Source organism: Lygodium microphyllum, chromosome 25 (assembly GCF_053477565.2).
Source record: "Lygodium microphyllum isolate KBCC chromosome 25, Lygodium_microphyllum_v1.1.10, whole genome shotgun sequence".
In the NCBI taxonomy this organism is placed as follows: Eukaryota; Viridiplantae; Streptophyta; class Polypodiopsida; order Schizaeales; family Lygodiaceae; genus Lygodium; species Lygodium microphyllum.
The window spans coordinates 70,811,574-70,955,752 of NC_141159.1; the positions used below are offsets into that span (position 1 = coordinate 70,811,574).

General features: G+C 41.4%; 3 protein-coding genes across 4 annotated transcripts; 2 read left to right on the plus strand and 1 right to left on the minus strand.

Annotated features, from left to right (window-relative positions):
* The first annotated feature begins 14,833 nt into the window (after window positions 1–14,833).
* LOC148014362 (uncharacterized) lies at window positions 14,834–104,414 on the plus strand. 2 transcript variants are annotated; one of them, XM_087666871.1, is made up of 8 exons: window positions 14,834–15,106; window positions 61,464–61,541; window positions 62,641–62,850; window positions 79,210–79,341; window positions 79,479–79,536; window positions 102,970–103,043; window positions 103,159–103,250; window positions 103,347–104,414. In XM_087666871.1, exons 1-8 carry the CDS (start codon window positions 15,005–15,007, stop codon window positions 103,402–103,404), a joined length of 804 nt encoding a protein of 267 aa, XP_087522997.1. In that variant the 5' UTR covers window positions 14,834–15,004; the 3' UTR covers window positions 103,405–104,414. The 2 variants fall into 2 exon arrangements, with proteins under 2 accessions (XP_087522997.1, XP_087522998.1); XM_087666872.1 differs by having other exon boundaries at window positions 61,467–61,541.
* LOC148014363 (uncharacterized) lies at window positions 27,798–38,936 on the plus strand. The gene is made up of 3 exons (XM_087667403.1): window positions 27,798–27,963; window positions 37,911–38,519; window positions 38,863–38,936. Exons 1-3 carry the CDS (start codon window positions 27,798–27,800, stop codon window positions 38,934–38,936), a joined length of 849 nt encoding a protein of 282 aa, XP_087523529.1.
* A 25,935-nt stretch (window positions 104,415–130,349) lies between the features above and the next one.
* LOC148014364 (ubiquitin-conjugating enzyme E2 2-like) lies at window positions 130,350–133,167 on the minus strand. The gene is made up of 5 exons (XM_087666846.1): window positions 132,985–133,167; window positions 131,580–131,605; window positions 131,397–131,486; window positions 130,872–130,960; window positions 130,350–130,763 (listed from the first exon to the last, which is right to left on the minus strand). Exons 1-5 carry the CDS (start codon window positions 133,155–133,157, stop codon window positions 130,635–130,637), a joined length of 507 nt encoding a protein of 168 aa, XP_087522972.1. The 5' UTR covers window positions 133,158–133,167; the 3' UTR covers window positions 130,350–130,634.
* Between the last annotated feature and the right edge of the window lie 11,012 nt (window positions 133,168–144,179).

Consider the following 144,179-nt stretch of genomic DNA (forward strand, 5'->3'; position numbering starts at 1 on the left):
ACATGAGGACATTTATATACAACAACCTAAGGGCTTTGTAAAAAAGGCAAGGAACACCCAATGTGCAAATTGAAGAAGAGTCTTTATGGGCTTAAGTAAGCACCTAGGGAATGGTACCATAAGTTTGATATTTTCATGTATTCACATGGATATTCTCCCAGTGATATGGATTCATGCCTATACAAAAGAAGGCTTGTGAAGGTAGCCTTATTATCTTAGTGGTAGTTTGAGGTTTAATAAGTGTGAATGTAGCCTCAAGTCAATATTCAACAGTGTGTATACGAGCTTTATGCCTGAACCACTTTACTACTATCTAGTTTATATAATATGACGAGAACACAATAAGCATGAATGTTTGACATGTGAACAAGCCCTTGAGCAACCTAAATTAACAATTGCAAGTGTGAAAAGGGCTTTGAAAGGGGGGACTCTTTTTTTTTTAACATTCAATTAAAAAGATGAAATATTAATGAAGTAGGCCTTATCTTTCACTATCCTTGATTGTTTCTAGTGTCATCGAAATCGCACGTCTCAAAATGTGTGTTTGATGGCATCAATTATGCTGGAGAAGATATGCTAATGCAAGGGATTCATTGTTGACCAATGACCAAGCTTTATGCTAATGAGCTATTGCTAGCATGTCATGAATTGCCACCTTTTTTAGAAGCTTGTGGCATGTAGTATGCCACATATGAGATGTTGTCATTGTGTTCATCGCCAGTTAATGATGCCAGGCAAGCAACGAGCTTTGTGGAGCTTGAAATCCCTCTTGAGCAAAAGACTAAATAGAAAGACAATTGAACCAAAATAATGTAACTTCAACCAATGCTTAAACGGCGGTGGTTTCTCAATTCCTTCGAAACCTTCAATGCTTGCTTTGATGTTGAACCTTGAAGCTTCACTTCAATGTGATGGACCGCTCTCAATCTCACGGCCTCAAGATGAGATTCAAATACTAATTGAGGGGGAAAGAGTCAATGTGGATCATAGACAAAGTAGACCGTGAGTTCTAGAGAATAGAGAAAGCCACACACATCCATTACATAGAGCTTACCTCTTAACTGGGCACATGAGTACATTGGATACATTGTATTGATTCCTCTTTGACTTGCCACCTCATCCAACTAAACATGATCATCTTTTCAAACTCTAAGGTACATTTCATATTGTTACATACAAAAATTTTAACAATCACCCCATGTCTCTCGATACAAGGGCTTGATTGGCTACTCAAGTGTTTTAGACTCCTGTTTTTGTTGACATTCATGGCGAAGATGTCCAGGTTGCCATGGTAGAACTTGTACTTACAATCTTCCAATTAGGTTAATGATCTTGTTACTTCTAACCTTTATGAAAGTAGTGTTGCAAATGGTCTCTTCAAATTTAGGATTGGGAGAAGCAAATCGTTATGAATGAAGAGGTAATCAACTCACTAAACAAAAAGGTTTCATCATGCTTTCTATCCCACCCCTCTCCTTCTTCTCTTCTTGTCAATATTGTTGGATAATATCACACACATGTGCACACATACGTGCACATGCACACGCGCACGCCCACGCGCACGTGCACGCACGCGCACACGCACCTGCACACACACACGCACACGCACATGCACACGCGCACACACACACACACTCTCACACGCACACACTCACACGCACACACACACGCACGCACGCACACATGCACGAACGCACGCACGCACACACACACACACACACACAAAGTTCAATATGCCACACCTTAGGTATGTGACATGCAATTATTTTCATTCACCTTAATTAACAAGATTGAGCCAGATTAATTTCCTAGTTCTTTTGACAAGGAGCAAATCAAAGGCCAAAGCAGCGAACCTAAAGACCATGTCCAAGGCCACAAATAATTGTTGGAAGAGAGCTTGAAGGGATGGAGAAGAGAATACATCCATTTCTTTCAATCACATGTAGTAGAGAAAAATGCATCAATAATATTTTTTGACACACTACTCTTGACAACACTAGACAAAAGAACTCACTTTAGATGGGGTCCAAATATTTCATACACTTGCAAAAGAGAGAAGATTGCAAACAAAGGATTACCAAAAACCAACTCGAGAGGTTTTGCTCTCTGATTGCATCCATGTGCACGTAGCTCACATGCGTTGGAAAATGTGGAAATGTAAGCCAATTGCTAGAGGTTGAAAGTCAATTCTTATTATCGACATCAAATACTTTACATGTAATCGTCTCTTTTCAAGTATTTTAGTGAAAAGTTTTATTTTCCAATCTATTGTAAGTCAACAACCCTTTCCACCTCCTAGTAAATATAGTAGATGTTTGGATTTAAAACTGATAAATTATGTTTTCTAATCTACTATTAAATGAACAACTCGGAAACCCAATTATGGCAAATGTTTGCATCTATTAAAGTTTAATGAATTTTTGAAGTTTAAAGTTTTCTAGCTTTGAAGTTTAAAGTTTGGTTTGGATTCATCTTTGGGGTGCTTGGGCATACACCACATAGGTTTGGATCTTGAGTTAGCCATTGTCTCTATAGTCTAATGGTATAGACACATTGTCAAATAGACTAGTCTTGAGCTATTGCACCTAGGGCTTAAACTCAAGATGATCCACAACCATATATAGACACACACATTTTACCCTTGGGTCTACACATTGGTAATAATCTCGGATTGTGTTGGAATAATTTCGAATCCTACTCTAGACCTAGATTACTCATCCAACTTCCCTATATAATATTGGCAACTTTAAAACAAAGAGGAGAGAAACCCTCAACATTGAGGGTGGTGTCTTTATGGAAGACTTGAAAGCAAAGACATGGTGTGGAACACTCTTTTTACTCCTTATTAAAATTGTGGATAGCTTTACTCACTAAACTCTAGTCTATGGCCCCACTCTTAGAGTAGAGGGGCTAGCATTGGTATAGGTAACTTAATGTAGAGCATCTCCTCAAGTGGTGCAAAATTTATCACCCTCATATTGCATATCTTTAATTGGAGAAGGGGAAACAACAAAATAAATATTTTCTCGCATGATGAAATGTGAAATCATGTGGAAGAAAATAAGCTCTGTAACATCAACATACGAACACCAATGATTGCATAAGGTAGGCCTAGCAATAAGATGGGGGTTTGAATCCACATTCTTGCACAACGAAGATATCCATTGGCACTTGTTCAACAATTGGCCCCTTTATCCTACACGAGTTGCCTTAGGAAAAAACATTTTTGATAGCAAATGCAAAAACCTTTAAGTCAATGTTTTAGAGGGATTTTTACATGTGTATCTATAGGAATGCTTTTGTTCATCCTTTTTCTCTTCTCCCCTTTTTTAATTGTTTTCTTGATATTTCCTTTTATTATTTTTAGAATGTATGTTGAAATGACAAATTAGAAAAAAGAAAAACTACATGTTTAAACAACAAGAACAATGCAAAGAAAAAGCAACAACATCATAATAAAATGCATGTGTGTGAAAAAAAGGAAACTTGTATTATACATATGCAATTTGCCACTGTTGCTCATCTATCATTGTTATGACTGTAATTCAACACTCATATCAAGGTATGTCAATAACTCATTTAGTATTATTAATCATTCATTGCATTGTTTTACCATTGGTTGAATGTCAAAATTTGTTTCAAACCTAATAGCTATGTTTATGGCACCCTCATATACAAAGTAGGGAAAGTTGGATGGTTCATAGAGATGGAGGCTATGTCTGCCTTATGCAATGTTGAGGGTGTAGTCCAATATTACCACATTAACCAGGATCATTTTGGCTTACATGAAGGTGAGGAACACATGGAGAAATTTCATATAAAAACAAGTCAAGTTACATACATTGTTATGATTGATTTGTATTGCTAAAATGGGTAGAGATGTGGATGATGTGTTGGAGCTAGTTAGGTGCTTTGAGTACTTCAACCATAGATCCCATTCTTTATGAAAAGTCATTGCACAACTATTTCATGTATGTATAAAATCAAGGCATAGTGGAGAAGGAAAAATGCATTACGAGTGAGGTATGGCCAAAATCATCTGAGAAGCATGAATAGAAAAAAATCATAGGAATTCAAACTAAACCAAATGATGTAATGACAGTTTTTTTTGGGATTCAAATAATGATTTTGAAGAAATTGAAAGAGGTCTCAACCTACAAAGGAACTTGTGATAACATGGAACATGTCCGCATTTGCCAAGTCTTATGTTTCATGGGGACCTATAGAAGTTCAGATTCTAGAGAAGAGGAAATGAACTCAGATGGTCCATTAGTTTTAGAAAACCTTAAGCACATGAAAGAAATGGATGGATATTAGGTTCTTGATCACACTTTCCTTAATTTGGTACTCCATAATAGTAAGTCTCAAGCTATCTAGTTATTTACCTCCCATAGGCAACATCATATTTTTCTATTGAGATAATGTTGAAGGGTGTTATCTTGACATCTCCCACTTTGCACGTTCAATCGGCACATCTTGTGTTTGGGGTAATGCTCTAATGTTCTTTGCCTAAGTTTTCTTGACATATCATTTTATAGTCAACAACCAATAGGTCAAGGACTAGTGCATGATCATGCGAGATTGTGGCACCTATATTCTCTATTCTTGTTCCTACCTTCCAATTTAAGGGTGTAAAACAAAAGGGTTATACTTGTTTGGTGTGGTCTAGCTAAAGTAGCATCAAAGTAATTGAATCATGTTGCTTATATTGGGCCTATCCATGTTCAAGTAGCAAAATATCACAATCCCTTTCTTTTTACTTCATGGGGCAATTGATAGCGACTGATCCATGTGCTTCTCGAGATTTCTATCATTGTGCTACTTCAAAGCATAAAAAGATGAAACTCTATGATGGATATCTTCATGATCTACTTTTTGAACCTTTAAAGGGGCTAATAAACGCCCAGGCTTCAATCATGATTCATTTTGTTATAAGAGGACTTCTCTTGACTACCAAAGACTTTGAAAAGGTGATCCAACTAATAGAAGAAACACATGAAAGACAAGGTCTGCTTCTCATTAATACATATATCAATGCTCTCACCTATAGTGGATTGAGGCGGATAGATGAGGTAGGCCTTAAAGCTTTCAAACTTTTAGAGACAGTAGGGTTGAAACTAGATCAAATGACTTATGCAAGGTTAATTTGTGCTTCTCACCTATGTAAACATCACAAGAAAGAAATTGTTGTGAGGTTGTTACATTTACAAAAATGTTGAAGATAGGTGCTTTCATCCAAATGTGCAAACATATTCTTTTTATGATATGTGATTTGATAGCATTAGGGAATTCAAAGTCATGAAATAAAGTATACAAGTGTATGTACACATCTAGTAGGCATGTTTTGGTCAAGCTCTTGAGCTCTTTTAGGTGATGTTGCCATGCTTTAGTGCCTTCCCACCATTCTTGGTTAGCAAAGGAAGTCCTGCTATGGAGTACACATGCGGAGATCTCTCTCATATGATCTCTGATTGACCAGCCATCTTCGCGGGTTTAGAGTGCTCGAGGGAGTGTTACATATCTTTGATCTACATCTGTGTAATTAGATTCACATTCCGAGCTGGTTTCAGCCTCTGTTCAGGAGTTGGAGACTATTTGTATGCGAATCATTAGTAACTTTGCACCTACAAATGGTCTCTTGAGTACTAATGTTAAAAGTAGCTTTCTCATTGAAGAGGTGAATACCAACATGTGCGTGAATAGTTATTGAACTTGCAACATGTAAGAGTATTTCACATGGCCTACAACCCTTCGTTGATATAGCCTACAACCCTTCGTTGATATATTTCACATAGCCTACAACTGGTGCACAGATCGGACGCAGGTAGCTCACGTAGTGAATTCCCAAAGGTCCCCAAGAACAAAGCACTCTACTTTTTAGCACAAAAACCAATGTGAAAGCAAGCACGACATGAGACAAGAGACAAATTGGGTTGAATCTCCCCCATGCCTTGTGTGAGCGCTTCACAAAGCATGTATTTAATATATATTTCCAATCTTTTTGCTCAAAAATAGCCCAATTACAAAAATATGACAAGCTTTTAGCTTTTGAGTTTGCTTTCTACCAAAAATAGGAAAATAAAGCTAATGGACGGTGCCCAAAGAGTCTGGCACGCCCAATCTCAATGTCCAAATAAAAATAACATATCCAGGCGCATAAGCGCATACAAAATAATAATAAATAGTCGATGTCTCTATAGACATAATCAAAATATAGGCGTGGCGCCTATCAAAATATAGTCCAAAGGTCGAAAACCCGCTAGACTCCAATGCTTTCCTCTGCCACTGCTGCTATCTCTACACATCAACTGAAGCATTCACAATCGTTAGTAAAATAACACAATTAAACCGACAAAAGTGAATACCTAGCAGTCTTCAGCTACATAAATAAATCAACTGGTTAGAAATAAATCCTAACCTTAATTTATTACGAGTGCGCACTCTAAACTCATAAACGTTTATTAATTTAATATGCATTTTGCGGAATCACCCGCTATGGAATCACCCATGTACACACTAAATTAATGAAACGCCCGAAAAGGACAGGCGTCCCCATCAACTTCTCGCACAAAGAATCCTCTTTGCGTATGAGCCCCGGTCATCTAAGTTTACGGAATCCACCGTAAAACCTCACGGAATCCACCGTGGAATATGCCTCCTGGCATCATACCCCCGGGGTGGGATAGCAATTGACCTTAATTGCTATTAGCTCAATGTGGAGCTAACAGAGTGGGGAAAGCATTTAGGTCTCTAGCGTGCATCCATTGTGCTTCTTCTACAGGATGGTTCTTAAATTTCACGAGATATCTAGAGTACCTTCGGCCAGTTCTAGTGGTCATGTAATCAGTGTCTATGATGGCTTCTGGTTCAAGGATTTCAGTCTCTTCTTCTAGTAAAGGTGGGTTTTCATAGACAGGGTGGATAGGTAATTGTCCTCTAAATGGTCTCAATAAACTAATATGGAAGGTATTATGAATTTTCCAATGTGATGGCAGTTCTAACTTGAATGCATTGTCATTAATCTTATGAATGATTCTAAATGGTCCGTAGAATCTAGGGGCTAATTTGACAACTGGATGTCTATCTACACTTTGCAGTCTACGCTTTTCTATTCTAAGCCAAACATAATCATCAACTTTGAAATTCATGGCTTGTCTTTTCTTGTTGGCTTGTTTGGTATATGATTGTTGGGCTTTAACAATCATATCCTTTACTTCATCAAAAATAGTGTTATGCATAACAGCAATATCATCGGCACTTTGTATTCTATTAGACAAAGATGCAACAGGTGTAGATAATCTATGTCCATAAATAACTTCAAAAGGTGCTTTCTTTGTAGATGTGTGCGGTGTATTATTGTAAGCAAACTGTAATAAATGCAAATGAGTATCCCATGTTTGAGGTTTAGAGATAGTGTATGCACGTAAAAGATCTAAAATAGTGCTATTTGTGGCTTCTGTTTGTCCATTTGTTTCTGGATGAAATGCAGATGAAAAATCAATCTTTGTGCCTAGATTTGAAAACAGTGTAATCCAGAAATTATTACAAAATCTAGAATCTCTATCTGAAATAATCACTTTCGGCAATCCATGGTTAGTAAAAACAGTTTTCAAAAATAACTGTGCTGCTTGTGATGCTGTTAAAGTTTTCTTACATGCAATGAAATATGCTTGCTTACTAAATCTATCTACAATTGTCCAAATCATGTCATGGTTAAATTTAGTATTTGGTAAACCAGTAATGAAATCCATAGATATATGTTCCCAAGGTTTAGATGGAATAGATAAAGGCATTAATAACCCATACTGTTTACCATGATGTCTCTTTATTCTTTGACAAATCAGACATTCAGAAACAAAATTAGATACATCTGCATCCATATGCGGCCAATAAAAATCTTCAGTTAACATGCGTAATGTAGAAATGATACCTCTATGACCTTGATATGGAGAACAATGAATTTCATTTAAAACAAAAGATCGAAATGGAATAGTAACACACAGTCTCTTTTCAAAGAACATGAATCCATCATTATATGACAATGAATCAACAGGAATGAAATTATTTTGAACTAATTTTTGCCAATCAGAATGAAAAGTAATATCCTGGTGATATGTATCTTTCATAGCAATCAAAGAATCAAAAGATATGATAGAAATGTTATGAATTGCAGGTCTTCTACTTAATGCATCGGCAACTACATTTTCTTTTCCAGGTTGGTATTGAATGATAGGATGGAAACTTTGAATGAATGAAGCCCATTTGATATGACGGTCAGAAATTTGGGGTTGGCTAAGTAGATGTCTAATGCTTTGCTGGTCAGTCTTTATCATAAATTCTGAACCCATTAAATAATGCTTCCATTGTTTCAATGCTTGTACAACTGCTAAGAGTTCCTTGTCATAGGTGGAATATTTAAGCTCAGAGGGTTTCAGCTTAGAACTAGAATATGCTATTGGATGGTTGTCTTGCATTAACACGGCTCCTATTCCTGATCCGCTAGCATCAGTCACAACTAAAAAGAATGGTCGGTTAAAGTCAGGCAATTGTAGAACAGGGGCATTGGTCAATGCACGTTTAAGTAAATCAAAGGATTTCTGCTGGTTTTCAGTCCATTGATAAACAATGCCTTTCTTAAGAAGTTTGGTCAGTGGTAAAGCAAGTAATGAGAAATTACGTACAAACTTCCTATAGAAACTAGCAAGACCAAGGAATGAGCGTAAGTCATGTACATTTTTAGGAATAGGCCAATGCAATATTGCGTCAATTTTCTTAGGATCAACTTTTATTCCTTCTTCTGATACAATATGACCTAGATATTCTATTTCTGTCTTAAAGAATTCACTCTTGTCAGGATTTGCAAACAATTGATTTTCTTTCAGTAATTGAAAAACTAATGATAAATGCTCATAATGCTCTTTTTCACTTTGACTGAATACTAAAATATCATCAAAGAAAACAATCACACAATACTGATATTTTAGAAAAATACGATTCATCATTCTACTGAAAGTAGCAGGTGCATTAGTTAATCCGAATGGCATAACTAAGAATTCGTAATGGCCAAACTGTGTCCTGAATGCAGTCTTAAATATGTCGGATTTATCTAGCCTCACCTGATGATATCCAGATTTAAGGTCAATTTTACTAAATATAGAAGATCCTTGCAGTTTGTCCATAAGGTCGTCAACTCTAGGTATAGGATACCTATTCTTTACAGTGATCTTGTTTAATGCTCGGTAGTCAATACACATCCGATAAGTATTATTCTTTTTCTTGACTAGGAGCACAGGTGCACCGAATGGGGAACTGCTAGGTCGAATTAAACCTCTATTGAGTAATTCTTCTACTTGAGTCTGGATTTCTTTTTGCTCTATTTGATTGTGCCTATATGGGGCTTTGCAAGGTGGTTGTGTGCCAGGTATTAGGTCAATCTTATGGTCTTCTGGACGTGATGGAGGTAAATCTGGTGGTAGGTCTTCTGCAAAACAATCTTTAAAATATGCGAGAAATTCCTTATGCCTAGGGTGCATATGAGTTTCTTTTGCGTGCAATTCATTCACCCAAATGAGATATGATTTAGTATTCTTGCGTAGTGCTCGTTTTGCTTGAGTATGCGAAAGCAGTGGAAACATATGAGATGCATGCATACCAAATAATGTAATAGATTTTCCTTGAAAATTAATATTCATTGTGTGTGTGGAATAATCTATATTAGGATTATGTTGATGTCTCCATGGCATTCCTAGAATAATGTCGCTAGACTGTAATGGGACAACTAAGAAATTTCTTCTTTCAATATATGGACCAATTTGAATTTCTAAATTTTGAACTTCTTGTGTGCCATTGTACCTAGTGCCTAAAAATGCAGCTTTTATGCGATAATGCGTAGGTACTGTATGCAGTTTCAATTCCTTTACCAATTTTGCTGAAATAAAATCATGCGTACTACCGTCATCATGCAATACAGTTCTTTCTTTTCCATGCACCATACATTTCATAGTCAACAATGAATGTAAAGTAGGCATACCTGGTAAAGTGTCGGAAGTAGTAACAGGATCATCTTCCTCTTCAGTGAAGTCCGGCATATCCTCATGCTCGTCTTCGTCCATAGCTCCAAGGTAGTTGATATGTGCTGATGGCTTCTTTGAATGACAATTTGCTGCGAGATGGCCTGGCTGGTGACACTTGTAGCATACAATGGGCTTGGCTTTGGTCACATTATTTGCAATGGCTGGGAGTCTGGGTATATTTGGATTTGCTTGTTGGATAGGCTTAGGATTTGGATTGACAGTGGATGGTAATGCGGGTGGTTTAGGCCAATTCTTGCGGAAAGATGGTGATGAAAAACGACCTGGATTAAATCTTCTGAAATTGGAATTGAATTGTTTAGATCCATAATTACCGTTTGCTTGGAATGGCTGTGGTCGTCGATCTCTTCCACGTAACTTATCTTCAGTGTCGTGAGCTAAGGAGATGGCATCTTCAAGGGTAGCAGGCTTGAACATATTCACCTCAGCGTAGTAATGTCCAAGAAGTCCAGACATGTACTTCCGCTTATGGGTCGTCTCTGGTACGTCTTCAAGCATGCGTAGCTGTAAGAGTGCATTCCAAAAACGCTCTGTATACTGTGGAATAGGCTCACGGTCGCGTTGTTGAAGTAAATCCCATTGCTTGATTGCCTTCTCATGAAATTGAGGTGGAAGGAAATTTTGCATAAACTTCTTCTTAAAATCTTCCCATGTAGCAGGACATTCTATGCTCTTGCGGACGACAGTCCACCAAAGTGATGCTCTATCTATCAGATGATTAGTAACACACTTGATTTTATCTTTCTCAGGATAAGTTTCCTCATGGAAATAGTCATCAAACTGGCTAATGAATGATAAAACAGTCTTTCCTTCTCTTATGCCATTGAAAGTGCGAAACTTGAAACTTCGTTTACTTATCTTGGATTCCTTGCGAATGGTTTGTGCTTCAAGAGTGGCGTCGATGGTACGGCGAATCAGATCTTCAGCTTGAGGTTCTTCTTTATCAGTAGACGCTCCTTGTAGCTTTGTCAATTGCACTTGCAAGGCTTGCCTAGCTCTTCGCTCTTCGTCCAATTGCAACATGATAAGATCCAGCTTTTGCTCCATGGTAGGCTCGGGTAGGTCGTCTTCAGCCATAGGATCATCCATAAGTGGGGTAGTCATCCTGTAAAACTCAACAAACCTTTCTCACTCAAAATCAGTTAGCGGGATGAGCGTAGCTCAAATTTGGGGTTACAAGGCTATGTATTTTGGGTATTTTCTTCTTCAATTTTCAGAAATTCTGAAATATTTCTGTCTCCGTTTGCTGAAAGTACTTCAACGAACTTGCAGATAGGTAAAACAGCTTGCTGCGAACAACTTTCCAGTTCTGAGTTTTTGCAAATGAACAAGTCTTCTAGGAGTTTCGAGCGTTAGTCAGTTCTGATTTAGTCTGACTTGCAGAGTTGCAGACTTAACAGACTTGCAGGGTTGTTGACTTGCTGAACTTAGCTGATTTGCAGGACTTGTAGTACTTGATTAGTGTCGACTTGCGAAACTTGTCTTCTGGAGTGCGTGACCGAGAGTTTACAGACTTGTCTGCCCAGTAGAACTTGCAGAGTAGAGTAGGATTTAAGCTTAATTAGTTAAGCTTAAAGCTTAATAATAAGAAGAAGGCCGCCGTTTTTCTGATCGTGGGGGGGGGGGGACCGTTTTTGATTCCGCCGAAAATTTCGGAGCTTCTCTTGTTGATCACGATTTGAAGATTATGAAGCTAATAAGCTTCTTAAGCTTAAAACTAAGCTTTTTGATGAAATAGATAAGAAATTTCTCACTGGTTGATCACGACTTGTTCATGGAGTTGAGGGAGTGGTCCTCCGCCGACAGAGAGTGGTCCTTCGCGATCTGAGAGTGGAAACAGGGGTTCTTGATCGCCAGAAGTCTGCCTGTATCGACGGTTCGCGACGAGATTGACTGTAGAGGCCGTTTGTTCCTGGAGCTCCGCCTTCGCCCGAGATTGGTAGCGATTGGAAGCCCTTGATCTCTGCTCCGCTCTGATACCACTGGTGCGCAGATCGGATGCAGGTAGCTCACGTAGTGAATTCCCAAAGGTCCCCAAGAACAAAGCACTCTACTTTTTAGCACAAAAACCAATGTGAAAGCAAGCACGACATGAGACAAGAGACAAATTGGGTTGAATCTCCCCCATGCCTTGTGTGAGCGCTTCACAAAGCATGTATTTAATATATATTTCCAATCTTTTTGCTCAAAAATAGCCCAATTACAAAAATATGACAAGCTTTTAGCTTTTGAGTTTGCTTTCTACCAAAAATAGGAAAATAAAGCTAATGGACGGTGCCCAAAGAGTCTGGCACGCCCAATCTCAATGTCCAAATAAAAATAACATATCTAGGCGCATAAGCGCATACAAAATAATAATAAATAGTCGATGTCTCTATAGACATAATCAAAATATAGGCGTGGCGCCTATCAAAATATAGTCCAAAGGTCGAAAACCCGCTAGACTCCAATGCTTTCCTCTGCCACTGCTGCTATCTCTACACATCAACTGAAGCATTCACAATCGTTAGTAAAATAACACAATTAAACCGACAAAAGTGAATACCTAGCAGTCTTCAGCTACATAAATAAATCAACTGGTTAGAAATAAATCCTAACCTTAATTTATTACGAGTGCGCACTCTAAACTCATAAACGTTTATTAATTTAATATGCATTTTGCGGAATCACCCGCTATGGAATCACCCATGTACACACTAAATTAATGAAACGCCCGAAAAGGACAGGCGTCCCCATCAACTTCTCGCACAAAGAATCCTCTTTGCGTATGAGCCCCGGTCATCTAAGTTTACGGAATCCACCGTAAAACCTCACGGAATCCACCGTGGAATATGCCTCCTGGCATCAACAACCCTTCGTTGATATAGCAGTGCACAAACACATGTATTGAGTGTCATTCAATTGTTTGTGAATACAAGAGGAACAAACATGGATTTTTCATAGTACATCTATTTACCCTTGTGTGCACCTACCTTAAATGACAGTCATAGAATACTTAAGGTGTTAAGCGGAAGTGTAGGAAACAACATGATGGTAGGGGTAGGAAGTGAGTTGTATGATAGGACACAAGATGATGATGGTTGGGGTGGGAAGCAAGATGATATCAAGGGTTAATCAATTGTTCTCATTGATTATCATTCTTTTGGCTATTGGCACTAATTACCATTGTTGACATATGGGTTTTATTGGCACTAATTGTTATGTAGAAGAAGATGAAGGAAAAGAAGGATGAAATAGAAGAACAAGGGAAAAAAAGGATGACAAATGATTAGTCCATGTAATACCCACATGATCCAACTTGTTGCTCATAAAACCATATTTCCAAATTATATGAAATACCAAAGATCATGCAAAATAATGTCAATGCTTTACCAATTCATAGCAGGGAGAATCATGTATTAAGTCAATTATAACTTCTAGCATATTAAGAATTAGAAACAATATCCTTTGATAAAACTTATAAATTCATATATTGTCGAATACTTCGTAGTTCATCTTTATCATTGAAGTATGATTAAGTCTACTCATAGTTATAATAGTTATTATAGCTTGTCTCATTCCATAGGCCTATTGCTATCATTTCCAAGTTAGAGTAGAAGAGGTTATCATCGAGAGAGGGGCTCGTTCGTGTGTTGGACTTCCACTCATGTCATGCCACCTTATTTGTTCACCACTATCATACATGCCACCTTGTAGTTACACGACTGCTATAAATACAATAGTAGACGGTTGGGTAGGTAGGAGCAAGAAGAGAGGGTAATAATTAAATTTAATATGTTTAGTAATATTTTTAACATATTTAATTACTTAGTTATTTATCATTAAATAGCTCATTGTTGATTGTTATTTTTGAGTGTCAAACTAATAATTGTTGTACTTAGAATTAATAAAGTTTGCTTATTCGATTTTGCTCATCATTGTAGGCTTCATTTTAGCAAAGGTGATTGCAATCTTCATATATACAATTTTCACAAGGTTAAAATCTACATTTTTTTTTCATATTCTCATAATGCACATTAAAAGAAATTAAAGAAAAGCTAAGAAAAGTGCATAACTTCTTGAAAGACTAGGGAATGACACATTTCCCCTTAATTATAAAATAACAAAGAGACCTATGCTAGCTCTTTGACATGTTGCTTGTATAGCATGTTCATATGTTTTTTGTGTTATTACTATGCATTTACAAAGTTATAAGTTAATTCCTAATCAAAAAAATTAGTCAAATGTGAAAGCCCCGAAATGTTAGCAGACTTTGATTTAGCAACTCTTTACTTTTTGGTTTTAGGTTTTACAAGGCACTCTTCATCAATATTATTAAGGTTTTCTAGTAAAAGGAAAACTATGGCTTCTAGAAAAACATCAATAAAACCATGTGATGTAAGTTAGTACGATATACATAAGCTTCATTTGATTCTAAGTTAGTTTTAGACTATCCAGAATTTAAAAAATGGTAATTTATGTACAACTTCTATTTTCAAGGATCAAAAAGTAAGCCATACTCTTTCGAAAATATGCTAAAATAAGGACTTACACAAAAAACAGGATGAATCCCACTACCCAAACTTGGTTGGATGTGTCGACCTATTGTATCAAATTTACATGTATGTGTTATTTTTCATAACTAAAGAGAAGTTCAAAATTTCAAACCTTTTTCTTTAAATTTTAAAGTTTACATAATTACCAAAGATTGCACAATTCATTTTGCACCGGTTTTTGGTGAAGACTCTCGGTTGTGCACTCGTGTTTTATGTGACGTGCCTAGAGATTTAATTCACAGGACAAGGTTTCATGGTTCGGGGGGCCGTTTACACCATACCATGTACGCACTTCCCAGCAACTTTTCATACTTGTTGAACTGAACTGGTGCAAAATCATGACCCCCTGACAGCCGGCGTGATTGCTGATACATTCACATGCCCAGAAGGATCTTCTATTCACGCACGAGCTCTCTCGAGTCTCTAGGGATGCCTTCCATCTCCTGTTTGCTTCTGCTGCTACTCCTTCCATCGTTCTTGGTGAGTAACCTGATTGAGAGAGAGAGAGAGAGAGAGAGAGAGCGTGTGTGTGTGTGTGTGTGTGTTGGCGCGCGCGTACGTGTTTATGTCTTTGCAGCTCAGGGCAAATTTTTCTTGCATTCTCAAGTCTTAACTTTTTTGATCTCAATTAGCCGGGATTATCAAACCTTTTTTTTTCTTTTTTGGTGGTTTTTTTTGGAGAAGGGGGGTGGGACTACCAGAAAAGTGGCATTCTGATCCACCTGCCAAGACCTCCTGATTTGGGATCCCAAGTGTGTGGGTGGAACAATAGCTTGGTTTGCCAGCTCCAGATTGGACAAGCAATAGCATCAAAGAAAATATGGCATCGGTTATTGCTGTGATGCCAGGCAAAGAAGAAATGATAGGTAGCCAAGTAGAAGGGCCAGAGCCATGTATGAATAGGGAAGAGACAGTAGCAGAATTGACACTTTCAATGGTTAAAACTCGAGAAGCATTAGACTGTTTCTGATGTTGACCTTTCTAACAGGAAAACACTCTGTAGACCGATTGGCGTGTTGCTATTTTTGTGGGTTGTCCAATGCTAATTACCTTCTGTGCTTGCTGTTGGAAAGACTTGGAAAATCAGAAAAACTACCAGTGCAAACACTAGTAGAATGATCCACCACCATATGCACCTTTGACACACAATTTTCTTTTTCACAAAAGGTCCTGCACAAAGCTGTCTGAAGCAGCACAGTAAGACAAGGGTGGTTGAAAAACCTTTTACTATCACTTGAAGCATCAGAAGGTTATGCTTGTTTTCAAACTTGAAGATCTGTAGTAGTGACCAGTTACCAATATCAAGCAAGGCCTTTGTGATTTCTCTGGCCTATTCTCCTTCTACTCCTTTTTCTTTGACTTTAATTTTGAGTAACACATTACCAAGATGACACACTATACAATTAGGCAACGATTCTTTATTGCATTCTTTCTTTGTCGGTTTGTGACAGCCCTGGTGTAAGGAAATACGAAGGCAAAAAGAGAAATGCAGAGTGTATGATACACACGATACAATTTTATGAATGGTCAGTAATTGGACGAGTGTATAGAAATGACAAATGATAGAAAGGACCCTTAAGCCTCCATTTCTTGAGGATCGGGAATGGGGGGGGGGGTTGACGAAGGAGTGGGGGACAAATTGGTATGGAGGCTTGTTGGTCAGTTTTGACAGCAAGCGGCACTTTGATTAGCCGAGGAGGTTAAAGGATCTCAGTCGTACTTCATCCATTTGTAACAAAAGTTAAAGAAATATCGCAAGGGGCGTCTGTTTTGGGGCCAATAGGGTGTCCAATGTCCAAGATTAAAGTGGTAAAGTGTGCATTTTTAATTTTGTGAATTTGTTAATTGCTGTAATTAGTGTTTAATTGGGTTATTTACCACCCTATCCAAGGAGAAAAGCTGGTTTCATCATGTGTGAGTTTGTGGATGTCATTTAGGGTTGGGCACATTGTACTTATTTTAGGCATTTTTGTTGTGGTTATTTTATCCAAATTTTGGCATTTATAATGTAAGTCAACCAACATTAATGTTGATTGACCAGCATTTATTTAAGGCCTATTTCATACCTATATATTGGAGCTTCTCCTCCTCAATCATGGTCATTCTCCTCCTTCAAGTTTTGGTGGAGACAAAGAGTCGATGTTGATGCCTTGACAGCTAGTGACTTGCATTGGATCTGTACTGTCTCATGTCTTGGTATATGGATTCCATTTTTCGAGCATCTCTTTGCTTGTGAGTTTTTTTCTTTTGCAATGTTTCTCTTTTCCTTTGTCTCTTGTCTTTAGCTGTCACGGGGAAGTGAAATTTTGAGATGCTTTAATCTTGCTGATAATATTTGATTAAGTTATTAATCAAATGTGTAAGGTTGTTTAGCATATGTGATGTACATGACAGTTATTTCATGGTAACGAGTTAAGGATCTCGAGGATATAGTAGGTGTCAAAGGCAAAAGTGTGATAAGTTATGCCAGTTGGATCTTAGCCATTCAATTTGTTTTATAGCTTGGAGAGAGAGAGAGAGAGAGTATATTAACGTCTCTAAAAGGCCAATGTGGTCTATGAGACAAAGCAGTACATACAATGATGGTGTGTTTCTCATCTAGAATGAGAAAAAAGATGGAAAACATGCCTATAAGATTGAAAAGGAAATGAAATGAAATAGTGTCCCATAAAAGGGAAACATGTCAGTGATCTGAAAGTGAGAGTAGAGAAAGGAAAACTCTCCATCAATGATATGTCTGTTCTCTAGGGAAGTGTATTTCTGCATAGCTAAGGCGTCTTGGCATCTGTCTCCTGTGGCGCTCAATGATGGCTTTAATTTGTCTGTGGTGTGGATGTCTAGGCCTTCGTCCGGGTGGACGTGGGCGCCTAGACCGGCTAAGTGCCACTGCTCTATCCAAAGGGACACCTACAGAAGATGAGGTCCAATGATGATGTACTCCTGTAGGCTGTGTGGCAGTAGTAGTGGTATCTGCCATACTCTGTCGTGTATCCATGAAAAAGTCAGTGACTGCTCTCTGTCTATGTGAGCCGAGCTGTGGGGGCCTCCTACTCCGTAGAATTGTTGCTCTGCGCCTCTGGAGCTCCAAGAGGAAAAATCCCAAGCATCTCTGATCCTCATACTGCATGATCTGTCTCGGGGGTCCAAAACCCTCTCGAAACAGACAGTGGTATCTACCTCGTATGTCGTAATATACAGTGCATCGGCAGATGTAGTGTTCCTCTGTCTCTGGCTCTCTGTCGCATAGTGGGCATATGCGTTCTTCTGTCTGTATACCCTCCCATCTGCCTGTTTCAATCCTCAGGTGGTGGGATGAGGTGCGGATTTGACCAATAGCTGTGCGTAGTCCATGAGGCAGCTGTGTGTCCATGTAATTGGGTCGGGTGATGAAACCATCCTCAGATACCTGGAGGAAGTGGGTCTGGTAGTGTGCCATCCTCGTGCCATGGGGCGAGGGGGGTCGGATCCAGGTCTTCTCCGTATCTAACTTCAGTATGTCTGCTCTGATCACATGGTTTAGCTCTGATCGGCTTAGGTCAAGTGTAGGGCAATCCAGGCTATAGTCAAAGGGGGGTAGTCTGTCAATCTGCAGACCATGTAGACACATCCATGTACTCATCTGAGCATACCAACAGTGTCTGTCACCGTCTGCTGCTAGTTGTCTAGAAGAGGCCAGGGCTAGCCGTGGGTATCTATCTTGGGGGAGCTCCCATAGTCTATATATGAAAGTCACTGCCTGAACCAAGGCCTCAGCCACCATGGGTGATGCCCCCAACTCAGCTCTGATAATCTCATGTGGGGTCGAGCTCTTCGCTCGTATCATGCGTGAGATCATCATGACCAGTGGTCTTTCCATATGCTCCCATCCATCATAGTATTCCTTCTCTGGTCCATCCTGGTCTCCCAAAGGCTGTCTCCTCGTGTGAAACAAACTCGGACCCCAAATAGCTGCCCCATATAGGAGTGTGGGTGTAACCAAGGTGTCAAAAAGCCACAGTTTGGTGCGCGGCTCATGAAATTGTATGTGAGCACATTGCCTCTCCAATGCCCCTAAGGCTGCATATGCTTTTGCCAAACGAGCCTCTGATGTCTCTCTCCAAGAGAACTGTGGTCCCTTCAATGTGACCCCCAAATAAACATACTGCCTAACCATTTCCACTGGCTCTCTGTCAAAAGTAAACTGGTGCTCAGCTCTTGTCACCCAAGCAGCTGAAGTGTTAAATACCATAACTTTGGTTTTCCCAAGGTTCACCTTAAGATCTCTATCTCTGCAAAAAGCTGATAATGCATCCAAGTGTCTATTTAGTCCCTCAGGTAAGTCAGATATAAGTACAATATCATCGGCATAAAGCAGTAATGGTATCAGCACTCCAGCTAGGTTGGCTCCGGCCCCACCTGTCCTATCCACATATTCTGAAATTTCATCTATATACAGCCCAAAAAGTGTCGGTGAAAGTGGACAGCCTTGTTTCACCCCAATGGTGCTATTGACTGTATCTGAGATGCCCTCAGGTGTTCGTACTCTATCTGTCACTGTCTCATATAGGGCATAGATACTCCACTGTATCTCTACGGGCACACCAATGTTTTGCATTCTTTTCATGAGTCTAGCACGTGGCACTGTGTTAAAGGCCTTGCGAAAGTCCACAAAATAGCAATAGATCTTTTTCTTGAATGCCTTGCCTTCTTCAATGATTGCCCTCAACGTAAAGATATGGTCTAGAGTTGTATATCCCCTCCTGAAGCCAGCCTGGCCTTTTGACCTCAGGCCATGCATCTCGGCCCATTCACTCAACGCTTGTTCCACGATAGAGCCATACATCTTGGCCAGCATGTGTCCAATCATGATAGTTCGGTAGTTACTAGGTAGCGCGGGGTCTCCACTCTTAAAGAGCAGCACAATAATATGGTCTGACCAACAGGTTGGAAATCCCTCACAAACTGCCCTATTAAAGATGTGAGCCAGCGTTGGTGCCAGAATATCACAGGCATGCGTGAAGTGTTCAACCACTAAACCCTCATGGTCTTGGGCTCTTCCATTTTTCAGCTTCCATATGGCATTCCTCACTTTTTTTTCTGTGAAAAATCTGCAATTTGCTGGTCTTGAGGTTGAGGGGAGTGGCATAGGCTCTTGGTCAGGGATATCATAGAGTGTGCAAGCATATCCATGCCAATCATCCGGTCTAGTAATTTGTAGGGGTGGCTGGCTCTCATGCATCTTTTTCCACGCTCTCTTGCTGTCCTGCCCCAAGAACATGGAATACATTTCTGTTTCTAGTCTGCTCAGGTATTCCTGCTTCTTTTTGCGTACCAACCGTCTGAAGAGTGTTCGAGCATGCTTATGGGTGCATATACCAAGTGCCAGCTCTCGCTGAAAACGTGCTCGTGTCTCTCTGCACTCATCATCATACCAGCCATTCTGTGGAGCATTACCTCGTGGAGGTTTATGTGACGGTGTAGTGTGTGGGAAAGCGTATGCTGCTGAAGTGTGTATTATCTCGGCCAACTGTCCTGTAAACTCATCCAGAGAGGCCTGTGTGTCTAGCTCCCTCAATGCATCTCGCACAGTAATGCTGTATATGTGTGAGGTCGCTTCCACAAAATCATAGCGTGGTAATTTTGGTATATGTGACTGTGCTTCATGTATATGCCCATATTGCATTGTGAAAGCTAGAATAGCATGGTCTGCTACTAATCCAATTGGTCTGTCCGAGATTTCAAAACTTTTTATGTCAGGTAGCAAGTTGGGTGATCCAATCAAATAGTCCACTGTGCTTGACCCCTTCTTGTTATTCCAACATGTGAAGCCATTAGATCTTGGCCACTGTGGTAGCCCGTTAAGGATGGCCAAACCATGTGCACTTCCTAGTGCCAGTAGGTGTGTTCCATATTCTGTTCTCTCTCTATCTTGGGCTGATCTAACTAATCCCACTTCATCTAATGCAATATCTCTGAACATCTCATCACTAGTGTCAAAGAAAGCAGATTGGTTGTTTCCTGTGCGTGCATTAAAGTCTCCTGCTAGTAGAACATCCCCAATTCTCATGTATCCCATTATGTCCTCATATAGTGGTGTATACGGGGATGCCTCTTTAGGGGCAAACTTAGAGTATGCAGGGGGAAAATAGCATATGGCAATATACATGTCGCGAGTTCTGCTTGTACGTAACCTGATCCACATGTATCTTGCCTCTACATCTCTATGTACCACTTGGACTGTATCTCGGAGCTCTTCTCTAAATAGAATTGCCACACCTCCTGATCCCCTCGTCCCTCCAGGCCGTCTAGGCTGAGGGCGATATACACTTTCCCATCTATATCCATATACATCAGGTAAACGACTGTCTTTACATTGATGTGTCTCAGTATACATAGCAATGTCTATACCTTTGAAAGTATCCTCAAAATAACCTACATCTGTCTTAAGGGAGCCATTGCAATTCCACAGTGTGAACTTCAGGGTCTCATAGGCCGCGCACCGTCATGCCGTCCTTTTCTCTGTGATGATGACTCTTCCATCTCTGTATACAGCCCATTTACCTGCTTTCCGTGCCTCTAGAACACGTGGCATATTTTCCCTCCTGTGGGCTAACTGGGCTGGGGTGAGGTCTTCATCTAGGTAGATCTTTTCTCCTTTGAGAGCGATCCTCTTAGAGAGGAAGTCTCTCTTCTTTTCCAGGTCTCCAAACTTCAAGATGAGGACTTTTGTTTTTGTGTCAGCCTTCCCGACTCGCCAAGCCCCAATGATGGGTACATTTGTAGCTCCAATTTTGGTGGCAAGAGCTGTAGCATCTTCAATTGGGGAGCTTTTCTCGTCTAGTCCAACCACTCTTACGTGGAGTGCGCGTACCCGCCTTTTTGCCTCTTCTTCCAAGGTGGCATTCATGACTTCCACTTTGTTGCCATGCATTCCTTTGTTCTTTTTTGCCACATCTATCCATTCTGCATTTTCTTTGACGGTATTCTCAACATTCTCCATTTTCTTTTGGGTGCCTTCCACCACACTTGCATAGGTGTGCATGTTCTTTTTTAAAACATCCATTTCTTTTTGTAGTTCCGGTGCGGTTTGTGGTTCCTTTTGTGTGTCCAGTTTCTTTTTGCATTCGTCTAGTTCTTCTTGTAGATTAGAGATCAATGAGTCTTTCTCTGCCATGCATGCATCCAAAGTTTGTTGCATCTCCTTTTTTAGTTCTTCCATCATTTCAGCTCGAACCTGCTCTTGTATGTCCTTTTCCATTTCCTTCCTCATGGTACGTATTTCAGCACGGAGTATGGTCAACATCTCCTCATATAGTGTTTCATTAATTTTGCGGGATGTCTTCCCATATCTACTCGACCCTGGAGAGACATTCCAATCTCGGGTTTTACGCCCATAGGTTTTGTATCTCGTGTTCTTTGGCGGTGTATGAAACATTGTCTCCATGGCTGGTTTTGTGATTCCTTCATTGTCAGTTTCTTCCATCGTAATTATAGTATGCGCTATAGCATAAAACTGTTTACAGTCTGGGTAGAGTAGTAAACCAGTGACATAAACTATCACTCTAGCATGAACTAGAGACAGTATATCATAGACTGTCAATGTGACTGCATCATAGGATATGACTGTAACATGAAATGTTAATGTGCGTCAGTCTGAGATCCCGTAGGTTTCCAGTCCACACAGCATGCAAGGTTCATTCACAGTGTATGCATACGTCACTGCTGCCACGATACATTCACAGTGTCTGCATTCATGTCAGTTTGCATTCATGTCAGTCTGAGAGAGTGTCTGCAATCTGAGAGAGTGTCTGCATTCGTCACTGCTGCCACAGTACATTCACAGTGCATGCATTTATGTCAGTCTGAGAGAGTAAGTGCAATCTGAGAGTGTCTGCATTCGTCACTGCTGCCAGAGTACATTCACCCAGGACACAGCAGACAAGCCAGCATTCATGTCATTCTAAGTACATTCGTGTCCTGCAGGACAGTGGCTGTCTCCCTGTGCAGAGACGTGACCTTGCAGAGCAGCTCCCCAGTGGCGGCACTCACGACAGTCCCGCCCGTCAGACGCCCGTCAGATGCTTGCTGTCAGACGCTCGTCCACGCCCGTCACACGCACGTCAGCATTCGCCCGTCAGCTCGCCCGTTAGCACGCCCGTCAGACGCTCGCCCGTCAGACACATTCGCCCGTCAGACACGCTCGCCCGTCAAACACGCTCGCACGTCAGCATTCGCCCGTCAGACACGCTCGCCCGTCAGACACGCTCGCCCGTCAGACCCGCTCGTCAGACACGCTCGCCCGTCAGACACGCCCGTCAGACACGCTCGCCCGTCATTCGCCCGTGAGAGAGAGAGAGAGAGAGAGAGAGAGAGAGAGAGAGAGAGAGAGAGAGAGAGAGAGAGAGAGAGAGAGAGAGAGAGTTGCTAGTTGTTGAGAGTGGCTATCGGGAAGCGTGAAGATCTTGGTACACAAAGAATAAAATGTATTTATACTTAGGGTATGTAAGGGTGCATTCACATGTATAAAATAATAATACACGTGTACAATACACGGAGGTGAATAAATGACATTTACATCTCGATAATCTCCCACTTAAAGGTTCGAAGTGAACCTTTAACCAACTTCCACTAGTCGTATGCAATGCTCATGCTGAGACTTTTAGTGAGAACATCTGCAAGGTTGTCCTGTGTTTTGATCTTGGTCAATGTGATTAGACCATCTTTTAGAATTTGTTTGATAAAGTAATATCTCACATCTATATGCTTTGTGCGTGAATGGTATATGGCATTCTTAGCCAGATACACAGTACTTTGGCTATCACATTCCAACACTGGAGTACTCATAGACATGCCCAGATTCTCTGCAAGTTTGCTAAACCATATAGCTTTCTTAGAAGATTTAGTAGCTGATATGTATTCAGCTTCAATAGTACTTAGTGCTATCTTTTCCTGCAACTTAGAGCATCAAGAAAGGGCCCCACCAGCAACTGTAAAGACATACCCGCTAGTGGACTTGCGAGTGTCCAAGTTACCTGTTATGTTTGCATCACAATAACTGTGCAGACTAAGTGCACCCATAGCAAATACACTTTCTTTGTGTACCATTTAGATATCGAAGAATACACTTAACAGCCTCCCAATGTGTTTTGCCAGGATTTGACATAAACCTGTTGACTACTCCCACTGCATGAGCAATGTTTGGATGAGTAGCGACCATAGTATACTCAAGAGAGCCACAAGCTGATGCATAAGGGGCTCCCTTCATAGCATTGGCTTTCATGTCATCTTTTGGGTTGTTGGCTTTACTAAGCTTAAGATATGGAGGTAAGGGCACCCCAAGAGACTTAGCTTCAGCCATTTTAAATCTATCCAGTATCGTTTCAATGTACTTCTCTTGAGATAAGAATAACAATTTTTGTGTTCTATCCGTGCGAATCCTCATGCCCAATATATGCTATGCACTTCCCAAATCTTTCACGGAGAAAGCTGATTTTAGCTGATCTTTGAGAGTATCCAAGCTAGTCTTTCTTTTCCCGGCTAGCAACATATCACATACAAAACAAGTATGATGGGGTTGCCATCTGTATCATTTTTCATGTACAAACAATGGTCTGTATGCTTGTATGTAAACCCATGAGAGAGCATAAAAGTGTCAAACTTTTTGTACCATTGCTGTGATGCTTGCTTTAGCCCATACAAGCTGCGTTTTAGTTTACACACCAACTGCTCTTTTCCAGGAACTACAAAGCCCTTGGGCTGTTTCATGTAGATTGCCTCATCAATGTCACCATGCAGGAAAGCTGCTTTCACATCTATTTGGTACAACTCTAAATCTAATACAGTAGTGAGAGCAAAAAGCACACGTAGAATGGTCATCTTCACAGTAGGTGAGAAGACCTCTTGGAAGTCAATTCCTTCCTTCTGTGCATACCCTTTGGCAACCAATCTTGCTTTGTACTTGGGTTTCCCATCAATTGACTTTACTTTGTAAACCCATTTGTTTGGAAGAGGCTTTCTTCCTTTGGGCAACGACACGATCCCAAGTATCATTAGCATACAGAGATTTAATCTCTTTCTGCATAGCTAGCTCCCACTTACTGTTGAATTTGCATGACTCGGCCTCTTTATATGTAAGAGGCTGACCCTCATCTGTAAGCATCACATAGTGCAAAGAGGGGTCATATCTATGTGGTTTCCTTCTTAAGTGTGTAGACTTGTGTGCCCAATGATCTACATTCTCAAGAATTGGGTCTACATCAGGAGGTATGTTATTTTCAGCATTTATTGGCTGCTATAAGCCATTTTCAGCATGCTGTTCATGCTGTACAGCTCCTTCATTTTCATTTCTAGCACCTGCATTTTCATAATCAGCAAGTCTATCTTGCTGTCCATGACCTCCCTGTGTTTCTATTTGCTGCCCATCATCATCTGGCTAAAAAATAACTGGCTGATCATCAATTTTAGCTTGTGGTACAGCATCATGAGGCTCATCATTCGAAGTAATAGGTGGCTGCAAATTCTGAAATTTGACATTTTTCATGTCTTCATCAGAGGCTAAAGTACTTTTCAGCAACTTTGCCTCATTAAACACAACACTACGGTTGCAAACAATTTTCTTGGATTGTGGTAACCACACTCTATAGCCAAATTCACCCTTATCACCATAGCCCATGAAAATGCCTTTGTGGATTTCGGGTCAAGTTTACTCCTCAACTCATCTCTAACATTCACAAAAGCATCACAAATGGTCATATGAGGCTGATTTGCCAAACCAAACCTCCTCAGGGATCCATTATTTAGGGACCTGTCTGGAGAGTGGTTGCAAATGTGAATGGCGGTTTTTAAGTGCCTCTCCCCAAAATTCATGAGGGAGATTAGCAATGGACAACATGCATCACTCTCTTTCACATAAAGTCCTATTGTATCTTTTAGCCACTCCATTTGAAGAAGGGCTGTAAGGAGCTGTAAGCTCCCTCTTGATTTCATGCAAGGTACAAAAAGACTTAAACTCAGTAGATGTGAACTCATCCCCATTATCAATTCTCAAGCATTTCAGCTTTCTACTTGTCTGAGTGGTCACAAATGCATGAAAAGTTTAAAAAACAGCAAACACTTCACTTTTCTTTTTCAACAAATAAACCCAAATCTTTCTGGAACAATCATCAATACATACGTTAGAATGCATTAAGTCCAAGACATTGGACTTACAGGAGACACTAGAGTAAAAGGAAATTTTCATTTGCTTTTCAAATTGACAGTCATTACAAAAATCAAGTTTAGAGTCTTTTCCATCAACCCTCTTGAAAGAGGTAAGGACATTAAGTCCTTTTTGGCTCATATGGCCTAATCTCTTGTGCCACAACTCTAAATGACAGCCAATTTCAGCAACTATAAAGTGCCCTTTTTGGTTCCTTTTGCAATCATTATGGAACCCAATTTCAACTTCCACAAACAACCACCAAATGGTGTAGTGTAACCATGCAAGTCAAGTTGACCAACAGACAGTAAACTCATCTTGATGCAAGGCATATATATGACATCTTTGGACACAAGCTCTTGCCCATTATCCAAAGACAAGTATATAGTGCCTATCCCATCAATATTGCAAGCATGGGTATTTCCAAGATATACCTTTCCATAATTGCCTGCATTGAACATAACAAAACACTCCAAGCAAGGAGTTACATGAAAAGAGGCACCAGAGTCTACAATCCAAGTTTGAGTGACACCATCATCAACTGACAAAAGTGCATCAATCACATCAGCCTTGGTAATCTGCATATCTTGCATGTGCCATACAATGGCATCATAATCTACTGCACATAGTACATCAGCCTTTGCATTTGAGAGCTCCTCTATGACTACATTGGAGGCCACATTGGCCTTTTTCTTGCCTTTGGCTGCCTCAGATACATCTGTCTTATCCTCTTTCTTCTTTTTGTCTCTTGCATTCTTCTCTCTCTTGTTCCTTCTTGTAGAACTTGCAATCAGGCTTCTTGTGGCCCTTCCGACCACACTGATAGCAAGTAATATCACTCTTTTCCTTTCCTTTGCTCTTGCTTCTGCTTCTCTGTCCAGCATTTGCATTTTTCTTTTCAACCCTTGCCTCTAACATTGTAAGCTGAGTTGCTGCCTTCTCTGCTAAACTTACGTCTAATTTCTTCATTCAGGATTGAACCCCTCACACCATCATATGAGAGATTAGGGTTATGTCAAAAGATGACGTACTAGCGAGACAGTAGGGTTGGTAGGGAGGAACACGGAGTAAACTCCGCAAACATGTAGAAGAGAAGATAAGAGAGAAGAAACTCTGATGAATGGAATGATGAAGTTCCGAATCATGGAATGAATGTGATACAAGGGAACAAGGGTGCAATAGCACAAGGAAGATGATGAAAATAACCACAAACCACGAACCGCAATGACATCCTGAAGGGGTGTGAGGGTAGTGGAGAGGTTCAGCCGTGAGGAATGAATGAGAGAGTTGCCTATATATAGGCATAGTCAGTCTAGGATGGTGCCCCTTTTTGGGGTTGCAAACCCTAAACGCAAACCTTAAACGCAAAACGCAGAAACACAAAAACGCAAACTGCGGGTGAAGGGTTTCTCAACACCCCCTCTTAGGCTCAAAAAGGGGAACAAGAGAAGAGTGAGGTGGAGATTCAATGCTACATGCTGAAGAATGCTCATGCAGCAGGTGCCACTTGGACAGTGTCCCTCGTGGGGAAATTGTTCACTTGCCCAAGCGCCCTAGTACAAAGATGATGAAAACATGAAATGCATAGGAGGAATGTCGGACGTTGTGTGGTGCCAAAAACCATAGAATAAGTCCGTACTCGATCTCGGGAGGTGGCTCCATGCTGACCAAGTGACCAAGGCAAGAAGAGAAGACGACCCCTAAGATCCAAGATTTCCACCGCAAAGGTAACCTGTAGTAAAGAACAGTAGACAGAGTGAACAGGAGAAAACCGAAACTCAACCTCGAGAGAGAGGCCACTAGCTCCGTGCATCCATGCTGGAAGGAATACGAAGACCTTGTCACCAAGTCGCGGCTGAACCTCCGAGGTCCCGATCGAGGTGGTACCTGAAGATCTTGGGTATCAATAGAAGAGATGATTGGTCGCAGATAGCCACCCCAAGAAAGTAGAGGATGGGTGAAGAACTTCATGTGGAGTAGGTTCCCCCCTCTGAGATGGGAGGTGGAGGGGCCCTCGTTGAAGTCGAAGAAGTGGATGTCTCGTCTAAGGGCAAAGAAATAACATCCCTCTCTGAAGTAGATAGGGAATCCGAAAACTCATGGGTCACGGACTCCGAAATGTCTAATGATGAAGGAACTGCCATCGATCGTGCTGAAGAAGGTATCTGGGGTGCCGAAGAGGAAGCTAGAAAGTACCCAGAAGTGGCCTCTTGAACCTGAGTGGAAGAGGGTGGGGAAGGAGGCTCAGGATGAGTAAGAGGTGGGCAACAGCTGCTGTCTCTCAATGAAGCGGACTTGATAGCCGGAGAAGTGGAAGAAGTCGAGTAGCCACTGTCTCTCAAAGGAGCGGATTGACGAGGAGACTGTATCAAACAATCACTGTCTCTCGGTGGAGCGAATTGCAGAGCCGTAGGTCATGGAAGCCACTGTACCTGAAAATAAGTGGGAGAAGACTGCCGTCAGCATTGCGACGATCTCCAGGAGGTCATAGCGCCAATTGATCCTCCATGTGCTCGAAAGGACTTAGTGTGCATCAGATGCGTCTTATTGTCTTGAGCATAGTACTCTGATAGCCTATGCAAAACGATCTCTGTGGCCCAGAAAAGAGAGATGGCATAAGGATTGCTTGGTGGAAGATGCATATACTTCGGAGGGGTGGGGAGCAAAGATCGAAGTCGGCAAGCATCGGTGGTGTGTCTGGTGATGCCACAGTAGGAGCACCTAGTAGTCTGGACATCTGTTGGTAAAGAAGCCATGGATACCAGTGTGCCTTGCTGAAGAAGGAAGAGGTCAACCACCATGGACCACGAACCGCAATGTCCGCCTCAAGGGGTGTGAGGGCAGTGTGAAGCACAAACCGTAATGTCCTCCTCAAGGGGTGGGAGGGTAGTGGAAGGGCTGTAAGTGAGCTGTCAGTGGGAGGAGGATGTGACCAGCAGTAAGAGGCTGAATCATGGAGAAAAACGCAGGTGAGGAGAGGGAAAGACTAAAACGCAGGTAGGACAGCTTGCAGGAGAGAGAAAGACTAAAAACGTAGGCAGTAGGTGAGAGAAAGGCTAAAAACGCAGGCAGGACAACCTGCAGGAGAGAGAAATACTAAAAACGCAGGAAAAAACAGCAAAAGCAGTCAATATGCTGAAATCAGCTCTGAACAGTGTGTGATAGGCTGGAAACAGGCACCAGGCTGTTGTAGACAGCAATGGCCAGCTTGGACCGCGATGTCCTTTGCGTTTGGGGTGCGGGCAGCAAGCTGAAATACCTGAAATCTGTAAAAACGAGATTGTTTTCTGAATGGAGAGTGATCAGCAACAGTCGTTTTGCTGTAAACAGCTGCAAACTGTGGATAGAAGGCTGAAAACAGGCGCCGGACTGTAGATAACAGCAAGGGACAGCTAAGACTGCGATGTCCTCCGCGAAAGGGATGTGGGCAGCAAGCTGAAAACACCTGAAACCTGCAAAAACGAGATTTTGATGCAGCGGAAGAAGAAGAGAAGTGGATGCTGAACCCGCCACCGGTCTTTGCCTTCACACTTGTGGAGGATCTTTGCTGCTGAGCAGATTCAGCTTTGATACCATGTCAAAAGATGATGTACCAGCAAGACAGTAGGGTTGGCGGGGATGAACACGGAGTGAACTCCGCAAACATGGAGAAGAGAAGATAAGTGAGAAGAAACTCTGATGAATGGAATGATGAAGTTCCGAATCATGGAGTGGATGTGATACAAGGGAATAAGGGTGCAATAGCACAAGGAAGATGATGAAAACAGCCACGAACCACGAACCGCAATGTCCTCCTGAAGGGGCGTGAGGGTAGTGGAGAGGTTGGAGAGAAGAGGCGATGGACTGAATGAATTAGCCGTGAGGAATGAATGAGAGAGTGGCCTATATATAGGCATAATCAGTCTAGGATAGCGCCCCTTTTTGGGGCTGCAAACCCTAAACGCAAAACGAAACTGCGGGTGAAGGGTTTCTCAACAGTTATTACTAAGAGAAACCACCAAGGTCTCCTAGGAATCAGGCAGCGTTATTGTCACGGGGACGTGAAATTTTGAGATGCTTTAATCTTGCTAGTAACATTTGATTAAGTTACTAATCAAATGTGCAAGGTTGTTTAGCACATGTGATGCACATGGCAGTTATTTCATGGGAACGGGCCAAGGACCCCGAGGATGCAGTTGGTGTTAAAGGTAAAAGTTGTGTTAAGTTATGCCAACTGGGTTTTGGTGGTCAGTTGGTGCGAGGTTGGACCCTAGGACAATTGTTTGGCCATTAAGTGTCAGTGGTGACACTAGGGACTATCATTAATTAATTAATTAATGCTAGTCTAAGGGTCCACAGAGATTGGGAACCACTCCAAGTTGCAAATGGCCTAGCCAATTTCATTCCAGATGGGCATGTTTAATTTTGGGCAAGGTCAAAAGGGCTGAAATTAATTTTTAGAGTTAATTAATTCTGAAAAATTAATTTAATGGCTGAAAATGCATTAGGAAGGCTGCCACTTGGCAAAACTTTCCTATGCAACTAGGGAGAAGGCTGTTGGAGGGTGGTGGAAGCTGAATGGCAGCCATTCTGAGCTTGGTGGAGAGAGAGGTGATCAGATTTGGGTCTGAGAGGCGACGATGATTGATCGCACGCCGCGACAGGACAAGGGGGAGCAGGTTTTCTCTTCCGCCTCAAGAGAGGCGGCGGTAGGAGAGGAGGGCTCGTTCGCTAAGCTAGTGTTTTACCCCCCTTTTGAAGCTGTTGGTGCCATTAGATTTGTCATCAGAGCTACGACTCAGAAGATACATTTTAGCTGATTTTCTCTCTTTCTACAACATGTCTCATCTCTTCCAGTCTTTGCTCAAGTATTCTCAGCAATTCTCAGCCATGGGTAGCAGAGTACAACCAAATTTGGTGGACAGCACAGAGTTTACTGTTGTAAACCCTAAATTACATCAGTAATTAGGGTTTAGCAGCCACCTTGGGACCCGTGCCATTAGTCAAAGGCATTGTACACTGAAATCAGCACGGGAAATTCGTGGAATTGTGAGGATTTTAGATGCCAGCCCATCTATTGTGAATTTGGGGCAGCATTTGACCAGTTGGGGTTCCATTAGAGCAAGTCCTGGGTGAAAATCAAGAGACACGCCCAAATGCTTTGCTGATTATTGAAACAGCAAGGGGCTTTTGAATCAGCCAAGGAGATCGTGAAATCTCGGCTTGTAATTTATCCATCAACAATTGAAATTAAAGAAATATCGAAAGGGGCGCCAATTTTGGGGCCGACAGGGTGTCCACTGTCCAAGTTTATGAAGGTAAAGTGAGCATTTCAGTTTATGTTCATTTGCTAATTGCTGTAATTAAGTGCTTAATCATGTTAAACCACCCTATCCGAGAAGGAAGGCTGGTTTCATGGTTCCATTGCTGGGATAATCACTCAAGCTCTTGATTTGGTGAGCCCGAGGCACCTGATTGCAAGCCAAAGCTTTGTGCTAGTGCTGATTTTTATGCTCAGCTGAGAAATTACAACATGTTTTCATATAGTGAGATGGAATCAAGCAATGATGATGCCTCTCAGTATGGACATTCTCATGGGAATGAAGAAAATGCAATGCCTAATCTTGGACAAGGCTCTCATGATGGACAACAAGCTAAAAATGTTGCTGTTGGGCAAGATGCAGGGCTTTCAAGCCGTCATGAGGTAGATGACCAGCAAAGTGAAGAGGAATTTGATGACCAATTCAAGAATCGGATGAGGACAACAGCAAATCTCTTTGCTGAATTGGCAAAGGATCCTCAGTTCACCCGATTTTTGAATGCTCCAAAGAAGGACAGCAAGGGCAAGAAGAAGAAGTCAACTTCTACACCTTCGGGACAGCAAGATGCACGGAAGGTAGTGCCAAATCCTTCACTTGAAGCTCCTAAAGAGGCCAATGAAGCTAAACAGTTGGTACCTATGGGGCAAGGAATGCAAATGCAAGGCCATTATGGAAGTGCCAATCCAATGGATTTTGGACAACTGGGCATGCATGCTATGATGTGGCAGCCAGGATACTTTGGTGGTAGCACGATTTTTCATGCAATGGTTGGCCAAGGGCCGCATATGGGAATGCATGGCACAAATCCTTATGGTATGTAGCAGCCAATGCATGGTGTGCCAGGCCCATTGTTTTCGGGTATGGCTGGAAATGTGCAAAACCTTATGTATGGTAGCATTGGCTTGATGCCTGGGGCACAAAGTGGAATGTTTGGCAATGCATCTGCACCCTTGAATGCTTATGGGGCTCAAGGAATGACTGTTGGTCATTCAAATGCTTCATTTGGGCTTGGTCATGATGTAAATACAGCAAATGCACCCTTTTTGCAGCAGCCAGTGTATGACAACTTGACTCTTAAAGGGGAAGCAAAAGACTATGATGAGGGTGGAAAAGCAATGAAGTTTGAGTCTTTCAGTGGTGCACAAGACAGACTGAAAGCTTTGAGCTTCATTCAGCAGTTTGATGCAGCCTATTCAGGGGGAAACTTCACCGAATCCTCTAAGATTCGAAAGGCAACCACTTTCTTGAAGGGGAATGCATTGCAGTGGTGGTCCACACTCTTGATGCTTGGTAGAGCACCGTCAACATGGGTACAATTAAAGCAAATGTTTGCATCGAATTGGTAGACTAGTACCTTTGAGGTGGACATCATGACAGCTTGGAACAAGTTTGATGCTAAGGAATGCAAGAATTTAGAGCAATACAATAAGAAGTTTTGGGATGCATTGCTGCCCATCACTTCTTATCGTGCCGTACCCCTTCATGAGCAAGTGGAAAAATATGTATGTGGGCTGCCCAAAGGAATTAGGGATTTTTGCATAAAATCCACCGTGTCTAGCATGTCTCAGCTCATAGAGATTGCTGCTACAGTCGATGCTTGTTAGCAGAGTATTTGTCAACTCATGTGTGAGTCTGAGCTTGATCTGGGCTGGGCATTTTTATTAGGTATTTAAGGTATTTTTCTGGTGTGGCATTTTATGCCAGTGGAGCATTTTTATGCACCAGTCGGCCAGCATTAATGCTGTCCGACCAGCATTATTGCTCCCCACTTTTTCAGCCTATTTATACTCAGTGCTCCTCCTCAGTCATCATCATCTTCACCATCTGCAGACTCTGTGGAGAGAGAGGAGCCAGAGCCAGTGCCAGTGCTAGTGCCCACGCAGCCAGTGACTCACTGTTGTATGCGACTGTCTTGTGTTCAGATATATGGATCCCATTTCCCGTGCATACATCAGAGTTCTCATCTGTATCGTGTTCTTTTCTTTTCTCTTTTTGTCTTGTGTTTCAGCAGTTTATTTCAGCACATGTTTATGCTTCCACCGCTGCTCCACTTCTGACATGGTATCAGTTTTCAGGATTTGTATTTCTGTTGTGTTTTCTTGCTGATTTCAGGGCTGTTTAGTACCCCTGCTGATTAGACGACTGCTGTCGCAGCCAGGCGAAGCGGTCTTACCGGCGGTTACCTCCTGTAGGACATCTCCTGAAGTATGGCAGAAGTTGCAGCAGATGTACGAGGCACCTTCCACCATGCGGGCCGTCACACTTTATGGCCAGCTCCAGCAGATGAAGTTTGAGCCGAAAGATACTATTCAGTCGTTTCTTCTTCGTGTTACGCAGGTACAGGACCAGCTTCGGCACATGCAATCTGCTCTTCCCGAGGCCCATCTCGTCGGGACGGTCCTCTACAAGCTCCCCCCGGAGTTTGATGGAGGGGCCAATGCTTTGCGGGCGCAGACATCATCGACTCTTGTCAGTTTTACACATATGACCTCGATGCTTCTTGAGCATGAGACATCCTTGAGATTACAGGGGCGGCTTCCGGCACATTATGGAGGCGAGGCTTATGTAGCTTCAGAGAGGGGTGACGGGAAGAAGAAGTCGAAGGCCCAGTGTTACCATTGTGGCAAGAAGGGACATTTGCGGAAGGACTGCAAGAAGTTAGTGGCTTCCAGGAAGGAGCAGAAGAAGCGGGATGTTGACTCTACCGATGAGTCCTCTCCTTCATCAGACTTCGACTCCGATCCTCCGACCAAGGTGAAGTCCAAGGCGCAGAAGGGATCCTCTTCTTCGGATCGCGGGAAGGGCTTGGTGGCCCCTTTCTCGGCTGCTTTCTAGTGGTGGTGATGAGGTCATCCCTCACGACTCTCTTGTGCCAGAGAGGGAGTGTGAGCGGGTGTTCAGATGGGGCAGCCGCGCCTCATCTATACTTTTATACAGGTGCACAGGTTCCAGAGAGGGACGTCCCTGACGCATCGACTTTAGTTTGGCGGAATCAAATCCTGAGCTGGGATTGACATCCAGGTTCATGATGAGCTAGGTTATCTGACAAAGAGCGGGAGGCTTTCGTTTGGAGCTCACATGAGGAGACGCTTTGGCGGTCTGGCCAAAGGCGGGGAATCCATGGTCACCTATGTTCAGGGGCATTTTTGACAGGATGGTCTTGTATGCTACTGCGAGACATTGATGATGGACACAGAGACCTGCTATGATCTTCTCTATTTTCAGGTGTTTGGTACGATCGACATTGACATCAGGTTCTCTCCGAGGCACCTTGGTGGTGGCTTGATCACCCACTGCTTGGGTATCCATGGTTCTACTTGGTGGTTCTATGTTGTATAGTTTCTGATTCCTTTTCATTGTACTATTGTATTGTATCAGATCACCCATGATCTGAGAGAGGGTGTGAGCAGAGTATTTGTCAGCTTATGTGTGAGTTTGAGTTTGATCTGGGCTGGGCATTTTTATTAGGTATTTTAGGTATTTTTCTGGTGTGGCATTTTATGCCAGTGGAGCATTTTTATGCACCAGTCGGCCAGCATTAATGCTGTTCGACCAGCATTATTGCTCCCCACTTTTTCAGCCTATTTATACTTAGTGCTCCTCCTCAGTCATCATCATCTTCACCATCTGCAGACTCTGTGGAGAGAGAGGAGCCAGTGCCAGTGGCCACGCAGCCAGTGACTCACTGTTGTATGCGATTGTCTCGTGTTCAGATATATGGATTCCAGTTCCTGTGCATACATCAGAGTTCTCATCTGTATCGTGTTCTTTTCTTTTCTCTTTTTGTCTTGTGTTTCAACAGTTTATTTCAGCACATGTTTATGCTTCCACTGCTGCTCCACTTCTGACAATGCTTTGCTATGTGGAAAGGATTTGCGCTTCCAAGAGAGTGGGGAGAAGCCGAATAAAAAGTTGTTTAAGGCTGAGAAGAGGGGCATATCTGTAAAAAGGCCCAAAACATCAGTGGAATTGGTGCCCGATGTTGTTAGTGATTGGCCCAATGATGATGCTACTGAGTTGTGCAGAGCATGGGGCAAAATTAGGGGTCAGCATGCATTGATATTCTTTGATAATGGTGCATGAGCCAACTTCATCTCTAGTGACATGGCAGTCCGTCTAGGCATCAAAGAGGATGAGATGGGAGCCATGGGGGAAGTTGGAATGGCATGTAAGGGTCATGCAAAACCTATCACACCACTCATTGGAAAGCTTCGGTTGCACATACAGGGATATGTAGACAATGAAGAGTTTTACATTGCTCCACTTAAGGATTGTGATGTGCTGCTTGGTATGCCATGGTGCCACCATATGCATGCAATGATTGATTCATATGGAAAAGAGATCATTATTCAACATAAGGGAAAGACACTCATACTTGATGTAAAGTTGAAAGGAAAATCTGTCCTTGTTGTATCTGCAACTGCTAATTTTAAAGTAATGAAAAATCATCTTTCAGCGTATTTAGTTTTTGCTAAGGATAAGGATGATAGTGAGAATGTTGGGAATATGTCTAAATTAGAGGAGAATCGCATGTCATTTCTTAAAATGTATTCTGATTGCTTCTCTTAGTCACTTCCAGGGGAGCTACCACCTGAAAGACCCGAAGATCATGGCATAGACCATATCCTTGGAAGTAGCCCTCCTAATAAACCACCCTATAGGATCAGTGCAGCCCAACAGGAGATTATGAGTTAGGTAAACGAGCTGTTAGAAAAAGGGTTGATTCAGCCCAGCTCATCTCCTTTCTATTCTCCAGTGCTTTTGGTGCAGAAAAATGATGGTTCATAGCGTATGTGCTTTGACTATCGTGCTCTGAACAAGATCACGATAAAGAACCGCTTTTTGATCCCTCGGATCGATGATGCTATGGATAGATTACAGGGGGCAGCAATATTGAGCCGTATAGATTTGAAAAGTGGGTATCATCAGATACGCATTAGACTGGAGGATATGCCTAAGACAGCTTTGGACATCTTTTGGGCTATATGAATTTCTTGTCATGCCTTTTGGACTTACGAATGCTCCTGCCACTTTTAATCGGATGATGGATCGCATCTTTCGGCTACATAGTGCATTTGTGGGTACTTTCTTTGATGACATGATTGTCTATTCAAAGAATGAGACGGAGCTTAGAAAGCACTTGGACATTGTTTTCAATGAGCTATGTAAGCATAGGCTAGTTATCAATGACAAGAAGAGTGAATTCTTTTTACATGAAATCCACTTCTTGGGACATATTGTATCGGCTGATGGTATTCGTATGGACCCTGTTAAGGTTGAAGCAATACGTTCATGGCCAGCTTTGAAGAATGTTCATGAGATCCGTAGCTTCTTGGGTTTATGTTCTTACTATAAGAAGTATGTACGCGGGTTTGCTGAAATTGCATCTCCATTGCATGCTTTGCAAAAGAAAGATGTGCAATTTATATGGACAGCAGTGGAAATTTCAGCATTTGAAAAGTTGAAGGAAAAGATGACTTTAGATCCTGTGCTTGTGTTGTCTGATCTAGGGAAGTCATTTGTGGTTCAGTGTGATGCATGTGGTAATATCATTGGGGCTGTCCTTATGCAATATGACCGAGTTGTGGTTTATGAGAGCCGAATTCTCCATGGTGCAAAGAGGAATTTACAGGTTTATGAGAAAGAGCTCTTGGTTGTAATTCATGCACTGTCTACGTGGAAACATTATTTGTTGGGGGATTGATTTTACAGTACAGACAAACCATCAGACTTTGAAGTACTTTCTGACGCAAACAAAGTTGTCAGAGAAGCATATGAGATGGGCAAATTTTCTCTTTATGTTTCATTTTCAGATTGTACACATTGATGGTAAAAAGAATGTTATGGCTGATACACTGCCACGTAAGCCACAAATTTCAGCTGTCACTATGGTTTATCACACTGAGTTGGATGGCATGAAAGAGCAATATGCTGCTGATTCGGACTTTGCTAATGTTTATGATCAACTTTGCAATGGCCAAGGGCATGAGCATTTAATGCTAAGAGATGGATTTTTGTTGATGCATGGACGACTGTGTGTCACAAAGCAGTTGAGCCCTAGAGTGATCATTAAAAGTCATGCTCCTCCGTATGCAGGACACAGAGGTATTGATGCCATAGTTAAGGCAGTGGAGCATTTCTTTTATTGGCCAGCTTTGAGGCATGATGTAGAGCAGTTTGTTAGGGCATGCATCATATGTGAGAAGGTAAAGTATGATAGACAAGAGATGCCAGGCTTGTTGCAACCCTTGCCTATTCCAGATAGGCCTTGGCAAAGCATTGCTATGGACTTTATCTTTGAGCTTCCTAGGACATCTATAGGGAGTGATGGGATATGGACTATTATTTGCAGGTTTAGCAAACAAGCCCATTTGATTCCGGTGAGGAAGAAGATAAAGGCTGATCATATGGCACGATTATTTATGCAGCACATTTTCAAGTATCATGGTATGCCTGAGTCGATCATCAGTGATGGAGACCCTCGGATGACCAGTCTATTCTGGAAGGGGTTGTTTGAAAATATGGGTACCACGCTGAAATTCTCATCATCCTTCCATGTGCAGACAGATGGTCAGTCTGAGGAAGCAAATTCCACAGTGTTGGATCTTTTGAGGTGCTATGTTTCAGACCACAAGACACAGTGGGAGCAGTATTTGCCATTGGTTGAGTTTGCATACAATAATATGGTGCATAGTTCCACTGGCAAGGCTCCATTTGAGGTGATTGAGGGTGGCAAGAAGGTTCACCTATTTTGCACACTAAGGATAAGATCTTTGAGGCTGATTGCTTTGGGAAAGCTTGGATGCAGCCTATGCAAAGATAAAGTATGCACTTCAGAGATCACAAGACAAGCAAAAGGGGGCAGTTGATCGCCATAGACATGCTTTGCAGTTTGCAGAGGGCGATTATGTATTGTTGCGTATCGAAAAGGCAAGGCTAAAAAAGATGAAGAGAAGAGAGAGGTTGTATCCGAAGTTAAGCATGAGATACTATGGGCCCTTTCAAGTGTTGGAAAAGGTCAGCGATGTTGCATATCGGCTGAAATTACCTCCACATTGGCGGATACACAATGCCTTTCATGTTAGTTTGTTGAGACCTTTTAGTGGTAATGTGCCAGAAGATGTATCTGCTGAAATTCAGCCAGAGGTTGAGGAACTAGATGAGATTTTGGTACCCGAGCAGATTTTGGCACATAAGGAAAGGAAGGTCAGAGGTAAAGTTTCCAGAAGATATTTGGTGAAGTTTCAAAATTGTTTACCAATGGATGCAAAATGGATGGAAGAGGATGACTTGGCAGACCATCCTCAGTTGTTACAACTTTATCTCGATGCCTTTCAGTTCGAGCCGACTTTGGATCGGGCTTACTTAGTTTCAGCAGAGCGGGCGTTCGGAGCATTGCCTGATGCTCAAGGGGGAGGTAGCACTTCCACTCCACCGGTTTTGGACAGCTCGTATGTAGTGGATCTCGGATGTATTCAGCATGTATCCAAGGTACTGTGCTGACAGTATGTCTGCCATGAGGTCACTACTCGACGTACTAGTCACTGTGAGATACATGTATATGAGTATGGTTGTCACTGCGGCTCTGAGACTATACTTATGCATGAGTTTTTGGACCAGTTTGGCATGAGTTTTTGCCTCAATTTTGAGATCCATTTCTGATTAGTTGCAGCTCAGTTTTTGATCAGTTTGAGAACCGTTTATGATCACTTTGGGATCAGTTTTGCATCAGTTTTTGATTAGTTTTTTTTTACCATCAGCTTGTGATCAATTTGGAGTCACATTTGCAGCCATTTGTGATCAATTCTCATATCAGTCCATGATCAGTTTATGATCAGGTCATGCTCAGTTTTTAATGGTTTACAGCTGATTCCATGGACAGCCGCATGTAGATGAATGTCATTGAAAGTTTCAGCCATGGTTCATGCTGAGAATATGCTTTATTGTGGTTTTGAAGTCAAAATAGTTGAGAAACATGAGTTATGGATGCATCCAATGGTTTCTAGCAACAATTTTGGACTATTTTTCAGTTTTCTATTATGTTTTGCTGGCATGAAATTTTCAATAAGTTTTGCGCATATGCAACGGTTTGACAACAGTGGCCAATGTTGTGGTGACTCTCACGCCAAATTGAAATTCCAGTGCAATATACTTTTGCTTTGGCCCAATTCAGTGCAATGGAGGACGATTGCAGGGGTTTTCAAGGGGGAGGTCTGTCACGGGACGTGAAATTTTGAGATGCTTTAATCTTGCTAGTAACATTTGATTAAGTTACTAATCAAATGTGCAAGGTTGTTTAGCACATGTGATGCACATGGCAGTTATTTCATGGGAATGGGCCAAGGACCTCGAGGATGCAGTGGGTGTTAAAGGAAAAAGTTGTGCTAAGTTATGCCAACTAGTTTTTAGTGGTCAGTTGGTGCCAGGTTGGATCCTAGGACAATTGTTTGGCCATTAAGTGTCAGTGGTGACACTAGGGACTAGCATTAATTAATTAATTAATACTAGTCTAAGGGTCCACAAAGGTTGGGAACGACTCCAAGTTGCAAATGGCCTAGCCAATTTCATTCCAGATGGGCATGTTTAATTTTGGGCAGGGTCAAAAGGGCTGAAATTAATTTTCAGAATTAATTAATTCTGAAAAATTAATTTAATGGCTGAAAATGCATTAGGAAGGCTGCCACTTGGCAAAACTTTCCCATGCAACTAGGGAGAAGGTTGTTGGAGGGTGGTGGAAGCTGAATGGCAGCCATTCGGAGCTTGGGGAGAGAAGAGGTGATCAGATTTGGGTCTGAGAGGCGACGACGACTGATCGCACGCCGCGAGAGAACAGGAGGCAGCAGGTTTTCTCTTCCGCTTGAAGAGAGGCGGCGGTAGAAGAGGAGGGCTCGCCAGCCGAGCTGGTGTTTTATCCCCCCTTTTGAAGCTGTTGATCAGAGCTACGAATCAGAAGATACATTTCAGCTGATTTTCTCTCTTTCTACAGCATTCTCTCATCTCCTCTAGTCTATGCCCAAGTATTCTCAGCAATTCTCAGCCATGGGTAGTAGAGTACAACCAAATTTGGTGGACAGCAGAGAGTTTACTGTTGTAAACCCTAAATTACAGCAGTAATTATGGTTTAGCAGCCACCTTGGGACCCGTGCCATTAGTCAAAGGCATTGTACACTGAAATCAACACGGGAAATTCGTGGAATTGTGAGGATTTCAGATGCCAGCCCATCTATTGTGAATTTGGGGCAGTATTTCACCAGTTGGGGTTCCATTAGAGCAAGTCCTGGGTGAAAATCAAGGGGCAATTTGCCCGAATGCTTTGCTGATTATTGGAACAGCAAGGGGCTTTTGAATCAGCCAAGGAGATCGTGAAATCTCGGCTTGTAATTTATCCATTAGTAATTGAAATTAAAGAAATACCGAAAGGGGTGCCAGTTTTGGGGCCAAATGGGTGTCCACTGTCGAAGTTTATGAAGGTAAAGTGAGCATTTCAGTTTATGTTCATTTGCTAATTGCTGTAATTAAGTGCTTAATCAGGTTAAACCACCCTATCCGAGAAGGAAGGCTGGTTTCAGTTATGATAAAAAAGATTCCAGGTCGAACGGTGCTTAAATGTTAGCCAATCTGACACAGTTGAGTAAAATTTCATCAATACATGAAAAGCCCCAATTTTTTAGGATCCAATGTCAGGAAATTTTACTCGGATGAGCAAAGTTCCAAGAAATTTGACAAAATCACCAATTTAATTGAGGTCAACACGCACAATGTTTGCAATTTCTGACACAAATGTCATTGTCAAGCATAAATAACATCAAATTTGGGAAAAGCCCCAAATTTTTAGGCTCTAATTTGCAAAATCTGAAATATGTGCTTCCACGCAAGGGGATAGGTGAGATTAAAAGAATTTTTGATTTTTGTTTTTAAATGGGGGGGGGGGGGGTTTGTTGACCTACCATCATGCCCTGTCACGCGATGTGACCTGTTTGCTGGCGTTGGCCCATTGGACCCTGTTGCCACGCGCTAGCGCCTCCATGCTAGTCCCCTACCCGGTCATCGCAATTGACCCTGCCTGACAGTAGGTGACTGCATTAAATGCAAGTTGGAGGAGGCAGCAAGCAAAATTTAGGGTTTTCTCGCGAAGAAAATCAAAATTATCTCTCATCTTGGCTTTCTCTTACCTTCTCGAACCCATTCTTAGGAGATCTCGGTATGTCTAAGTCATTTTGAGCAGATATCCACCAAATTTGGTGGACAGTAGAGAGATCTCTGCTATAAACCCTAATTTTTTATAGAAATTAGGGTTTGACAGCCACCTCGAGACTTGTGCCAATCGATGAAGGTATCATACACTGAATTTAGCATGTGAAATTTGTGTAATTGTCAGGGAATTCAGACGCCAACCTATTCGTTGTAATTTGGGGTAGCATTTAGCGAGTTGGTGGTTCCATTTGTGCACGTCTTGGGTGAAAAATTAAGGGGCAATTGGCTCGAATTGATCGCTGATTGTTGCTATAGCAAAGAGGCTTTTTGGAAAAACAAAGGAGATTATGAATCCTGGCTTGTACTCATTCCATTAGCAATCAAGTTAAAGAAATACTGAAAGGGGCGCTAGTTTTGGGGCCAACAGGGTGTCCCATTTCGGAGATTATTAAGGTAATTTGTGTATTTCAAGTTATATTCATTTGCTGATTGCTATTGAAACCAGCCTTCCTTCTTTGAATGGGTGGTGATAACCTGATTTAAGAGTTAATTACAGCAATAAATAAATGCACATAAAATGAATTACACACTTAACCATAACATTCCTGGACAATAGACTCTTTAAGAGTTAATTACAGCAATAAATAAATGCACATAAAATGAATTACACACTTAACCATAACATTCTTGGACAATAGACTCCTTGTTGGCCCCAAAACTGGCGCCCCTTGCGGTATTTCTTTAGCTTTCATTCGGAAGGAGTACGACTTGAGATTCTTCAATCTCCTCCTCCTAACCAATTGCTCTTGTTGTCATAAATGACCAGTAAGCCTTTTGGGTCATTTGCCCCTTGATTCGCCCAGGACTTCTTCTCCAATTTGACCCTTGGCTGGCCAAATGCTGCCCCAAATCAATCCGGGATGGACTGGCTCCTGAAATCCCTCGATAATCTTCAATTATCAGCTGCTGATTTCAGTCCCTTGAGCCTTTAATCTGTGGCACGAATCCCAAGGTGGTTGCTAAACCCTAATTTCTGCTGTAAATTAGGGCTTGCTGCAGAAATTACAGATTGGCCCACCAAAAATGGCTGGGATCTCCTCTGAATGGCTAAGAATTGCTGAGCATAGGCTGAAGGAGATGAGAGAATGCTATAGAGAGAGGAAATTCTGAGATATGTCGCGAAAAACTGATCAAAATCTGCTGCGGCCCTGCTGTACCAGCTCCAAACGGATGTATCAACAACAATAGAAGCATCAGAGACTGTGATCTTCAGGAGAAAGTGCATCAGTAGCAATTGCCAGCTTTCCAAGGTCAAGAATATGCAATCTCCATCACCAAAATGGTCTCCAATGGCTGGGAAATGGCCCCAAAAGATGGCAGCAATAGTCCAACACCTCTTCCCAATAGCTCCAAAATGAGAAAACGAGATTTCCCTCTCCCTTCAGCCCTATTTAGCCTTTCCTCCACTTGCATGGGAAAGTTTTGCCAAGTGGCAGCTTTCTTAATCCATTTTCAACAATTTTCAGCCATTTAATTAATTTTCAAAATTAATTAATTATGAAAATTAAATCAGCCCTTAATCCATGCCTAGAAAATTGACCTTGCCCATCCAAAAATTAATTGGCTAGGCCATTCGCAACACAAAGTGATCCCATGCATTTATTGACCCTTGGACAAGCATTAATCCATTAATTAATGCCTAGTCCCTAGTGTCACCACTGACACTTAATGATTAATTAATGGTCCTAGGGGCAAACTGAGACCAAAATTCACCTAGAATGTAACAAGTGTAACTTGTTACAACTTTTGCCTTTGACACCCATCTTTTTCACAAGGTCCTTCGGCCTTCGACTGTGAAAAAGTAGCTTGCACCTCACATGTGCAACACATGTGCATCTTTTAATTGCACATTTGATTAATCCTTTAATCAAATGTCAATTAGACATAAGGAAAGCATCAAATTTTCACGTCCTCGTGAGAGTCCACCCCCTTGAAATCCTTGCAATTGTCCTCGATTGCACTATAATGTGTCAAAGCAAACAATATTGCACTGGAATTTTCACAAGGCATCATAGTCAACACAACATTGGCCACTGTTGGCTAACTATCTCATATGCCCACCATTTGCTGAAAATTTCCAGCCAGCATAAACACAGCATAAAGCTCAACAATAGTCCAGAACTGTTGCCAGAAACTCATCGAATGCATCCCAAACTCTTGTTTCTCAACAATGCTGACTACACAACCATAGTAAAGCATAAACCGAGCCGAAACGATGGCTGAATTGTCAATGGCATTCAGTACACATGCTGTTGTCCATAGAACCAGCTGAATACCACTGAAACTAATGATCATACACTGAAAACTAGCACTCGGTAATCAGTCTCTCATGATCATAACCTGATGCAAATGTACAGTTTCAGAGCTGTAGTGAAAATCATACCCATTTGCATACATACTACAGTGACTAGTACACTGAATAGTGACCTCATGGCAGACATACTGTTAGCATAGTACCTTGGATGCATGTTGAATACATCCGAGATCCACTATACACGAGAGTAGTCCATTCCTGGAGGAGTGGAAGTGCTACCTCCCCCTTGAGTATCAGGTGGTACTCTGGACCCTTGCGCTGCTGAACCTGAAAGAGCCCGATCCAAAATCAGCTTCAACTGAAAGGCATCAAGGTAAGGCTGCAACAACTGAGGATGGTCTGCCAAGTCATCCTCTTCCATCCATTTAGCATCCATTGGTGAACAATCGTGAAACTTCATCCAATAGCTTATGGAAGCTTTACCTTTGACCTTTTCTCTTTATGTGCCAAAATCTGCTCAGATACCAATATCTTATTCAGCTCCTCTACATTGGACTGAATTTCAGCAGATACATCCTTAGGCACATCAGCATATAGAGGCCTCAACGAGCTCACATGAAAGGCATAGTGTATCCGCTAGTGTAGAGGCAATTTCAGCCGATATACCACATCAGTGATCCTCTCTAACACTTGGAAAGGTCCATAGTTCCGCATTGTGAACTGTAGATACATTCTCGTTTGCCCATTCATCTTTTTCAGCCTTGACTTTTCAAAACGCAGCAATACATAATCACCCTTTAAGAAATACAACACATATCCATGGTGATCAGCTGCTCCCTTTTACGTTCCTTAAGTTCTTTGAAACGCACGCTTTATCCTTACATGAGCTGTAATAAACTACGGCATCTTTAGGAGCATTTTGAGAAGGCTTTGGCTTGTTCTTCGGTACACCTTGCTGTCCCAAAGTTCTAGAAGAGGATTTTCTCGTCTTGCCCTTGTTGTCCTTCGTAGGAGCGTTCAAAAACTGAGTAAACTGAGGAGCTTTTGCCAATTCAGCAAAGATATTGGCTGCTGCCCTCATTCGATTCTTGAATGCATCATCGAATTACATTTCCCTATCATCCTCTTTCTGCATTGTGGGTCCAACATCTTGGCCTTCAGCCACATTTTCAGCATGCTGTCCATGATTCGTGCCTTGTTCAAGATCAGACATTGCATTTTCTTCTTCCCCATGTGAATGTGCATCATGAGAGGCATCATTACTGATTGATTGCATCCCATTGTATGAAGACATCTTGTTGTAATTTCTCAGCTGAGCATAAAGATCAACACTAGCACAAGGCTTTGGCTTGCAATCAGGTGCCTCGGGCCCACCAAATCAAGAGATTTGATGTATCCCGGCAATGGAACCATGTAACTAGCCTTCCTTCTTGGAATGGGTGGTGATAACGTGATTTAAGAGTTAATTACAGCAATAAATAAATGCACATAAAATGAATTACACACTTTACCATAACATTCTTGGACAATAGACTCCGTGTTGGCCCCAAAACTGGTGCCCCTTGTGGTATTTCTTTAGCTTTCATTCAATTGGAAGGAGTACAACTTGAGATTCTTCAATCTCCTCCTGCTAACCAATTGCTCTTGTTGTCATAAATGACTAGCAAGCGTTTTGGGTCATTTGCGCCTTGATTCACCTAGGACTTCTTCTCCAATTTGACCCTTGGTTGGCCAAATGCTGTCCCAAGTCAAGTCGGGATGGGCTGGCTCCTGAAATCCCTTGATAATCTTCAATTATCAGCTGTTGATTTCAATCCCTTGAGCTTTCAATCTCTGGCACGGATCCCAAGGTGGCTGCTAAACCCTAATTTCTGCTGTAAATTAGGGTTTACTGCAGAAATTACAGATCAGCCCACCAAAAATGGCTGAGATCTCCTCTGAATGGCTAAGAATTGCTGAGAATGGCTGAGCATAGGCTGAAGGAGATGAGAGAATGCTGTAGAGAGAGAAAATTCTGAGATATGTCGCTAAGAACTGATCAAAATCTGCTGTTGCCCTGCTGTACCAGCCCCAAACGGATGTACCAACAACAATAGAAGCATCAAAGACTATGATCTTCAGGAGAAAGTGCATCAACAGCAATTGCCAGCTTTCCAAGGTCAAGAATATGCAATCTCCATCACCAAAATGGTCTCCAATGGCTGGGTAATGGCTCCAAAACCTGGCAGCAATAGTCCAACACCTCTTCCCAATAGCTCCAAAATGAAAAAACGAGATTTTCCTCTCCCTTCAGCCCTATTTAGCCTTTCCCCCACTTGCATGGGAAAGTTTTGCCAAGTGGCAGCTTTCTTAATCAAATTTCAACCACTTCTGGCAGAGAACTCTTTAATCTACATTTAGGACTTGGGTTTTGTGTATGATTTTATCTGAGCAGGTACTAACTCCCAGTTACGTGTTTTATTACTCAATATCAAATTCTCTAAGAATCTTCAAAACCAGGGATTCTTTTCTTTGGGCTCTAGGAGAACCATCCAATGCTAGCCTTTGCAAAGAGGAGAGAGCAGTAGGAAGGATCAAGACAGATCTTTTGACTTCTCCTCCATTCTTTCACAAAGCCAAGAGGACTGCAGTAGAGTTTTCTTTCCCTTTGGTGGACCCAAATGTTAACAGTTTTACCAGCAAAGGTATGGACCTAGTATTCCTTATAGCCATTAGGCCCTCTGCACATGGTGCTAATATGGCAAACACTGCCAGGGCATCATTAGTTAAGCTTGCATTGCCATCAGTTAAGAGACTGACAAGCTTGCCCCATCTACTTGTAAATTTTTCAAATTTCCTGCAACAATGGAGGGAAGACAGTGGCCTTCTTAGCAGACACATAAGGTTGTAACAAAAGGCCAAGACAACCCAAAGTGATCTTCTGGCATTTACTTCTCTTCTTATTCACTGTTTAAGAATATACACTCATGCTCAATACAGCCCATGGAACCTCATTCAAAAGATCACAATCACACCCTTCTATGAAGGATCACATAAACAAAGTGGAGGATATGTAGGATGAGCTTGCATCCCTCGGGAGGAGAATATATTTGAAGGATATGGCCATGATTCTATTGATTCAACTACTATCTCCTAAGTATGATGTTTTCTACACCAACCTTTTGACATGGAGGACCAGAGATGCACTTCTTTGGGAGGAGTTTTCACCGATTGACTTGGAGCATGATGAGCATCTCAGAGAGGTGGTGATTAGTGAATCTGGCTCCATGAAGGCTTTTATTGCAGGTTCAGGGGGCAGGAAGAAGAAGGGGAAACCCCAGGCTAAGAAACAAAAGGAGAAGAATGATGATTCCAAGGATTGGAAGAAGAAGAAGCCCAAGTGTCCACATTGTGGGAAGGGCACTCATCGTGAGGAGAAGTGTTGGCAGAAGTGCACCCATTTGAAGTCTAAGGAAGGGTCCAAGGATTTGAAGGCCACACCTGCTACCATGGAGTTTATCTTCATATACTTGTTTGAGATGGAGAATACGGCTCTTGCTCCTTCTTCTGAGAAGAAGACTTGGCTCGTGGATAGTGGGGCCTCTTCTTGTTAGCAGTCATGTTTGTCATACTTTGTCATCTCCTGCTTGTGAGCCTAAGTTTGAGTCAGACGAGGACTTTTGATGCTCTGACAAGTCTGTCATATGTTTTGATAGGGGAGGCTACTCATTCTAGAGTGGCTATCTAGGTGCATTTCTTTTGTCCACAGTTGGATCATTGATGGATCGTGTGGCCTTATGGGATCGGCTCAACTCTAGAGCTTAAATCTTTCCTCTTTATGAGCTTATAGGATTCTGTCCTAGTGCATGTGCGCAAGTTGTGGAAAGCAGCGGAAGTGTGGACAAAGCTTGCTTCTTTGTACCATCAGAAGACATTTGCCCATCGGATTATTCTCTAGAAGAAATTATGGATGCTCGCTGTTGATGATTCTCCTTCCATGAAGGATCATATCAACAGGTTGGAGGACATGAGGGATGAGCCTGCGTCCCTTGGTAGGATGATCTCTTCAGAGGATATGGCTATGATTCTTTTGACTCAGCTACCATCCCCCCTGTTTGATGTCTTCTATGCCAGCCTTTTTACATCAAGGACCCATGAGAAGTTTCTATGGGAGAAGCTTGCCCTACTTGTTTTGGAGCATGACGAGAATGCCAAAGAGGTAACCAGTGGATCCACCACCAAAGCTTTTGTTGCAGGTTTAGGAGGGTTGAAGAAAGGGAAGTCAAAGGCTAAAAGATAGGAGAGTTCTTCAGGCTCCGACTTTGACTTGGAGAAGCCTAAATGCCCATATTGTTGGAAGGGGACACATCTAGAGGAGAAATATTGGAAGAAGTACCCTCACCTTTGCCTAGGAGCAAAGGATGGAGCTAAAACATTAGAGCCTTCTACCTCTACTCTAGCGGCTACCCATGAGTTCGTGCTCCTTCATATTGTTGACTTGGAGGAGCCTTCTTCAGTGTTTGCCTCATCTTTTGAGAGGCCTTGGCTGGTTGATAGTGGAGCTTCCAGCCATATGGCTCCATGAGGTGATTTGTTGCAAGATCTATGCCCTTCTAAGGGTCACTGTTGGTAACATTGTATCGGTGCCTATTAGTTATATTGGCACTTTGCCTTTGTTTCCCGACCGTGTGTCGAGCTCCCTTTCATAGGCCGTTTATGTTCTGGACTTAGGCTTTGCACTCCTCTCTTTTTATGGCCTTACTAGGCTTGGTATCGGGGTTGTCTTCATCGAGCAGGCCGCCTATATTGAGGATTCTTCTACAAGGGCTGTTATCGTGAGAGGTTGGTAGGAGAGCGGGCTTTACAGGCTCGATTCCCTTTCTCCTATGTAGGGTCCTCTAAGGTAGTTGTCTATTGCTACACCTGTTTCCGCTTGTGCATCATCTATTCCATAGGTTCCTTTCCATTCCCCACCCCTCCTCTGATGGTTCCCTCGTATCCCAATCCCTTTCAAAGGGGGACGATCTCGGTGATGCAACTATGGATTTTCTGGAGCCTAGTGTTTCACAAGGGGTTTCCCAGGTTTGAGAGGAGCTTCTTCATCGGTAGTCTTCATCGACGGACTTCATCGACATTGGCATTCCTCTTGCCACCATAGGATCCGTTTCTTCCTTGGCCTTCCACCATGTCCAGGATTTGAGAGGGGGTGTTAGCAGGCATGTCTATCATGCCTTGTCATCTCTTGCTTGTGAGCCTCAGTCGGAGTTAGAGACGATGACTTTTGGAGATTTGACAGGTCTGTCATGTGTTTTGATGGGGGAGGCTACTCATTCTAGAGTGGCTATTTGGATGCATTTCTTTTTTTTGTTGGGATCCAATGTGTTTCATTGCATTTCCCAGGCTGTCCATACCTGCCAGACATTGTCCTTGCCAATCGGATTTTTTGGTGGCCATCTGGCATTTTCTTGGCATTTATTATGCCACGACGAGCATTAAATGTTGGTTGGCCAGCATTTATGGTATTTCTAGACTTCAATCAACCAATTTATGGGTTTTATGGCTATTTATAGCCATTCCCCACTTGGCAGTCATTTATATATCATCATCATCTTCCTTCTTCCCTGGCAGGTGCACACTCTGACTCTGTCATCTTTGAAACCAGCCTTTCTTCTCGGATAGGGTGGTTTAACCTGATTAAGCACTTAATTACAGCAATTAGCAAATGAACATAAACTGAAATGCTCACTTTACCTTCATAAACTTGGATAGTGGACACCCTGTTGGCCCCAAAACTGGCATCCCTTTCGGTATTTCTTTAATTTCAATTGTTGATGGATAAATTACAAGCCAAGATTTCACAATCTCCTTGGCTGATTCAAAAGCCCTTTGCTGTTCCAATAATTAGCAAAGCATTCGGGCAAATTGCCCCTTGATTTTCACCCAAGACTTGCACTAATGGAACCCCAACTGGTCAAATGCTGCCCCAAATTCACAATAGATGGGCTGGTATCTGAAATCCTCACAATTCCACGAATTTCCGGTGTTGATTTCAATTGTTATTGCTGTAATTCAGGGTTTACAACCCTGAATTACAGCAATAATTAGGGTTTAGCAGTCACCTTGGGCTCTGTGCCATCAGTCAAAGGCATTGTACATAGCAGTAAATCCTAAATTACAGCAGTAATTAGGGTTTAGCAGTCACCTTGGGCCCTGTGCCATCAGTCAAAGGCATTGTACATAGCAGTAAACCCTAAATTACAGCAGTAATTAGGGTTTTAATTTAGGGTTTAGCAGTCACCTTGGGCCCAGTACCATCAGTCAAAGGCATTGTACATAGCAGTAAACCCTAAATTACAGCAGTAATTAGGGTTTAGCAGTCACCTTGGGCCATGTGCTGTAAACCCTAAATTACAGCAGTAATTAGGGTTTAGCAATCACCTTGGGCCCTGTGCCATCAGTCAAAGACATTGTACATAGCAGTAAACCCTAAATTACAGTAGTAATTAGGGTTTGGCAGTCACCTTGGGCCCTGTGCCATCAGTCAAAGGCATTGTACATTGAAATCAACACTGGAAATTCATGGAATTGTGAGGATTTTCACAATAGATGGGCTGGTATCCGAAATCCTCACAATTCCACAAATTTCCGGTGCTGATTTCAATGTACAATGCCTTTGACTGATGGCACAGGGCCCAAGGTGACTGCTAAACCCTAATTACTGCTGTAATGTAGGGTTTACAGCAGTAAACTCTCTGCTGTCAACCAAATTTGGCCGTACTCTGCTACTCATGGCTGAAAATTGCTGAGAATACTTGAGCATAGATTAGAGGAGATGAGAGAATGCTGTAGAAAGAGAGAAAATCAGCTGAAATGTATCTTCTGATTCGTAGCTCTGATGACAAATCGGATGGCACCAACAACTTCAAAAGGAGGGTAAAACACCAGCTCGGTTGGCGAGCCCTCCTCTCCTACCACCGCCTCTCTTGAGGCGAAAGAGAGAGCCTGCTGCCCCCTGTCTTGTCGCGGCACGCAATCAGTCGTCGTCGCCTCTCAGAGCCAAATTTGATCACCTCCTCTCCCTCCACCAAGCTTTGAATGGCTGCCGTTCAGCTTCCACCACCCTCCAACAGCCTTCTCCCTAGTTGCATGGGAAAGTTTTGCCAAGTGGCAGCCTTCCTAATGCATTTTCAGCCATTAAATTAAATTTTCAGAATTAATTAATTCTGAAAATTAATTTCAGCCCTTTTGACCCTGCCCAAAATTAAACATGCCCATCTGGAATGAAATTGGCTAGGCCATTTGCAACTTGGAGCGGTTCCCAATCTCTTTTGACCCTTAGACTAGCATTAATTAATTAATTTATGCTAGTCCCTAGTGTCACCACTGACACTTAATGGCCAAACAATTGTCCTAGCATCCAACCTGGCACCAACTGACCACTAAAACCCAGTTGGCATAACTTAACACAACTTTTTCCTTTAACACCCACTGCATCCTCGAGGTCCTTGGCCCGTTCCTACGAAATAACTGCCATGTGCATCACATGTGCTAAACAACCTTGCACATTTGATAAGTAACTTAATCAAATGTTACTAGCAAGATTAAAGCATCTCAAAATTTCACGTCCCCGTGACAGACCTCCCCCTTGAAAACCCCTGCAATCGTCCTCCATTGCACTGAATTGGGCCAAAGCAAAAGTATATTGCACTGGAATTTCAATTTGGCGTGAGAGTCACCACAACATTGGCCACTGTTGTCAAACCGTTGCATATGCGCAAAACTTATTGAAAATTTCATGCCAGCAAAACATAATAGAAAACTGAAAAATAGTCCAAAATTGTTGCTAGAAACCATTGGATGCATCCATAACTCATGTTTCTCAACTGTTCTGACTTCAAAACCACAGTAAAGCATATTCTTAGCATGAACCATGGCTGAAACTTTCAATGACATTTGTTTACATGCGGCTGTCCATGGAATCAACTGTAAACCATTAAAAAGTGAGCATGACCTGATCATAAACTGATCATGGGCTGATATGAGAATTGATCACAAATGGTTGCAAATGTGACTCCAAACTGATCACAAGCTGATGGTAAAAAAACTAATCAAAAACTGATGCAAAACTGATCCCAAAGTGATCATAAACGGTTCTTAAATTGATAAAAAACTGAGCTGAAACTAATCAGAAATGGATCTCAAAATCGAGGCCAAAACTCATGCCAAACTGGTCCAAAAACTCATGCATAAGTATAGTCTCAGAGCCGTGGTGACAACCATACTCATATACATGTATCTCACAGTGACTAGTACATCGAGTAGTGACCTCATGGCAGACATACTGTCAGCACAATACCTTGGATGCATGCTAAATACATTCGAGATCCACTACATACGAGAGCTATCCAAAACCGGTGGAGTGGAAGTGCTACCTCCCCCTTGAGCATCAGGCAATGCTCCGGACGCCCGCTCTGCTGAAACTAAGTAAGCCCGATCCAAAGTCGGCTCGAACTGAAAGGCATCGAGATAAAGTTGCAATAATTGAGGATGGTTTGCCAAGTCATCCTCTTCCATCCATTTTGCATCCATTGGTAAACAATTTTGAAACTTCACCAAATATCTTTTGGAAACTTTACCTCTGACCTTCCTTTCCTTATGTGCCAAAATCTGCTCGGGTACCAAAATCTCATCTAGTTCCTCAACCTCTGGCTGAATTTCAGCATATACATCTTCTGGCACATCACCACGAAAAGGTCTCAACAAATTGACATGAAAGGCATTGTATATCCGCCAATGTGGAGGTAATTTCAGCCGATATGCAACATCGCTGACCTTTTCTAACACTTGAAAGGGCCCATAGTATCTCATGCTTAACTTCGGATACAACCTCTCTCTTCCCTTCATCTTTTTCAGGCTTGCCTTTTCAAAACACAGCAATATATAATCGCCCTTTGCAAACTGCAAAGCACGTCTATGGCGATCAGGTGCTCGCTTTGGCTTGTCTTGTGACCTCTGAAGTGCATACTTTATCTTTGCATAGGCTGCATCGAAGCTTTCCACAAAGCAATCGGCCTCAAAGATCTTATCGTTAGTGTGCAAAATAGGATGAGTGGTGCGACAGGTTTTGCATGACCCTTACATGCCATTCCAACTTTCCCTATGGCTCCCATCTCATTCTCTTTGATGCCTAGACGGGCTGCCATGTCAGTAGAGATGAAGTTGGCTCGTGCACTATTATTAAAAAAGATTAATGCATGCTGATTCCTAATTTTGCCCCATGCTCTGCATAACCTAGTAGCATCATCATTGGGCTGATCACTAACAACATCGGACACCAATCCCACTGATGTTTTGGGCCTTTTACCCTTAGGATCTCCCTGATTTTCTAATTTTGCAGCTTGCTGCCTATTGGGACAGTTCTTTGCAATATGACCCTCCCGTTCACAAATAAAGCATTTATTTGCAGCCATCAATTCCCTACGTTGTGCCAATGTTTTCAAGCCCTTTCTTTGCTGTTTTGGCCTCTTTTCAGGCTGGTTTTCAGATATGCCCCTTTTCTCAGCCTTAAACAACTTTTTATTCGGCTTCTCCCCGTTCTCTTGGAAGTCCGAATCCTTTCCACACAGCAAAGCATTGGCTGTAGCAGCAGTCTCTATGAGCTGCGACATGCTAGACACGGTGGATTTCATGCAAAAATGCCTGATTCCTTTGGGCAGCCCACATACATATTTTTCCATTTGCTCATTAAGGGGTAAGACACGATGAGAAGTGATGGGCAGCAATGCATCCCAAAACTTCTTATTGTATTGCTCTAAATTCTTGCATTCCTTAGCATCAAGCTTGTACCAAGCTGTCATCATGTCCACCTCAAAGGTACTAGTCAACCAATTCGATGCAAACATTTGCTCGAATTGTACCCATGTTGATGGTGCTCTACCTTGCATCAAGAGCGTAGACCACCACTGCAATGCATTCCCCTTCAAGAAAGTGGCTGCCTTTCTAATCTTAGAGGATTTAGTGAAGTTTCCCCTGAATAGGCTACATCAAACTGCTGAATGAAGGTCAAAGCTTTCAGCCTATCTTGTGCACCACTGAAGGACTCAAACTTCATTGCTTTTCCACCCTCATCATAGTCTTTTGCTTCCTCTTTGGGAGTGAAGTTGTCATACACTGGCTACTGCAAAAAGGGTGCATTTGTTGTATTTACATCATGACCAAGCCCAAATGAAGCATTTGAATGACCAACAGTCATTCCTTGAGTCCCATAAGCATTCCGGGGTACAGATGCATTGCCAAACATTCCACTTTGTGCCCCAGGCATTAAGCCAATGCTACCATACATAAGGTTTTGCACATTTTCAGCCATACCCGAAAACAATGGGCCTGGTACACCATGCATTGGCTGCTGCATACCATAAGGATTTGTGCCATGCATTCCCGTATGCGGCCCTTGGCCAACCATTGCATGAAAAATCATGCTACCACCAAAGTATCCTGGCTGCCACATCATCGCATGCATGCCCAGCTGTCCAAAATCCATTGGATTGGCACTTCCATAATGGCCTTGCATTTGCATTCCTTGCCCCATAGGTACCAACTGTTTAGCTTCATTGGCCTCTTTAGGAGCTTCAAGTGAACGATTTGGCACTACCTTCCGTGCATCTTGCTGTCCCGAAGGTGTAGAAGTTGACTTCTTCTTCTTGCCCTTGTTGTCCTTCTTCGGAGCATTCAAAAATCGGGTGAACTGAGGATCCTTTGCCAATTCAGCAAAGAGATTTGCTGCTGTCCTCATCCGATTCTTGAACTGGTCATCAAATTCCTCTTCACTTTGCTGGTCATCTACCTCATGACGGCTTGAAGGCCGTGCATCATGCCCAACAACATTTTCAGCTTGTTGTCCATCATGAGAGCCTTGTCCAAGATTAGGCATTGCATTTCCTTCATTCCCATGAGAATGTCCATACTGAGAGGCATCATCACTTCTTGATTCCATCTCACTATATGAAGACATGTTGCTGTAATTTCTCAGCTGAGCACTAAAATCAGCACTAGCACAAAGATTTGGCTTGCAATCAGGTGCCTCGGGCTCACCAAATCAAGAGATTGAGTGATTATCCCGGCAATGGAACCATGAAACCAGCCTTCCTTCTTGGATAGGGTGGTTTAACCTGATTAAGCACTTAATTACAACAATTAGCAAATGAACATAAACTGAAATGCTCACTTTACCTTCATAAACTTGGACAATGGACACCCTGTTGGCCCCAAAATTGGCGCCCCTTTCGGTATTTCTTTAATTTCAATTGCTGATGGATAAATTACAAGCCGAGATTTCACAATCTCCTTGGCTGATTCAAAAGCCCCTTGCTGTTCCAATAATTAGCAAAGCATTCGGGAAAATTGCCCCTTGATTTTCACCCAGGACTTGCTCTAATGGAACCCCAATTGGTCAAATGCTGCCCCAATTTCACAATAGATGGGCTAGCATCTGAAATCCTCACAATTCCATGAATTTCCGGTGCTGATTTCAGTGTACAATGCCTTTGACTGATGGCACGGGTCTCAAGGTGGTTGCTAAACCCTAAGTACTACTGTAATTTAGGGTTTAGAGTAGTAAACTCTCTGTTGTCCACCAAATTTGGTGGTACTCTGCTACCCATGGCTGAAAATTGCTGAGAATACTTGAGCATAGACTGGAGGAGATGAGAGAATGCTGTGGAAAGAGAGAAAATCGGCTGAAATGTATCTTTTGATTCGTAGCTCTGATGACAAATCAGATGGCACCAACAGCTTTAAAAGGGGGGTAAAACACCAGCTCGGTTGGCGAGCCCTCCTCTCCTACTGCTGCCTCTCTTGAGGCGGAAGAGAAAACCTGCTGCCCCCTGTCTTGTCGCGGCGCGCGATCAGTCGTCATCGCCTCTCAGAGTCAAATCTGATCACCTCCTCTCCCTCCACCAAGCTCCGAATGGCTGCCGTTCAGCTTCCACCGCCCTCTAACAGCCTTCTCCCTAGTTGCATGGGAAAGTTTTGCCAAGCCCTTTTGACCCTGCCCAAAATTAAACATGCCCATCTGTAATGAAATTGGCTAGGCCATTTGCAACTTGGAGCGGTTCCCAACCTTTATTGACCCTTAGACTAGCATTAATTAATTAATTAATGCTAGTCCCTAGTGTCACCACTGACACTTAATTGCCAAACAATTGTCCTAGGGTCCAACTTGGCACCAACTGCTCACCAAAACCTAGCTGGCATAACTTAACACAACTTTTGTCTTTAATACCCACTGCATCCTCGGGGTTCTTGGCCCGTTCCCATGAAATAACAGCCATGTGCATCACATGTGCTAAACAACCTTGCACATTTGATTAGTAACTTAATCAAATGTTACAAGCAAGATTAAAGCATCTCAAAATTTCACGTCGCCGTGACATCTTCCTCCGTCTGCGGTGCTGTCGTCATCGTAGCCTGATCTAGTGCCCTCACTGATGTTGGGGATGGATCAGTCCTTCTTTTGTATTCACATTGACAACTCAGATGTCCAATATTCGAGCGTAGCCTGATCTAGTGCCCTCACTGATGTTGGGGATTGATCAGTCCTTCTTTTGTATTCACATTGACAACTCAGATGTCCAATATTCGAGCTATCTTGGCTTTAGTTGCCCATCACCATTGGCTTGTTTATTAGGTGTACATGAAATCGGCCTTTCTAAATGTTGTTGGATTGGAGATGGCAATAGTCAGTTCACCTCAGAGTGTGAAGCATAGTGACAGGGAATGGTTGAAACAGCCCCCTAGGATGCCAAAATGCCGTTTCGAACCAAAATCCATTTCAAATCATGTCCCTATTGGGTGGGATGTTCCATGTCACGTCTTCTCTATGAGGAATGTGACAGGAAGTGCCGCATGATACATAACTTACCTGCAAAGTGACTAGTTGACTGCCCCAATTTACTGTCTGTCGAATTATGCACCTGTCTCCCACCAACATCGCCTGTAGTCTGCCTGTCTCTTACTCACGTGCCTATATCGGTTTTGCCCACGACACCACATGAATTGATTGAAACATTAATTTGTTATTTTGGATTATATACCTTGGCTTTAGTACTCCACATGAATTGTAAATGAAATATTATTTTTAAATTAATTTTAATGTTTTAATGCCGTTATTGTTCCCCCATTCCCGTTCCCTAAGTTTGGCATCCCCATTACCGTCCCCATCCCTGTTTCTCGTTTCTGTTCCTCGTTTTATGTTTCTATGGTGTGAAGATAGTAGAGTGAGAGAGTGTGTGTTCACTGCTTGACACTTGATTAGTTAGAAAGTGTGTGACACAAAGTACAAAGTACAACCCTTAGACTTTAGTGTTGTGTAAGTGCCTTAAGGTGCGTTCACACATGAAAGTTTGTAATGTGTGATAAGTGATTGAATTGTGTAACATAAATACACAAATAAAGAATAATATGATTGGGAGAAAAAACCTCCCTTACAAAGAGTAAAAAGTGCCCTTGTGTCCTACGTGCGGATCATCGACATTCCTGTGTGAGCGCAGGTGTGAGTAAAATCCAACAAACCCCCTTGAGTGAAAAGTGATTAGCATACAAGGGTCATCTACCAAAGGAGATCAAATTTAAAGCATTGCGAAATGCTTTAAGTTTGTTGTGAGGAAGAGCTTTAGTGAAGATGTGTGCCACATTGTTATTGGTAGGACAATAGACAAGATTGATATCCCCTGCATGTAGCCTCTCTTTGACTCTCTGACAAAGTGATAATGTATCTTGAAACACTGGGTTTTGTGCCACTACAATGGCACTTTGATTGTTAGTAAATAGAGTACGCTCCGTGACAAATACATCAAGATCAGCCAACAAACGTCTCAGTCATACACATTCAACTGTAGTAGTGAAAGTTGCCTTGTATTTAGCTTCACAAGACGATGTGGCAACAGTGGATTGTTTCTTGCTAAGCCAAGAAATGCAAGATGAGCCAAGAAAGAAACAATTTCCACTTGTAGAGTGACGAGAATCAAAATCTCCAGCCCAATCGGAATCATTGTAAGCATGTAATTGCAGTGGCCCCCCCTTGGCATAAAGCAATCCAAGAGTCGTGTCAGAGGCCAAATAAGAAGGCGGCAAAGAATTCAAGGTCGTAGAAATCATTTGAGCATCATAATAATACTCATCCACATTCATCAACTACTCCACAAGTCCTAAATTTTATTAAGGTGATCTTGCATAGCATCACCTTTTTCCATCTTCACATTTTCAAGCTCTTTCTTTCAGAAAGAAATGCGAGTATCATTTTTTCCAGCAAACATATGCTTAATGTAAGCCATGTTACTTGTGAAGTAGCAGCAAACTGGATATGTGGGATTATAGACTGTTGAATTGCCAATGCAATAAGTGACAATGCTTGGGTATCCCTAGTGCCCCAAGCCTTCTGTGATATACCTGTGGCAGTTGAGGACAAGTCGTATGAACGTTGACGTGGCAGCCGCTCACAGGTAGGTGGAACTATTGGTGAGGTTGGCGAATAGGGCGTCATAGCTGCTACAGAAGGCAGACGGATTAGGCAGAACTGGTGGTAGATAAATTGCAAGTGGCCGTTGGATAGGGTGGCGGTGGCACAACCTGGATAGACTGGCAGGGTTGGCGCTGCAAGGCAGCTGCTAGCTAATGGGCTGGCTGGCTGTTGGAGCAGACTGATTGTGGCTGTTGCAATTTTTGACAAGCGTACTGAGTGGCTGCTGGGGTAAGTGTGCTCTGATACCACTTGTTGGATTGGAGATGGTAGCAATCAACTCAGCTCAAAGTGTGAAGATAGTGGAGTGAGAGAGAGAGAGTGTGTTCACCTCTCGACACTTGATTAGTTAGAAAGTGTGTGACACAAAGTAGAAAGTTCAACCCTTAGACTTTAGGGTTGTGTAAGTGCCTTAAGGTGCGTTCACACACGAAAGTGTGTAATGTGTGATAAGTGACCGAATTGTGCAACATAAATATACAAATAAGGAATAATATGACTGGCGGAAAAACCTCTCTTACGGAGAGTAAAAAGTGCCCTCGTGTCCTACGTGCGGATCATTGACACTCCTGTGTGAGCGTAGACGAGAGTAAAACCCAACAATGGTATCTTGGAGGCGATTTATGTCTCATAGCCTCGTGGTTTGTTGTGTAGGGCAAGGAGGACCATGCTTACAGGTTGTGGAAGGCCCTCTATGGCCTGAAGCAAGCTCCTAGGGCTTGGTATCAACAGATTGATTAGTTCTTCTAGGACATTGGGTTGCATTGTTCAGATCATGATCCCAACCTTTATTACAAGGTTTTGGAGGAAAGGTGCAAAATATGTCTTGGTTGTCTTATATGTTGATGACCTCATTATCACAGGGAGTGACACATAGGAGGTTGATCAGACTTGGCAAATCTTGGGCCAGGAGTTCGACTTGACGGATATTGGGATCCTATACTTCTTCCTTAGATTGGAGATCTATTAGATGGCATAGGGCTTTTTACTTTCCCAGCACATGTATATCTCTGAGCTTCTTTTGGAGTTTGGTATGGCGGAGTATTGACCTATTTCTTGCCCCATAGACCTGAGTCCAAGCTTCTAGTAGCAGGAGATCCCCTTAGTGATGCTACCCGTTACATGTGCCTCGTTGGCTCTTTGATCTAGTTGATCCACACTCGGCTAGACATCTCTTTTATGGTGGCCTTGTGTTCTTTCATAAAGATTCCTACTTAGGCTCACTGGCAAGCGGCTGTGTGTGTTTTGCACTATCTACAGGGGACTCAATCCTATGGGATCATGTATGGAGAGGAGGCCAATCTTTCTAGATGGAGTGACTTTGATTGGGTAGGCGATGTGGATTTGTGACGGTCCACTATTGGTTATGCCTTCTCCCTTGGATTGGAAGCTATCTCTTGGAGTAGTAAGAAGCAGCCTAATGTGGCCCTTTCATCTACAGAGGTTGAGTATCATGCCCTTTGTTCTACAGCTATGGAGGTAGTTTGGCTCTGTTGTTTGTTGGCAAAGGTTGGCTTTCCACAGACACGACCTATGAAGTTGTGCATGGACAACTAGAGTACCCTCGCACTGGTGAAGAACCCAATGTTTCATGCTCATGCGAAGTGCATCGAGGTTTAGTACCACTATGTTTAAGAGTGGATCATGGATTCCAAGTTAGTGGTGGCCTATTGTCCTACTGAGGACAATGTAGTGGATCTCTTAACGGAGCCTTTGCCCAAGGCTTCTATGTTTCATCACATGAGATTGTTGGGCCTTTAGGCACTCCCAGGATCTGAGAGGGGGTGTTAGTTTGCCACTTTTAGTGTTGTCAGTCTATCGGTTGTGAGCTCCTGTCAGAGTTTGATGGAGACATGGGAGCTTTGGCATTTTAGTGTGCTTTTCTTGAGTTTTTTGAGCATCTTCTGCATTTCCCAGTGTGTGCCACCTTGTCGGTCCTATCTCCATGGATTTCCCTACCATGTCAGCTGATTTTTCTGGCATTTTTATATGCTGCTGACTAAATGCAGTCGGACAGCTGGTAGCTGGTCAGCCAGTTTGGCACACTTTCTGCTATTTATAGTAGGCACCTTGGTTGGGGCAGATTATCTTTTGCAGGCTGCTCCTCTGACGTCGGGCATACTCCTCCGTATTTGGTGCTGCTGCTGCTGCCATCATCATTTCCAGCCAGATCAGGTGCCCTCACTGATGCCTCGGGCTCCTTGCAAGGACTGATCAGTCTTTCCGTTTGTATTCAGTATTAATTTCAGTCAGTGCAGAATCCAGATTTCTTTCTTCCTTCATCTTCCTGCTGTCTTCTCCTCTCTGTGTTGGAGTTCCTCCTTCCGTTGCGCACTCTCACAATTCAAAGGCTGGAAAAGACCATCAGCTAGTGTGAACACACTAAAGGACTCACTGAAAGTGTAATGCACACTCTAGAATGGGCAAATACAGTTGAAGCTCCCACTTCTTTGTCAGACTTTGGTGGAGCTCACAGCAAGGGGTGCAGGCTAACAGCAACTAGCCTTTTAGAGGTGGATGATGAGTGAGAAATAAGTTGGTGAGGGTAGTGGGGGAAAGAATGGAGGAAGATCAAGGAGTGCTTAAAGAGGACAATGGCGGAAGTTGTGGGGTGGATGCTTAGGGGAAGTGAATGTTTCAAGAGGATGATGGTGAAGTCCCAAAGGTGGAGGAACAGTTCCTTCACAGTTGAGAAAATGGGGACATGTATTGTTAAGCCATAGGCATCTGATCATACTTTTTACATACTTCCATATTTGTGTAACAATGTGTATGGCAAATGTATTGGAAAGATTGCGGGTTTAACATATTTTCTTGTGTTGTCAATTTTCTGTTCTAGAAGTTGTTGGCTTTACATGGTATTATGTTGAAGTATTGTCCTTGTGTGCAATTTATATATGCCATAACAAACTAACTTTTGTCGGCTTTACATTGTATTATGTTGAAGTATTGTCCTTGTGCGCAATTTAAATGCCATAACAAAACAACTTTTATTTTGAGTGTATATATGTCCTGAAACTTGATGTCATAAACAAACTGTGCACAAATGATTAATGTGAAATAGCATTCTGCAAGATCTAAAATTGAGTGTCCTTTAGCAATCAAACTACCTTTGAGCTAGTGTGACACCTCCACACACACAACCGAAAATAAATTGAAAAAAAACCGAAAAAAAAAGAAAAAAGAAAAGTGTGCACACTGTGCACATGTGCGCACACACAGATGCACACAAGTGTACCCATGCACATGCATCTATGGGCACGCACGTGCATACACACACACACACAAACAATCTCTGGGTTCTGTAAAAACTTTAGAGCGTTTACAATGCTTGACCTCTCTTGGTCAGGGGGCTTCAGCAGGCTCAATCGACTCAAGGCAATCAAATACACTGCTCAAGAGAGAGAAGCAGGACAGCTTGGGAAATCATTGATGAGGTAAGCAATTGTTTTTCAACTTATACATTTATCTTGGCTTACCATATCTTTGTAGATTACTCTTTTCATAGACATGGCTAATGCATCACAGAAAGAATTAAATGGAGAATAGGTTTTTGAAGAACAATGTGCAGATTGAGTCCAGCTTAAGATTGATTCTGGGACTGGACGTGCCATTTAACATAATGCAAATGACAATGTTAAATCTGGGGAATGATGGATGCAATCCTTGTCTTGCCACTTGATTATTTTTGTCCTTTCTTAATCTTATCAGAATGAAATCACAGGGCACAGAATCAAACAGAAAATTAACAACAATATTAGTGGCTGTAATATTAACAAGGCAGTCTCCATCTACTCTATGCCCGATAATATTTTTTCTGATTCGTCGGCCCAATGAATCACTTACATGCAAACAGGCATCATCTATGAAAGCTTTCTAAGCTACCAGGATGCTTTGATCAGATTAAAGCATAAGTGGATCTGACAAATGTTCAAGACAGCAGTTAGGACATACCTTGCCAGATGAAGTCTTGGTGGTATGATACACAGTCACCCCTAACACAATCATGTAACTTGAAAGTCTTTTTGTGTGTTTGAGCCATACTGCTGACCTATAACTCTGCCTCAGTTCAGTCTGATGTGTTTAAGCTGTTCAACAGTATTGAAGATGCAATGGTTCTATCTCAGATTAGTCAAAGTTCAGATATGGACAGGTAGTTAACCTTTTTGTTCAAGGTTCAAATACTCTTTGCATATATATTAGCCCTGCCAGCACAAACTGGTGAAGTACGATTCATTAATCTTGCGAAGCTCATAGGGTTCATGCTCCTACAGCACACAGCACAACTGATAGACAAGACATAGCATATTGCTAATGGGGGAAAAGAAACAATGATTCTAAGTAGTTGTAAAGAGTAGGCTCCCTGAAATTTGTATTATTTATGTTTTTATAAATTCAAATGTTTTGCCTTTTGTTTCCAAAGAGTTGAAACAAAAGCCTTTTGACAGACACTAACAGTAGCCTCAAAAGAGTTGTGATTTTCAACAATGGCAGCTCTTCTTTACATTTAATTGATGAGTATGAATGTGCTTGCAGTATCTGCTTCCATTCGTTGAGCGAGAACGATACAATCTCTCTTTGGCATGTCGTTTACATCCAAGCAATGACATGTTCAGGGAGCAAGAGTCAAAGAAAGAGCACATTACCTCAAATCAATGGCAGTGCAGATACTGTAGGAAGGTTTTCCGCTCGGAGAAGTTCCTTGATCAACATTTCGATAATCGGCATTTTGACAAGATAAATTCTGTGCGTATAAGATATTTTGTATGGTGGCTGGGAATAGGGAGGGAGTGCATGAGGTGTTTGAGTGGAGGGGAGATGAGGAAAGGGGGGCTTATTGGGAACGGGGCAAAAGGAGGAGATTGGAGGGACCAGAGGGAAGGAGGGAGTGAGATAGTCATTCAGCTAGTTAGCTGGCAGGACGTAATACCTAAGAGAAAATAGGATTTAAAAGGATGTAATACAGCTAAGAGAAACTAGGGTTTAAATCTGTTTTTGGTCCGAAATTGCATGCCTGATTACATGGCTTAAAAGGAATACATATGAAAAAATAGGATTTAAATCTGTTATCTGTCTGAAATTACAGCTAGTTGCTAAAGACATTAGATTTGTTGTTGAGTTGAGGGAGAGAATGATACAGAAAGAGCAAGCCAACACAAACTGTATTGCAGCAAAAAGACATAGTTGTTGTTACAAATGAAAGCAGGGTTCATTAACATAAAGTAACCCTACATCCTAAATTTAGGACTAAGTGCCCTAAGTGTCATGAGAACTAAGTGTCAGATGTGTACTGTTGTAATTGACTATAGCTAGTCCTACAAGGAACATAATAGGACAATAAAGGCATCAAATGAAAGCCTGCAAAAACCTCCTCCATGGTATTACTGAATTAGGGAGTGTTTAAATCAAGTAACAAAAGTAAATAAATGAAGAGCTTGCTGAAAAGATTCAGACTTAGGTTGAGCAAGAGCCCTTTTGAAAGATCTACCAAGTCGTGTTGTGTTAGAATGTAAGACTATAGAATATCGTCGATTAACCATCTCTCTTTTTTTTTTTCATAAAATTAACCATCTCTCTCTCTCTCTCTCTCTCTCTCTCTCTCTCTCTCTCTCTCTGACATAGCGATAATGAACCTCACTTTATACTTTGTGCAGGCATGGAACACTTGATTTCATGCATGATGCAATGGCCAAAGGATTCTGACTGCCAATGTAGATAAGTGTAGAAGATGTTTGACATACATGAATATAGTTTGCTCAACCATATAGCTTCCTTAGAAGCTTCAGTAGCTGATATGTATTCAGCTTCAGTGGTACTTAATGCAACAATATTCTGCAACTTGGAACACCAAGAAACAGCCCCACTAGCAAGTGTAAAGACATACCCGTTGGTGGACCTCCGAGTGTCCAAGCCACGTGCCATGTCTGCATCACAATAACCCTGCAAACTAAGTGCACCTTGCCCATAGCAAATACTTTTTCTTTGTGTACCCTTAAGGTATCGAAGAATACACTTGACAACCTCCCAATGTGCTTTGCCAGGATTTGACATAAACTTATTAACAACTCCCATTGCATGAGCAATGTCTGGACGAGTAGCAACCATAGCATACATAAGAGAGCCACAAGCTGATGCATAAGGAACTTCCTTCATAGCATTTGCTTCCACGTCATCTTTCGGACTATTGGCTTTGCTAAGCTTGAGATAAGGAGGTAAGGGTACCCCAAAAGGTTTAGCTTCAGCCATGTTAAATCTGTCCAGTACCTTTCTAATGTACTTTTCTTGAGATAAAAACAACAATTTCTGCATTCCATCTCTACGAATCCTCATGCCCAAAATATGATGTGCATTCCCCAAATCTTTCATGGAGAAAGTTGATTTCAGCTGATTTTTGAGAGCATCCAAGCTAGTTTTTCTTTTCCCAGCTAGTAACATATCATCCACATACAAAACAAGTATGATGGGGCTGCCATCTGTATCCTTTTTCATGTACAAGCAATGATCTGCATGGCTGTGTGTAAACTCATGAGACAAATCTTCTCAGAACAATCATCAATAAAGGAGACAAATATGCAGCACCACCCAATGATTTCACAGGCATACTGCATACATCAGAATGCACTAAGTCCAAGACATTGGACTTACGAGAGACACCAGAGTAAAAGGAAAATTTTATTTGCTTTCCAAACTGACACTCATTACAAAAATCAAGTTTAGAGCCTTTTCCATCAACCCTCTTCAGAGAGGTAAGGACATCAAGTCCTTTTTGGCTTGTATGGCCTAATCTCTTATGCCATAACTCCAAGCGGCTGCAAATTTCAGCAACTGCAAGAAACTTGCCATTCAAGGCTTTACAATACAAACAATACAATGTGCCCTTCTTGGTTCCTTTTGCAATCAGCATGGAACCCTTTTTTACTTTCCACAAACCACCACCAAACAGTGTGGTATAGCCATGCAAGTCAAGCTAACCAACAGATAGCGAACTCTTTTTAATGCCAGACACATATCTGACATCTTTCAACACAAGCTCTTGACCATTGTCTAAAGACAAGTGTACAATGCCAATCCCATCAATGTTGCAAGCATGGTTATTTCCAAGGTACACCTTTCCATAACTACCTGCATTGAACATAGCAAAACACTCCAAGCAAGGAGTTATAGGGAAAGAGGCACCAGAGTCTACAATCCAAGTTTGAGTGACACCATCATCAACTGACAAGAGTACATCAATCACATCAGCCTTGGTAATTTGCATATCTTGCATGTGACATACAAGGGCATCATAATCAACTGCACATAATACATGAGCCTCTGTATCTGAAAGCTCTTCTATGACCACGCTAGAGACCCCATTGGCCTTCTCTTTGCCTTTGTTTGTCTTTGATGCATTTGTCTTTTCTTCCTTCTTCTTTTTATCTCTTGCATTCTTCTTTCTCTCTCGTTCCTTCTTATAATACTTGCAATTAGGTTTCTTGTGGCCCTTCCGACCACCGTGATAGCAAGTAATGTCACTCTTATCCTTTCCTTTGCTCTTGCTCCTGTTTCTCTGCCCTGCATTTGCATTTTTCTTTCCAGCCCTGTCTCTTATATTATAAGCTAAGTTGTTGCCTTCTCCACTAGACACATGTCTAATTTCTTCATTCAAGATAGAACCCCTCACCCCATCATATGAGAGATTGGGGTTATTGCTGAGTGAAACCACCAAGGTTTCCCAAGAGTCGAGCAGTGTCATGATAAAAAAGATCGCCCTCAACTTATCATCAAAGTCCAAGTTTGCATCTTTGAGCTGATTTAGAATCCTTGTAAATGCACTTAAGTGCTCAGCTACAGGCTTTGACTCATCCAGTCGCATATTCACCAACTTGCGCATTAAATGCACTTGATTAACGGGTGTGGTGATCTCATAAGTAGTTTTCAGCTTCTCCCATATTGCATAACCTGTGTCTAAACCCTTAATGTCTGTTAGAATGTCATCAGTGATACCCATCTTTATGTAAGCCACAGCCTTTTTATTCACTCTGGCCCAATCTGCATCAGATTAGTGTGGGTTTATCTTCCTGCAAAGCATCCTCACAATCCTTCAGGAACAAAATGCCCTGCATACGGTCTTTCCAAAGGTCAAAGCCATGACCATCAAACCATTTGATCTCCATCAAACTCTTGATGTCTGAACTGGAAGAAGTTGCAGCCATTTTATCACGAACACAATAGTAAATGCACTAATTTGCGGAAGCACAAGCTGAACTAGCAAAATACCCTGCTGTTTTTCCTCAACCAGAAATAAATCTCTACTGTTTATACATTAACCAGCCACTACACGGGCAAAAGATGCAGAAATTTACCAAATTCTGCGCAATTCCCCAAAATTTCAAGTCTAAAATTGCATAAATGTCAGTCAATCTGACCCATCTGAGCAAAACTTTGCCAATACATGAAAAGCCCCAAGTTTCTAGGATCCAATGTCAGGAAATTTTGCTCAAAGAAGCAAAATTTTGACTAATTTGGCAAAATCCCCAAATTAATTTGGGTCACCACTTGCAATGTCTGCAATTTCTGACTCGAAAGTCATTGACAAGCATGAATGATGTCAAATTTGGGAAAAGCCCCAAATTTTAGGCTCGATTTTGCACAAAATTGAGACCTGTGCCTTCGGTGTGTGAATTCCCGCCAAGGAGAAGGAATTGAAAAATTAAAAGAAATTTTGGTTTTAGAAGACTTGACGGGAGGTCGTTGATCGTCACGGTAGTGACAGCCCGTTGGCGTCCGTTCCACTCGTGTGTCTCACACCTTGCTGCAGTTCTCCACGTTGGCCCCCTCCGTTGCGACACGGAGTCTCCTTGCCAAACAATGTCAATCGCCTCACGTCTTGACCACGCGCAGTAACAGACGCTTGGTCCACACTCGCCTGCAAGAACCTTGCGCTGGTCGCCAGTTGCAACAAGTCGCCTGCCTGTCGCTCGCTTGTTTGTTGCTCGCGTGTCTGACGCTCGTCTGTCTGAAGCTCGCTTGTTTGAAGGTTGCCTGCTTGTTGTGAGCTCGTCAGTGGGCTTACTCACTGGACATTAGCCCTGTCCTGCAGTCACTCGACTGCCCCTTGATCTCGGAAGTGCGCAGAGCCTTAAGCTCTTGTTGGATAAAGAGGGGCACAGTTGAGAGAGATGGAGGCCGAGCAGGAGTGAACGAGTGAGTGTGACGGCTTGAGAGAGTGTGAGCATAGTGAAAGTACGAGACGATAAGAGTGAAAGTACGATCAAGTACATGGTTTGCACATTGAAGGCCCTTAAGCCAAAACATGTGTGGCAACCCTTTACTTGTCAGCATACATCTGGTCATTTCCATTAGTATGCGATTTTTCCTTTCAGCCACTCCATTTTGTTGAGGTGTCATCCTCACAGCGTAGGACTCTTAATCCTTTGAAGTCAGAAGCTCTTATCGGGCTTCAATATATAAGTTCAAAATGAGGAGATCATGCCCCTCTCGTCTAACGTAAAGGGCGCTCTTAGTTGAGTTGTTTTGAAAGCCTAGGCCAATCAGGTAAGAATGAATCTTTTTGTACCATGCATGTGGTGCTTGCTTCAACCTATACAAGGCTTTCTGCAAATGGCAAAGTTTCTTTTCCATTCCCCTTATGCAAACCGTGGTGGCTGACATAGACTTTCTCATTAGCGATCAATGCTACCATTTGCATGACATTTAAGCTTAAAGACCCACTTAAGTGCCAATGACATGCTTGCCTTTAGGCAAGTCACGTAATTCCCAAGTATTGTTCTCATCAATGATCTACAACTTTGATTGCATATCATCCAGCCAATGTGTATCCTCCAAAGCACCCTTAACACAAAGAGGCTCTTCACCACAACCAATGGCCAATAAAGCATAGTTTGTAAAGTTTTCTAATACCTGACAAGAAGTTGCTCTAGTATGTCCAGGAAGAGGGGCAGTGTCACGCGGACGTGAAATTTTGAGATGCTTTAATCTTGCTAGTAACATTTGATTAAGTTACTAATCAAATGTGCAAGGTTGTTTAGCACATGTGATGCACATGGCAGTTATTTCGTGGGAACGGGCCAAGGACTCGGAGGATGTAGTGGGTGTTAAAGGCAAAAGTTGTGTTAAGTTATGCCAATTGGGTTTTGGTGGTCAGTTGGTGCTAGGTTGGATCCTAGGACAATTGTTTGGTCATGAAGTGTTAGTGGTGACACTAGGGACTAGCATTAATTAATTAATTAATGGTAGTCTAAGGGTCAACAGAGGTTGGGAACCACTCCAAGTTGCAAATGGCCTAGCCAATTTCATTACAGATGGGCATGTTTAATTTTGGGCAAGGTCAAAAGGGCTGAAATTGATTTTCTGAATTAATTAATTCTGAAAAATTAATTTAATGGCTGAAAATGCATTAGGCTGCCACTTGGCAAAACATTTCCATGCAACTAGGGAGAAGGCTGTTGGAGGGTGGTGGAAGTTGATTTGCAGCCATTCTGAGCTTGGTGGAGGGAGAGGGAGGTGATCACATTTGGCTCTGAGAGGCGACGACGACTGATCGCTTGCCGTGATAGGACAGGGGACAGTAGGTTTCCTCTTCCGCCTCAAGAAGGCCGGCGGTAGAAGAGGAGGGCTCGCCAACTGAGCTGGTGTTTTACCCCCCTTTTGAAGCTCTTGGTGCCATCAGATTTGTCATCAGAGCTACGAATCAAAAGATACATTTCAGCTAATTTTCTTTCTCTCTCTACAACATTCTCTTATCTCCTCCAGTCTATGCTCAAGCATTCTTGGTAATTCTCAGCCATTGGTAGCAAAGTACAGCCAAATTTGGTGGACAACAGAGAGTTTACTGCTGTAAACCCTAAATTACAGCAGTAATTAGGGTTTAGCAGCCACCTTGGGACCCGTGCTATCAGTCAAAGGCATTGTACATTGAAATCAACACCGGAAATTCGTGGAATTGTGAGGATTTCAGATGCCAGCCCATCTATTGTGAATTTGGGGCAGCATTTGACCAGTCACACTACTCATTGGAAAGCTTTGCACATACAGGGATATGTGGACAACGAAGAGTTTTACATTGCTCCACTTAAGGGTTGTGATGTGTTGCTTGGTATGCCATGGTGCCACCATATGCATGCAGTGATTGATTTATATGCAAAAGAGATCACTATTCAACATAAGAGAAAGACACTCACACTTGATGTAAAGGTGAAAGGGGAATCTGTCCCTGTTGTAACTACAACTGCTATTTCTAAAGTAATGAAAAATCATATTTCAGCGTATTTACTTTTTGCTAAGGACAAGGATGATAGTGTGAATGTTGGGAATATGTCTAAATTAGAGAAGGATCGCATGCCATTTCTGAGAATGTATGCTTATTGCTTCTCTCAGTCACTTCCAGGGCAGCTACCACCTGAAAGACATGAAGATCATGGCATAGATCTTATCCCTGGAAGTAGCCCTCCTAATAAACCACCCTATAGAGTCAGTGCAACCCAACAAGAGGAGATTATGAGTTAGGTAAACAAGCTGTTAGAAAAAGGGCTGATTGAGCCTAGCTCATCTCCTTTCTGTTCTCCAGTGCTTTTGGTGCAGAAAAAGGATGGTTCATGGTGTATGTGCATTGACTATCGTGCTCTGAATAAGATCACGATAAAAAACCGCTTTCCAATCCCTCGGATCGATGATGTTATGGATAGATTGCAGGGGGCAGCAATATTCAGTCGTATAGATTTGAAAAGTGAGTATCATTAGATATGCATTAGACCGGAGGATGTGCCTAAGACAGCTTTCAGGACATCTTTTGGACTATATGAATTTCTTGTCATGCCTTTTGGACTTACGAATGCTCTTGTTACTTTTAATCGGATGATGGATCACATCTTTCGGTCACATAATGCATTTGTGGATACTTTCTTTGATGACATGATTGTCTATTCAAAGAATGAGACAAAGCATAGAAAGCACCTGGACATTGTCTTCAATGAGCTACGTAAGCATAGGTTGGTTATCAATGACAAGAAGAGTGAATTCTTTTTACATGAAATCCATTTCTTGGGACATATTGTATCGGCTGATGGTATTCGTATGGACCTTGCTAAGGTTGAAGCAATACGTTCATGGCCAGCTTTGAAGAATGTCCACGAGATCCGCAGCTTCTTGGGTTTATGTTCTTACTATAGAAAGTATGTACGCGGGTTTGCTGAAATTGCATCTCCATTGCATGCTTTGCAAAAGAAAGATGTGCCATTTAGATGGACAGCAGTGGAAATTTCAGTATTTGAAAAGTTGGAAGGAAAAGATGAGTTCAGATCTTGTGTTTCTGTTGCCTAATCTAAGGAAGTCATTTGTGGTTCAGTGTGATGCATGTGGTAACAACATTGGAGCTGTCCTTATGCAAGATGGCCGTGTTGTGGCTTATGAGAGCCAAAATTTCCACGGTGCAGAGAGGAATTACAGGTTTATGAGAAAGAGCTCTTGGTTGTAATTAATGCAGTCTACGTGGAAACATTATTTGTTAGGGGCTGATTTTACAGTGCAGACAGACCATTAGACTTTGAGGTACTTTTTGACGCAAACAAAGTTGTCAGAGAAGCATATGAGATGAGCAAATTTTCTCTCTATGTTTCATTTTTAGATTGTACATATTAATGGTAAAAAGAATGTTGTGGCTGATGCACTATCACATAAGCCACAAATTTCAGCCGTCACTATGGTTTCTCACACTGAGTTGGATGGCATGAAAGAGCAATATGCTGTTGATTCGGACTTGAGGTCTAGAGTGATCATTGAAAGTCATGCTCCTCCGTATGCAAGACACAGAGATATTGATGCCACAGTCAAGGCAGTGAAGCATTTCTTTTATTGGCCCGCTTTGAGGCATAATGTAGAGCGGTATGTTAGGGCATGCATCATATGTCAACAGGTAAAGCATGATAGGCAAGAGATGCCGGGCTTGTTGCAGCCCTTGCGCTTGCAAAAGCATTGCTATGGACTTTATCTTTGAGCTTCCTAGGACACCTACAGGAAATGATGGGATATGGACTATTATTTGCAAGTTTACGAACACGCCCATTTCATTCCGGTGAGGAAGAAGATAAAGGTTGATCATCTGATCGCTTTGTGGAAAGCTTGGATGCAGCCTATGCAAAGATAAAGTATGCACTTCAGAGATCACAGGACAAGCAAAAGCGGACAGTTGATCGCCATAGACGTGCTTTGCAGTTTGCAAAGGGCGATTATGTATTGCTGCGTTTCGAAAAGGCAAGGCTGAAAAAGATGAAGGGAAGAGAGAGGTTGTATCCGAAGTTCAGCATGAGATACTATGGGCCCTTTCAAGTGTCGTAAAAGGTCAGCGATGTTGCATATCGGCTGAAATTACCTCCACATTGGCGGATACACAATGCCTTTCATGTCAGTTTGTTGAGACCTTTTCGTGGTGATGTGCTAAAAGATGTATCTGCTGAAATTCAGCGAGAGGTTGAGAAACTAGATGAGATTTTGGTACTCGAGCAGATTTTGGCACATAAGGAAAGGAAGGTCAGAGGTAAAGTTTCCAAAAGATATTTGGTGAAGTGTAAAAATTATTCACCAATGGATGCAAAATGGATGGAAGAGGATGACTTGGCAGACCATCCTGAGTTGTTGCAACTTTATCTCGATGCCTTTCAGTTAGAGCCGACTTTGGATTGGGCTTACTCAGGTTCAGCAGAGTGGGCGTTCGGAGCATTGCTTGATGCTCAAGGGGGAGGTAGCACTTCCACTCCACCGGTTTTGGACAGCTCTCATATGTAGTGGATCTTGGATATATTTAGCATGCATCCAAGGTACTGTACTGATAGTATGTCTGCCATGAGATCACTACTCGGTGTACTAGTCACTGTGAGATACATGTATATGAGTATGGTTGTCACCGCGGCTCTAAGACTATACTTATGCATGAGTTTTTGGACCAGTTTGGCATGAGTTTTTGCCTCAGTTTTGAGATCGATTTCTGATTAGTTTCAGCTCAGTTTTTGATTAGTTTGAGAACCGTTTATGATCACTTTGGGATCAATTTTGCATCAGCTTTTGCATCAACTTCTGACCAGTTTTTTTACCATCAGCTTGTGATCAATTCCGAGTCACATTTGCAGCCATTTGTGATCAGTTATCATATCAGTTTATGATCAGGTCATGCTCAGTTTTTAATGGTTTACAACTGATTCCATGGACAGCCGCACGCAAACGAATGTCATTGACAGTTTCAGCCATGGGTTATGCTGAGAATATGCTTTACTGCGGTTTTGAAGTCAAAACGGTTGAGAAACATGAGTTATGGATGCATCCAATGGTTTCTAGCAATAGTTTTGGACTGTTTTTCAGTTTTCTATTTTGTTTTGCTGGCTGGAAATTTTCAATAAGTTTTGCGCATATGCAACGATTCGACAACAGTGGCCAATGTTGTGGTGACTGTCATGCCAAATTGAAATTCTAGTGCAATATACTTTTGCTTTGGCGCAATGCAATGCAATTGAGGATGATTGCAAGGTTTTCAAGGGGGAGGTCTGTCACGGGGACGCGAGATTTTGAGATGCTTTAATCTTGCTAGTAACATTTGATTAAGTTACTAATTAAATGTGCAAGGTTGTTTAGCACATGTGATGCACATGGCAGTTATTTCATGGGAATGGGCCAAGGACCTCGAGGATGCAGTGAGTGTTAAATGCAAAAGTTGTGTTAAGTTATGCCAACTGGGTTTTGGTGGTCAGTTGGTGTCAAGTTGGACCCTAGGACAATTGTTTGGCCATTAAGTGTCAGTGGTGACATTAGGGACTAGCATTAATTAATTAATTAATGCTAGTCTAAGGGTCAACAGAGGTTGGGAACCACTCCAAGTTGCAAATGGCCTAGCCAATTTCATTACAGATGGGCATGTTTAATTTTTGGCAGGGTCAAAAGGGCTGAAATTAATTTTTTGAATTAATTAATTCTGAAAAATTAATTTAATGGCTGAAAATGCATTAGGAAGGCTGCCACTTGGCAAAACTTTCCCATACAACTAGGGAGAAGGCTGTTGGAGGGTGGTGGAAGCTGATTTGCAGCCATTCTGAGCTTGGTGGAGGGAGAGGAGGTGATCAAATTTGGCTCTGAGAGGCGACAACAACTGATCGTGCGCCGCGACACGACAGGGGGCCGTAGGTTTTCTCTTCTGCCTCAAGAAGGGCAGTGGTAGGAGAGGAGGGCTTGCCAGCTAAGCTGGTGTTTTACCCCCCTTTTGAAGCTGTTGGTGCCATCAGATTTGTCATCAGAGCTATGAATCAAAAGATACATTTCAGCTGATTTTCTCTCTCTCTACAGCATTCTCTCATCTCCTCTAGTCTATGCTCAAGCATTCTCAGTAATTTTCAGCCATTGGTAGCAGAGTACAACCAAATTTGGTGGACAGCAGAGAGTTTACTGCTGTAAACTCTAAATTACAGCAGTAATTAGGGTTTAGCAGCCACCTTGGGACCCGTCCCATCAGTCAAAGGCATTGTACACTGAAATGAGCACCGGAAATTCGTGGAATTGTGAGGATTTCAGATGCCAGTCCATCTATTGTGAATTTGGGGCAGCATTTGACCAGTTGGGGTTCCATTAGAGCAAGTCTTGGGTGAAAATCAAGAGGCAATTTGCCTGAATGCTTCGCTAATTATTGAAATAACAAGGGGCTTTTGAATCAGCCAAGGAGATTGTGAAATCTCGGCGTTTAATTTATCCATCAGCAATTGAAATTAAAGAAATACAGAAAGGGGCGCTAGTTTTGGGGCCAACAAGGTGTCCACTGTCCAAGTTTATGAAGGTAAAGTGAGCATTTCAGTTTATGTTCATTTGCTAATTGCTGTAATTAATTGCTTAATCAGGTTAAACCACCCTATCCGAGAAGGAAGGCTGGTTTCAGGCAGCTTGTCTACTATACTATAAGGTATCAAGCAGCCATCTAGGCAATGCTTTTGCTTCCTGAAGAGCAGCCCTCTTTGCGGTCTCTGCGTCATCATGATCTATTGCCTCAAGAGAAGAAAGATCAGGCTGAAAATCAGCATGGGCAGGTTGTTGAATTCACTGCAATGGTGCATAGCTTTGAGTGGGTGCATGCTCAATAATCTCTGGCAACAATTTGAATAATGGCATAAGCAATTCAAACGCATCTTTGGGGCCAACAATTGACTGATTTTTGCAATCACACAAATATATTTGTGAATTTTCAGCAAAGACAACGTCTCCACTAAGAAGCACTTTGCTTGTAACTAGTTGATATAGTTGATAGCCTTTCATTTCAGTACTGTATCCCAAAAAAACTTGCATGTAATTGCTTTGTCGTGCAAATTGTCTCTTTTGAGACGGAACATGAGTGTAGGCAAGATGTCCAAAAGTATGCATGTATGCAACCATTGGCTTTTTGCCATTCCATGCCTCATAAGGCATGACAGTTTGTAATGCCCAAGTAGGTGAACAATTCAACACATAGGAAGCTGTATGAATTGCATCCAACCAAAACTCATTTGGCAAAGACTTTTCTTTAAGCATACATATGGGCATCTCCATAAGAGATCTATTCTTGTGCTTGGCAAGACCATTCTGTTGTGGTGTATAAGGCATAGTGCACTAATGAATAATGCCCCTAGAAGAAAGAAATGTTGCAAATTCCATTGACATGTATTCCTCTCCTTTGTTAGTGCAGTGAGTAACTAATTTACAGCCATTGGAGTTTTTCGCCATGGCAATAAAATACTAAAAGCATGAAAATACCTTTGACTCGGCCTTCAAGCCAACCACCCATGTGTGGCGTATATAGTTGTCAATGAAGGTAACAAAGTAGACACATCCACTAAGAGAGGGAGTGTGCATAGGACCACATATATCATTATGCGCAAGCTGCAATTTTTGTGTGGACTTGCACTTCCACCCTTGGAAAAGCCAAATCTGTGCATTTTGCCAAGCAAACATCCCTCACATGTGTGCTGATATGGCACACACATTTCGGGCAAATCATACACCATATTATCCTTGTACAAGTGTGACAAGCTGTGAAAATTCAAGTGCCCAAACTGAGCATAAATCTTCAAATACCAATTACTTAGATGAGGGTAGAAATTGGATAGAGACCTATGAAAGAAAATTGAACCAAAGAAACCCTCTGTTTCAATTTGAGTATGAAGCAACCAAACAAGCCTTTCTTGACCGATTTTGAGTGACTGAAAGTGGATAGAAAATTATGGGAGACATGATCATGTTGAGATAAGGACAACCTTGTGAGGAAGTAGATAATGAGAAAAAACAATCCACAAGAGACAATATCTATTGAGACCTTGATTTTTGAAAAAATCAAAGAGAAGACCAAAGGATTGGAAAAGAGACTAGTTTATTGACAAGTCTTATTTTTTTTCAAAGAAAACTACTACACATAAATGTTTGCACTCTAGGGGTTGGGCTAAATATGTGATGCATTTTTGGAAAAACCTAAAAATCCCTAACTTTATTGTGAATGGCTAGGTTTTGGAATTTTATACAGAGATATGGATGATGCCTTTTGCTTGGAAATCCGACTTGAGCTTCTAACATGATAGGATTTCAAGCTCTACTTTAAATTTGTATTTCCAAATACATTTGTCAAGTTTAAGTGCTTGTAATAGTCATAAAGAGAACTAGAGGCAGAGAGCTAAGTAGTAAGGAGAGGTATATTTTCTTCAATCCTAAACTCTTGCATATAGCAGGGAAAAGAGGACTCAAGCATGATAAACTCAACAATAGACAAGGCCGAACCATCCACAACCATAGCTTCTGAACAAGGTTGTCTATCACAAACATCAAGTTTGTACAAGCCATGACATAAAGTACTAGTGATGACAATCCCATCATCATCATGTGTGTCCTTAAGCACACACCATGGCCCAATGAAGCAAACTTCAAAGCCACTAGTAGCAATGTCTAACATTGATAATAGGTTCTTCTGAATGCCATTTACATACAAAACATCATATAAGGTGACAACATTCCCATTCACTATAGTGATAAGGATTTTCTCAATGCCTTAAACTTTATAAGTAGCATTGTTGGCACATGTGACAATGTCCCTTTGTGTGGCATCAACCAAAGAAATAAAAAGATGCTTGCATGAGGTGATGTGCTTGCTAGCACCACTATCAATATACCAATTCTGCTTACTATCCTCTACTAAAAGGCCTACATCATGTATGGTGGGGTCATAAAAACAAGACATTGCAAAAGCATATGAATAGAAAGTTTCTGCAATATGAGCTGCCTCATCCTTCCCACCACTAGGAGCACTAGATATGGCTGTCATAACAACCAATGAGGCTTGTTTCTTCTCCTTTGTAGCCTTGTGCTTGTCACACTCAAAGATCTCATGCCTTGGCTTGTGGCAATAGTTGCATCTCTTCTTTTTTGCTTGTCCTTTTCTTTATGTGAATGAGTTACCCTTGCCCTTTTGATGGTTGAATGAAGAGCCTAATGACTTCCCTTTGCTTCTATGATGAGAGGAGGCAAAGGCTTGATTATCCGAGGTAGTAGCAGAGTGGTGGAGACTTTTCTGCTCCTCCTGTAATGGAAGTGCGGTCAACTCATCAAGAGAGTATTGATGCCCATTGCCCTAAGAAACTAGTCATGCAAGGTGGTAGCAAATGTTTGATAGGACTATAGAAGCCCACCAAGCATAGTAGAGACAAAATAGCTCTCAGGTATCTCCTTGTCAATGCTGTCCCCTTCATGCATCTTCTTGGAATCTAATTGCTTCATCAAATAGGCAAAGTGTGCCTCGTTCCTGATATGATAAAGAGATGCGAGCTTATCCCAAGCACTTTTCGCAGTCCAACATGAGCAGATGTGTGGAGTAATGAGTCTTTTGATTGAAAGAGCAATGAAAGAGTGTGGTTGAGCATCACACATATCCCAACGTACCTGATTGGTAGAGAGAGAGGGTGCAACAAAAAATATCGCAGCTGAGGTGATGGTGGCTGTGGGCAGCAATACCTTGAGAAACTTTGCGTGTTGGAGCTGGCAATAGAAACAATGTAGCAATGGCGGAAAGGCTGATGACACAGTGACACAATGGCTTTGATACCACTATTCGATCAAATGGGAAACTCAATAGATAAGAAGTGGGGTAGAGTGTGAGAGTGAGAGTAGACACATAGAGAAGCATGCAAGAATACCTTCCCTCGAAATGAATCACAAGAATGCAATTACAAGGTACAACCCTAAGTTTAATATAGACCTACATATTGAAGTGTGTTCACATGGGGAAAAGTCCCCTCCCACGCAAGAGGGTAAAAAGTGCTCATGGATAGGGTGTGCTCACACCAAAATGTCTTAAAGGAAAATACAAGGTGTGTTTAACATGTGACTCTCTATACTACTGTTGCATTCCATCTCTCTCTTTCTCTCTAGCATAGCATCTACACTCTTGGATTACACTCTTCTACTACTTCATACTTCTCTTCCATCTCCACGTACTTCACCTTACCCTTTCTTTTTGCGTGGGCTATATCTTTGATGCACCATGAATGACTAGTACTAGAATGTGAAATGTGAAAGAACGTTAACATTTCAATTAAACTTCACATAATAACTTTAATTAAAAATACTTCAACTTTAGTACCTCTAACTTTGGGCATGGTGACCATTGCATTAGTAGTGAAGGACATGAGTACTTGACATGCAATGAGCAAAGTCTAGGCCTTGAGGCACTAGGGCAAGACCAAGGAATCAAGATTGGAACCCAAGAATTAGTAGGTTTCTAAGGTTAAGTGAAACTTTTAAAACAAAGTGGTTTTAGATCTTAATTCGAAAGTTTGGCCAGCCACTTATTAAATAAAGTTCAGGCAGGCTGTTTGAAATGTTTGAGCAGCCGCTTGCAAGTTTGGGCATTCTTCAGTCTTGATAAAAGAGGCAAAAACTTGGGATATTTAGTATGGCTTTTCGCCAAGTGAAACTTGCCATTCTCTCTCTTCAGCTCTCTCATTTGAGGCTTGCAAGCTTGGGAGAAGCCATGGCTGGCTGAAAGAAGTCTGATTTATTCCATTCGAGAAGAGGAATAGTGATTATTGGGCACTAGAGAGCAGGAACTGCATTGTGCTGGCTTCTGTGCAGCCATTTCTCCACCTTGAAGAGCCTTGATCCACCATCTCCTCCATTGATCTGCTGTTTGGAGCAATAGGGATCAGTTTTATGGTAATGGGACAGGTTGGATCAGCATTGAGGTGATCTGAGACAGCATTGTACGGAGCTGTTTGCATCACCCCCACCCCCGCCCCAAAAAACAGCCCCTGGCAAAGAGCTTTCTGATCAGCCATTTTATGGTTTGCTGATCAGGGCTGAATTAGGATCTTACCTGATCAGAGCAGATCAAAGCTGATTTATGCTTGGTCACTGCATGTGGGTATACGGAAGTGGTCGGACATGCATGCAGTTTTCTATGGACATACAACCATTGTTATGGATGTATTCAGCATTGATATGCATGGTTCACCTGTTAAAGTGCGATTGAGACAGTTTTGTTGTGGGAAAAGCCAAGATTAGTGAGAGCAATTGTTGGCAAACGCATAGGGAAAGAATTCTGCATGGATACATTGAGGATTTGGGGTCAAATTAGTGGTATGGCCTACTCTTGTATTTTTCGGGTTTGCAGGTTGACACGAGGGATGAGCCATTTAGGGTATCCAGAGTTGCTATCAAGTCCAATCATGATGGTGTAAAGGCCACTGGCTATCCATAGAAGTTACTCTACAACATGCCATTCTAGCTCTCATGTCTGAGTAATTTGTTTGCTGGTTCATTGTTTTAAATTGTTGGTGTTTGCATGCCCTTCAGTTATCTGAATGTCCATTTCAATGACCGAGTTGACGAAAACAACTCCTACAGATAGTGGGAGAGCTCCTCTCTGTCTGACTCGGAGGCTGACAAAGAGGAGATGATATTCAAAAAAGCAGTGAAAGAAATCAGTACTGCTAATAGGATGGGTTTGGGCACATATGCACATATATAATGATCATGTGGCCAACTATATGGCTAATTCGTTGTTAATACACCAATCTTCAAGAGGGAGAACTAATAAATTTCTTTCGTGTTCTTTCACAGAATAGAGATCATTGCCTTGCTGATATGTGTGGGGCTTTGCATTGTGATTACTATGTTGCATTGTCACAATCGAAACACAAAAAAAGGAAATGCAACCCTTCTTCAGCAGATAGAAATCTGCATTTGTGTGAGGTGTACCCTCCCTCTTGCTAGTCGTTTGTTGCTGTTTCTTGCATTTTCTGCCTGCACGCACTTCACAAATATTTTGGTTATTGTAATCCTAAGCACCTACCTTGCAATCTAAAACAAGCAGCACTGTATGCTTGCAGAGTTTGGCAAATACATGTTTTCCTCCTCAAGAAAGCTCTGTGGCAAGAAAACTCAATGGTACAAACTTCGTACTGTCATATCATGGCTAGAAGATAGTCTTAACTTCAGAAGATTGTTTGCTAATCTAGAAGGCCTTTTTCTTTCTAATTTGGAAACAAAGTTGTCTCAAGTCAAGCTTTTAATCAAATTTTAAACACTTGAAATATCATATACTGAACTGAGGAATTCTATGTTTGCATGGGTTATGATTTATCACTTTCTTGCACTATGATGTAAGCTATGACCTCTATATATATGTAGTGACATACAAAAGGACCATGACACTTTCGGTCTTCATTAGCTTCTATAATTTGTCGTTGGACTTTGGTTTCATTCTGTTCATTCATGGGTAACATGTTTTATTCTCTCAATCTCACCTTCTTGTGCTCTTAAGGTTACTCCTCGTGCTAACCATATTGGTATTAACGTCAAGTACCCATGAAGTCTAAGCTTGTTTGCTTACTGCTGATAATTTGGATCTAATGTACTAACATGTTGGCTCTGCTCATGCATGCCATTAGAGGACAAGTCTCTGCTGGTAAGACGGACTTGTTGCTACCTGTTAAAAGTATAACTTTTGGACACAATTCCAACTTAGATGAGAAGGATACACGTGTTTGTGATCATTGTCAACTAGGATAAGACTATGACTCATAAGTTGTCCAAGTTGATCCAGGAGGCCATTATAGGTTAGAGTTCACCACCCTCAAACACGACAATAAGGAAATGATTCTGCTGAATGTTAAGTGTAACTACTTGCTCTGCAAAATCCTCTTTCAAAATTTGAAGAGCTTGTCATTTTAGTCTTTAATAGGATGTCAGTTCTGAAGCTGTAATGAGGGTTATTTGAAATTACTTTTCACTTCCACAGTGGTAAAGATTTATCTCTCCCTCCAAACAATTCTATAAAGTCATCAAACGCTTCACCAGTGACCTGTAACATGCTCCCTCCTGTGTACCCTCCCTTCCCTTGCAGGCTCGACCTTCCCCTGTTGCTTTCAGCTGCTTGTCCACTGCCTCTGTCTGTGGACCCCCCCCTTCCTTCCTTTTCCCCTTGCATCCACCTGCCTTTTTCAGGCTGCCTGCTGCCTACACCTGCACCTACATAGTGCCTGCTTACATTGCCTTTGCTCCGCCACCTTGCACTGGTGTCATTAAAGATTTATATCTCCCTCCAAACAATCATATAAAGTTATCAAATGCTTCACCGGTGACCTGTAACATGCTCGCTTCTGTCTACGCTCCCTTGCAGGCTCAGCCTTCCCCTGTTGCTTTTGGCTGCTAGTCCACTGCTTGTCTGCCACCATCAACACACACCCCCACCCCCCACAACCCCCCGCCCCGCCCCCCCCCCCCCCCCCCCCCCCCCCCCCCCCGGCTCCAAAATCCACCTGCCTTTGTCAGGCTGCCTGCTGCCTACACCTGCACCTATGTAGTGCCTGCTTGCATTGCCTTTACCCCGCTGCCTGCCACTGGTATCGTTAGCTTCTGCTTTCAACTGCACACTGCCCTGCCTGCTTGTCTCTCCGTGCATCTCAGCCCTGGCCCTCCTTGAGAGTGTGCCTCCCCCTTCCCCCCATCCTTTTCTTCTTGCTTTTGCTGGGTTTGTGTACTGCTCACACTGTTGCAGTGGCTTGCGCCCCCCGCCCCCCACCCCCCCAACCTTCTTTCTAATAGGCTCTTGGCATTCAGCATATGACTTCCACGTTATAGGAGAATTAGTCGGCACTCAAGGTAAAGGGAAGCTTGCCATCTCATTTTGGAAGCATCTATTATTGAGGACTGGTTGCTTTAGAGAGGGGTGACACGAAATAAAAGAAGGGGCAATGCTTCTTCTATGGCAAGAAGGGGCATTTCCAAAAGGACTACAAGAAGCTAGCAGCTTTCTGAAAGGAGGAGGTGTTGAGCTAAAACATGCTTTACAGCTGATTAGCATCCTTAAACAGCCCCAAAACATACTTAATTAATGAAAAACGGAATATTGGTGTGTTCAAGAAGTAGAGCATAAAACATGGCACAATCTTGAACCATTTTAATGCTTTTCCTAGCAATCGTCAACATCTCCTCCATATCATGTAGAAAGTCAATCATGGGCTGCATTTTCACCTGCTTGAGCTTGATGGCAATCGGTAGTCTCAGCTCATAATTGTACATAAGCACATGTTGTTTGACTACGATGGGAACATATATTTCTAGTAGTAGCAACAGATGTTTTGGCACATTGCCATGCAATCAAGGAGGATCGCAAGGATTTCAACGGGGTGGTTTGTCACAAGGACGTGAAATTTTATTGCTTTGCTTAGCATTTGATTAAAAGTTAATCAAATATGCTAGTGTGACTTGCACATGTGAGGTGCAAGTTAATTATCTCACAACATGGGACCCAAGACCCTAAGATATCAGTTAGTTCCAAAGATAAAAGTTGTAATAAGTTATGCCTCATAGGTGCTAGGTGGTACCCGGTGTTAGATTTTGGTCTAGATCGATTTATTAACCACTAATGTTAGTAGTGACATTAGAAACTAGGCATTAATTAATTAATTAATGCCAGTCTAGGGGTCAATTGGGAATTAGAATAATTATTAAATTAATTTTCAGTTTTGATTTTTTGAATATTAATTTAATAAGTTGAATAATGCTGAAAAATGGAATTAGAAGATTGCTACTTGGCAAAACTTGCCCATGCAAGTGAGAAAACGTTTTTGGGGGCTGGTGGAAGTCTATTCCAACCATTGTGAGTGAGGAGGATGTTGTTAGAGAGCAAAGAGATGCTACTAATGTGATTTGCAACTACCAGGGACCATTCCTATAGTAGGTGATAGTAGTTTGGAGCCCTCCAAGAGCAGGTGACAATAACCCAAGGTCCTTTTGGTACAAGTGATAGCATACAAGAGAGGGCAACGGCCTTTCTAGTGGCCCTAAGCTGTAGATGGCAGCTTTTATGGTTGTTTGAGCAGGGCAGCAACAAATTTTCAGCCTTCCTTGCAATGAATCTCTGAATTTCTTTCTCTATAGCATTCTCTCTCATTCCCCAACCATCTCTCAAGTAATCTCAACAAAATGCAATCATTTGAGTCATTAGAGGTGAAGATATTGGAAAATCTCTATTGTCAACTCTAATTTATAGTAGAAATTAGGGTTTAATAGCCACCTCATGATGCGCGCTCAAAATTAATGGCCTAGGACTTGAATTCCAACAGGTGAAATTGAGGAATTTCAATGAGATTCAAAAGGTAAGCCAGTCAATATTGGATTTGGGATTGAATTCGTCTTTCAAGGAGCAGGGTGAAGGCCAATCTCCGAGCAAACCAAGGGGCAAATTGGTTTGGAGGCTTGTTGGTCATTTATGACAGCGAGAGGCACTTGGATTAGCAGAGGAGATTAGTGAATCTCAATTGTACTCCATCCATTTTGCAATTGAAGATAGAGAAATATTACAAAGGGCATGAGTTTTGGGCTACCAGGCTGTCCATTGTCCAGGATTAAAGCAGTAAAGTGTGCATTTTCAGTTTATGTGAATTTTATGCTTGCTATAATTAGTGTCAAATTAGATTATTTATCACCCTATCCAAGAGGGACGGTTGGTTTCAAGCATTAAATATTCAATATTCAGCATTCATTCAAATTTACACTGATTATCTTTTAGTTGCCCTAACCCTAACTATATTGTGTTGAGTTTATGCTTTGTCTCTAAGTTTATGTTGTGTTCATTGTCTTTGAGTTCTTGCCTCCTATGATGGTAGCATACGATTGACTATTGTTGAACTATCAAAGAAAGGTTTCACATGAGTAGGATTGCCAAGTGATTTGGCTAGGCCTTGTGGTCCAATCAAGAACTTCCTCCACCCTTGAAATTGCATGCTAGAGAGAATGCAAAAAAATAGGAGGAGAGATGAGAATGCACGCGAGAGAAGAATGTAACAGCCTTTTCATTCATGCAAAAGCTTATTCCCTTGTTTACATACTTATATCCAACTTTGCAACCCTTGGCACCACGCAAAGGTGCATTTACATTCATTTATGCTATGTTCCTTTTAGCCCCTAATAGAACCCCAAAATATACACTGATCTACAGTAAGCAATAAATTGATAATAATTGAAATTAACACTTTACCTCTTAATAGGAGATGACTAACACCTGATTGGCCCCAAAACTAGCATGCCTTGTAGTATTTCTTTAGATTTGTATTCCTCGAACCTTGTAGTACATGGAGATTCATCTCCAATGATGAGAAGGGTTAGGCCTTGCCCTTGACTCAAGAGGGATGGCTCTCCAAGAATCCCCTCTTCTCCAACCAATTGAACAATCTCAATACAATTTCAGGAATTAAATTGCCCCTTGATTCGGTGAACATTTGGGCACAAATTGAATCTTAAACACTTGCATGTAGATCACTACAATTGTAGATGGGCAATCCTTGATATATCTGCTGTAATTATTCAAATTTGCAGCAAATCTTGTTTGGCTGCAACTCAATGATATGCTTCTCGAGACAGCTGATAAACCCTGATTACAACAAGGTCTGAATTCAGCAAAACACTGCTGAATATCTTCAAATTTGCTGAGATGAGAGAGACGACAATAGAAGAGAGAGAAAAATTCAATCTAATGCTAAGAAAGTGATGTAACAGCAATTGCCTGCTGTTTTAAAGAGAAAATGAGATCGCCTGCTGGGGGTTTTGCTACTACTTGAAACCATTATTTTTGCACCAGAATTTGTCAATGGCCTCATTTTTAGTGTTTTCTACTGTTTATAGCCCCAGAATCAGCTCTACATCAGGTTGCCCTGCCATCCCGACGCTTCAATAGCTGTTTCCCTACGCACAATTGAGTTCTCAACCCTTAGATTTGCCCCAAACAGCCTAGAATCGGAGAGAAAAAACCCGACATTAAAGAAATACTTGCATGCAGCCCAAAACTGACCCAAACTTGACATTTGGCAAATTCCCATTTTCATTGGGTCCTCCACATGCAAGTTCAAGCTGCATAGCACTTTTGGCTTTGTCCTCATTAAGATAACATTAAATGGTGTGCAACCTGAATTTTAAATTCCTAACCTCTTTTAACTTGAGAGTGTTGAAACTTTCAACAAATTTTAGGGCATTAAATCACTTAATTCCTAAACCCATGATGCCAAGGCTCAAAAGTCATTCCCAAGGGGAAATTCGATGTCCCTAACCAAACTCCATCTAAGCTACCCCTTTGGCACGTGTTTGCATACCCAAGCTACGATTATTTATCATCGTGACACACTGTCAACTAAATCATATGTGTACCTCACACTTGCACAAATTAAGTTTCACAAGTTAAGTGTCCAAAGAGCATTAAGTTAAAAATTCATGTCCTTGTGACACCACCAATTAGACCTTGTTGCTTGTTAAAGAACCGTCATTGTGGTGCTTTGTTTTGACACCCGCTTGACTCCAATGACTTCGTGTTTGAATGGGCAAGGCACAAGCTCCCACGTGCCATTCCACTCTATGGCCTCTAATTCTTGCTCCATGGCTCTCTACCAATGGTCATACTACATTGCTCTCCAATAGAATTAGGATCCCTATCTACCATGGCACGATCATCAACTAGGGTAATCGGTGTGCAAGGACTCGCTTAAATGTGCTTGAAGGTGATGAGATCATCATGGTTCATCTTGCCATTCCCACTTCTCTAGGATAACCTTAATGCATGCATCTTTGAGAGTCGAACAAGTCCATGAGGGAGGAGACTAATTCTGCTTCCATTCCACTATCTCAAAATTGGAATTTAAAATGGCTAATGGGTTGGAATCCGATAGCAAGGCATAGTCGCATGTAAGTGCAACATGAGCCTTTACAAGACGAGGCTCGAGTGGGGAACTCCAAAAATGGGATGTTCCTCACTTTCCTTTAAAGTTGGAAACTCAATGAAGTGCACGTCCTTGTTGATCATGAGTCTTGGATCATACTATAAATATCCTGTGAATTAAGAGTTGTAGCCCACAAACGAATACCATGAAGCCTTCAAATCATAGTACCCCAAAACGGCATTTCGGGGCTACCAAAACGGATCGGTCGTTTCAGACCAAAACAAAAATGGCAAACCGACGTTCCAGCATCCTGCGGTCCTAAATGGGCAATGTATAGTGGGTTATCCAAGGAGAAAACGCGCTTGGCATTCTTCGTTCAATGCGGGTCGCAATCGTCTGGACACTTCTCAATCTTGCAAGCTGCACTCCAGCTCTCGAGCCGCCGCCGCCGCCGCCGCCGCCTCCTCCTCCTCCTCCTTCTCCTCTTCTTCTTCTTCTTCTTCTTCTTCTTTTGCTATTGTTGCTGCTACTACTGCTACTACTGCTACTACTGCTACTACTACTCCTCCTCCTCCTCCTCCTCCTCCTCTTCTAAGTAGTTCTTCTTTTTTTTCTTTTTCTCCTCCTCCCATTACCCACTTGGTATGCAATCCCAACAAAGACATTGAGCCTTGCGCAAATGTGCCGGCAGAAGTAACAATAAGTCTCCATCTTTGACATCGAAAGCATATGGGTATTGAGCTAGAAGGGGATGAATCCTCTCATCCAACACCACATCAGACTAATGAAGCACAAGCGGGGCAAGGAGAGGCTAGTGGGCATAGTGGTGCTAGTCAAATTGGAGGTGCTAGTAGCCCATAAAAAAGAAATGCATCCATATCCGTATCAGGTCTAAATGCAAAAAGGATCCCATTGCCATATTCTAGTGGTGGTGGGCAAAAGGGCTCCTTGCATGGTACAAGTGTCCATGCAGGACTTTAGAGGCAGACAATTGTGGAGGCAACTAGGAAACTCACACGCTTATTTATTCGGTGTGCTATCCCTTTCGATGTGTCTACTACCTATCAATGGAAAAAGACAATTAGGACAGTGAGCTGCATAGGGTATGAGTGGGAAGGCCCATCCACGGATGCATTACGTACATGGGACATTCGAAAGAAGAAAACATCCATAGAAGCTCAATTGGAGCCCTTAAAGGAGACATGGGCGATGATCAAATATGTGCTGAAGGAATGTTTACAATGTTTTGGTGTCTTTATGCAAAGGCACCATGTTCCATAAGGCCATCGATGCCTCTACCTCAGGTCTTACCATCACAAGAACTTTCATTTGAAAGCACATGTGACAGGTCATCATGGGCGTAAGAGTCCAAAATATGGTACATGGGTGATAGATAGTGGAAGCAATTGTGTGTCTATGGGATGTATGCTTGAGGAGGAGTTCTCTAGCATAGTATAGACTCCATGTGTATTCCATTGCCTTAACTTGCTTATTGAAGATGTTGGGCAAATATCTTGGGTGGATGACATTTTCAAGACGATAACAAGTATGGTAAGATTTGTGAAGAAGAGGCCATCCGTCACAAGTATGTTTTGAGCCAATAGCACACTTAAGCTATTGAAGCCCTTTGCCACTAAATTTACTTATATGTTTATTATATTTGAGAGGTCGATACGGATCTGTTCAATTTGATATGGACCATTGCATGCTACGAATGGCTCACATGGAGTTTGAGAGAGTTTTCAAAGGCTCTTGCTTTTAGGCGCAATATTTTAAATGAGAGTTGGTGGGTTAAGGCAAAGGCATTGGGGAAAAGTCTCTCCTATTTACACTGTATTGCGCATCACTGATATGGAGAAGAGTACTTTTGGCCTTCTATACGAGTATATGGATAAAATTGATGAGGCCTTACTTCACAATAGTTTTTTATCCCAAGACAAGTAAGTTCTTGTTTAACTTTTATACATGTAATTATTTAGTGTTAATAACTCCTTGATAAGATTGATCATTATTTTAACTTCTAAGTTTTTAACTTATTTTATCTATGATCTATCATCCTTCGCTTTGAAGGGTTGATGAGATTCGTGCAATGTGGAATGCATAATGGGATTGGTTCTATAAACCAATCCATGTTGTCACACGTATCTTGCATTCCCTTTGATGCAGCAAGGAGTAGTATACTAGCGAGGAGTTAGAGAATGAGGCACCTCACAGGGGATGATATAGATATGATAAGGAGAGTAGAGGATGATTTGTTAGCATTCCGCAATCATTCTCTTCATTTTGGCCGACCCACAGTTAGGCTTTAAGAGACACAGCTTCAGCCTATCTCTTGGTGGGAGAAATACGACAATTGTGCTTCTACTTTAGTATGTGATTGGTAACTTTTATATTTTGAATCTTGATAATCTAATGCACTCGCGTGGAATGCTACACAACACCTTCGCTGGCCCGAAGCGGCAAGCAAAGTTCGCTCAACAATCCATTTCTCATCTTTTTCTCACCTATTTTCCCCCTCTGTTTCTAATTTTTTTCTTTACTCTCTCTCTCTCTCTCTCTCTTTGTCCCCCAAATTCCCTGTCTAATATTCTTTTTTTTTTTCGTAAAAGGTAATTGTATTAATTACGACAAAAAGGTACAAGTTTACATGATTTCATGATTACAAAATACACGAGGCCCTAGGCCAACGTGTGGAAAATCCCAAAACTAATCCACGAAAAAGGTTACACAAATCATGGCAAAGACCCAAAGGCAATTGCCATATGCCAGGGAAGCAAGTCCTTCCTAGGGAGCAAGTCCGAGTGCCGATGAGATCTATCTGCCAATGCAAGAGACCTTTAAGCCGGGCAATGTGTCTCGGTACATTAAAGGCCGAATCAAAGAGAAAGGCATTCCGCGTGGTCCAAATGTGCCAGCATCCCCAATATCTGAAAAAGTGGAATAAGTTCTTCATATGTAACTGTGGCGGTATGGGGTACTTTGGGCGCACAAAAACCCAATCGAAAGGAGTTAGTGAGGACCCCACCACTGCGCGCCAGACTTGTGACAAGAGTGACCAGATATTCTTGGTGAGCAGGCAAGAAAGAAATTGATGTCGAGCCGATTCCACAGTAGTGGTACAGAAGAAACAATTGCCATTCGAAATTCTACGCTTGGAAAGGGCCGAGGCAAGAGGAAGACCACCAATCATTATCCGCCAAAGAAAGACCTTGCATTTGAAAGGTGTCTTATTCAACCAGCCCTCCATCACAGTTGCCTTCCACCATGACTGCGATTTCCGCAATCCCCATACAGTATTAGCTTTCACACCCAGCCATTGATGATCTTGAATGAGAAGATGATACACCTGATTGGCAGAGGCCTTTTGCAGACTGAAGCGGCCTGCAAGGTCCTAGTCCTGCCAAGGACGATCCACAGTCAGGGAAGGAAAGGGTTGCCTACTGTGAAGCACCGACAAAAGTTGTTCCCATAAATTACGGTATCCGCGTGGGTTCCTGAAAAGTCTCCTAGCAGTACGAAACGATGCGAGGATTTTGCGAGTGACAAGAGTAGCATCCGCAACCGAAGTCGCACCCAAATGGGCCATGCGGTTAAATCTCGGTCTGAGCTAGTGTTTGTCCTCCCATGAAAGTAATCTCGAGACTGTCAACAATTCCAGTTGAAAGGAGTTAGTATGCAAGCGGTCCCCACTGGATGCCAACGGGCCTTTTGGAGCACCACTTTCCAAGAGCCGACCAAGTGCAGTAACAGAGAGGAAGAGGGACTGGAAAATCGAGAGTCTGCATTAAGGACATGCCACCAGAAGGCCCGAAGTCGTGTATTACCATGGCGTAGCCCACTATCCTCAAGAAAATAACGGGCTATAATGGTCCACGGGTGATGATCCACACACATGGCGCGAAAAAGAGACCAACGAAGAGCCAGCATATGAGTTTCAGCATCCAAAATAGCTCCACCACCCATGCGTTTAGGGGTACATGTATGTGACCATGAAATCCACGAAATACCTGCTTGCAATGAATCCTTCTTCCATAACATGAAACAAATGGGGCGAGTGAGAGCCTTCAAAGTAGTAGGAGTCCACGGCAGCAATGGCAAGAAATATGTTAGCATTGGCAGCATAATTGTCTGAGCCACTTTGAGGCGGACATGGAATGGCCATGCTTGCGACTTCCAATACATAAACTTTGCTGCCAGTTTTTGTGAAATCCACTCCAGTAGTTTCTTTGGCCGAACATCCACCCCCAATGGGTATCCAAGATGCCTTACAATGGAGCCACGGGAAACAACCTGGCCCTGCCAGCCTAATGACTGCAAATCAGGCTCCGTGCAACTGAGTATGGCTGATTTAGAGGCATTGATGCGAAGACCAGAAGCATGACCAAAGAGCATCCAAACATCTAATGCTTTTTGAATGTTGTCCCTGTCCGCCCGCAAAATCATAAAGCTATCATCAGCCAGAGATTGGCTAATGAAGTGCTGCCCCAAAGGAAGAGAGAATCCGTCCAGGTGAGCAGAAGCCGCCATTGAGGATAACATTGAAAGGACCGGGTGAGTCACCAGGGCAAAGAAGAGAGGACTCAAAGGGCAACCTTGTCTGACCGAGCGTGCAAGGACAAATGGCTCTGTAACCCCACCATTGAGCATAACTCGTGAAGAAGCCGCAGCACTAATGGTGTAGATCAATCGGGACATCCGAGTACCAAAACCCATAGCAGACATGAGTTCTGCAATGAAAGACCAGTCTTAATAGTCAAAAGCCTTTTCCAAATCCATTTGGATCAATACCACTTCTTGATTGGAGTGCCTTGCATAGTCAATAGCCATCTGCACATTTAAGATATTATGCAGAATGTTGCGGCCCTTAATGAAACCATATTGGAGAGGATGCACAATAGCTGGAAGGTGCTTGTGAAGCCGATTTGCCAGCACTTTGGAGAAGATTTTATACATCGAACCCATCAAAGAAATTGGTCTCCAGTGTTGCAGCATTGACGACGAAGGGACCTTTGGAAGCAGTTTGATAAGGCCTTCTTTCCATGAGGAAGGCATGACCCCTGTTTCCCAAACCTGCGGAAACATAGCCGCTAATGGCTTTACCAGCTGGGTGGCCGAGTGCTCAAAGAATTCATTGGTGAGACCATCCCAACCAAGACTTTTATCCTTAGGCAAGTGTAACAAAACCTCCATAACCTCGTCCTCGCAAATATCTGCCTCCAAAGTAGCTTGCATATCAAGTGGAACCTGCTGGTGGACCAGATCATAGAAGACCGAGCATGCATGCGTAACCTGGCTAGAAGGCGACGGAGAAGAACCAAGAAGATCCAGAAAATAATTTCTGCACATATTGACAATGGTCTGCGGATCAGTGACCATGCGACCTTCTAAATCCTGGAGTCTAGTCATATTTTCTCGAGCAGGAGAAGCATGCAAGGCGCGAAAGAACTTATGAGACTGACATGCACTATCTTGCAATGTGCCAGTCAAGTTATGCAACTTGGCCTGCTGATAAGATTTCAAGTGAAACACCTTAATAAGATGAGTCAAACGCATCTCTAGTGATAGCAGAAATTCATCGTCTGGGGTGTCCACCAGCAGCGAGCGTGTTAGAAATGCGGGATCTAGAGCATGACATAACCGGAAGCTATGGAGGATGGAAGGAGAAGTGTAGACTCATGATGGAATGGACACTGTTTGTTACACAAGTGAATTAGGTTCCAAGATTGAGACTTGGACTCATAAACACAATCTTGTGTATGTGGACAATGACATTGACACTTTACTGAAATGAAAAGAGTACTATCATTGCATTAAGAAAGGAAGCAAGTACAATGCTTTATAGGAAAGTAGGAAACTGCAGTAGGCACCATTGTGCATATGGGATAAGTTAGCCTGCATGTCCTTGACCCTGAGACTCCATACAAAGAGGCTGTTTGAGTGTGATTGCTGATTCTCAACACCCCTCCTCAATCACAACTAGGAAAGGCACAAAGTGTGTAGAGGCTGTAATGAGAACCACCTGCAAAGTGTGGGTATACCACAGACATGGCAAAAACACCAGAGGCTGTCGCAGAAAAAGCTAAGTGTGGGTACCATAAACATGGTGGACATCCAGAGGCTGTAACAGGGGCCTCACAAAGTGTACAGGGACTGTAATGCCAAGTTACATAAGGAGTTTACAAAGCTTATGGCAGGAAGCATTAGGGCAAGGAAAATACAAGGCTATTAAAACAGTCTATCAGAATTATGAGAGTACAAGGGCTGATGAGTCTTGTCCTTCCGATCCTGGTGATCTTCATCTTCTTCTTCCTTTGCTTCATTTTCTTCTTCTTCTTTGACTGCGACTAGATAGGCCTTTTGGGATCTCTTTCTTGCGTGGCAGAACTTCTCGGTGTGTCCGGTCCTTTTGCAGAAGTCACAAAAGAGCTGATCTTTCTTGCCTTTGTACCTATTGCCAACATATAATGCATGCTCATCTCTAGAGATACTTGGTTCTTCTTTAGTTTTTAGCTTCTTTTCTTCTTCTAACAGTGATGCCTGGATATCAACAAGTTCAGGATTTGGCATGTTGATTAAAGTTGTTGATACGTTATTATATTCAGGAGGCAAGCTCTTAAGTAGAACACCGATGCAAACATCTTCATCCATTTTAATGTTGATTCCTGCAAGTTGGGTTAGGAGTCCTTCCATGTAATTAAGATGTGTGGCAAGTGATGTGCTGGACTTCATTTCAAGCCTGAAGAATTCAATTAGGAGACCATACTTTGATGATTTAGATTGTGCACCGAACAGGGTGTCAAGTCTTTTCCATGTATCCTGTGAGGTCTCACAGTTATCCACGTGATGGATATAACTGTCATCTAGCTCCAATTTGATAATGGCCTGGGCTCTGTCATCATTCTTTTGCCAAGTAGTTGCAAGGTCCGCGTCCCGCGGTTTCTTCTCTTTGCCATTTGTGATGGCCCAGAGACCCTTCTTCATCAGGATGAGCTTGATGCGGGTTTGCCAAGTGTGGAATCCGACTCCTTTGAATCGAGCATTTGGCGAGTCTTTGCCCATGTTAGATTTACGGGAACAGTAGCAAATCAACTTCAGACTTTATTAGATTTGAGCAACAGAAGAATTAATTGAGAGACACAAGTGCTAAAAAGCACTAACTGAGTGTCAATGAATACCAAATCTGCAAAAGTCTTTTACTCCAAGTGATCTTCCCCTTCTTGATTTGATGCTGATGCCTTCAGATCTGAGTGACAGTACTTTAACGAACTTCAGAGAGTATTGCTCAGTGATTAAAATCACTGTTGATAACTTCAGTGAGAGAAACAGTGAAAAATGTCAAGATTTTGAAGCTTTTGGCTATGGCTGCCATGGAAGCTTCAGTGAGAGTAGAGTTGAGAAAAGAAGTCATACACTGACACTGAGCTGGATGGAGGTTCAGAAGAATCAAGAGAGGCTGGAGAAGCAATGCCATGCCCAACTGTGCTCTGATACCATGTTAGAAATGCGGGATCTAGAGCATGACATAACCGGAAGCTATGGAGGATGGAAGGAGAAGTGTAGACTCATGATGGAATGGACACTGTTTGTTACACAAGTGAATTAGGTTCCAAGATTGAGACTTGGACTCATAAACACAATCTTGTGTATGTGGACAATGACATTGACACTTTACTGAAATGAAAAGAGTACTATCATTGCATTAAGAAAGGAAGCAAGTACAATGCTTTATAGGAAAGTAGGAAACTGCAGTAGGCACCATTGTGCATATGGGATAAGTTAGCCTGCATGTCCTTGACCCTGAGACTCCATACAAAGAGGCTGTTTGAGTGTGATTGCTGATTCTCAACAGAGCGGACCAAAGCCAGTAAGTCCTCCGCTGCATGTCGACGTCGCCGACAAAGAGAGGCATGATGGATCCCATACTGCCGAGCAACCCGCTGGACATTAGCGAGCAGCCGTGCAAAGGAAGCCAAGCCCTCAGAGGCGAAGTCCAATAAGAACCTCTCAATCAATTGCTGCATATAGCCCTGAAAGACCGGATGCTTCAAATAAGACGAGTTGAAACGTAAAGGGAGTCTATCCAACAATTGCATAAAAGATGCAACAGGTTGTGCAAGCATCTCAAGCTGGAGGGGGAAATGGTCCGACAATGCATGTTGCTGCAAGACTTTCATTTCCAGCATCTCAGGAAGAAAATCATCCCCCTGCATGATATACATTCGGTCCAACTGCGACCAAGTGGTTGCGTATTGTGCGGAATGAAAAGTAAACCCTGAAAAAGAAGGGTGGAGCCACGACCAAAGATCTTGCTTAAGTACGTGAAGAGCAAAGGCATTCCACACCCGGTTTTCCGGAGCATCCATTACCGAATGCCCTGAAGTGGACTGAGAAGAGTCAACACACATATTGAAATCTCCCATCAAAAAACCCCTTCGGCCAAGTGACATCGAGCTCTGCAAAGTTGACCAAAGATCCGTCGGGATGCAGGATCATTCGGAGCATAGAGGCCCAGCAACCATAAAATCTCTCCTTCAAATAAGACTTCGATTACCAGAAAGCGGCCCTGTACATCATTTTTAATAAGAACAGGATGGTATTTCTCATGGACAATCATCAGCACACCGGAATAGTGCATAGCATGTGTCCCCGCATAAAACAGGCGGAATCCATGACAATCCACAACTTTTCATGCTTCACCGTGACTCTTGTGCTCAACCGCACATAAGACATCCCACTGGTTCTCATGCAAGACACTCCACATGGCATGTTGCTTATGACGAGAGCAAATGCCTCGCACATTCCACGTGGCTATCTTCATATAGCTTCAAAAAAGAGAATCATGAACGAGGCACCTGTTGCCGTGATTTCACCTTTTCCGCGAGAGCATCCAGGACACCCTCATCCGGAAAATCAGCCAACACTGCAAAAGAATTCTGGCGGCCCGCTTTAGAGGTAGAAGGAATATCCACTGCCTTGGGAGTGGGGCGGGGATAACGCCGATCCCAGGGTGTAATCACATTACCTCTAGTATCAAACGCCAGCTTAGCAGGTGCGCCCTTGGGACCGTCGGTATAGACTTTCCTTGTAGAGTGATTACAGGAGGCAGAAGGGGCCATAATACGTGCAGCATGCTGTAAAGAGAACATTTCTTTCCTACGCATATACGTGCGCACGGAATCCTGTGAAGCATTAGGCCCAGAATCCGCCAGGCCTGCATCCAACTTTTTACCTTTTTTTGGGCGTGCCTCGATCCAATCAGTGCTACGGGAATCCAAACCCAGGACCTGTTGTTTACCTTTATCCACAACATTAGGTGGCTGGAGGGCCTCCTGAGCCGGGGCATCAAGCACCATGTCATCCTTAGGCAACACAACATGCACATCATCGGAAGACGGTTGTCTTTCTGGGCATTCGGCCATAAAATGCCCCAATTTGCTACATGAAAAACAATGTCCTGTAAAGTTGCCCCATTTCAAGCGAAAATGCAAAGGATGCATGCCAGAGCACTTGAGGCGAAGCCACGCAGGCCTTCTCTTGGCCGTGTCCCGTAACATGCATAAACGGTTTTGATTCATAGCCCTTAGGCTTAGGGGAACCAGCACCGTTCCCACAACCGCCATCGCATCCTTTAACAATGGCCAATAGACCGCCGGACAATTTTCCACTTTCACCCACACCGGGCATTCTCGTTGAAGCAGACGCTAGAAGTTTGCCATAGGGCGCCATGGCACAACATGAACCAAGCGGCGATCAAAGAATAATGGCAACTTGGACAGGAGCTCAGCCCGATGTGTCTCTGATTTCAGCAGCACCTCATAAAAGCTACAGGGTCCAAGGAAGATCTCCTCAACACACTCCCCTTGCAATAAATGGTGTAGCCACTGGCGAATATGGGAAAGCACTGGGATCCTGCCAGTGAAGAAAAGTATAATGGCACGGTCATAAAACACCGAAAAAGACTGCAAGACTGATTTCGGGTCCACCGTGGCTTCCAGCACATCATCAGTTCCCGAGTCAGAAAAAGTTTCATGATTATGCTGGACATAATCGCCAAGCAGAGTATTGGCTAAGTCCAACAAATGCTCCCAGTCAATCTCCTGTGAATCCACAGGATCAGAGGCAACCTGCGCATAGGAACGTTCCTGAGGGCCCATTGTCTCATCAGAAGTATGCTTTGAGCGTTTACCCGCAGGCGGCAATTCAGAACTCGAAGGCATCTCCTCCGTGCACGGCACCATATCCTCTGGCTCCTCTCTATCAGAATCAGGGCCAAGGGCTGCCACCGTCCGATCTAGAAAATCCATATCCAGGCCAGCTATACTGCTGTCATCTCTCTCTATCAGGGCGCGCAGGCAAGGGCAACGTCGCAGGGCAGGTCAGCCGACGTCACAGGTCTGGCGACGTCTCGGGTCCGCAGGGCAGGTTAGGCGACCTCACAAGTTCAGGAGGGCAGGTCAAACGAGGAGTGAGGCGAGCGCACCGACAGAGGGAATCGCGAGGCAGGTCTTCGTGTAGAAGCAAGGACCGGCTGACAAGGAACTCGGCACAGTCGTGCGCGCGGGGTCTCGCAGACGGGCTGATCAACGTCAGGTAGGGGTCAATCAGGGCACGAACCAGGGCGAGCTTGGGTGAACGGGCGCAGGCAGGCGCCACCAAGCGCGAAGTGGGGCGGATGAAGGCGGGCAAAAACGGCAGGAACTGGGGCGGACGAAGGCGAGCAGAAACGGCGCGAACCAAGGTGGCCTAGTCCGAACGAGCGCGGGCATGTCAGGGACGAACAACGACGGGACGTGCGACGCACGTGCGAGTCGCGACAGGCGCCGAAACGATAGGCGCAGCATCAACGGGCGCAGAGACGGGCTGATCGCTCGCTCCCGCCATCGCCTTTCCTTCCTCCATTCTCTTCTCTCTCATGATTCTCTCTCCCTCTCTCTCTCTCTCTCTCTCTCTCTGTGTGCCTTCTATTTTAGTTTATTTTTTCTCCTCTCTTGGTTCTCTTTGTCTCTCTCCTCTCTCTCTCTCTCTCTCTCTCTCCCCTCTCTTTTCCTCTTTTTTCCTTTTTTTTTCTTCTCTCTCTCTCTCTCTTTTCTTTTCTTTGCACTTTTCTTCTCTCTCTCTCTCTCTGTTTAGATTTTTATCTTTCCTCTCTCTATAATTCTCTCTCGACCTCCTAGCTGCGGGGAACCACCCTAGCTATAGCCACGGCAAGAAGCAAAGCTCGGTGCCTACGCCCAACCAGCCCCCACCCCCGCAAGAAACACATGTCGAGGATACAAGGGACACTACGTTGCCACCGAAGGGCCCTACTCCGCCGATTCAACCTCTCGATCTTAGATAGGCCCATGCAGGACATTTTAGGATGACCAAGCTCCATGAGCAGTTCCACACCATACTTGGAACACATGAATTCTACCCAGCCTATATACCATTTTGTATCTACTTAATTAGTTTACCATAGCATTAGATGGTTGCTTTAGTGGGACCTGGAAAGGTGCCCAGACATTTTGTATGTAATGTTTTGTTCTCATAGGCCAACTTGGCCTTTCATAGACGTTAACTCTCTCTCTCTCTCTCTCTCTCTCTCTCTCTCTTTTTCTTTCCTCCCCTTGGTCTCTCTTAAAGTATGTAAATTTTATCTTTTCCCTATATATAATTCTCTCTCTTTATGTTCATATTCTCGCTCTCTCTTCATCCCCTTTTCTTCTTGTTCCCTTTCTCCTAATTTTTCTTTTTTTCTTCTCTCTCTCTCTCTCTCCCTTTTTTTCTTTCCCCCCTTAGTCTTTCTTAAAGTATGTAAATTTTATATTTTTCCTATATATAATTCTCTCTTTATGTTCATATTCTCTCTCTTCTTCTTCTCTCTCTCTCTCTCTCTTTCTCTCTCTCTCTCTCCGCTCCCTTTTTTTCTCCTTCCCTTTCTCCTAATTTTCCTTTTTTTCTTCTCTCCCTCTCTTTTAAATTTTATATTCTTTCTCTCTCTCTCTCTCTCTCTCTAAAATATATATTTAAATTTAAAAAATATTTGTCTTTTCACTTTTCTCTTTTTTCCTATCTCTCTTTCTCTTTCTTCTTCTTCTTTTTCTCTCTCTCCCTTCTCCTCTCTTTTCCTTTTCCCTTCTCTTTTTTTCTTTTTTTCTTTTTCACTCTCTTCATTCACTCTTTAAAATTTTTCTTCTTTCTTTTAAATTTTATATTTACACTCTATAATTCTCTCTTATTTTCTTATTTTCTCTCTCTTTTTCTTCTCTCCCTGTTTTTTTCCTCTTTGTCTCTCTCTCCCCTTTTTTTCTCTCTCCGTCTCCTCTCTTTTCATTTTTTCTTTTCCTCTCTCAAATTTTATATTTCCTCTCTCTATAATTCTCTCTTTGTTCCCTCTCCCTCTCCTATTCTTTCTTTTTTGCTCTCTCTCTCTCTCTCTCTCTCTCTCTCTCTCTCTCTCTCTCTCTCTCATTTTTCTTTTCCTCTCTTTCTCCTTCAAGTTTTATCTCGCTCTCTTTTCTCTCTATATATTTTTTCTTCTCTCTATTTTTCTCTTTTTCCTCTTTCTCTTTCTCTCCCCTATTTTCTCTCTCTCAAATTTTATATTTTCTCTCTGATTATCTCTCTAAGTCAAAAACTATATTAAAAAATGTTTAATTTAAAAAATGCTATTCTATTTTCTCTTTTCTCTCTCTCTTCATCGTTTTCTCTTTCTTCTTCTTTTTTTAATCCTTCTTTTTCTATTCTCCTCTCAAAGTGTATGAAAAACTATGTCCAAAAAACTTTATATTATTTTTAAAAAATTATTAAATTTTTTAAAAATTAAATTAAAAATTTCAATCTAACCCTGTGCGTGTGTGTGTGTGTGTGTGTGTGTGTGAGAGAGAGAGAGAGAGAGAGAGAGAGAAAACCTAGGCTCTACACATGAGAGAGAGAGGGGGGAGGGGGAGAAGAAAAGGATTTAATTTTTAAAAAACTATTCTCTTTCCTCTTTCCCCCCTCTCCATCTTTTTCTCTTTCTTCTTTTTCTTTTTTTATCCTTCTTTTTTTCTCTCTCTCTCTCTCTCCTTCTATCTCCCTCTCAAAAGTGTGTGAAAAACTATGTTTGAAAAACTTTAAATTTAAAAAAACTTATAAAAATATTTAATTTAAAAATTTTTAAATTAATAAGTTTAATCTAAGTGAGAGAGAGAACCTAAGTCCTACACATGAAAGAGAGAGAGGAGGGGAGGAAATTAATTAAAAAGGAAAGGGGGAAAAGAAAAAGAGAGATTATAAGTAAGAGAGAGAAGAGGGGGTTTTAATTTAAAAAAGGAAGGTGAGAGAGAGAGGGGGGAGGGAAGGGGCTTTTAATTAAAAAAGAGAGAGGGAAGAGAAAAGGAGAGATTGCACATGAGAAAGAGGGAAGGTGAGGGGGGTTTGATTGAAAAAAAGAGGTTTAGAAAAGGAGGTAGGTTCAAGAAGTCCGCTAGAGGTTCGGGACTTTTCGAAACTACAATGAAAATAATATTTTTTATTCTCTCTATTTTTCTTTTTTCTCTTTCTCTTCTTTATTTTCTCTCTCTTTCAAATTATATATTTTCTCTCTGTCTCTCTCTCTAAGTTAGGAACTATATTAAAAAATATTTTATTAAAAAAAACTATTCTCTTTTCTCTTTTTCCCTCTCTCTGTCTTTTTATCTTTCTTCCTCTTTTTTTAATCCTTTTTTTTCTATCTCCCTTTCAAAATGTGTGAAAAACTATGTCGAAAAAACTTTTAAATTAAAAAACGATTTTAAAAATGTTTAATGAAAAAGAAAGTTTAATCTAAGAGAGAGAGAGAGAAAAAAAAAACCTAGGCCATACGCATGAGAGAGAGAGAGGGGAGAGAGGGAGAAGAAAAATGTTTAATTTAAAGGACTATTCTCTTTTCTCTTTTCTTGCCTCTCCGTCTTTTTCTCTTTCTTTCTTTCTTTTTTAATCATTTTTCTTCTTCTTCTTCTTCTTCTTCTTCTTCTGCTTCTGCTTCTGCTTCTTCTCTCTCTCTCTCTCTCTCTCTCTCTCTCTCTCTCTCTCAAAGTTTGTGAAAACTATATTTGAAAAACTTTAAATTTTTTAAAAAATAAAACGTTTAATTAAAAAAATTAAATTAAAAAGTTTATTGTAACATACATAAACACACATAGAAGCTAGGCCCTACACATAAGAGAGGGGGGAGGGGGAAAAGAAAGAGATTATAAGAGAGAGAGAGAGAGAGGGGGGGGAAGAAAGAGAGAGATTATAAGTAAGAGTGGGGAGGGGTTTTAATTTTAAAAAGGAAGATGAGAGAGAGGGGAGGGAGGGGGGAAATTTAATTAAAAAGGAGAGGGAAAAAAGAAAGAGAAAGATTATAAGTGAGAGAGAGGGGAGGGGTTTTAATTTTAAAAAGGGAGGAGAGAGAGAAGGGGGGTAGGGGTTTTTAATTAAAAAAGAGAGAGAGAAGAGAAAAAGAGAGATTACACGTGTGAAAAAGGGGTGAGAAGGGAATTTCGATTGAAAAATGAAGGTTTGGAAAAGGAGATAGGTTCGGGAAGCCCTTTAGAGGTTCGGGACTTTTCGAACCTACAACGAAAATAATATAGTAGTAAGATTATGCAATCTATGTAACGGGTTCTATAATCTATTGTTCACTTAAATGTTGATTTTGCGGCTTGCCTATTAGCAATTGCCAATTAGTTAGCCTCAATCTCTTAAATTTGAATAGAAACGCATTGCTATTTGTGTCCTCTTGGAAGATTATAGTTCAAGGCCTGCTAAGAGAAACTGGAGCATATGGGCCCTCTTCCACACCAAAAAGAGAAACAAGCTCATAATTGCCCAGTTGGAGCGTTTAGTGTTTTGCCATTGCAATCTCCAGCTTCTTGAGAGGACCACTCTGTCCCCTGAGTCTTCACAAGTAAATTGATAATGATTAGTATTATGTATAATTAACTTTTTAACCTTGACACTTGATATTGCTTAGAAGTTGAATTGTAAATTGTGATATGTATAAACATTAAACATGTCGAATCTTCTCTCATATGATATATCTTTGTCGCGTTTACCTTTACAAGTGAATGTTGACAAGATTGATATGGAGAATATATATGATATCTTGCAGATACCATAGGAGGAGCATGATATCTACTCCATGCTCTATGAAGAGTTATCGGCACTAATGTATGAGACTCATGCACAGAGAAGGGTTACACGTGGTTGTGCATCACAGGCAGAGTCAGAGCCAGATTCTGAGGCTGAGGCTGAGGCTGAGGCTACTTGATCAACTTCTCGATCAAGGTCCTCGGAGTTGAATGAGGAGATGGTGCACAGATCCAGTCCGAATGAGTCATGGCTCAAGTATGAGCATAAAATACATGCTCCCTTTTACGGACTCCTATTGCATGGGCCCACTCCAATGGACCTTTGGCCCTTTGAGAGCCTTACTGAATATGAAACCTCGCTGCAACTTCCCTTAGGGTGTTTGGTTGACCCCAACCTTTGGTAAGCTACAAACCATCTTGTCACAAGCTATCTTCTGAAGTTATTGATGGTTAAGGTGACCAAATTGAACATGCTACAACTTGGTCTAAGAATGAGAAAAAATGAGACTATTTGAGAGTGTTGTTGCATTTTTCAATTGTAGACACCATGCTTTTCACAGTCTTGACATACCATTGCACGTGTCTAGCTATCTCGGATCCTAAAAGAATCAGCATCAAATTCCACTAGCAGACCCATCTCAGATCCTAAAAGAGTTAGCATCAAATTCCACTAGCATACCCTAGCTGAAAATCTTGCTCATCGACAACAGGTGGAAGCCAAGATTGGGCAAACAACAGCTTTGATGTGAAAGCACCGCCATATCTATTTGGAAGGATTTGTATCTCTCTAAGGCCATGAATGGGAATTGACAAATTTTCCCCAACAAAAACATTCCCTTGCATTGACATAGGTGCAAAATCCCTTTCTTTTATTGAGCCATCTTGTAAGAAGCTCCTCTATCCACGATCTTCCAAGCTAAGGAAACCATCAGTGCCCAATCCTTGGAGGGTGATAACCCCAACACCTCCAAATGTAGAAACACAAATGAAGATGGAGCAATTGTTGCTCCTAATGACTCAAAATCCTTCTTGGACATATCCTGGTCTTGCTCCTTATCCTTGGCCAACCAATTCTTCTTGGAATGACCTATCGTCACATTTGTGGCAAGTAGAGTCTTGCTTGGATTTGTTGTCCTTCTCCTTCTTTCTGTTTGCATTTTGGCCTATCAAAGCCTTCAAATGCCCCTTGTCAACCCTCTTGAAGGTCATAAAAGAAGAGTAAACCCACTGGATCGAGAGGGTTGCTGTGCATGCAAATTCACAGCCATATCTTTGAGAGAGAACACCTTTAGTACCTAGAGAATCTCCTCATAGCTTTTGCAGCTTGTTGATGTGATCTTTCATCAATTTAGACTTGCTTAGTCCCAAAGTTTGCATCTGCACCTCCAAGGGCACACACATCATGGGCATCATCTGGTTGTATAGCTGCACCAAGTGCATCCATATCTGTTCAGCACCTATTATTCAATTGACATGAGCAATGACTGTCAGTCAGTATTCATGAGAGAAACATGAAGGAACAGATGCGAGCATTCAGTTTCTCCCAATGCGCATATGCCATCTCCAAATCAGTTTTCTCAGATGTAGAAAGAGAGTTGGGTACCTTGAACATGGGATGGTCAAACACCATGTTCTCAAGATCATAACACTCTAGAATGGCCTTCATCATCACCTTCTAGATGTTGAAGTTGTCTCCAGCTAGCTTTTGGTCCTGAGGAAGTGTACATAGAATGGGGACCTTATGGTCCATTAAGACCTAGAAATCCATGTCCATCTCTATAAACATCCTCCTCTTGCCTAGAGAATGCAGCTCCTCACAAATGTCCCCCCTTTGATTCCACACAACCGGCTAGGACTTCCTCTGCTCAATCTCACTGGGTCTTTTTCATTGCAAGAGGCAATGAACTCAAAATATGCCTTTGTTTGCTAAAAGCACAGCTTCTTCAGCACTTATTTTGCCAAAATCTTCAAGAGATCAGGTCCGCAAGCTTCCTTGTAACAAAGCACAGGTCGATGATGCCCTCTAGGTCCAAAAATGTATCACTTCTACTCTCATTGACGTGGTCTCCAGCCCACTTCAGCAGTCGGCTCTGTGCAGCCCTCCTGCTGGCACTCATACGCTGAAACACTGCTCCTTTTGCATGCTGAAATTCCTTCGGGTCTGTCCACCTTTGCAGCAGCTTGCTATAGCTTTGATACCATGTTGGAGTGCTGTGATGCTGAAGCAGATACACGGGCTGATCAGAAAATGGAACAGCAGATACAGGGGCTGATCAGGAAATGGAATGTAGGAGAGAGAGAGAGAGAGAGAGAGAGAGAGAGAGAGAGAGTGTGTGTGTGTGTGCGTGTGTGGATGAGACACCTTCCCAAGTAGCAACCATGCGCAATCTGCTCACTTATATGCCAAAAACCAATGCTGAGAACGTAAGTGCAAATCCCATTCGGTAGCCTAACCTAGCAGTTGTCCACCTACCTACAAGAGGGACTAAAAGGATGTGGAACCGTGTTTGTACTCAGTTGGTGCATTGTAAGGTTTCTGTTCAAATAAGTGTTTCCTCAATTAATCTAAACAATGTCATACATTGGTGCAGATTTTTTCTTGCGACAGTTTTGTGATGCCCATAGTTGCAAGAAAGGTGTAAAGCCATTCAACCGAGGAAAAGGGGTAAGTTCTACTTGTATTTGTGCGAATGAATATAACACAATAAAAATTCCAAACATGGGGTATCTTTTAAATAAAAGTTTCGAATTGCTCTAACACTTCATGTTTGCTATTACAGAGATCTGGAGAGGCAGCTTTGTACATAGCATTAACGTTTTTTATCTCTTTGCTGTTGCTGTTGTTCTATGGAGGAATTTATGCTCACAAAAGGTAACTGTTGGTTTGGCCATGCATGACAGAGTTTGTATCAGCTCTGTTCTGTGAACGATGTCATTTAAGATCCTGACATACATGCATGTGCTGCAGAGAGCTGAAAAAGAACATCATGAAAATGAGGAGAATACAGAAACCAAAACCGCATTAGAAGCCAGAAAGACGTGAGGTTTTTTGTCTTGGGGGCTCCCAAAACTCAAGTTTCACGCTGAGGGCTGTGTAACAGTTGTGATGGCGTAGTATAGCTGTGTGTACTTCTTAGGCCTTGATTCCAGGCTCTTGTTTTAATATTGGTGGTATAGTTCCACTGTCTTCTTTAGGTATTGAGCAGCCAAAGGTCAGCATTCCTCCATCAAGAAGTATATTTATAGAGAATTTCAGAAGACGGGATGACAGTTTCTCAGGATTGATTCAGAGCTAGAATTTTCTCAGGTCAGAGCTCTGGACAAAGTAAAGCTTCATTGACAATACTTGTCCACAAAGTGGCCATTACTTGTGGAACTTCATACATGATACTCAAGTAGCAAAGAGAACATACAATTACCTTCAAACCTGAACGATCATGGTCTCTGGTTCTATGTTTAATGCATCACACATTGATCTTGTGGATATACTCTCATCACGTTCCAACTTTGGAGGGTGCCTTTTTGGCAAACTTTGGGGTAAAAATGGTGAGCTTTTGTATGATGCACAGCATCCACACATTGCCATGAGACTTCCAAAGAAGAGATGATTACTTGATCATGGTGAACATTAGGGGATTTATTAATTGTATCAATTCTTTTCTTTAAAGTCCAAAAGAAGGCCCTAATGGAGTACATGTTTCACTAAGGGACTACACACAAATTCTCTAGCCTTACAGGGATCAATGATGTTGGGAGATCTGAAAATACATTTCTTCAAAGCCAGCAAATTAACCATGGTTGCTGCTACAAACAAGCCCATTAATCAAAACAGATTCAAGGAGAGAAGACACCCAACCTGCAATAGCAGTCACTTGTGCCACCCTTGTCAATCCATCACTTGTACGATTCTTCGAGAATGTTTTCCCTTTATGCTATGACTTAGAGCAAGTGCATTTGTACTCAATATCTATATTCTCTCTTCATGCCCAAGAACAAGCAACTGCATTTGTCCTCAATATCTATATTCTCTCTCTTCATGCCCAAGAACGACCCTTGCCCCTCTCAAGTCTTTTGCATTAAATAGATATTTACATTTCTTGGACCTCATCTCCACATAATATGCATCTATTTAGGCAAGTTGCCAATGTGGAGCATGTCATTAAGGAGAACCAATAAATGACATGCAAGGAAGCTAGACTCATGGCTAAAGCTTAGTTACTTCTTGGGCCTTTCTAGATTCTTTATGGGACACTCTAGTTTCTTGTATGCTTTGTGAAGTGCATGTGCCTAGCTTCCTTGCAAAAGGCATCCAATGGTTAGAGAATGCCCCTCCCTTCTTTATGTTTTTTACAATTGCTTTCTTTCTTTTCAAAACTTGCCATTGTGTTTCTTTATGTATTGGTGGAAACAAATATTGGATGTTGGCATTTGCATCCTCATAAATAATAGATGGCAATACAAATAGTTGGAGTTTCTTTTTTTTTGGGTTCAAATAGTTCAGCATGACTTATAGGTGAGACACAATGTTAATGAGGTTATACTTCCAAGATGGCACAATATTTGTTTATAATATGATACTACCTTATTGGACTTAACTTGGAGCGAGCAATGAATCATAGCTTATCCTTCGACTTGTTTATTAGTAGCCCAATCAACCTTGAACAATATACAAAAATCCATCCATTTGTAGGGTTGGCAATGTCGGCCAATGTATGTGCCTTGTTTGTTCAAAGGTATTTCCACCCCTCCTCCATGGACTTCTCTAGCTTCTTGCCATCCTCTATGTCTAATGGCTCTTCTATATGCAAGCACATAAAGATTTTTCATCACGGTTGCATGAAAATAATCCTTTAAAATATCCAAAATAAGTTTATTAGTAATGCATGGCTTGTCAATGTATAGAACAAAAATAGATGCACATGGAATTTACCTTATACATTAATTGGCCAAGAAAACAAGTCTCTTTTTTAGAGAAGGAAAATTGTTGGAACATGTAAGTTTTATGTCAAATAGTGCATTCCATGTTTGCCATGGTCAACCTTGAGTTAACAACATTAATAACAAAAAATGTTTCAACCAAGGCCATGCAAACCAACAATGTAAAAGCACAACATTGATGTAAATAGTAAACCACCACCAAGGAAGAGTGGAAATAGAAATAAACATACTTATTCATGCCACTTAAGATGCAACATCCATTCTTCTTGTTGCAATGTCATGTAACTAAAAATTCATTGTGACTTGCCAAATTGGACTATTGGGATAGGCTATCTTGATCTTTATGTTAACCCCAAATGATGACATTGCAAAATAAGGATGAATGCAAGAAAAAAGTCGTTCAAAGCTGGACATTAAGAAGTCAACAAGGGCCAATCAAAGAGCAATTGATGCTAGAAGTATTAGAAAAGGATAGTGTAAATTTTCAAATTTTCATTGTATTTATCTCAAGCACCATAAGTCCATTATGCAGAATAATCATGTTTTTCTAGATCATTGCCCACATATATGGATTTTTAATGCCTTCTAAAAAGTGAGAGCCATGCTTACTCTTATGCAACTTGTAATATTTTTGAAGGTAAAATTAGAAGATTTGCAACTATTGTAGAGGCAGCATGAAGCCTATTTATTTTACCAAGACAATTGTATCCACAATCCAGTGTGAGTAAACTACAAGCCAAAGTGCAATGGTAAATCGCAAGCAAAAGTGATTTAAAAGAGAGGATGATATCTTACAAGAGTAAGTGGGCTAAGACTAGCCACTCTCAAGTCCCAAAATATACGTACATAATGTGTAAAATAATGAATAGTAGCTATCATTTTGTATGTGATCTTTTGAGCCTCGTTTTCTCTTTCTTCTCTTCTACATGATTAAAACCTGCATAACTTTTGTGTGTGTGTGTGTGAGGGACAAAGATTTTGTGTGTAAGAGTTGAGTGAGAGAGTTACAGAGAGTGAATGAATAGTGAGAGAGAAGCTATATCTTCTTCCCTTGCTTCCTCCTTTCTTCCCTTCTTGATTCCATAGCTTGAGAACATAAGAGGTTGAGAGAGAGAGATATATATATATATATGGTTTTCTTTTATTTCATTGGAATGGAATGGATGAGGTATAGGAGCTTGAAGCTACAGTATGGGTTGACTATGTGAGAGGTAGCTTGAGTTATGAGAGTTGAAATTCTTGAAATAATGAGCTCCATCAATTCCCCACTGTAGTGCACAAAGATTGACAATTTGATTCCATTGTTGGGATATAGATGGAATCAACTCTCTTGAGGTTGCTCATATTCTCAATTGAAAATAGGTGGCATTGAGGCCCTTGAAAAGGAGCCCTATTCCCCAGCCCCAACTACAAACCTTCCATTGGACATAGTTAACCTCAGATTTTTGCAAAATCTCATGCCTTTTTGCTAGCCTAAATCAACCCCAATATCTCCTCCTAAATCAGCTCTAATGTACCCTATGCTCATTGGAATCAGCTCATAGAAATCTTAAATGGTAAGGAACCACTCTCCCACTTACACAATTTGCATACTCTAACATAGATTATGCTAGTAGAAAAGAGGCCAAATCAAAAGGCAATGGATTGATGGAACGAAAAGTAAAGAAAGTAGAGTAGAGTAGAGTAGATTTATCCATGCAATTGTATAGACACCCAAAAACACACTGAGCGCAACTCAGAGACCTTGCTTGCTCTCTTAAAATCATATGCTTTACCACATGCAAATAAACCTTTCAATGATTACATGGTGAATTAGATCTCCGTGGTTGATCTCCATGAACTCATCATTGTATGATGAGTTAGATCTCCATGGTTGATCTCTATGATCTCATCACTGTGCATGAGCTTTGAAGTAAGTTTCCATACACTATCTTGATTTCAATCAACATGGACATCATGTTTGGTGATCCACATGCTTTGAATTAGGGTTTCCATGCCTCAATCTTCTCCCACCTCTCCACCATCACCATAATCTTCTTCTCACATCCAAGTCACCCACATCTCCATGGCTCAATATGTAGGAGCATATAGACAACTGTCAACATCTACCTTCTGTATGACTTCCAAAATCGTTCTCTCCATGATTGCCAACAAACAATCTCCACCATTGGCCACATGATTTATATCCACAACTAGCCACGTGATTTGTATCCACAACGAAAACATTGGCGCATCTCCATGACAGCATGATATTGGGATCTCAATGATTGATTATCTTCCACTTAGATCCATGATTATATAGTACAAGCACATCCATGATTACATGAATTGATTTATGCAGTCATCATCACGGTTGCTTGAAGCAATCCAAGGCTTGCTTCCTTGATCATCTCCATGATCATGTGTTGATGGGTAAGATTGACAAGGGTAGAGTTTGAATATTTTATGACTAGTGGCTTGAGTTGGATTCTCAAGTGTTGAATTATTGTGGGCTATCATTGAATTACAATCTCAAAAATTGAGTTTTTATTTGCATAATTCTTCATTGATTGCATTGAATTGGAAAGATTCTTGAAATCGGCCTTCGGAACCCTAAAGTACAATAGACCACGTTTAGTAAACACTTAATTAAACTTAACAATAAATCTAATAGCAAGAAAAATATATACACAATTGGAGCTAGAGTGCTCCTATAGCTATTGACCCCAAATCTTGGTGCTCCTTTCAGTATTTCTTTAGATTACTGACATATACTCAAAATTGGTTACGAATGGCTATATTTTAGCGATTTCTCACAACACAAGTGATCCATGGATACACAATTACCTTGTTATCTTCAATTACACAATTACCTTGTCACCTTCAATGTTGGACTTCAACTAACTATGGACTGTTCAAAAATGCAAATGAACACTTTTGCCTTCCAAACTCTAAACATTACAACCTATCTGCTTAGACAATTGTTCTACATAGTTCCCATGCAATCCCATGTTGTTCCTCTCACAAATAGAGGGATTTCTTGTGATGAAACTATAAGGACATTGCTTTCTTTAGGACAAACTTGTCAAGAAAGAGCAATAGGCTTGAGATCGTAGAATAAGAGAGAATATCAGCATGTATAGCAGTAGTAACTTATTTTTCTGATATTTACTTCAAAAATAACAACATACCTTGCTATATATGGAGTTACAAGGCTGCCTAATTGAATCCCCATGCTAGGAGGAGAAAATCGGCTATCTGTTGGGGGTAAATGCGCCTCCGCCTAGCTGCCCGTGTATTACTACACTGACAGTCACCACCACTGCACACTGCAAGTGGTGGGCACCCGTCACCGTTACTTTATTCTTTATTCTTTTAGTGACAATTTGAATAAAGGCCCGGTCACATATTGTGATTGTTGGAGTTCCCATTTCTTGTCTCTCTCTTTCTTGCTCTTGCTCTCCTGCCATAGCTCTCGAGTTGTTGGGGGTAAAGGCTCCTCCGCCTAGCCGCCTATGTATTACTACACTGACAGTCACCACCACTGCACACTATAGGTGGCGGGTGCCCGTCACCGTCACTTTATTCTTTATTCTTTTAGTGACAGTTTGAATGAAGAAAGGCCCGGTCACACGTTGTGACTGTTGGAGTTCCCATTTCTTGTCTCTCTCTTTCTTGCTCTTGCTCTCCCGCCATAGCTCTCAAGTGCAAGCTTCAATCCTTCTCACCTTTCAACTGGTATCAGAGCTCGGCTTCCCGACTCTTGAGCTTGGTTCGTGGCATTCTCAACTTCCCATCGACTCCCCGTTCACATTGGGTCTTCTTCCTGGCAACCATATTCGACTTATATGACAGTCGATAAGCATGAATCCAACACCCAAACATGTCATACAAACATCTGCCAGTGAGTAGGCACACCCCCAGTCAATGGGGCAAAGTGTTCCTGCCACTACCAAGACTTGACACAAGTATGTGTCAGCTCACAAAGAGAGGGACCCAAAGCAAAGAGTTAGCTCATAAGCATCAGAGGAACCAAGACATATGAACCATGCATCATCCTGAAGGGTAAAAGATCCCAAATAGTCTCAAAATCTCAAAGAGCATAGACCACCTGCTCAATGGCTGTCAAGCATCCAAAGACGCTCCCACTGGCACAAAAGCCGTAAATATCAAGCAACAAAGCTCGAACAAAGCATGTACAAGCACCAATGACAAGTGTCCAAGATCAACCATCAATGGTACATCCCGGAGATGTAGGCAGTAGAGCATCCGTATGTAGCATCCATAAGCATGTAAGACATCAAGTACATCCCAAGATACAACTCTGGCAAGCCAATAAATAGCTCAAGTAAGCTCCAGTAGCAATAGGCTCCAAACAATATAACTAGCATGTAGTAATGGCATAGGCTAAGCATGTCAAGACCGGTCAGACATAAGCAACATACATGCCATAAGTACATCCAAGACGGAGCATCCAAATGCTTTGCAAAGCGAGCTCAAGCTCAACCAACGATCCCAAATCAAAACCAAGCTCTATGTCGAGCCCCAAGTGTCAATACATCACCATATATGCTCGAAACATAGCCCGAAAAGCATAGGTATAAGCATACATTAGTAAAATGACTTCAGCCCAACTATGTACAGCAGTGATTTACTGTTCAAAACTGAGAATTTCAGCACCAAAATCAGCTCCAAATGGTTGCCAAACAATAGGCATACATTTCCCTAACATCCGAGCATCAAACGGGACCAACCGGACATCAAATGACAATGCCAAACAAGTTGTAGCATCAAACGTCAGTGTAACACTGTCATAAACTGCCTGTGGATTGTTATGACAATCCCAAAACAGTGTTAAATTAGTCAAATGCTACGCCAACACATCAACCATCAAAACAAACCAAGCATCAAAGCATGTTCATATGCCCGAAATGGAGCCTTTCCAAGTGCCAATGGAGGGGGAGAGCTACTATTGTGACTGTCAATGCTAAAGACACATATGGGAGGGCTGTGTGATTGCGCCAACTGTAAATGTTGGTCCTGGGGCTGCAAAAAATGGTGGCCAAGCTTCGGAGGGGTCCGGTTAAAGCCAAGGAAGGCCTCAAACAAGCTCCAGCAAAAGGGGAGAGTAGCCCACATATGAAATGAGAGCTGGGAGTGTAATGGCTACCCTATTTCAAGAGGGCTGAAAACTGAGATAAACCCTGTAAAGAGTGAAGCAATACCTCTGTGTGAATGCCTTGAGGGTGCCCAAAGGGACCAGGAAGGTGCTCGGGAAGCCAAGGAGTGATGTGTCTGCATGATGCCGGCTTTGGTCTTGGCAATATCTGATTGACTTGGGATCCGATTTTGGGACTGTTAGCTCTCAGTGCTGAAATCTGTAATTTATTACAACAAGCATATATGTATGGACTGACATGGATTTTTCATGCTGAAATATTCTGAAATGATGTGCTTTCACTAGTACTTGGTGGGCAGCAGCTTTGGTTACACTTTTCTCGCCATTTTCTCTCGATTTTGGTGATTTTTTTTTGTCATTTTCTGCAATAAACAGCAAGCAGTTTTGAACTGTCTATAGTCTTCCAGCCTGCATTATGGCGAGTTCGTCCACTGATCATGCTATTTTCAACATCACTAAGCTTGATGGTACGAATTACTCTTATTGGAAGAGCCAGATTTGGCAGGTGTTGGTATAGAAATCGGTTGAGCGGGCATCCGCCTACAACTATGCCAGATAAGGAATGGCTTGATCTTGATGAGTTATGCAAGTCTACTATTGTATTATCTCTCACAGAACAGGTTCATTACAATGTCTTTGAGGAAGAACAGAGTGCATGGTAGTTGTGGAATAAAATCAAGAATCTCTATGACAAGAAAAGTCCAGTGAGTCAGATGTATTGGCTAAAGCAGCTTATGGATCTGCGCATGAAAGAGAATGTGACTATGTTTGCTCACTTGAGCCAATTCCATGCTATACTCAAGAACTTGACTTCGCAAGACATCACTTTTGTAGAGGATGTCACTCCTCTTTTCTTGCTTGGTACTCTTAATGAGTCATGGGATGCATTCTGCACTACATTATGTGCCTCTACTGCTACCTTGAAATTATCTGATGTTGAGAGTGCTCTTCTGCAGAAAGAGGTTAACCGTAAGAATTTGGATGCCTCTCGTGTGTCACATGCTATGACAGTTAGAGGCAGGAATGATGGATATGGAAAGCATAGCAGTGGCAGTGGCCGTGGACGATATTCTCAGAAATCTCGGTCCAAGTCTCGTGGGAAGTCACGTAGCAAATCCCGTGGCAGGAATGCAGATGTTACTTGTCACCATTGTGGGAAAAAGGACCATATTAGGCCACAATGCCATGAACTGCGCAATGAAAGGCGCAAAGTTAAGGGGAAAGACAAAGTGCAGGATAAGTCTTCTGATCGTAGCATAGTGCCTGCAAAGTCCAGTGTTAAAATTGAAGAGATTAATGTTATGCAGCCTGAGGATGTTGATGATGATTATATCCTTGCAGCTTCTTCTAGTGCTTCGCAGATGACAGAGATACACTCTATGTATGCACAGTGTTGGCTCTTGGACTCAGGTGCGTCCTTTCATGTGACAACTTGCCGAGAGTGTTTTCATTCATATCGTACTGTTTCGGGTTCTGTGCGTTTGGGTGATGACAGCTCTCTTGATATTGTGGGCATTGGTGATATTAGGCTGCAGTTTCCTTCTGGCAACAGTTTTGTTATGCAGGATGTACGTCATGTACCTACTTTGACACGTAGTCTCATGTCAGCTGGACAGCTTGATGACGCAAGTTATCATGTATCTTTTGGAGACTCTGCATGGAAGATCACTCGTGGCAAACTTGTGATTGTGAGAGGTGCCAAGGCTAGCAGCCTCTATCCCTTGATTGTGTCCACTTCTTCCCTTGATCATGTTGTCTGTGGGTTCTATCCCACATGTATCTCTTTGGCATGCCCGTTTGGGCCATATGTCTTTGAAGGGAATGAAAATGCTTTTTGGTTTGCAGTACTTACCGCCCCTTGATTATGCATGTTTTGATTCATGTGAGCATTGTCTTTATGACAAGCAGACTAGGTCTATGCATAAAAAGGTCTAGTAGGCCACGCATGAGTGAGCCCTTGGCATTGGTATATTCGGATGTCTGTGGGCCCATGCCTTGTCAGTCTATGGGTGGTGCCAAGTATTTTGTTACTTTCATAGATGATTTTTCACGGAAAGTTTGGGCTTATCCCATTAAGCTGAAATCCGATGTCTTGGATGTGTTTCAGAGATGGCTTGCATTGTTTGAGAACCAGTCTGGGTATAGGCTAAAATGCCTAAGGACAAATAATGGGGGTGAGTATGTCTCACATACTTTTGAGCAATTATATGATGAGAGGGGTATTAAGCATCAGTTGACCAACCCCCTACACCCCCCCCCCCCCAAGAATGGTTTGGCTGAGCAAATGAATAGAACCATCCAGGAGTGTGTACGTAGTATGCTTAGCCACGCAAGCCTACCACAGAGCTTTTGGGCTGAGGCAGTTAGTACAGTTGTGCATATCATAAACAAACCACCTTCTAGTGGTTTGGATTTTCAGGTTGCCGAGGAGGTATGGATTGGAAAACCTCCCTCTTATGCGCATCTCCGTGTCTTTGGATGTGAGGCATTTTGCCATGTGCCCAAGGACAAGAAAAGTAAGATGGATCCTAAGAGTGGCAGATGTTTCCTTGGTTATGGGGATGCAGACGAGATGGGTTACCATCTCTGGGATCCGCACGTACGGAAAGTCATCCACAGTCATGATGTAGTATTCCATGAAGACAAGATGCATAGGCAGCCTGAGAGAGTTGTTGAGATTCGCAGGGTCATATTTCAGGAGGAGCCGAGAGCTCCTACATAACCAATTGGACAACCTACAACTATAGCAGATGCCCATGGTCAAGGTGTTGGACAGGCAGCAGAGCCGTGAGACGGTCTACTAGAGATAGACATCCACCTGATAGATTTCAACCCTCGATGCATTATGTATTGGTTATAGATACAGGAGAGCCGTTCACTTATGATGAGGCTATGCGAAGGGGTGACAGACACTCCTGGGAGAGGGCTATGCAGTCTGAGATAAACTCCTTGCATAAGAATGACACTTGGGATTTGGTTTCCTTGCCTATGGGCAAGAAGGCTTTGCCATGCAAGTGGGTGTACAAGCTGAAAAGTACCCTTGGACACCCCAAGCTGGCATACAAGGCTAGATTGGTAGTAAATGGTTTTAAGCAGGAGCATGGTGTGGACTTTGATGAGGTCTTTTCTTCTGTGGTTAAGATGACCACCCTGCGCTTAGTCTTGGCTTTGGTTGCTCAGCTTGACTTGGATTTATACCAGATGGATATCAAGACGGCTTTCTTACATGGGGACTTGCATGATGAGATTTATATGGAGCAGCCTAAGGCTTTACAGAACCTGGCAAGGAGCACCTAGTGTGCAAATTGAAGAAAAGTCTTTATGGCTTGAACAGGCACCTAGGGAGTAGTATCATAAGTTTGATGCCTTTATGCAGTCACACGGCTACAGCAGGAGTGCTATGGAATCGTATCTTTACAGAAGAAAGCCCATGATGGTTCTTTATTGATTTTGGTCCTCTATGTGGATGATATGCTGATAGCCGGGAAAGCTCATGATGAGCTAGATGCTCTTAAGGCTCAGTTCAAGAAGATCTTTGAGATGAAAGATTTGGGACAGGCCGCTCACATACTTGGTATGCGCATTAGACGCGACAAGCATCAGGGACTCCTCTACTTGTCACAGAGGGAGTACATTCATAAAGTCCTTGAGTGCTTCCGCATGCAGGACGTAAAGCCTATTGGTTATCCATTGCCTTCTTATGTGAAGGTATCACAGGCTGATTGTCCGCAGACAGATGAGCAGAGGGCCGAGATGGCCAAGATTCCCTATGCATCCGTAGTGGGCTGTCTTATGTATGCCATGATAGCCACTCGTCCAGATATTGCCTTTGCAGTTGGTGTTGTGGCACGCTATATGGCTACACTTGGTAAGAAGCATTGGGATGCCATGAAGGGTATCATGAGGTACCTGAAGGGCACTGCAGATATGTACATATGCTATGGCAGCCAGGATACATGAGTCGTGGGGTACATTGACTCTGATTATGCAGGACATGTAGATAGTAGGAAGTCCTATGTATTCACATATGCTAGAGGTGTTGTTTCTTGGATGTCCAGGGTGCAGAAATGTAGGGCCCTTTCTACTACAGAGACGAGTATATTGCAACCACTGAGGCTTGCAAGGAGGCCATTTGGTTGGGTCATTTGGTTGCTAACCTTGGTATTGATGCTATCTCTACTCTGCATTCGGATTCTATGAGTGCTATTTAGTTAGCCAAGAATCCGATCTTTCATGCGGATACGAAACACATTGAGGTGAGGTATCACTTCATACGTGGGGTCGTTGAGGACAAGTCTGTTGATCTTGTCAAGATCTCGACTGACCAGAATCCTGCAGATCTGCTCACGAAAAGCCTCTCTACAGAGGGCTTTGCCTTCCTTAGGAGATTGATGGGCGTGGGATGAGATGACGTCTTTTCTCATCCTGTTATACATGTGTACATGTTGTATTGTATTTTTTCTTTTTCTTTTCACTCCTCACTAGGGCAGATTCACCTTTAAGTGGGAGGTTGTTAGGAGTAAAGGCGCCTCCGCCTAGCTGCCAGTGTATTACTATACTAACAGTCACCGCCACTACACACTGCAGGTGGCGGCCGCCCGTCACTGTCACTCTATTCTTTATTCTTTTAGTGACAGTTTGAATAAAGGAAGGCCCGGTCACACATTGTGACTGTTGGAGTTTCCATTTCTTGTCTCTCTCTTTCTTGCTCTTGCTCTCCCGCCATAGCTCTCGAGTGCAAGCTTTGATCCTTCTCACCTTTCACTATCCACACTACATCCATATTGCAACTCATATTCCATGACTAAAACCTATAATTTTTGTAGCAAAGAAGAGAAGAATTGTTGTCTCCAAACTTGGGCTGCTCAAAATGGTAGAGACAGAACCCTAAATAACCAAGATAAGCTTTCCAAATGAGTAGCTAATCTAATCTCATTTTTTATTGAGGGCTAATTAATGACTTGTTCGTTAATCATAAGTGGGTTGCTCACTGGATGAACCTTTAGCTCAGGGCGGCCTACTTAATAACAAGTGCCCTAGCTAAGTTGTTGACTTGGCAAAACTTTCAATGTAACTCAATTCTAAGGTGCAAACTTTCAATTTAATAAAAGTTTCACATTGCACCTAGTTACTTTGCCTTGCTCTTATACCACATAGCCTACACACTTGTTAACTACGAGCCCAATGTCAAATCCTTCACTACATGAACAATGATCACCATGCCAAGACCTAGGGATACCAGAATTAAGGATCATTGTAATTAAACATCTTTGTAAACTCTAGTAAATCATTAAGTTCATATCACATATTCTGGTGGCATAACCCCCTTCTTGAAACGTCACAAACAACCTTGATTTCACACAGTTAGGATCCAACATAGCATAGGAAATGACCAATACATGTTTTCCAAAAACCAACATATTGTTGTAACTTCATGTTTTCTAATAAACCTTCCATACTACTATTACTGCATGTTTTCCAGTAACCAAGCATATTGTCATTACTACATGTATTTTCAATATACAATTGTTATTACTCCATATACTACTAATGTACAATTATCGATACATTTCTCCAAGTAACTAAGCACACTAGTGTTACTCCATGTTCTAGAAATGTGCATGTTTTTCTCAAGATGGTAGTTAGTACACTAATATACATCCAATAACAAATGTACAAATCCGCAGCTATCAAAATGATACACACTACACTAGTAAATAGCCAAGCATAATTGTAGAAATACAAGTCCCTAGTAGATTGATCATAGAAGTACATGAGCATATCTCCACTAAATACATGAGATATCTCCATTAAGGAAATAGAAGCACCGCCCCCTTCTTGAGCATCATGTAGTGCTCCAAATTTGTGCTTTGCTGAGGCTAACTAAGCTTGACGGCTCCAACTAAAAAGCATCAAGGTAAAGTTGTAACAAATGTGGTGATTCTGCAAAATCATCCTCATCCATCCATTTTATATCAAGCAATGCATAGTTTTGAAACTTCACCAAATATCGACAGGAGACTTTACCCTTGGCCTTCGTTTCCTTATGTGCCAATATCTATTTAGGAATCAAGATTTCATCAAGTTCCTCAACCTCTTTTGTTACATCTCATCACTCTTATCCTCATGAACATCACCAAGTAAGTTCTAAGAAGACTCCTACTTAGCAATATATGCTTACTTTAAAGCATGGTCAACTGCTAGTATTTTGCTCATTAACTACTACAATTGACGTGATGGCACAGGCTCTCATGATGACACTAGCTTTCTTCAAAACACTGGAAGCACGTTTTTGTCATCTAATTATTAAGTAATAACCTTAGTTCAATGAGGTTTGTTGCTATGAATTGGAAAACACTACTATCCATTGAAAATTGACTTGGTGATGCTTATATTGTGTAGGTGAGAAGGGAGGCCCAAATACGGAATGCTCATGATGCCACCATTTTTTGTCCACCTACGAGTTTGTCTCGAGCTAATGAATTGAATGCTTCTAAAAATCATCATAGAAAAATACTTACGAAAGAAATAGGGAAGGCCTCTGAGCCAACAGGCTGCCACTAGCTCCTAATAAAAATCTTGTTCTCTCTCTTTGCTTGTGGTTGAGAAGTTCTAGCATGCATAATAAAGGTCTAGATTGTTTTGGGGCTATCGTTAGTTTGCTTGCAAATCTTTAAGCAGATGTACAATTCTCAAAAAATGAAAAGCATTGTGAATCTTCCAAAGATCAAGTAGCTTCAACCCCTATAAGCTACCTCATCAATCATTTACAACACTTGGAAAGGCCCACAATAACTCATGCCAAGTTTAGGGAAAATACGCTGTCTACCCTTCATTTTCTTCAACTTTTCCTTTTCAAATCATAATAAGACCTAATCATCCTCCACAAATGCCAAAGCTCTATAATGACGATCAGCTACTTTCTTTTGCTTTATAGCATAAGCTTCATTCATACTCTCAACATACTTTTCGGCCTCAAAGATCTTATCCTTTGTATGCAAAATGGGTGGGACTGTGTTCCCCCTTCCACAATCTTAAACAGTGCCTTACCAATGGAACTATGCAATGTGTTGTTATAAGCATATTCCACACAAGGAAAAAAATGTTCTCATTTGGTTCTATGCTCAAACACACAGCAATTTTGAAAGATCTAATACAATAGCATTTGCCCCTTCAAACTACCCATCTTGTGGATGAAAAGAAGATGAGAACTTTAGGGTCATACCCATATTCTCAAAAATGCTTCTCCAAAAGAGATTCTTCATGCAAGGATCCCTGTCACTCACAATAGGCTATGGCATGTCATGGTATTTAAAGATGTTCTACAAGAATAATCTTGCCATGTGATCCCCACAGCTATCTTTTTCCTCACCAGAATGAAATGAGCCTATTTGCTAAACCTGCAAATAATGATCCATATACCATGATTGCTTGTAGGTGTCCTATTAAGAGCAAAGATAAAATCCATGGCTATGTTTTCCCATGGTCTATTTGGAATATGCAAGGGTTGCAACAAACCTTTTGACATACAATGCATGTGCACACATAGTGATTCACATCACACCCCAAAGCTATCCAACAAAAGAAAGTCTCAACTACTTTCTCTATAGCATCAATGCCATGATGCAATGCATTGGACGAAGGTCCATGACTCTCAACCACAACCTTGTCCCCTAACTACTTTGTAACATAGACCATGCATCATTAGAAAACCCTCTCTAAGGGCATAATGATCGTGGTGTTGAGCATCTGATAAAAGATCATAGACCTTAGCAAAGTCCTCATCCTCTACATATTATGTCTTCATCTCATCTAACTCATGATGATATGCATTGACACTAGTAAAACTTGTGGTTTCGTAGACAATGTATTAGCCACAATATTATTTTAATCCTTCACATGCACTATATGAAAGTGAAACATGGATAAAAAGTTAGCCCATCGCATATGCTTCTCAAACAACTTAGTCTAAGTAAAAAATATCGTAGAGTTTGATGATCTATATGTACAATAAAATTAGCTCCTAGCAAGTAATGTTTCCATGTAGAAAGAGCATGAATTACAGGAAGAAATTCTTTCTCATCAACCTACAATTTTTTCTCATCACCACATAAAATTCTACTCTCATATACCACAACATGGCCTTCCTACATTAGAACTACACCATTGATGTTATCACATACATTACGCTGAACAACAAAAATTTTCAAAGATCTGGCAAGATCAACGCTAGATCGTATCTTTTAGCTTACCAAATGTTGTAACTTCCTTATCAACTCATGTGAATAGAACTCCATTGTTCAACAATGCATAAAGGGTTGTTGAAGCAATTTCACCAAAGTGGTATATGAACCATCTATAGTACAAACACAACCCGAAAAAAATATGTACATCGTGCAAGGTTAAATGAGGCCAAGTGCGTATGGCTTCCACTTTTGGAGAATGCATTCTAACACCGTATTTTGAGACAATATTCCCTAAGAAGTGAATCTCTGACATGCAGAATTCACTCTTTTTTGCAGTAATAACCAACTTTTGTCATTTGAGTTTCTCAAACAAGTTAAATGCATCTAATGCTCAACTTGATTCTTTGAGTAGACTTTGATATCATCAAAGAATGTGCCAATGAAAATCCTATAGGGTCAAAATTTTTGATACATCATGTGATTAAATGTTAGAGGCACATTTGTAATCCTAGATGGCATGACCAAGAACTCATATAACCCAAAAGTTATTTGGCCTTATGTGTACGTAATATCTACCTGCTTGTAAGGTCTCTCTTGTTAAAGATTGCCCTTCCCTCTAAATCAATCAACGATATCATCAATCCTCGATATAGGAAATCTATTTTTGATGGTGTTATTGTTCAAGGCATGGTAATCAATACACATTCACTATAAACCATCATTTTTGTGTACAAGGAGTACAAGTGAGCAAATGGGTGATGAACTAGACTAAATCAACATCTTTCCCAATAACTCATTAACTTGACTCGTTATTTCTTGTTGTTGGGAAGCACTCACACTATAGGGTGACATCTTCCAAGAAATACTATTAGGCACTAGGTTAATATAATGATCATCTAGCCTTTTTGCTAGCACTTCTCTAGGAAAGGAGTCAAAAAAAAAATCTCGAAATTCATTAAAGAATTTTGTTTGCTCGTTATTCAGCATTGAAACATCATCTTTACTAGCATCTTTTGCAAAAACCAAGTATATAAAAATGTGATTTTTCATTATTGAAGAAATTTTTGAAGTAGACATAATAAGAAATTATTATTTTTTTAAAGAGAGGAATTAACTTGGCATCATCTTTACTATCATCTTTTGCAAAAACCAAGTACATATAAAGATGATTTTTCATTATTGAAGAAATTATTGAAGCAAACACAAGAGGAATTGGCTCTCCCTTTAACTTTATATCAAGAACATGTTGCCTTCCTTTGTGAGTGAGAGTGATTTTCCTATCATGTACATCAATCATCACATGTAATCTATGAAATTATGGAATATCCAAAAATACAATGTGGCCCTGCAACGACATAATGTGAAAATCCACACAATCCACATATGATTGTAAATAAATATGGAGTCTTCCAATGATAGGTATAATTGGCTATGCATGTCCAAGACAATCCAAAGTAGCCTCACCCATGGGACCCATCTCATCATCTCTGATGCCCAACTGGGCTACCAATTCTGGAGAAATGAAGTTGGCACGAGAACCTACATCAAAGAAAACTAAAGCATATATTGATCCCCCCACTTTGCCCCATGCATGGCATTGCTCTAAAGCATCTATGTTTGGTAGCTCATCAACAAGATCAGGTACCAATCTAGCTGAAGTTTTATGCTTCTTGCCTTTCTGACTCATTGTCATATGTTGGTTTTTAGAGTTGTGTTTTGAGCATTCACATGCTATATGCCCCTCTTGTTAAAAAATATAGCATTTCCTTGCATCATACAATGCCTTCTTTTCAATAGATTTCTTAGCACTAGCAAATTAGCATTTTTCTTGTCTGCCTTTTTGAACAAATGACTTAGATTAATTTTTCACTTGTTTTTGACCCCTCTTTGAGGATTTAAACTTTCCTGAAAATTTAGTCTTGATGCCCTTATTTTCAACATTGTCCTTTGAAGCATCTTTGCTACCCCTAAGTCCTATGGCATTGCCTTCCATTAATCATAAGTTGTATTTGCATTTTCAATCAATTGTGCCACGATGTTCACTTTTGTCTCAATGCAATAGTTGCATATTTCTTTGGGTAGACGACAACAATAGGTCTCTATTTGCTCAAGAAAATCAAATTGTTGAATGAAGGTCAAAGCTTTCAATTTATCCTCATACCATTAAAGGTCCCAAATTTGATTGCTACCCCACCTTCTTTGTAGTATTTACTTTACCCAAAGATCTCAAGTTGTAATGTAATACACTAGTGGCTACAAAAATGGTGGCCCAAGTGATGCTATTGTTGCATTTGCATTCAACATATACCTAGCAAGTCCTCCCAATTGACCACACATTCTAGTTTGCATTTTTGGTTGCATACCAATGTTATCATACATGCCACTATGCATTATAAGCTACAATGCACCATGATAATTCCCCTCAATAGCTAACATAGGTGGCTTTAAAACATCTATATTTTGCATGCCAACATTAGCAGGTGCAGCAACATCCATAGCTTGAAACATTGATCCACTCCCAAAAGAACTTGGATGCATAGATGGATGAGGAATTTTTTGTTTTCCATGAGGAATATATTGCACATTATTCTATAATGGACAATCATGCCATTGAACTAAAGTTCCCTACACATTCAGCATTACAAGTGGTGGTGTATGCAATACTTTTGGTTGAAAAGTTTGCCCATGAGCTTCATTTGGCTATTTAGAATGTGAATAAGTATTTTTCCCTTTAATATCGAGAACTAACTATGTAAATTCAACAAATTGAGGTTGTTAAATTAATTACAAAAATTTCATTAACAACACTTGCCAATTGTGCACCATAAACACTATATCTGCTTCCTGAGCACCTTGAAGTTGTGGAATTACATGTGATTGAGCTACATTCTCACCAATGACATTTATTGCTCGATATATTAAAGCATTTTCAGCATTCTATGACTCAAAACCATGTGTTGAGTGCCTTTCAAGAGGGGATTCTTATTCCTCACTCTATTACAACTATCGTGTGATATCTTTTAATGTTTACTTATTGCTATACACTATTTTCAATGAGTCAAACCCTTATTGTCATTGAATTACAGGCCAAGATGCATGTATTTGCTCCTCAAGACGACCATAAGCTCACCTCCTTCAAAAAGATAGTAATGTCTCAACCCAACAAAGCCATGAAATTGGTCTTCAAAAGCCTAAAGGGAAGTAGACCACATTTAGCAAACATTTAATTCAGCTTAATAGTATATTCAAGAAAAAAAAATCCACACACAACTAGAGCTAAGTGCTCCTCATTGCACATGACACCTATTGGCCCCCAAAGCTTGGCGCCTCTTTTGGTATTTCTTTTAATTATTGAGGTATGCTCAAAATTGGTTACAAATTGCAGTATTTTAATGATTTATCACAACACAGCTAATCCATGTATACACAATGACCTTATCACCTTCAATATTGGCCTTCAACCAAATGCAGAGTGTTTAAAAATGCAAATGAATACTTCAGCCTACAAAGCCCTGAAAATACGCAAGTAAATATAATGCTTCAAGCATATAAAGCTAGCTTGCATGCAACAAGATTACCAACTTTAGTGGGGTGATGCTATTTTGCAAGCAACGAGATTGAAACAACACAAATAGACCATGTGATGAAAGCACAAGGGTCTAATTGAGAGCACAATTTGAGGAGAAAGAAAGGCAAAGAAGCTTATGAGTAAAGGTAAGGTAAGTCAATGAGTGATCGAAGGTTGGGCAAAAGCCAATGCTTTCACTTTAGAGAAAGCACTCAAATGGATCTATTTTTTTCATGTCTTTTGTCCTTAAGCAAGGATATGTTACTCTAAAGACTTTGGACTTTTTGGGTTTTCTTGATGTTATGCAATCAAGTCTAGAAATGTTTCTTTTGCTAGCAAAATCTCAAGAATGCACGTCACAAATTTAAGAGACACCATGTCTACAAAGAACATGTTGAGATTCTGGGATCTCTTACAATAGCCAATTTTTAGCCCAATATAACCAAATGAAGCTTGCATTCTCCTAAAAGGGACAATCATAAGCCCAAAAAAAAAAAAAGTACATGCAAAGTTAAAGCAATATAATTTGAAATGCCAATAGGATCTCTTCATTATTGCAATGCTTCAATCTTGTTCAACTTTGACCTAGCTAAAAATTTTCATTGTTTTAGCTTCTCAGGTGCTCTAGAAAGTAATTGGATCAATTCAAAATTAAAGAAATGATGAAGTTCTCCATATTAAACTTTGAAAGGAAGAAAGGCCAAACTTGTTTACCTTTGACCTAGCTAAAGATGTTAACTCTTTTTACTGTGAATGCTAGAAAGTAACCATATCAATTCAAGGTTAAAGAAATGACATATTTATCCATAATGAACTTTGAAAGAAAGAGATGCCAAAAACTATATTGTAAATTATTATGCTTAGAAAAATACATGATTTTCCATTATTTTTCATTTCAATCACTTAGTCTTAAACATTAAGCTCATTACACAAAAAATATATTTTAAAAATGGCAAGCAACGAGAATGCTAGATGGATTCAAACACTAAAAAGTGGCAAGAGTAGCATCCAATAGGTACCCTGAATCAAAGATATGGCTCAATGGAGATACTTATGAAATCTAACTACCCCTCATAGTTCAAGCAAGTAAATGTATAACAAAATATAGGAGCTAGTAGAGCATGAGTAGGAAGGTCAAGCATCTCATTGCATAATAATATTTCTAGTATGAGTAGGAAGGTCAAGCGTCTCATTGTAGAATAATATTTCTGGCATACTTTTCTACTCCTAGAGAGAGAGAGAGAGAGAGAGAGAGAGAGAGAGAGAGAGAGAGAGAGAGAGAGAGAGAGAGAGAGAGAGAGAGAGAGAGAGAGAGAGAGAGAGAGAGAAGGGGGGGGGAGGGAGGGAGGGAGAGAGAGAGAGTCTCCTCACTTTCATCATAAACTATCACTGCTCCTTGATCTCTATCTCAAACTGGCATAGGTAATGAAATATGATCCCTACACTACAAGCTTCTAAGATGACTCTAATGCAAGTCTTGGCTTGGCCCCTAAATCCAAGTGTCATCTAGAAGTGATGGTGTGACTACTAAATCAAATTGCCAAAGCTTGTCGATGGCTTCTTGAAACTTTAGTGTTCACACCGGCTCTCCATCACTCTGAGGGCAACAATAGATACAATGCTCCATGTGTGATAAAAGGCTTGGCCCCTAGATCCCAGTGCCATCTAGAATTAATGTTGTGACTAATGAATCAAATAACCAAAGTTTGTCCAAGGCTCCTTAAAGCTTTATGTGTTCACACTGATTCTCCATCACTCTGAGTGCAACATATCCTCGAGTTAGTCTACCTTCCACTCTTCTCCTCATGGTGAACTGTGATCTAGCAAAAGTGACCCCAAATATGCATATATATGTAATCTATGTGTTTTCTCCCACCAAAGTAAAATCAAATAATCCAATGGCCCATTATTGGGAGGTATTGAATACCATTGGCCTTCTTGAGGTTCACTATGAGGTCTCTATGTTGATAGAAGGTCTATAATACATCTAAGTGTCTTTGCCACCCCTCTATTCTTTCTAAGACGAGTAAGATATCACCAATATAGAGAAAAAGTCAAATCATTACTCCTCTATGTATATCCCAAAGACTATAAATGATAGTGGGCAACACACTTCACCTCAATTGTGCCAAACATCCTTCATGGGGTGGGACCAACCCTCTAATTGCCTCATACAAGGCCGAGTTCCTATACCATCTCCTATAGTCCATCCATGTCATGTAGCCTTTGCATCAACCCCAATATGTCAAAAGCTTTACAAAAGTCCATAAAGCAATAGTAGACTCTCCTTCCATGAGCTCTACCCTCCTTAAACATGGCCTGAAGCATGGGTATTTGATCCATAGTAGAGTATTCTCTCCTCAACCCAATATTTCCATGTGCTTAATGTTGGTGTCTCCTCCACATGCTCAACTCATGATCTAGTATAGATCTATAAAGCTTGGCTAGTGCATAGCCAACCATGTATAGTTGCTTTAAATTGTACGGTCACCCAATTTTAAAATTGGTACTACAATATTCACGAACAAGAAACCTTCAGAAGGAGCAAGATTAGGCATTGCATTATTTCCGTTGTTTTTTGATGAGGCATCACCATAATGTGATTCTTTGCTACTAAAGAAGACATGCTTGTTGAATTTTGTGATAGGTAAAAATCATTCCAATGCTACCACAGAGGCCCTCATACTTATTGGAAACAATTGAGAATAGCAAATTAGCATTCCATAATGTGTTAGGTTCAAAACTAAGGCTTGACTCTTCAATTTTCATTGCTAGATCCAATATGCATATGAGAGAGATGACATATAATGAATAAGAGAGAAAAATTTGATTTCCAGCCCTTGAGAGAATGACTAGTAAAAATTATCCCGAAATTGCCCCTTGATAACAAGCATATTCAGACACAAATTGGGCCTTTTCCTCTTGCATACAAGCCACTTTGATTGTAGATGAGCAATCACCTATAGATAGTCTATTATATTTCAAAAGTTCCATTTTCATTGGGTCCTCCACATGCAAATTCAAGTTGCATATCCTTGTGCCCCTACCCTCATTAAGATAGCATTAAACAATGCCCAACTTCCATTTTAAATTCTACCATTTTTAAACTTAAAAGCATAAAAATTTTTCACAAACCTTAGTCCGTGGCATTAAATTATTTAAATCTATAACCCTCATGATACCATAGGTCACTTCCAAGTGAATATTCAATGTTCCAGACCAAGATCTATCCTAAGTATCCCTTTGGTATATATCCATAACAACTTTTGCCAATGTCCCCACACTAGCCAAGCTAGGATTATTTGTCACTCTAGCACACATTCAACTTAATCTCACATGTGCACCTTAGATGTGCACAACTTAAATGCCCAAACAACATCATGTTAAAAAATCACATCTTCATGACATAAACCATGCAAAGCTTCTTCTACTTTGAGATGTTTCTTCTTGGGTCTCTCTTTTCCCTTCAACATGCATTCAATTTGTTTCTTTTCCATACTCTTTTCTAGCTTAGTGGAGCTAGTTGGCCACCCCATGCATGGATTTGCAACCACTTATCCTTCTAACCTCCTTACATGACAAGTTCTAAGGTATCATAGCCATTTGCTAACTCTACTCTTGTCTTATGCATCTATTGTTGACATTTATTCTAGTGTCTATCCATAGTTACCTTGGTTGGACTTTGTATCCACATAAGAAAATGTAGGAAAGTGGAAAATTTATAATGAATGTAATATGATCATCATAGAAAGTGCACATCATGGTGTGCAACCAATGAGACATATTTATGATTAGTAGTGTGGAATTGTGCCAGAGCATTGAGGAAAGATGTGGGGTTGTTTGAGGAGATCTTTTGAGGCACAAAGATCATATTGTGTAAAAAGGCACACCAAGCCTTGATCACCCACTTTCTAGAAGTGAGAGGCTCATGTGCAGTCATGAAGAGGTCCTAGAGTGACAAGGAATCATCATGGTCCTTTATAGGGGGATGTACAACATGTCATGAGTAGAGATCAAGAGGCTTCTTTATGTGGATGCATATACACATTGATCTTCAATATGGCCAAATGCTACTTCACATCTGAAGGATCCACTTATGCCATCCATGTAGAAGGGGGGTCACCATACTTACCACCATATGAGGATATCTTACACTACTCTAGCATTAGGGATGTACTACTACCAGGAGACTTTAATGCCAAAAAAAAAAAAAAAAACTACTATTCTTCAAGAGGGAGCCCATGTCTTCTTAAGTAGCGAAGAGTCACATTATGGTGATGCCTCATCAAAAAAGGTGGAAATAATGTAATTGTTGATCTTGGTATGGGCTATAACTATGGGCAACATGCTAAAAATGTTGGTTTACTTAATGAAATGTGAACTTCATTACATTCTAATGTCGAAAATTAGCAAGAAGAAGAAGATTTGGATTCTCAATTCACACAATCCTTGAAGGTGGGTGGCATGGGTAAAAAGGGGAAAGCACCTATTGATGCTTTAGGATAACAAATGCATAGGAAACTTGCAAATGCAAACACCGTGCCTTTTGGACCATGACTACATTCAAATGTGGTACGTTCAGAGTACTTCAATGGAGGATTGGCTAGTCATGATATTGGTTCTTTTGGACGCATGGCCATTTTTTTAAATATGTAGCTAAATAATGCATGGTCCTAGAATGCCTTGCGAAATGCAAAATTCAATGTCACATTTTACTATTTATTGCTTACTGCAAATTATTGTAAATCACTGTATTTGTGATTCCACCACCCTTGAGTAAAAAGGTTGGTTTCAATTTGCATATGAGCAAATGGAATGAAGTTTGAGACTTGGACGTTTGGTATCCCAAAATTTGAAACTTCTGAGCTAAGGTTGAGTTGGTCTCCCATCTTGTAGTGCTTCTGTGCTGCTGTTAGTGGTTGAGACAATTGTAATGCCTCCCTTGCTGAATCAATTTGTCACTTGTGTCTCTTGTTGCTTCTTGTGTTTATGCAATGGCATATTTTGACTACTAGTCTGCTTCTTACTTTACAAAGGTTATCCAGATTGAAGTTTCTGTTCTGACCTGGGTATTTCACCCTTATAATGAGGAGTTCCTTCATGTATAACAATGACTGACATCTCCATGTCTTCACAATTGGAGTGTTTTGTCATACATTGGTTTTGCTTGGAGTCTACAGGCTTCCACATTTTTGTACACAAAATTGGATTATTGCAGTCACACTATCTGCTGTCAGTCTAAGTTAATTCATCCTGCTCTTTCTGTTTAATGTTGTAAATCTCTTGCTCTTCATAACTGGGATACCTGTCTCAGGATGTAGGTGGTAATAAGTGTCATGAATGACAATGAATAAAGCTCCCAATCAATTCTGTAATTCTAATCTCTCTCATGATCTGTGTGGTGAGAAGTGTTATGGATGTCAACGGATAAAGCTCCAGATTGGTTCTGCGTCTCAGAATTGCAGGTACAAGTGTTACAGTGTTGCAGCCGGCCTGTATGGAAGCTCTCTCTATTTCAGCCTATAGCATATGATACTGTTACACTTTAAAAGGAGCTGATAAGCCCAGTTGAGGATCCCATTATTGGTTGCACTTGGATAAGTTGTACTTAGCAGAAAGCAGGGTTACAAAGACACATATAGGGCATTATGGGAGCCTAGTGTCCAAGGTGCGCGTCTGAATGCCTGGTTTGACTTCTTGGATTTAGCATCTAACAACTATAGTATTCATCCTTTGTAACAAAGATTTACTGTAATAGAGGAGAAGATTGCTCTTATTACAGAGAGCCTTCTACACATAGAGAAGAGTCTCGAGGACTTCAGGGTTAGATGTGGATATAGAGGTGGTACCATTGTTGAGATCTCGTTGTGACTGTTAGTAGTGAACATGGATGAGATTTTCCTGCAATGTAGGGAGCCAAAGCCCATGGCAACATGCTGTGGAGATGTATTCTTAAGCTTTCTTTTTTGGCTCTCTCTCTCTCTCTCTCTTTCTCTCTCTCTCTCTCTGAATTAACACTAAATTCTCATTAAATATATATTTCAAATCTTCCTTCACTATCTTCGTGGTACATAGTATCCATAATAACAAAAAATACTTCACTTTCTTCATGGTAGACTTATTCATAATAAAATCAGCCTTCCCACTAAGCAATGGCTACAAGCAGGCTGAACAATTTAAATCTTAGAATTTAAATGTCTTGTAAATAAGAGAGATGAAGCATTGGAAGCAGTTTTCACATGTGCGCACACAGATGATACTTCCAGCATCTTGTAATAAAGAGAGATGAATCATTGGAAGCAGTTTTCACACACACACAAGATGCTTCCAACATGGCTGATCCATCTGCTTCCTACTAGGGTGCAACTTTGCCATTTTGACATGCATACTTTGAGGAAAAATGTTCATTAATGCAAATGCTGCACATATCCCCAAGTACCATTAACCCACATGCCTGAAGACTTCAGAACTTAGTATATACATATGCAACCTCCCTCGCACATATCCATACCACATAATTGCTGGAAAAGGGAAAAAGAAACTTCTTCACAGGCTCCTTTTTTCACACATTCATTAACAAAAATTCATCTGCCCCACTCATCAGTAAAGCCCAGCAGAGCATACCAAAATTTGCCTTGCAAGGGTCCACCATCCAACTACCACATCATCAGAGCTCAGAAGTTTATGAGGTACACCGTGATGTATTTACCAGCAGTGTTCTGTAACATCCCTGGTGTTAAGACTGGAATATCACAGATATTAACAGTACTTCTGAGGGATCAAGAAACCCTGCAATAAAAGAGTGCATTCTGGCATGCCTCAGAACACAGATTTTATATGTATTAAGTGCATAAGTGAAATATCACATACAGGAAGTTGCCATTTCTGTGGCAAAACAGGCTACAATAATTGACTGAGCTCATGCATGTGGCTTGAATGGCTGTCAGTAATCATCACCACCACAAAAATATGCAGATCATCAAATGCAGGACGGCTGCTGTTGCAGGCTAATGCATAACAAGAGCTATCAGAGCCAAAACCCCACAAAGCAGTCACAAATGTGCAAACCCTGATCATATGATTATAATCGGAGTACATCCATTAAAAGGCCAATCTCTTATCAACATAGGGCAGCCCAAAACTTTCACTGATGACGAAAGAAACTATATGAACCTGATTAAGGCATTGAGTCACCAAGGTGAAGACATCAAGAACTACAACAGAAGCGGCCAAACATAAGTACTTAGAGAGACAACAGCTTAACTGTAATCTCCTTGTTTCTTGATGCTAAGGTGTAAGTTTAAACTCAGAGAACTAGAAGACCCTAGACATCAAGATCACTAAGCCCGGTATGGGAATGTCCCAAGTGCTTTTGTCAATGTCTCCCTCTAAACCTAAACATAATGTGCTTTGTTGTAGGCACTCAAGTCCACGCTAGAGAAGACCTAAGTTCTATCACCAATTTGCATACTAAAGTTACTGGCGCTCAACTGAAGCAGTTACAATTGGCATCAGCAAATCCCCCCCTACTGGTGTTCTTTTAAATCATGTGCCTTCCCAGAAGTTGGCACATTCTCCTGAGAAATTCCACAAGCTCTTCATTACTAGACACCTCAAGAATTGTGCATCAATTGGTACAGCATTTACTAATAACGCTTATTCATGTCATTCTATGAGCATTGCCCTTCCAGGTCCCAATTCTGATATATCTAACATTCTCCACACTGCATCAACTGGTGAAGTTTGATCAATTTGATAGTAGAAATGTGATCTTTTCCATGGTACTTGTGGATTTTTACAATCGCCATGAAAGGTTTGACTAACATATTATTTGCAGGAAACTGGTATTTTATTTTCTTCAATATGGTCATGAAACATTCCTAAAAATGTTTGGAGATGGGACCTCAAACTTGGCAAACTACTTTGTTGGTATCCTTTATCTTCACAATTTCACGAGAAACCACCTATGCTTGTGACCATGTTTTGGAGAATATGTGACACAGAATCCTCCATCAAAGTTGTCCATGACTAAATCAAAGCTTGACAGACTACTTTTCTGCTGGCCTTTTCACAAATGCCAGAGACAACACCTTTACTTGCAGCCGTATTTTAGAAAATATGGAATATGAAGTCTCAAATCAAAGTTTTGTATTTATAAGGGGAAAGTACATTACTCTTAAAATAAGAAAAACATAGAGTAAAAAACAAGAAAAGTTGAGAATATACAACAATAGGAAGTGACAAAACCTCCCCCCTTCACATGTGACAACCCATCAGCAAACAAATGACTAGTATGTCATAACACTGGCCATTTGAAACAGGGCTGCTTTCCCTGACTTTTCAATCAAATCAAGTGAAGCAGTTAGAGGCTGCAAGAGCACCTCCTGTGTCGACAATGGACCTTTGTCATTCTGCCGTCCAGCTCTGCTCAACTATTTCTCTAACTCTTCTGTTGTACTCTCGGCGATTCTCACTGTACATTTTAGCAGCTTCAGAGTTTGCTGGTGAGTTGGGATTTGGATCACATAACAAAGACTGCAAATCATAATTAACCAGAGTCAATATCAACATAAAAATGACCTAACTCCAGCATCTAGCACACAAAAGCACCATTTCCTATTGTAAACAACTTGAAACTGTTACCTGAATAGATGTCAGAATTGCAGCCACGTCATAGATAGGACTCCACTGATTTTGCAAAATATCCAGACAAATGCTACCATCAGCATAAACTGCAAAAGGGCAATACCAAACAGACAGGGCAATCAGAGCCTAAAGCTGAAAGATTCTATGCCACTCAACGTAGTGTGATCATATCACAAAAACAGCACTTGATTTTTCAACTGAAAGGTCCAATGCATATCACTGAAGACAGAACTCAATTTTTTAATAAAATATCCAATACACATCACTGAATACTGCTACACTTTGTTATTTATATCATCAGCATCCAGAGAAAAATATGGCACCTAAGGTCAATAGCTAGATAAGCTGAAACATTTAAGCCCCACTTTCAGCAAAACAAATCCTACAAAAATCTGACTCCAAATTGAGTCACATACTCAAGGTGTCAAAAAACATTCAATTGACTGAGCAAGCTGCTACTACAATACTACACCAATGATATGTTTGTCTGCCTAAACAGCGTGCAATTCAAAGAGGACTCACTGTTTGGGTGGAACATTTTTGAAACGAATCTAACAGTTGGTGGCTTATTTGGGTACTCCTCTGTAAACTGCAGGGTCAATTTGAACGTACCTGGGAAAAACCAAGGACACTACATGTGAATGTTTTGAGGACAAAAGCACAGTTGAGTCCTAAAAACTTCTGTTAAGGTACACAAGCACATACCTCCATCCCAAGGAGTATCATCAGGCCTGCACAAAAGGCACATAGACATCACAATACAGAGAGAGAAAACTGATCATCAAAGTCAAGAGAGGTAAACAAACTTCAGAAAAAAGTACATTGACCATGGTACTGTAATTTACACAGAGCCCATTCAGAGGAAGAGGGTGCATTCTATCACCAAAAGAGAGAAATGGCCAAAAGTAGCTATAACTACAACTAAATTTTCTTGACTGTACAAATTATGAGCCCAGAATAAAGGGCAAACCAACATGTGCAAGAAATGGTGAATAGGATTTGAACAACCTCAAAGCAAGCATTTTGCTCCAAAGATATCATGTTTAACTCAACTTATCCAGAAATATCCAACTGTCAGACATCTCCTTAGGGTTTCCACTGCCTGAATTGTAAATGTGTTCGCTGACAATGATGGAACTGTTGAAATTTTGTCTCATCTTCCACATGATGAACATGAATGATAACCAGTTGTAATCAGCGCCCCCCCCCCCCCATATACATATGTGGAGTCAAACCTGTGTAAGGTACAGATAACGTGACCTACATATTTTTGCCAGATTTTGACACGATGATTCAGACAGAGCTATCATCCTAGAATTCATAGGGAGAAGCAGTACTGACAAACTATTATCATGGACCGCAGATTAATTATGTGCGATGTTTTGGTTACACCACGCTCTATTTTCTGGCAGTCATCTCCAGCAGTAATTCCTGACAGAGGACCTCTGCTGATCTTTCTTTGGCCAGCAAAAGTCGCAGATGATCTTTCACCACTGCGTATTGATGCTCTTCAAGCTGTATAGTACACATTTTGTAAATGAAATTTTCATTTTGACTTGTCAGGGGACGAGATATGGCAGCTCGGTACATTCCCAAACAGAGTATCAAGCAAATGCTTTGCTTTTAACAATCTGTACGACTGAAAATTCCCGGGAGTATGCTCAGATGTTCAACCTTCTCTTACTAGAAAAGAACCTCCATGGAGCAGAAACTGCTGTGGCTGCAAAATGCAGGCAAGTGCACACAGCCTGAATGCACTCAGGCATATATGGAAACCCGTGCAGTCATGATACATGTGCGTACAGCAGGGATGCACTCAGGCTCTACATATACACACGCAGGCGTGTGTGCGCACAGCATGATTGCACTCTGCAGGCACACGTGTGCGCACACAGAGAATGATACGTGTGCACACAGCGGGAATGCACTCAGGTGCTACATATACACAGGCAGGTTTGTGCGCGCGCAGCATGATCGTGTACCGCAGGCATCCGTGTGTGTGCACGGGGGGGCCACGTGCATATATATGCGCACGATACACAAGCAAACAATTCATTTAGGGTCTGGGGAGATCTTGTACGGAAGGAGGGAAAAAAGGAACAGACCGTACCCGAAAATGACTGCGTTCCACAGCATGATGTTGTTGTCCTGAGGAGCTCCGCTGATCCCTGCAGGCGGGTCGTGCTGCAGCCGCTTGAAGTCGCGCATCAGACGCTTGCGGGCGGGTGTAGACATCTTCGCTCTTCTCCCCCCTCTGGTCTCGTCTCGTCTTGTCTCTGCCATAAGACTAAATGTATGGTGTATATATATGTGCAGACAAACTCTCTAACGCATAATTACTTTTATATTCAGACACACACACGCATATACATGTATGGCACTGTATGCTAATGCATGTCTCAAGTCGCACATTTATATTCTCTCTCTCTCTCTCTCTCTCTCTCTCTCTCTCTCATATGTTAATGCATATGTCTCACATTTTGTCATTACCATCCCCCCCTAAAACAAGAAGTTTTAGACAACTTCCCTCTTTACTCCCCACATTACAAATTTTACAGGAACATCATGAGCTTCCATATGAGAGAAACTACATATGTAGCAAGGTGTCGTTGGGAATGGGGGCTTGCAAGCCCCTAAACAACATCACACGTTTGGAAAAATGTCAAAAAGTTCTTATGCCCAAAACCCCCCCTTGGCACAGAAAAAGACATCCACCTAGATTCATAATAATTGTTAGAATTGGCATTAGAGCAAAAACTATCACAATGGTACAATACTAAGATGAGTCTTCTTTGCAAAATTACTCCAAGTTAGCTCGAGTTAAAGCTTACTTTTAAGATAGAATGTTATTCACAAAAGGACAAGCTCCTGTGCATGCTTGTGTCCTCTTTTTTTGGTAGGGGTTGATGAATTTTCAATAAGAAAACATTTAAAAAAATTAAATTGGTGCAAGTGAAAAAGGTGCCCAAAAAATAGAAAATTACAAAAGTGGAAGTTTGTTGTTCATCTCTCTCTCTCTCTCTCTCTCTCTCTCTCTCTCTCTCTCTCTCATATATTAGTCATCATCAATAGAACAAACATACAGGTTTTTGAAAGAAGGATGACAAAGAGGAGGAGCGATGGTTGTAGTGGCTCCTCCTCTTGTTCTCGTGGCTAAGTGGTGGTTGAGGGGTTGGAAGGGTGATTGTGCTGGAGGAGATGTTGTGGGGGGTATCAAGAGGTGGTGGGGATGGAAGGGATTATTGGTGGAGAGGAGGCGAAGGAATGGTGGAGAAGAAAGAGGTGGTGGGGATTGCAAGGATTGTCGATGGCTATAAGCTTTGCTTGTCATCCTTGGAAGAATCACATATTGGAAAAGGACAACGCTTGCTATCCCAAATGACTCACTTGCAATTCATGGGGGTGTCACCTATATGCCCTGCCATTGTACCAATTTGTCTAATATCGAGATGTGGATGTCTATTGTCCTTGAAGTCGTACACTTGCCCCTCATGCTTGTTTTAGGAGAACACATGGAAATGGCAATGAAAAGTATAGCCTGGTTAGCATGTTTCTACATACAATAAACGAAGGAGGTAGCATGTGAGAATTATGTGCTTGGTGCCTATTTGGTCAACATACCACGAGTGATACAATCAACAATGGCACTCATGCCAAATGCAAGTTAGAGCAATGATCTAATTAGGGAGGCGATGTAGGCACCGATGAGGTTTCCCCTCTTTCAAAAGGAACAAATCGTTCTTCTTTTCTTGCCCTTTTGGGTTTTTTTTTTCTTAAATAAAAATTGATTCTAACAACAGATTATAAGAAGTAGAAGTAGAAGAATGTAAACCCTTGTTTCTGTGTATAATTTACTTCCTCTATGATCCCTCCTAAAGCCCTTTTTTCACAAGGTGGTCTCTTTTCAACATTCATCACTCATTTGCATGCACCTAAACCTTACTCCTAATGTGAGAGTTAAATTGTGCACATTCTAATCTCGCAATGCTACTTAAAAATTGTGCACAATCTGCAAAAGAGGGAGCTCGACTCTCAATTGTTAACAAAAAATGTCAAATATGGCTAACATAATAGTTCCAAAGCCCCTTCCTAAAATTTCATAGAGGCCTTTTGCAAAAATGGTCTTTAGAGTACATTGAATTAGATTTTTTAAATTCTTGTCTATGATCGGACCTTGTCTCCATGAACTTTGCCCATGCACGCTTTAGGTCATGTCACTAAAGCTAAGGGGCAAAGGTATGGGATTTCAACCCATATTGGACTTTGTTAACAATGGCGCACTATCCTCACAAGAGCATTGCCCTTTTTTCTAGGTGAGAGAGAGAGAGACCATTGTATAACCATATGCTCGAAAAGGCAATGCTAATAAACTGAATTGTATGTGCACTAACTCTTGATCCTAGTGCATTGCTATGATTTAAGCTTCACTTACATGCACTAATGCCCCTAGTGCACATACACTTGTGCACTATCCCCCTCCTACACACAACCTTGCATAAGCACTTGCATTAGACATACACAATTTGTACACTCGTTGTTAGGATAAATTTCATTTAAGACCCCGAGTGCACAATACCATGCCACTCCTATGTGTGCTCACAAGTGGCTCTTTGATCTCAATACCAACCCAATGCCCACCTTGTTTGTAAGGGAGGTTCGAAGGGAAGGAGGAGGGAAGAAGGTGACATCTTGCAATGTATTAGTGTGCACTTGCACACATCCATGCACTAATGTGCACACATGTGCACTAGTAGTAGCATTGACACTAGCACATACACGTGCACTTGAGTACCCTTGAGTGCACATGTGTTCACACTTTGACCCACTCTAGGTCCATTGCTATAAACCTTGCATATAGCCTCAATTAGTTGCACTTGAGTGCACTTAGGCATATTTACACTTACACTAGCACATACTAACATTGGTACATGCTTGTGCACACATATGCACTTGTGACACACCTATACCAACAATTCTAGATACCTTGACCTAGCATGTGTTAAACTAATCGTAGTGCACTTGTGTACGCTTGTGTGCACTTGCTATGCATGGGAGCACTTGAGTGCACTTAAGCACATTTGCACCTCGGTGTATTTGCACTTGTGTATGTGCACTTGTGTGTGCTTGAGTGCATTGGCAATTGCATGTACACTTGCATCTATACTCACACATAGTCCACCAATGTGCACTGCACCTAGAACTACATGTCACATTTCATCTAAACTTTTCCATAATTGCACATAGTCACACCTATGCATGGTGCATATACATTGTGCACTAACCTTGAGAACTAAGCTTAGTCTCTGAGCTCACCTTAGGGCACCTTTCTTAACTTGTATCTACATACCTTAAGGCACAATAAGGAACCCATAAAACCATAAACCTGCACATCGAGCGCCATGCCTAGGTACCTTAACCACGCACATTAGTACACCCAAAATCCAAGGCATGCGTATATGGATTTTAGAGTAAGCACCTTTTATTTAATTTTATGATGAATCTTTAGTGCATATGATGGAAACATGATTGAAAATTGTTGAAATATGTTTATTGATATTTGCAATTTCAAAAATTCATTCATTTTCCTTTACGCAAATAATAAATAATAAAATTACAAAACACGAAACATGAGATTTAAGGAAAAATGGAATTGTTCTTGGGTTTTGGGGAACAAATCCACGCACGTGCACTAGTACGCTATTAATCACTACCTAAGTTGCACTTGCACGCATGCATAGTGAAGGGAAAGGTTGATTGTTGTAACAAGAAAAGGGCACTCACAAGGAAAGCACAAACTCAACATGGCAATACAAATCGTCAAGAAAACCAAAAGAAACCATGCTCAAACTAACTCATAACATATTCACTCAAAAAGTTAAAGTGGTGCATATAAGTGTTTTTCACACATTGTTTGAAAAAAAGAGAAAGCCTATTTGCGCACAAAAACATGGTCAAACTAACTCAAAACATATTCACTCAAAAAGTTAAATTGGTGCATATAAGAGTTATTCACACATTGTTTGAGAAAAAGAGAGAACCTATTTGCGCACAATGCACAAGCACAAGCCGAATTGTAATCAAGAAAACTTTCCTTGTTCAATATTCAATGATCTTAAGAAGAAGAAAAGATAAGGGCACGTGGCTCAAAAGACAAGAAGTAGAACAATGAACCGATTATTGTCTTAAGACTTAAGTTCACAAGATAGGTGCATGTGCTTGCGAAGTGGATGTGATCTTCCAACACCCACATTGAGTAGAGACCCCACTCCTAGTAGATCCATAGACATTGACAACACCCCTATCCATGACCTAATTGACCAAGATATCCAATTAGACAATCTAGAGGCAAGAGAAACCACAGGGACAATGCCAAGCAAAATGGAGAAGACTAAGGGCTTAGAAGATGACTTGGATGACTTTTAGGCCTCAATCGATAGCTCTCAACAAGCTATGGAGTTTGATGTCTCAACCATGACTCTTGAGGCCATGGAAAGGAAACTTCGAGAGTTGCAAGGCCACCAGACAAACACTCTCAACTGACTACTCGATCTTAACACAATGACACTAGATATTGCCTTGTAACCATGCAAGAAGAAATGGAAAGTATCCATAAAATGTTGTTGAATGCAGGAGCAATAGGTTCGTTTGATCGTTTTGATATGATGCAAGTAGGGACATCACACAAACCATCCTCATTGGAATGGGAAATACTCCAAGCACTAAAGACCACACAAGAATTCCCTTATTCACAAAACAACTAGACAAGTATCACACTAGTGTGATGACCCTTATAGCTTTATCAAACAAATTGAGCAAGTCTATGTGGCCAATAATCTGATTGGTGATACCAAGCAAGCGCAAGATTTCAAACTTTGCTTAGAAGAAAAGGGGCAAACCTAGTTTATTGGTCTTGATGCTACTCAGAAGGCCTCTTTTGTACTACCTAGGGACCTATTCATTAAACACTTCATTGAACTTAGCTATGTGGATAACCTCATTATTTGGCCCATGAACATTGATCATCAAAGGATAAAAGCATAATAAATAATGTCTCTAAGGTTCGAAGTCTGTATAAATGGATCCCTACCATAGAGAGACCCACCACCAGGGTAGCGACACAAATGCCTTCATTAAGGGCATTTGTGATGAAAGGATCCATGAAACCTTGGCTGGGAACTCCAAAATTGATTGCTCCAATATCGATAATGTTTTGGATGAGTCTATCCATGTGGATGACCTCCATTGCAAATGCAGTAGTGATAAAAGACCACATGGATCTCGTTAGGATATACTTGTAGGACAAAGCTGCATAGAAACTAAGGAAACCCAGGACTTCATCGCAAATGTTAGGAAGTAGCAACAACAAGATCTACTTAAGATGGTAGAATCTCTTAAAAATTCTAGTCCATATTGCTAGAATGTGCAATTTGTTCACTATGGTGGGGACTACTTTCCTTTAGAATGTCATTGACCGGCTTGATCATGCACTAATTGTGGACAATTCAGCTATAAAATAACATATTGTAGATCCCCCTATAGCTTCCTATCCCTAACTTTGCCTACCAATAGTATAACGATGGCCCAAATTAAACTAGATAGCCTCCACTTACCTCACAATTGGTATTGCCAACCTCTTTAGTGGCCATACAATAAGTTGAGATTAATCTCTCCATAATCCCTAGACCTCACATGCCATTGTTTTCTAACATTAAAAGTGTTGAACAAGATTTGGTGGTAGGCTACATCATTGGCTATGGAGGCAAATTAGTCTATATGATGCCATTGTTAGAGAACTTCTCCCTAGAAGGTATGTAGCTCTATGAATGTCCAACGTGGATTCCTTTTCTTGCATTGCCTAATTGGTTAGAGGGGAGAGAAGGTGCATTGGAGGTGCTTGAGAGGGTCCTATATTTGCTAAGATATGGGTGGAGGGAAATGCACTTGGAAAATAGGGGGATCCATCCTTTCGGATTGGGTGAAGGATCCCTAAAAGTCTTCAAGCTCTTCATTATTAATGAATGGTAAATCATCATAAAATTCATATTCTCCATGTTTTCAAATGTCTACTATGCCCTAATGGATACATACATTAATGAAAGAGTATCCAAAGAAGGATCTTGAAGGGAAGCAAGAAAACCCCACAAAAGAAAAGAGCGACCAATATGAAAAAAAAGAAAATATCTATGGGAATTTAGAAGAAGGATAAGATAGTTATTGGGACAAAGAAGGGAAAGCATGAGGTTGCATTGTATGAGATAAACCTGCCCAATGATGCCCCTGTTCACTTCATTGAAGAACAAATAGAAGAAGAGGAATATACGAATCCATTTGTTTGTTTTATGGTGATGAAAGACATCCAATCCTCATGGAGTACTGTCTTATACCCATAATGATATTGGGACGAGACTGTGGGTGAGGCATACCTACAAAGGGAGACCCTATTGGTTATTATAACTATTTGTAGCTAGGTCACATTTCCTCAAGGTGTCCATAGAAATAAAAGCAATCTAAGTTAAGTGATGCTAATCAACATTTCCCCAAATGTGAAATCATGCACTTATATATGGATTGTCCACAGTGTAAGGCAAACAATAGCAAGGCAATAGTGCCATCAATTTCTTTGAGCCTATTCAATGTGGAAATGATCAGCGAGACAAAGATAGCATTCCCATTCCTTGACATGACATCACTTGCGCACAAAGGAAGGTTGGGGGTGTGAACATTGAAGGATTCACAATGATGAATGGATTAGTCATTGGCAAAAAGAGTGCCAAGAAGTGAAGCAAAAGAGATGAACTCATACTTAAGAATGAAGCACTCACAACAACACCACAAATGACTGTTGTGTCGAGTGCAAAAAGTGTTACAATAGCACGGTGGACTATTAAGGAAACCATTGCCAAGGAAGAAGGCACACATTTACCTAGTTCAACAGCTAGCTGCAATTGACAAGGTCAAAGAATGAGTAAAGGCAACTCAAGATGAGTTATAGATAGGACACACCACCAAGATCTTAAGCCTTCCAAGCATGTCATGTGCATCTCTTTAAGAGAAGCCATGACAACTTGGCGAAATCACTATTGAACCCTTGAATGAACCACAACCCATAGAACAAAAGTCTTCTCTCGTTCGCAATGTAAGCATGCCATAGAAAATCTATCAAACCATCAAACCTACCAAAATTTATAGCTCTTGCATCCACAAAAGTTGCTATTCCACTCAAAAGCCTACTCAAAGGTAGCTAGTTGACCTAGCAAAGATTAAAATATTGGGTAGAAGGAACAAACCTTGCTAGATCTCACCACATTCATGTAATGAAGAGGACAATAGAGGAAGAAGAAGTCCAAAGCTTTGTAAATAGATAGAAAATAACTGGCACTAGTGAGTTTAAGAGGAGAACTATAAATAGGGGAGAGAGTGCTACTGTAGATACTTTTTGGTCATTATCATTGATCAAACTTTGTGTAGTTAGTTCCCATTTTTTTGGTTTTCTTGTTCACTTTCCTAGTTTAGCACAGTTAGGCTATAGCTTCTTGTCATTTTCCGATAGAGTTAGTTTACTTTATATTTAATTTTATGGTTAGATTTAGGATAAGTTAGGTTCCTTTCATTTCATTGGTATTAGAGCTTTAGTTTAGATCCAACGAGTAGGTTGTTGTCAAGCTTTGGATATGGGGTTTGTAGTTAGAACATGTAACTAGAGTTACAAATCTTGGTTGCTTGAGTTAGCTATGGCTACAACTGAAGACATTATGGAGGTTCTTGGCAAAAAAATGCCGGTGTACTTGCTATTTTAGTAGGTTGTGACCTTTGCTTTGGGGGTGACCCGTCAAAATGGAGTCCTCGAGCCTTTCAGAGAAAACTAAAAGCCAGGATACGCTTCTAATTTCTAAACCAAGGGTATCTTCTTCTTCTCCAGGTCAGTTCTCTTCTCCCATGGAAGATGCTTACCTCGGATCTCTCTTCCATGGCAATATCTCCACTCCAAACCTCCGTAGCATCAATCCTTGCATTCTAAGTATCATTTGGAGTATCACTTTGACTATGAAGCCAGCGAACAGTCCACAAAATGCTCAAGAACCAGGCTGCGACTGTTGTTTGAGTTCCAATCCTGATCTGAACCTACATGATTACCTTGACCGAGAGCTTGATAATGGAGTACAGCACATTATACAGGCTATCATTATGTCCATGTAAGCTAAAAATAGCATGCGCTGTCTATGCTATTCTGGATGTCCACGAAGCTCACAGACAGTCTGTGCTAGCCGCGCCATTCTAGCCCGGTTTAATACGCATCTTACCATGATTAAGAGCTGCTATTGAAGTTCAACAATCTGATCATGATTAAGAGCTGTTCAACGGACTGTGTCATTCTGGCTTGATCTATTCCACATCAACTCAAAGTAGCCTATGCTGCCTGCGCCATTCTGGCCTGTTCTAATATGCATTATTACCGTGATTGAGAGTTTGACAAATTTAGAGCTCGAGTACTCTATACTAGAGCTTCATCAAACTTTATAATCGTTTTAATGCCTTCTTGAGCAGATTTGAAGAGTATTCCTCTTCAATGGGTGATTATGTTTGGACAGGATCATTCCTCTTTTCTCCTGCATCACGACTTGTATCTTCTTGTTGTTGAGGATCTAGCAATGCAGCAGATTTTGAGGAAGGTTTGATAGTAGTTTAGAATTTCATTTTAGCAATGACTTGCTTTCTGTGGTAGCAACTAAGCTTCAAGTATCATTCATCATTTCTCAAGGTATCATTTGCACCAGCGTGATCTGCACTTACCTTTCTTGGAACCAGCGTGATTAACGCTTGTATTCTCTGGAGTGCTCTTACCACCACTCCATCATCTTGAACAAAAAGAAAGACAGAAGCTATCAGATCAGTCTTTGCAAATTGCAATGCAGGAAGAAACATACATCAGTTCTAGTTCTGAAGCACAACACACTTGCAATGGCCTTAGCTGTTTGTGATTCCCTTCAGCAAAGGTGCACTTAACTACTGCCTGTAGTACTAGATTGTGTTGGACATCATCAAGCTCTCTTCAGGATGGTAAAGCTGCAGCAGAGGTGCAGGCTAAAGAAAAAGACGGCAATGAAGGGGAAGATGACCTAAGGAGAAAGAGAGAGCAGTTCCAATACTTATTTGATTTATATCCTTGGGGCTCTTTTCAAAATTATAAAAGATATGTCAAAGGTAGCTCAGAAGAATGAATTGCAGGCATTCCGAAGGGAGAATAAGAATGAATTGTAGTCACTCCTGATAGTCATTGTAGCAATTTCATCCAACATTACCTTGCCTTTCTCACCAGCTACATTCTTGGTTTGTTGTAAGTGTGTGAACTATCCTCAATTGTTGAAAGGCAGCTACTTCAGACATGACCATGCAAAATGACTGCTTCACCTCTTTCTCAAGCCAAGGGGACATAGAGATATCATGAGCTCATCTTGGACTCAAAATGTGCTTTGGCTTTAGCATTGTGCAATGGCAACAAAGTATATTTCGATAGTATCAAGAGAATAGCTTGTCACATCCAACAAGTGATGAAGATAATACTATGGCGCTCTTAGATAGTCAACAAGAACAAGGTGATGGGGAGTTGCTTGCATCACCAAGTTGGAAATTTGCTGTTGCACTTTGGAGATGCCATGTGGCTTGCAAAGGAGGTCAGAGTTTGTTGTAGTCTCTGCACTTGTAGATAACTCTATTGAAAGGCAAAGGATCTTTAGAAGGGGAGGACAAAACTTGCCATTGGGTTTCTAAAATTTGGGTACTTGTTCCAGAGTACAGGATTTCAGTGCTTAGCAAATTTCAGAATGTGTTTGGTTTCCTGTAGATCGCCATTCATAATATCTTTACCTCTTCGCAAAGTAAAGTACCAAGAAGGATGTATTTAATTAATTTGTAGAGTAACCTCAAGGAAGAGTAGCAAGTTGAGTTTGGTGGCAGTGTTTCTATGAATAGTTCTAGGGATGAATAGTAGCAACTGATGCAGTTAGATATTTTAGCAATATAGCTAAAAGGAAAGCAGAGCGGTTTGTGTATTAAGCATGTAGAAGTTTGCGACTATTTTGCTTGAAGCATAAAACTAGTGACATTGGGGATTAGAACTGTGCACTGATAGAATCAGACATTGATGAAGTAGTAGACTACTCTAATACTGGGCAGACTGTGACAGACAGGCAACTGTGGCAGTTGTGTCAATAATAACAAGCTACTCTAGTACTTGTTGTATTCAATAGAATTATGGCTACAGTGATAATGATGAGTGGGTATATCGTGAATATCATCCATTGGACTCTCCATTGTATAGAGTTTGATTGCTCTTAGTCCCATTTTGGATGTATTACAAACATACCAGACCTGAAGCGACCCTGCGGCAAGCTTATGGAGGAACTATTGCTATGCAGTGAGAACTACCACTCCCAAGTTCACATAATCGAAAGCTTTAGCTTGCCTTAAACCTTTTAGTTCAAGAACAATAGAACATAATCATCTCATATAATGTGTGCAATTAAGTTAATGTATTGATTTAGCAGGTTGGAATTTATTTCCATGAACATCAACAGGATGCCATATTAGTTCATGAGCTTCAAAGCAGAAGTGGATCATCATCTATTAGAAATTCAAGATATGCCAGCTCACTATCATCAATAGAGTAGAAGTGGATCATTATTTGATGGAAATTCAAGATTTGTTAACTCCTTGTCATGCCAAGCATCAATAGCAGCAGCCAGTAGCTTATTTCACTATCAACAAGTACCATCAATTTCAGACAAGTCATAATAGAGGAATGATGATCTATTAGAGTGCCATTGTTGCTTAGAGATGAAAGCAAATTTGACGCAATAAGTTTCAAAGACTTTCAAGTAATAGTTGCACATGTAATACTAAAGGCGGTATGACAGCATCACTACTTTGGTATGACATTAGCATGGATTTGAAACAATAGCCCAAAGTAATTCAAGGCAAGGCATCATGGCTCAACGAGATCAACATGGAGCTTCAAGTCTTCAAACATACCTCTTTTGATCACAAAATTTATTGGCACTAAAAGTGGGAGTTACTCTTTCGTATGCCATCAACTAGATTTGTGTATTGATAGTGTTAAACTAGGAAACTCTCTTGCAGAGTGGTATATTATGGACAGGAGCATTCCACCTCCACATGAACAACTATACTTTGATCATGGGTATTATGGATAGTCGTATCATTACGATCAACACAACAGTTGTACTATGACCGTTTATCTTACATTTATTTCTAAATTATTTGCCAAGGTGATAGCAATGAGTGGTC

What these genes read in the sequence shown, in the direction of transcription:
- LOC148014362 (XM_087666871.1), top strand. Translation starts at nt 15,005, where the DNA reads ATGCCCAGAAGGATCTTCTATTCACGCACGAGCTCTCTCGAGTCTCTA. An exon ending in CTTGGGAAATCATTGATGAG is followed by an intron (nt 61,542 to 62,640) that starts GTAAGCAATTGT and finishes ATGTGCTTGCAG; the next exon opens with TATCTGCTTCCATTCGTTGA. An exon ending in ATTTTGACAAGATAAATTCT is followed by an intron (nt 62,851 to 79,209) that starts GTGCGTATAAGA and finishes GTTCTTTCACAG; the next exon opens with AATAGAGATCATTGCCTTGC.
- LOC148014363 (XM_087667403.1), top strand. Translation starts at nt 27,798, where the DNA reads ATGGGAGGTGGAGGGGCCCTCGTTGAAGTCGAAGAAGTGGATGTCTCG. An exon ending in CATCGATCGTGCTGAAGAAG is followed by an intron (nt 27,964 to 37,910) that starts GTATCTGGGGTG and finishes GCTTGGATGCAG; the next exon opens with CCTATGCAAAGATAAAGTAT. An exon ending in GCCTGATGCTCAAGGGGGAG is followed by an intron (nt 38,520 to 38,862) that starts GTAGCACTTCCA and finishes TTTTACCATCAG; the next exon opens with CTTGTGATCAATTTGGAGTC.
- LOC148014364 (XM_087666846.1), bottom strand. Translation starts at nt 133,157, where the DNA reads ATGGCAGAGACAAGACGAGACGAGACCAGAGGGGGGAGAAGAGCGAAG. An exon ending in TGATACTCCTTGGGATGGAG is followed by an intron (nt 131,487 to 131,579) that starts GTATGTGCTTGT and finishes GGTTTTTCCCAG; the next exon opens with GTACGTTCAAATTGACCCTG. An exon ending in AAAAATGTTCCACCCAAACA is followed by an intron (nt 130,961 to 131,396) that starts GTGAGTCCTCTT and finishes GCCCTTTTGCAG; the next exon opens with TTTATGCTGATGGTAGCATT.